Source organism: Sander vitreus, chromosome 23 (assembly GCF_031162955.1).
Source record: "Sander vitreus isolate 19-12246 chromosome 23, sanVit1, whole genome shotgun sequence".
Taxonomy (NCBI): domain Eukaryota; kingdom Metazoa; phylum Chordata; class Actinopteri; order Perciformes; family Percidae; genus Sander; species Sander vitreus.
Window position 1 is genome coordinate 21094028 of NC_135877.1, and position 144179 is coordinate 21238206.

Sequence of the window (144179 nt, forward strand, 5' to 3'; positions counted from 1 at the left end):
GTTGGATCAACCTCATCACAAAAATTCTCGTAAATTTGTGATTTTATATTCTCAGAGAATGTTCAAATGTTTTTCTCGTAAATTTAACTTTAATCTGGGAAATTCTTTTCTAAGGATGTTACCCCCTTCCCATGGCTCTGTATTTTTTCTTTTATAACCTTCAATGGCCCTAATACGCCATCGTAGTTAAAAGACTCAAACGCAGAAAAAACAATTCACTTACTCAAGTTATTCCCAAGAAGGTCTTTCATCATATGTCCTGACAATAGAATATTCAAAAGAAGGAATTGCTCAACCTGTTAAAAAGTAAGCTTACATTCTTGATCCAGTAAGAGAGGCGATAAGTTTCCCTCCTTCTTCCTCTGACTTCAGATAACTAAGACAGTCTCAGCAGAGTTTTACTGTACATCCATCAAGTTGTAAAACAAGTCAAAGTCCTCATCACTCTAACAATACTGCCAGTAATTCGTCAGAGGAAAGTCCTCAGAGCTGTTTTGAACCGAAAAAAATATGACGTCAACGTCCTGATGGACAATTTGATAAGGCCAGAGAGACCAAGGACAAGGGTCAACTATCAATTTGCATTAGATAGAAGAACAGAATAGAATAGTCTTTATTGGGTTACACTTTACTTGAAGGTATCTACATAAGAGTGACATGACACTGTCATGAACGTGTCATAAACATTATAAAGAAGTCATAAACGTTTATGACGTAACGCTTCGTTGTGTCATTTTTGTCATGACAAGTTATGGTTAGGGTTAGAGTTAGGGTCAGGGTCCATGTATCATGACTGTGTCATGACAGTGTCATGTGTTCATGACAGTGTCATGTCACTCTTATGTAGATACCTTCAAGTAAAGTGTTACCCTTTATTGTCATTGTACATGTACAACGAAATTGAATGCAGTCCTTTCAGTGCAAAACAACACTAAAAGTGCAAAGCAGATAGATAAATAGATCAAATAGATATGTACATAAAAGAGTCTCTAAAATCACTATAAAAATACGTAAAGAGGTAGGTTATCTGTTTAAAAATTAAAGTTAAAACTAGGGCTGTCAATCGATTAAAATATTTAATCTAATTAATTACATACTCTGTGATTAATTAATCGAAATTAATCGCATACATAATTAACGGTGCCTGAACCGACAACAGTCGGTGACATTAAAGAACGGCTTGTTTATTGCTAAGGCCATATGGTAAAAATTAAATGATTTAATAATAATGTATAACAATAACTTATTTCACTGGTAAACTGCTGTTGAACGACAAAAACAACCACCAGATGGGAAACGGACAATTACAATAACCTCAAATGCACCACGATGCTATAGTTTACCAGTTTCATTGAACGCACCGGCTGTGTTGTTTCTCCGACGGCAGCTGCAGATTGTTACATCCCGGTGTTGAATCCTCTACAGTAAAACACAGTCACACTTTACACCGTTTAGCATTAGCTGTCAGCATTTTAACCGTGTTTAATCCAGCTACTAGCTAGCGGTAGGCTAACGTTAGCTGCTGTTGAGTATAGTGTTAACTAGCTAGCGGTAGGCTAACGTTAGCTGCTGTCGAGTATAGTGTTAACTAGCTAGCGGTAGGCTAACGTTAGCTGCTGTTGAGTATAGTGTTAACTAGCTAGCGGTAGGCTAACGTTAGCTGCTGTTGAGTATAGTGTTAACTAGCTAGCGGTAGGCTAACGTTAGCTGCTGTTGAGTATAGTGTTAACTAGCTAGCGGTAGGCTAACGTTAGCTTCTGTCGAGTATAGTGTTAACTAGCGTCAAGTGCAGCGGTGTTTGTGTTTCAGAGCATCAGAGAGAAGTGCAGACATATCAGTGGCACCAGATTTCAGTAGCCAGGGTTGGCAGGAAGAAGATTTTTACAAGTAAATGTTCCAATGAATGACAGAGGCAGAACATTCTCGTCTCCCTCCTTCATTTTACAGTCGAATGGTGGCTAGAACGGCTCCTGGTCAAACGTCAATATGGAATGGATTAATCTGCGTTATTTTTTTTAACACGTTATTTTTTCTCAGATTAATTAATCGAAATTAACGTGTTATTTTGACAGCCCTAGTTAAAACACAAAAACACAGGCATACCACGCAAACAAGACATTCCCTGCACGATTCATTCTTAAATTCAGTGGCATTAAGTTCAATTATGGCTCTTGAATAAAAACTGTTTATAGACTGGTTAAGACATTTATAGGTTCATAGGTTGTAAAGAACACTCATTATCCCCCCTTGCACATGTAACTAAAATTTACTCAAATACTGCACTTGTACTTTTGAGTCTTTTCGTACTTCTTTATACTTCTACTTTACTACCTTTCAGAGGGAAATATTGTACTTTTTACTCATTTATCTGACAATTTTAGTTACTATCCAGATCAATATTTTTTGTACACAAAAGATACGAGGAGTTTATAAAATAGGATGTTTTGTTATAAACTAAAGTAAGTACAGCATTATAGTTGATGAATCAACTATAATTCTTTCAGCTGTACTGTACTGACAGAAAATGAATTGGAAACAATTTTAATGACTTAAGTTATGTTTCATGTAAAAAACATTTCATGGATCCAGAATTGCAGAATTTTTTTTAAACTGATTTGAAAAAACAGAAGCCTGGACTGTGTTCAGTGCAAACTAAACAACACAGAGCGTACAGCAGAAAAAGATCTGAGCAGCAAAGACAGCCTGAAGCTGCTGGCAGCTGCAAAAACGCCACTCACCATCAGAGGGAAGATTGTGTAAATCTGCTGTTTAAACAGACTTTGGCTTCATGCAACATTAATGTGGAGAGCTGCTGACATTACAGAGAGCCGTCGAGCTGTCTGTCTGACTGACTGGCTGCTTGTGTGGTGGACTCACTCATGTGGCTAACTTACTGCTGTCATATCTGCAGAGGTAGGTATTAAAGGTGCTCTAAGCGATGTCGGGTGACGTCACTTCTTGTTGACGTTCAAATTATTGTCAAACAAAACGGAGGCTAGCTCGCCCCTCCCTGCTCCTCATCCCGTGCCGTCCCCTCCCTTCCGAGCACTAACCCAAATCCTTCTTGTCGGTTATTGGCTGGAAGACTGTTTGTTATGTTTGGTGGTGCAGGTTGGCGCAGTTTGTTTTTGTTGCCGTTTGTGGAGCCTGGGCTGTCTACAGAGACCGCGTTTTTTTACAGTGTGTTCAGGGGACAGGCAGCTAGCGGATAGTGAGATGTTTGCTGTATGTGACAATGTTGTAGCCTAAAAAACACGTGACATCGCTTAGAGCACCTTTAAATTCATACGCATTATGGTATTAAAGGGTAATTTCTGTATTTCTTTTTTTTTAACCTGGATGCTATTTTCCCATACATTGGTATCTAAGTGACTAATGTGAAAAAAAATCTTTGAAATTAGGGTGACTGGCAGCCACGAGGCTGCAATGTAATCCTACAGGCCAAAAGTGTATTGTCAGTTTGTGTCTACTAAGGCTATGTTCACACTTGGCGTCTTTTTGTAAGCTGCCAGCATCTGTTTTACATTATAATCCTTTGGAGTAAACCGTGTTTTCAAAAAAAGTCCTGAGTGCTTTTCTAAACGCAGTTTACGTGTTCTAACACGCACACACATTAAGTAGTGGCAGTCCCACCTCACTAAATCCTCTTTCCTGCCCACCTGACGTTACCACAGCTGCCTGTGCAGAGCAGTCTGAATTCCCTCCTCCCAAGATCGTCCCATATTTGTCCTCGTTTTTTTGTGAGAAAACAAGGAAATTCAATTATAAAAAAGGTAAAAAATAGAAACAAGATTTTTGATCATTATTGGTGCTTATTTCTTAGAACTTAATCAGAACAGTTGAAAGTGCTTGAAATAACAATTGTGTAACAATTGTGTAACTTTGTGTTGGAATAGCAGGCGCAGAAAGACAACATTCCCACACACAGACACAAGTTTGTCCACATATAGACGCACAGACACACACACAGAAACACACACACACACACACAGCAGGCCCAGTTAGGAGGAGGACACAGTTAAGTTTCATAGCACCTACAATTATTACACTCGGGTCCAGTAGACCCGAACACCTCATATGTAATAGTTATGTGTAGGGGGGGGTGTACCGTCATTGAAAATAAGTTATTTGTTATGTTCTTCACAGAAAATGAGCTAAGGCCAATGAGTTTGAGTTAGAAGAAATAATAAATAGCATCATTTTTCTTTTAGCAAACGGGTGCCACAGACCCAAACACCATACAAGGGTTAAATAGATTTATTAAATATCCATTTTTATAATTCATGGATAGACCTATTTAATTGTTAGGAAAACTAAATAAAAATGTAGAGTGTGCTCAAATGCAGGCTGTGCGCTATACATCCAGAGTACTTTATCCATGTGATATTTCGTGTTACCATCGGAGTTCACTAAAACGCAGTCTACAAAACCTTAGGAGCATCACGCACGATCACACGCATGGTCAAAAGGTTGCGGAAAACTGGGCACATTTTTACGTGTGGAAATTCTTTATAAATCCTGACTTTTGCGAGGAATGTTGAGACGGCAAATTTCACCCTGCTTCACGCAACTTTTTCTTGCGGAACAGGTTTTATAAATGAGGGCCCTGGTTGCATCTCTCGCATGATGTTTTATTTTCATGTAGATGTAACAATCCTCAAAGTAAAGCTTAAGCACTTGGATTTGTCGTTCCAAAACCTCATAATATATTGCTTAGTATTAAATCCAATATTTACACTGTTTTATGGCAGTTCATTTGATGCATTTTCACTTTAAAGTGATCTAAAATACTGGTTACCCTTTCTTTTTCTCTCATGTAGGGTCATTTAGTATATTCAGAGAAAGGGAGAATCCCTGCATTCTGTTTTTGAGATTCTGAGATAATTATATTACTTAAACTGTGTTTTACGATGTTGTCATTCAAGCCGCCCACTTAGTGCCAACAGAAAGAGCTATAGTATTTGAGTAAGCATTAACTGTGTGTTTATGCCTCTGGAAAATAAGTGGCAGAAACTGGTTTCTCAGTTGGAGTTCGTCTCCAGAGAGCAGTGCAGCACTCAGACTGATGGCAGAGCTGCAGGACGGATCACTCTCTGGCTTTAGTATACACAGGTCAGTACAGTTATTTATTTGTTGCTGTGTGTGAAGTGGTACTAAAATGTATATGTAGAGACTAAAATGCTCACCATTGTAGGTTTGAAAGCTGGCTGTTGGCTGTTTAGTGACGATAGTATCTGAGGATTGTCCACTGAAGAAGTGGCTTATGTTGCATTACAGGTTTGCGTTGAATAAACACATCATGTTGTAACAGTGTGTTTTGTGTATATGCCAGCTAACTTTATTTTCTTAAGTGGTAAAGTCTCAAAAGGGGAAACGGGATGTTTCATTTGTCGACAATGACAGGAGGGCGGGGGTATGGATTTTACTACCTTCTTATAATGTCATTTAAAATGCAGTTATTGTGTTAGATTAGCCTTGTCACTGTTATTGAATTGTTTTCAGCCCAGAAGAAAGCAGTAATGTTTCATGTACATTCATTTTCGTTTAGATATGTTGATAATCAGGGCTGGACTGCGACCAAAAAGTAGTCCTCTTAAAATATGCGTGCATTCTATATGAGTTGCCTAGTGTTCTGTGTTCATGTGATCGTTTTGGATCCTTCAAGAGGCCCTTAATGACCAATCATGAAACGGAAAAATGGGGAAAAAACACAATTCAGTGATTGTGAGATCGAGGGGCTCCTAACAGAGGTAGAACATCGAAACAAAATCCTGTTTGGAGGCCTTAACCCTTGTGTGGTGTTCATATTTTTGTTACACACCCAATGTACCCCGGATCTGGTGGACCCACCCACATTATTAGGCTTTTAAATCAATACAGCCATAACAATTTATGTAAAAATACTTAACAGATCAATTACCAATGATATATACATCATTTATGGTTCATATTTGCCATTTACCCCTGTGAGATTACATTTATGATCATTTGATCATTTTTGTTTTTTGTGAGAAAACAAGGAAATTCAATTATATAAAATAGAAACAAGATTTTTGATCATTATTGGTGCTTATTTCTTAGAACTTAATCAGAACAGTTGAAAGTGCTTGAAATAACAATTGTGTAACAATTGTGTAACTTTGTGTTGGAATAGCAGGCGCAGAAAGACAACATTCCCACACACAGACACAAGTTTGTCCACATATAGACGCACAGACACACACACATACACACACACACACACACACACAGCAGGCCCAGTTAGGAGGAGGACACAGTTAAGTTTCATAGCACCTACAATTATTACACTCGGGTCCAGTAGACCCGAACACCTCATATGTAATAGTTATGTGTAGGGGGGGGTGTACCGTCATTGAAAATAAGTTATTTGTTATGTTCTTCACAGAAAATGAGCTAAGGCCAATGAGTTTGAGTTAGAAGAAATAATAAATAGCATCATTTTTCTTTTAGCAAACGGGTGCCACAGACCCAAACACCATACAAGGGTTAAATAGATTTATTAAATATCCATTTTTATAATTCATGGATAGACCTATTTGATTGTTACAAAAACTAAATAAAAATGTAGAGTGTGCTCACATGCAGGCTGTGCGCTATACATCCAGAGTACTTTATCCATGTGATGTAATGACCTATTGCGTTACACTTTCAGCTGCAGGGTATCAACATGTTGGCTCTGACTGAGGAGCAGCTTCTGTGCTGCATCTGCCTGGATGTCTACACTGATCCAGTCACGTTACCATGTGGACACAACTTCTGCAAAAACTGCATCACGGAGCACCTGAATTTTAATTCCCAGCGCCAGTGTCCCATGTGTAAAAGTTGTGTTAATAGAAAATGTAAGCTTTGTGTCAATACTTTAATATCTGAGATGACTGCTCAGTTCAGACAGTCAGCTGGAAGGACAGCCACCAACAGCTCAGAGCAACAAGTTGACGTTTCCTGTGAAGTTCCTACTGAAACTAAACGGACAGCCCTGAAGTACTGCTTGTTGTTAGCATCAGGCCTTGCATGTGTGATCATTATCTACTTTACAATTAACCTAACGCTTCATCAAACAGTGTCCAGCATGAAAAATCCTCCGCTGTTTGAGAGCAGCATGTGTCCTCAGCATGGCAAACCTCTGGAGCTCTACTGCAAGAATGAACAAGTGTCCATATGTCGGTCCTGTGCTCACTCAAGTCACAGATTTCATGACATTGTTCCTCTAAAAGAAGAATATGAAATAAAGAAGATGGAGCTTTTGAAAACAGAGGCTACAATTGAGCAGAAGATCCTGGAGAGACAACTGAAAAATCGGGAGATCAAACATTGGGCATGGGTTAGCAAGGAAGCTGCCAACAGAGAGATTGCTTGTGGTGTTCAGCTCTTCACTACTTTGATACAGTCTTTGGAAAGAACCCAGGCAGAGCTCATCGGGATGATTGACGCAAAGCACAAAACGACTGAGACACAGGCCAAAGGTTTCGCCCAAGAGCTGGAGCAGGAAATCTCTGCGCTGATGAGGAGGCGGGCCGAGGTGGAGCGGCTCTTACACTCAAAAGACCAGCTCCATTTCCTCCAGAACTTCCCATCCATGAACGCTGCTCCACTCACCAGAGACTTGACAGAGGTTTGTCCAGCTTCGAATGGAGGAATCCTGAGGACAGCTCTGGTAACAGCTGTAGATCAGCTGACAGAGATAATCAGAAATGAGATGGAGAAGCTGCAAGAAGCTGAACTGAAAAGCCTCCAGCTGAATGCCCTAGATGTGACTCTGGATCCTGATACAGCACATTCATATCTCATCTTGTCTGATGATGGGAAACAAGTACACTATGATGATGCGAGGGAGAAGCTCCCAGACAACTCAAAACTATTTGAATTTGGACCTTTTGTCTTGGGAAAGCAGAGTATCTCTTGTGGAAGATTCTACTATGATGTTCAAGTTAAAGGAAAGACTGAATGGATTTTAGGAGTGGTCAAAGAGTCCCTCAACAGGAAAGAAGTTCAACCAGACCCTGAAAATGGCATTTGGGTTCTATTTCATAGACATGGAGATCAGTACTTTGCACTTGCTAAAAGGTCTGGCCCTCTCTCTGTGAATGGTCAGCCTGAGAAGGTCAGAGTGTTTGTAGATTATGAGGAGGGTCTGGTCTCTTTTTATGACGTAGATGCTGCAGCTCTTATCTACTCCTTTACGGGCTGCTCCTTCACCGAGAGACTTTACCCATTCTTCAGTCCTTTTCCTAGTAAAGATGGTGGAAACTCTGCCCCTCTGATTATCTCTCCTGTCCATTAATTACATATTAAGTCAGACAAATCATTGCCTTTGCAACAACCTGCTATGTTTTATTCTTACAGCTGAACACATTTGTTGTTGGGTGGTTACAGTAGTGTCACTGGGTTGTCGTAGATAGTAGGCAACTACATAAAAGTGTATTTTATGGTGTTAGTTGTTGCAATGTGTTTGCAAGGGGTTTTTCAATGGTTGTTAAGGTGTCACTAATTGATTGCTACATGTAGCTGTTGCTAGATTGCTCCTGATGCTAGAATGTTGCTATGAGTTTTGGAAAGTGTTGGTTCTTACAAAAGCGCATTGTATTTCCTGAAGTAAAAAAAAGCATGTTTAACATTGGGTATTCAAACAAAACTACGTGGTTAGGTTTAGGCAACAAAATCTCTTGATTAGGGTTTAAATAAGTAACCTAAAGGATTATTAGGAACACCTGTTAAATTTCTCATTAATGCAATTATCTAATTAACCAATTACATGGCAGCTGCTTCAGTGAATTTAGGGGTGTGGTCCATGTCTAGACAATCTCCTGTGTATATGTATATGTATGTATATGTTGGTTATTTTGTATTGTGTATTGTTTGGTGTATATTATCTTTTTTATTATATATATTTTTTAATTTTTTTTTTAGCTTGTTAAGCACTTTGGTCAACTATGGATGGTTTTTAAACGTGCTATATAAATAAAATTGAACTGAACTGATATTTATACTTAAACAAGTCTGAGGTTTGTAACGTAACTAAAGTGATCTACAGGACACAAACAGAACACAAACCGCTGTCTCCTGGGTAAAGTTGTGTTGTTTGACACATCCACCACCCCAACCTCCTACGTGGCCTTTGTCGCTCTTACTTCTGAAGTATATGTTTACAGTTTAAAGCCTGGTGTGTTACATACAGACTCTACATAGAGGGGTGCCTTGTGCGTCGGTATCAAACGCTGAGGGCCGTGACAAAACGTCTGCATTTTTGACGCCCTGGGATTGAGAATGGGCTGAACGACGAGAAAACATCTGGTAAAATGAGATCTGGTAATTACAAGGTATCTTTACTGTAAGATAAGACAAGATAAGGCATCTCATTACATTTTTATTTTGTAAACAAAATGTGTCTGTAGGTTCTAGTCATAGAAATAGATAGAAATGCCATTTCCATTCAAATCAATGTAGCAGAATGGTCAGAGCGGCAGCCATTTTTAAGTGTACCATTGCCATGGTTTAGTATAAAATTCTCTATAAACAGACTTCCGGTAAGTCGCAGAGGTGAGGTTTTTCAGTAACGGACAAACGAGCAGTGGAGTAGTAATGTTACAAGCAGAGAGTCTAAATAAGTCAAATTTAACATTGTAATGCTTCATCCACACAAAGCACTTTGCTATCTCCAGATGAGTGACAGCTTTGTCCGCCTCGTTTTCTGTGGACGATGTGGCGAGGGGGTATTGCGGAGTTAGCAGGCTAACGTTAGCCAGCTAACAAGTCGTCTACCGGCTGGCTGGCTAATTCCTCTGTGCTTTAATGCTGTATTGGTTCCAGCAGCTTTGGAGAACTTCTCCCTTGACCTGTGTCGGGCCCATAATACATCCACGGTCGGGCCGCTCTCCTCCCAGCCATGGATGTATTAAGCTCCCAGTGAGTTGCGACACAGTTTACATCCCCCACGCATGTTGTCACCATGACAACTGACAACAATCGGCATTTTGTCATGTACTCATCGAATGACCACGGCAAACCGTTCAATGACCCTTCTATTTATTTTATTTCTATGGTTCTAGTGTTTTGGCTGTTTGCTATACGATAACTATTGTGACTCACAATAACTAGAATGCATTGGTCAGGAAACCTGAGGCACTGGGTGGTACTGACTGAGCAGGCGTTGGTCGACAAGGTGTGGACCCAAAGGACACAACATGATAAGCAGGGGTACGTCCCAGGTTCTTAATCTGCATCCACGTTTACTTCACTTGCTTCCCTTCTTCGCGTGTTCGTCAGTCCCAACCGAGGAAGCATTGGAGAGATCATGCAAGGAGAGAGGAAACGAGGCACTGTGTTTTTAGAGGGATGAGACGTCCATTCCTCTGAAGCGTCACGTGACTTTGTCAACTTTATGGACAGAGTTAGCAACGGCTTTCAGTTGCACGGCTTCCAGGAAGGCTGATCCTCGGAGCAGGAATAAGAGCCTTTGAGGTGGCCTTCACGAAGGAGGGCCAGAACGACTTTTGGTTCAAAGGAGGAGCGAGGAGATATCAAATAAGAGACTTGGAAAGTAGCCCAGGTGAGGTCTAATGGCTCTTCAAAATGTGAATTAATGATATGCCTGATTTCAACTAAAGCTGGGTAATTTCAGTGCTGTGATTTCTGAGAGATCTGATGTCTTGGGAGATCAACCAGCACTGAGACACATAGTCAAGACCCAACGTCCCGGTTTGTCAGGAATAATCCCAGTTTCAAGCTGGGGGTCCCGAGTCCCGATAAATATCTTCCAATATATACACTATATAAAAATATAATATGTATAAATACAATATAAGACAAAAATGCCCCAGTTTGTAACATTCACTACCAAAATGTCCCAGTTTCAACACAATTGAAATAATAATCATAATTTTATACTTGTTTTTAGCGCTTACGTATACGTGTTTTATGTTCTGTCCCACTTAATATTACCTAACCCGATGTAAAAACATAAACAATGCACCAAATGTAGGAATTCAACACTGATTTGTCGTTGGTAAGGCTGTTGCTAGCCTATGAGTAGGCAAGCGCCGTACTCTTTCCGACAGGACCTGTCATTATGCTCACGGTTAGCTATCGTGCCGAAAAAAAAAAAGTTTTCTAAAGAGATGCAACAAAAATGCTGCGTTCATGGTGTTGACGCTCGGTAGGTGTGCTAAGCGTTAAAATAATTGTCCCTCATCCTGATGAAAACGCCTATTTTGCATGTGGGCGTGCATTAATACTAAGGGAAATATGGTCACCCTAGAGTTGTATCCATCCTCTAAATTAAAGTGCCCATATTATGAAAAAATCACTGGGATTTGGGGTGTTGTTTTGTGTCTCTGGTGCTTCCACGCGCATACAAACTTTGAAAAAAAAACATCCATGCTGTTTTGAGTGAGTTACGGGTTTCTGAATGTGTCCTGCCTTCAGTCTCCGGGTGAGCTGTTCAAAATCTGCACGGCTTTCTACGTCACTAGCCGAAACGAGGGTGCTAGGGGGCTAACCGTTAGCATGCTGGCCCTAGCATGCTAGCTCATTCTCAATGGCAAAACACTGCTAACACACACAAATTCACCCTAATCTACAAAATAAATTATATAGAACTACTTACATGTCCCTGTTCTGCAGGTATTCCACGCAAAGTTGGAAGTGTGCCCTCGTTTAGAAGAAGTCTCCCGGCTAATCCTGCCTTGTATGGGCCGAAGTTGGAGAAACAGCTAGCAAGCTCATGTAATCCTTACCTAGCTACTGCGCATGTGCGACTGACAACAAAGATGTTACAGAAGTTGAGAGGTCTCACTCTGTAGCTAAAACAGAGAGCTCAACACACAGGGTGAAAAGAGGAGCTGCAGCAATGGGCAGTACAACAAAAATATGTTGTTGTTTTTTTTAATTAAACCATGTAAACCTATTCTGATACAATCTCAAATTACAATTATGAACCTGAGAATGAGCATAATATGGCCACTTTAACTCTCTGCAAAAAGACAAATGAGCATATTTCCCCAAATGGCCTAAAATGCCTACAATCCCTTTCATGGTCATAAAACCTCCTTAAGGACCACTGGACCCTCTCAAAGTCCAACTGAGACAGATAATCTCCATGTATTTCACGTCTGTCTCTCTCTCTCTTTCTTTTTCTTTGTTTTCAGGTAAATTAAAGTTTTGTTCTATACTCTTTGGTTTCAGAGACAGATAATAGAAGGTAACACATAAATCACCATCATCGTGTTTTACTAAATGAGGTTTCAATTACACCGAAAGAGACGAGTGTATTAGTGATGTACCTGTCGCTCATCCCTCCTGCTTCATTAACTTCCTGTTTCTGAACCTCGTCTCTCATCTCCTTGACCATGTCTGTTTAAATGAGCTGTCAATCAGGCAGCTGGGCCCCCCAAGCCACAATTACTCCGACATTATTACCTCAACGTACAAGACGGAGGAGTAAAAACAGTTTCAATTCTGTCGGTTCACTTTCATGCAAGCATAAGCAGAAAAGCAGAAAACTACACCTGACACTCAGTAGAGGAAATGCCAGAATATTCATTTCATCTTTGATTCAACTGAAAAAGAAGAATAAGATAACAAGCTGCTTATATTTACTGTTCCTTCTTATATCCCAATATGTTTTCACTGATACAGAGCGTGCACTGTTTTGACAGTTAGTAAATGAATGTTTATACGAAAAGATCAAACCACATTTGCACCAACAGACATCAAACTGTGACTTTGCGACTGTGAATACTATGGCCAGTTTCAAATTGGAAGTTTTTGTTTTCGAAACGTCTCCTGAGCCTTCTCATGAATGCCATTTGTTTTGATTTTCAAAATGTTCCAGCTCCTTGAGGACAACTAAAACCACAAGGATTACAACCGCCTCAAGGACCCCTACAACTTATTCAAGGCCCCTTAATCTTCCTCGGAGTCCCTACAACCTCCTAACGACAAAAATGCCGTCAAGCACTGCTACAATCTCCTCAAATATATATATTTCTACAACCATCTCAAGACTACAATATTCACAATGACCCCCAAAACCTTCTCAAGGACTCCCACAACTTGTCCAAGGACCCTTACAACCTCTTCAAGGACCCCTATCGCCTACTGAAGGACCACTACAACCCCTTTAATGAGGCCTACAAGCTCCTCAAGGGCCCCTAACAACATCCTATAGGACGACTGGACCCTCGTAGGGACCATTGAATCTTTTTAAGTATCCATACATTGTACTCAAAGACCACCAGAACCTCTTCAAGGACCACTACTTATTTTCTCATCTAAAAATGTATACTTGTAGCTTGTTGTGCTTTTTTTTTATTGTGTTTAACCGGTTTTCTTTCCTTTTATTTTATGAATACATGTGTATGTGTGTGTGTATATATATATATATATATATATATATATATATATATATATATATATATATATATACACACATACAACTGAGCAGCCATCTCAGATATGAAATATATATACAGTATATATATATATATTATACACGTGTTTGTGTGTGTGTGTGTGTGTATATATATATATACATATATTATGGCATGCCGTTAAGGAATTTATTATATAAGCTAATATAATAATAATATATATATATATATATATATATGTAAAGTTTGAATATTTTGAATGAACCTTGAATATATTGAATGAAAGTCTGAATATTTTTGAATGAACCTTGAATATATACTGTATATAAATGAAAGTCTGAATATATTGAATGGAAATCAGAATATATTGAATGGAAGTCTGAATATATTGAATGAATGTCTGAATATATTGAATGAAAGTTGAAATGGAAACTGGCTGAATGCATGTACGGGCCAAAACACTGGTTACGGTAACCATATCCAGTACCGTTCTCCCCAATGAAGAAGTTTATTCACTTTTTCATCATGTAAGACCGAATGAAAGGACCCTCTCTGGTCAGGCAGGTCCCTTTCATCAGGCTAACGTCAACACGCCTTTCATTCAATATATTCAGACTTTCATTCAATATATTCAAGGTGCATTCAATATATTCAGACTTTCATTCAATATATTCAGACTTTCATTCAATATATTCAAAGTTCATTCAGTATATTCAAGGTTCATTCAATATATTCAGACTTTCATTCAATATATTCAAAGTTCATTCAATATATTCAAGGTTCATTCAATATATTCAGACTTTCATTCAATATATTCAGGTTCATTCAATATATTCAAGGTTCATTCAATATATTCAGACTTTCATTCAATATATTCAGAACGTTTCATTCAATATATATATAGACATTCATTCAATCATATATTCAGACTTTCATTCAATATATTCAAACTTCACATATATATAATAATTTCCTAAACGTTATGCCATAATATGTATACATATATATTTATATACATATATATATACATATACATATATATATATATATATACATCACATATATATATATATATATATATATATATATATATGATACACACACATATAGTATGTATATGTATATATATATATATATATGTGTAGATATTGTACTATATATATATATATACACACACATATACATATATATAGAGATATATACACACACATATATATATGTATATGTATATATATATATAGTATGTGTGTGTGCATATATTTCTGTTTATCTAATATCAAGGGTTTCTATTTGTGTCTCAACTTGTTTCTACTTGAATTGTGTTGTATTTCCACTATACCTATGTACATATGTGTTTTATGCTTTTTTGCTATACATGTGCTTTTGTCTTTGTGAAGCACTTTGGTGCAAACTTTTTTGCTTTTAAAGTGATATATAAATGAAATAAACTTAAACTTTTGTTATGAACCTGTGATGAATAAGATAATTCTGGCACATAAAGTAGGCCTTTCCATAGATAAAAAAAAAAAAAAGTTCCCCACATGATGAAATGAAAATAGTACTTGTAGTTTGAAGCTGCAGCCAGCAGATGGCACAATAACCCTGGTGTCCTCCTGTCTGAATTCAGCTGTTTTTTCTTCTTCTAAATGATCCTGCTGTCAGAGTAAGACCTCTTCCCTCCATCACAGACTCTTTAGTCCTGTTTAGTCTCGCTAAAGAGCCTCTAAAACTTTGGATCCCTGCAGGGTTAACACCAGAGGATCTGGAGCTAGAACCATAATGATTTGTTTATGTTTAAAGCCAAAAAATGAATGCAAAAAGACATACCTTGCAATGTTATATTTGCATATTTTGCCTTTTATCAGTCTTCTTAACCTTATTTTAATTATGTTCTTCTTAAAATAGCATTTATGTATTCACTTTGATTTATATTACCTGTGTCTTTTTTAAAATACACTGTGTAAATGTGTGTAATGTAATAAATAAGCGCAATAATATAAATACGTGGGATTAAAAGCTAAAAGGAAAAAGGTTACAGCATCTTTCTTTCTTTCTTCGTTTTTGCCACAGTGTCTTTTTCATGCTGCTACTTGGCGGCGCCAAAGTACTTTTAGTTTTTTTAATTCCTTTACTGGTTTTAACTCATAGACTGTTAATATTTACAGACCACAGTCTATGTTTTAATTGTAAGCGCTATATAAACATGAAACTGTATTTATTAAAATGTGCTGAATGGGTCACTGTCACTTGTAGGAGTAAAAGAGCGGAATGTAATGCTCTGTAGACTAGTTTGTCTCAACCTGTCGCCAAACTTCAAATGAGGGACTTTAAATATTTATATATAGATTTCTAATAAAAGTCAGTCCCAGCAGGTTATGTTAATGGTCAAAACACCTCAAAGGTTTTTCTAAATAAATAAGATTATTATTGAATGACAGGTATATTAGTATTATTAGCTTAGACGTCATAAATAACTCCCATAACCTCCTCAAGGACTCTTTGTCATGGCGCCTAACAATCTCTTCAGTGACCACTACAACTTTTTGAAGGCCCCTACACCTCCCCAAGAAGTCCTACCACCTCTTCAAGAATTGCTACAATATCCTTAAGGACCCCTACAACATCGATAAGGTCCCCTAAAACCCCTTCTGTCTCATTAAGTAAATAAAGTAATGCTAGCATGCACCCTAACTAAAATGGTAACGTTTAGCTAAGCTAGTTAACATTCTTGGCATTTTAGCATTGTCACTGTGAGCACGTTAGCAATCTTCCGTTAGCATGCTAGCTCAATGCACCGATGTCTATTTTATACACTCTATGGTTCTACACCCTCACAGAGCTTTTAGTATAGAAGCTGTGTCCACAATTACTTTACATACTGTCCGCCGTTGTATTTAAGTGTCCGACTTCGAAGTGGGTACATTTATTATTATTAGTTTTTATTTATTGAATTGTCGCAATGGAACGAAAATGGTAGCCTAACGTTAGCGTCTATTTTGTTTTTAACTAACGTTAGTGCCCACCATGGATGTAGAGAACGGTGCCCACAAAATATGTTAAAATGCAAAGTAAAAAGTAAACAAAGTTGAATGTTTGTGTCACTGTACCGTAAGTGAACTTGAACATAAGGAAAAACACACATTTGTTACGAAAATGTGAATGAATCATCACTCTGTTTCATTCAGAGACTTGTTGAATCTGTTTGCGCCCAACAAAACACACACACACACACACACACACACACACACACACGCACACACACACACACACACACTTCTAAGCTCCGCCTCTCCCTGAGAGAGAGAGGGAGACCCGCTGGTGAATAAGTAACATTCATTCAAAGAAGCGGACAGACACATACAGGTCCGTCTTTAAACTGTCTCACCTCTGCAGGAGCAGCAGTCTCGTCACTGTGGTCGGTGTTGGTCGGTGTTCGAGTCGCATACGGACCGGCGAAGTGGCAGACAGGTAAGACCTCTGACCGTCGGTACTGATAGAACTGTCTCTATTCTTAGTGCCTCATCATCCATCAGCAATCAGCGCGCCACTACTGTAGTGTTCCTAAAATATATCCCTGAGTACAAATTCAAGTTACTTTTCAAGGTATTTCCATGTTATGCTTCTTTATATTCTACTCCACTACATGTCAAAGGGAAATATTGTTCTTTTTATTATACTACATTTATCTGACAGCTTTAGTTACTTTACAGACTAAGACGTCATGTACAAGATAACAATTCATCATGTTTTATAATATATGTTGTACATAGCCTAATTATACATTAAACTTCCCCACAGTATATAAATGGTTCAAATCAGTTCCACCTCGAACAACTACAGCAGTAAAATGCTAATTAGACATGAATGCATCAGTAATAATAATCCAGCAATACAATATAACGAGAGTAAAACACTCACAGGTGTGTTTAGTCATTATGAGTATGTTTACTTTTGTTAGGCTACTTCAATTAAGTACATTTGCTAATAGATTTGCATACTTTCAAATGAAAGACAGCAGTCGTATTGCTACTTTTACTTAAGTAAAGGATCTGAGTGCTTCTTCCATCGCTGCCTTTATTTACTTTTTGATCAAAAAATACAATATCATATATTATTGTGGATAAAGATAAAACTTTATTGATCCCTTAGTGACATTCAAAGGCTCATAGGTGTAGTTGTTTTAGACACTGTTTTGCAGAAAAGTTACATTGTATCTTTGCGTAAAAATACACGAAAACATAACAAAATCAAGAAAAACCGATTGAGTGAAGAGTTATTAAATGAAAACTGAAGTTGCAGACGGTGACGGCAACCTGTTTGTAACCTCAGCTCAGTGACTCTGACAGCGTTCATGCAGATTATCTGCACACACCACCAACTGTACAGTTTTACAGATCACTCTACAATTTCCCTCGGGATGAATAAAGTATCTATCTATCTATCTATCTATCTATCTATCTACATTCATTGAAAAGTAAACTTTACAGGCAGCAGATCAGGAGTACAAAAAGCATGTAGAGTACAAAGGTTCAGTTACCGTTTAATGAAACATCGAAATGGACAAAACACATGATATGAATAAAAACAGATAAAACCCATTTTAAATCAAAATTTGCTTCACTTTCTCATGTAACACAAACAAAACAGTCATATCTAAGTTCATCAGTGTCTTCGTGCTGACAGGTTCAATTCAAAAGTCACTCACAACTTCCTGAGTTTCTGGATGAATGCTTCTGTTTCTGTACACATGCTCTGATCTCACTTTCCGTCACGGGTGGTTACGTCCACTTCTTTTCCCTTCTTTTATACAGTCCACGGTACAGACCAAAAACAGAGTTAAAAGAGACAGAATGTTGGACACAAACACAACTCCTAATGAATCATCACGTTGCTCTATAACTGATTAAAACATACCCAGAAGCACAATAGATTTGTATCTCATGTACAATGCAAATGCACATGCCCCAGCAGGCACCCAATGTGACACACATTCCTGCCAAATGGCAAGCCAATATAAGGATATATAGTGTGTGCAATGTGGAGGTATATAGTCCAGACTATATATCCTAAACCTTTGCACATACCTCAACATCTTTGCACACCCTGCACTAAACCATACATGCTTATTTTCATATAGTTGTATTGTACATATTTAGGGCTGCAACTAACATTGATTTCAATTTCATTGTCAATTAATGTGTTGATTATTTTCTTGGTTAAGCGATTAGTTGTTTGGTCTCTAAAATGTCAGAACATGTGGATCGTGTGTTTCCCCAAAGCCCAAGACGACGTCCTCAAATGTCGTTTTGTCCACAACTTAAAGATATTTAGTTTACTGTCACAGAGGAGAGAAGAAACTACAGTAGAAAATAGTCACATTTAAGAAGCTAAAAGCAGAGGATTTTTTTACAATAACCGATTAATCGGCGCCTCGGGATCCCCCAGTTGGAGCCGGTTAATGTGGCTTCGGGAAAGGGAAGTTTGGGGTCCCCTGCTGGAGCTGCAACCCCGGATAGGCGGATGGCAATGGATGAATTAATCCTTCATCAAAATAGATGGCGATTCATTTAATAGTTGACAACTAATCGATTCATCTTTGCACTTTATTTGTTTATTTATGTTATTGTATCTTTTACATTTATTGTCTGTTGCCTTTTTAATATGTTTATGTTTATGTATGCATGCACCAAGGCAAATTCCATGCAATTGTTACTTACTTGGCAATAAATCCTCCTCTGATTCTGAGTCTTAACATTGATATTTCAACATTCAACACGTTTGTTAGGCCTCAAGGATGCAGATAGTGTGTTTCAATGAGTAACACTGAATGTAAACAGAACCTTTGTTTAGTTCCAGGACTTCACATTGTACCTTTGTACCTGATAACAGATGTTTCATAATCAGCCCTATTTCGGACTAATCTGCTGCCTGAGCTTTTTCTTCATAAGCTTTTAATGAATTGGACCTTTTTTTTAAATAAGTTTAAATGTAGGCAAAGATTCATCAGTTCAATGACTCCCATTGAAATACACTTGAGTTCTTCCCACGTTAAACCTGTTGGCCCATCTCCTCCTACAGGTCACACTGCAGTGATGTCATCAGTCCTCCTCTTCCTCCTCCTCTTCCTCTTCCTAACCCCTGCCTCGACGTTGGAGTTTCGTTACCACAACAACCGTGAGATCGAGCAGTACCTCCTCCAGGTCAACGCCTCCGACCCCGCCATCACACACCTGTACAGCATCGGCCAGTCTGTCAGAGGTAACAGCACACCTGTCTGTCTGTCTGTCTGTCTGACTGTGGGACTGCGTGTCTTTTTTCTGGCCGGTCGCTGTCTGACTTTTTGTCTGTCCGAAAATATTTCATAATTATGACTTTTGGTTTTCTAAGTGCCTTGCAGCACAAGTTGTTTTCTACTTGCCTCTGAAGTTTATAAATCTAAATGTTACATAGAGAAAATAGACAGATTACACACACACACACACACACCGGATGATGGTTGACTGATAAAGTGTCTGGTGTCAGTCACTATGGCAACCGTGAGACTGCCTTGAGTGTGTGTCTTGGTGATTTGTGTGATCACATAACGGGACTGTAACGTCTTAATGTGGCTAATCACTCACACACACAGACACACACAAAGATAATCTGAGCTAATCTAAGACACCAGCTGGCCTGCGTCCAACCTGTGTGTGTGTGTGTGTGTGTGTGTGTGTGTGTGTGTGTGTGTGTGTTTTTTGTTACCTCGTCTGTCTGCAGCCTGCCAGTTTTTCCCTTATGTTGCTTTGATGACTCGTTCACACCACTATGGTTAACTACCGTGTGTGTGTGTGTGTGTGTGTGTGTGTGTGTGTGTGTGTGTCACAGACTTGCTGTGGCTTGCAGAGCTTCATTCATTCATCTGTATTAGTTACAGTAGTCGTGTTTACATGGAAACTCATTTCTATTTTTCTATTTGCTCACTAAAACAACATCAGATGAGCCTTTTCATAATCTGATTAAAGAATATAAAAGTAATATATATATTATTTCAGATTACCTTTTCACTAAATACCTTACAAACTACCACATAAACTTTTAGTTGTTTTCTTTGCTACATGTTTTGAAGTTTAAATCTAATGTATGTGGTTGTAATTTCATTAAGAAGTCGAGTACACAGTTTTGTTTGGTGCTTAGGTGTTCGAGGTTGTGAGAACACTGACGATGATTATGAACCGATGCACCGGCTGGACATCGGAATGTTTACCTTGCTCAAAAAAAAAAAAAAAGTCTACACATCAGTATCGTCTGAGAAATTTGTAATCGATGCATCTGTAACAGTGATCCCTTTTCAAAAAATGGTTAATGATCCCATGTTTTCTGCTTAGAACATGCGTCATTGGTGGGTAAATATTAGCCCCATTTTGAGTTCAAGTTAAAGAGTTAAGCTTCTGACTTACTTGGAAAAGAAATATCTGGCAACCTTTTAAAAAATCAAGAGGATCATTTAACAACACAAACCTCTTTGTTTAAAGATTTTTCAAAACCCTCAAAGACTCTTTTAACTATCTGCATGAAGAAATATTCAGTCTACTGAATTAAAATGCGTTTTCTAATTCAAACAAGGGCGCCCGGATAGCTCAGTTGGTAGAGCGGGCGTCCATATATAGAGGTTTACTCCTCGACGCAGCGGGCCCTTGTTCAACTCCCACTTGCAGCCCTTTGCTGCATGTCATTCCCCCTCTCTCTCCCCTTTCATGTCTTCAACTGTCCTATCAAAATAAAGGCTGAAAATGCCCAAAAAATAATCTTTAAAGTACATACAGTATGTCGCCTAGGCTCGTGCACAGCGCGCGCACACTATGCTTGTTACAAACACACTGGGAAGCGCAGCGTCACACAAACATGCCAAAGATTACAAATAAAAATATTACGGTGCAAATCTGCCATCATAATAGCAATGCACCGAGGTCCAAACGCGCCTGGCTTTTAAAGGGAATGGGAGATGATCTCTGATTGGTTTATTGCATGTTACGCTCCAAAACACTAAGTACAACCCTTTTGAACCATGAACCTGGCGCACGGACCCTTTTTTCCGTCGTCCAACTAGCAAAAGTGGATTTGGACACGCCCTAAACGCACCTGCGCCATGCACTTCACGCCACGCACTTAGATCGTTAAAATAGGGCCCTATACCTCCTAAACACTAGTATGTCCAGTTCGTCAGGTTTCAGTGCCTCTTCACATAACTCTCTGTCTGCATGGTTTTACAGTCCTCGTTTCTCAACCCACCATCTCATCCAAACAACATTTTTCCCTGAAAGTCTTTGCTATTTCTGCACATATTGTAAGATAAATTAACAAGACTAACTGGTCTTGGCATACACAAGAATTAGTATTTTTATGGGATTTTGGCAGTTGTCTATAGATGCAATTCAAATCCACTGGGTTGTCTCTGTATTTCTTAAATTGTTCAATATGGGCTTCTTTCTGTCAAGACTGAAAAATCTGTGTTTGTGCTCATGTGTGGGTCGTCTAGTCCAGTGGTTTTTAAAGTGGGGTCCTTTAGGGCAGGGGTCTTCAACGTTTTTAAGCCAAGGACCCCTTATCTGAAAGAGGGACGGAGCAGGGACCCCCTACTAGATATTTTATAAAAAATTGTTGCGGGCCTACAATAAAAGCCTAAAGCCTTTATACTGTACATACCTTTTTACTGCATAGAAAACTAAGCTATAAAAATAATTGTTGGTATGATTTTATAAATCATGTTTTAGTGTTAAACATACCTGTGAATCCTCAGGATTAACTGTATCTCTGGATGGCTACATTAGTGACTATCTTCTTACCTATAGGCCAGTAAGCCTATCATCAATATGTGTTTTTTTTTTTCACATAAAGGCTGATTTCTATTGCTAATAATATGTTGGATTCATATTAAGACATTTGCATTTTTGAATGTCCCCTTCATTCATTTTGCCAGACGATGGTCTAGTACCAAAAACGTTGCCTACTATTACATTTATTTTTTGCAAGTTAGTGTAACATTTGACTTACTTACCCCCCTCTGACGCACCTGTCTCACGTTATAGATGTTCAAAGTATTTTTCTGTACTGAAAATAGAAAAATTAACAATAATTCCATGACCCCCTGCAGTAACTCTGAGGACCCCCTAGGGGCCTCGGGAGATCTCTGCTTTAGGGGGTTCCAGACGGTCCCCAGCAAAAAGGGGAATAATTTATGTAAGTAACACAATGACAGAATATATAACTATTTTGGTCATGGGTTTCATCAATTTCTATAATAAAACATCTAAAAACAAAAATCCTATCGAGTGGGGGACACGATCTTACCAAATGGGGGTTTGGGGTCTAATTTGTGTCAGTTTAGGGGTCCTTGATGTGAAAAAGTAATCAGAGAATCATTGGTCTAGTCTTAGTAGATCAGTGATCATTTTCATTTAAATGTAAATTTAGTATTTACTGGAGGCAACACGAGAGCCATGGAGGAGCAGTGGAATCCCAAGCCAGGGTCAGGAGACGGTTTAGAGCTAAACTATATCCACCTCCAGTCTTGTAGTCACTCAGTAGATTCCCTCAGAAACACACAAATGTGTAACTTGTATAAATGTACAAAATCTCTCGTTCACTCTCTTTCTCTCTCAGGGCAGCAGTTGTGGGTTTTGGCTCTGGGTCTCAGTCCTCGCCGTCACACCGTCGGCATCCCCGAGTTCAAATATGTGGCTAACATGCATGGAAACGAGGTGAGTGAACACACACACACACACACACACACACACACACACACACACACACACACATCAGGACCCCTCCCTGTTGACAGGAAGCTGGACTAAAAGGAGACTAAAGAGATCAACAAAAGCTATTCAAGTCAAACACACTCCACACACACTTTGTATTCAGACGACAGACTGTGTGTATGTGTGTGTGTGTGTGTGTGTGTGTGTGTGTGTGTGTGTGTGTGTGTGTGTGCGCTGAATCAACATTAAAGCATTAGACAACATTAGAAAACAAATCTATGGATTAATGATTCCAATAGAAGCAACCGACAGGAACTTTTGCTGGCAGTACAAGCACTACTGCCACAGCAAGGAAAATACATCTCACACTCAGGTATACTTAGAAAGAGCTGGAGCAGTTCATTTAAATGCTCATAGTGCAGTGAGGTAGTGGTGGATAAGTATTCAGCTCTTTTACCTTTGTATGTTGCATTTTCCTGCTGTAGATGTTTAAGGTTGTGCTCATTTTAACTCCTTCATATACTGTTGGGTAGTTTAATCTATAGCAACGCCATCATATTCTATAAGGTCATCATATGTTTGTGGTGTCGCTTTCCTGTGAGAACCACATATCTCTAAACATTCAACTTTTCATGGGGTCAGAAGAACAGCCCTGTTTTCAGCTTTGAAACGATGCATTTTCTTGCTGACCCGAGAGGCTTTTTAAAGACTTTATTTAGCTTAGAAGTAGGATCATTTTCTCAACACGCAAAAGAAAAACACTTCATCCTTCAGTTTATCACAAACATTCAACATCAGCACATCTGGAGATACAGGGTTTTCACCCGACTGAACTGAAGCTGTCGGACAAATGTAGTGGAGTAAAAAGAAACATATTTACGTCTGAGATGCAGTGGAGTACAAGTATAAAGATAAAAAAAGAAAAGGGAAATACTTGTATCTTGAATTTGTACTTAAGTACAGGCCTTGGGTACAAATGCAAACTGTATACATTTCAAGTTTTAAAGAAATAAGACAAAATAAATATGGGTTAGGAATAACAAAATGAAAAAGCAAAAAAATGGTGTAAAGGAAACTCTTAGCAACCTCTGACCAGCATCTGGTTACCGTGGTGACGGCCGACTCCTGATCAGACTGCGTGTGTGTGTGTGTGTGTGTGTGTGTGTGTGTGTGTGTGAGAAAGTCAATGGAAATGTTCTTAAATAGACAAGTCACGCCTCTACACGCACGCACACACACACACACACACACACACACACACACACACACACTTGCACAGTGTGTTACACAGTCCGCAAACAGAGTCAGTGGAGTGTGTCGGGTTTGGAGGAAAACGTCCAGAAAAAGGCCTTTTCACTGAGTCCACTCACACACACACTGACACACATAACAGCAGGAATGTAGTTGAAACAAGTTGAAAAGGTGTCGTGGGGAGATCATTGTGTGTGATAATGTTAGCAGTTCCCAGAAAACATCTTTCTGTGTCACAGGAGTTTTTTTTCCCCTGTGAGCCTGACAAACACACTTTATGCCCTCTTTATACTGCGAAGACGGCGGTGACGGAGATGAAGAGTAGTGAGCTTGATTTCAATATCTTATATCTTATTCCTGATTCAGTGTGTATCACACCCTGTAATACAAAAGTGTTGCAAAAGAAAATGTACCAACCAAGTACCGACACAGAACCTAAGCAATGTCCTGCTGTGGACGGAGGCAGCAGCTAAACGCATTTTAGACACCTAAAAAAAATCTGTTTAAGTGGACGCTATAGTTAGAATATTTTCAGCGCTTCACCTTGCTGTCAGACAGCCCTTTACGACGGGGAACTGAAGCCGTTATCTCTGCTCTCTTCAAAGCCACCAGACTCCTTTGACAAAAACATCATTTTACCTCGCAGAACCAAAGATCGGTTGGTTTGGTTGTGTTATTGTGTGACTCTGGTGTTATAAAATAGTTTGTTCGGATACACTAAAATACGTTTAGCTGCTGCCCCCGCCTGCCTGCTTCTCCAAACCTACTGTATGGAGGTGCATGAAATATCGACTTAATATCGTTATCGCGATATCACGTTGCGCAATATTATATCGAAAGTGTCACAATAAGTATGCAATATTTAGTTTATTTTGTGGAGCGCTGCGTCCCGTCCGTTGGCTGTGTGGCTTAGTTGTGTTTGATTTAGAGCCCGCTTGAAACGCTATAATGATCATTTCATTGGCCAGTTACCGTGGTTACCGTGCCACCTGCACATGTTAGTGCACGTCAGCGCACGGGGCCACTACGTGACAAACCCTGTGGAGCGGACCACGTGACGTGTGTGCATATTTCGACAGAGTGACAGTGTTAGTGAAGAAATGGATAGAGACAACAAAACGGAACGAATCATGAGCGCATGACACTATCCCAAAAAAAAACAACTGTTGCAGTTAATACACCAGAGCTAGCCAAACAAGCCTCGTTAGCGAGTGTTTTTGCTAGCGGCACAAAGTACGACAAGACGAGACATACCAAAATCACCAAAACGTTATTATTTGGCCAAAGATATGATGTCCATCCACACAGTGGATAAAAAGGCTTCAAGAAGCTTCTGAATGAACTAGTCAAACGGTACCAAATCCCATCCCGCACCTATTTCTCACAGGTAGCTATCCCGCAACTTTATAAAAGGCGGTGCAGGCAGAGTTTGGAGTCGGATATATTGAATATTTTTCATTCACGACCGACCTGTGGTCCAGCCGCACTACGGAGCGGTATATAAGTCTCACTGTGCACTATATTGTTATGAATCTATGACTATTGTTACGATGCATTTTCCCGTAACTTTTGTAAATTTTTACATATGTTTAAAAATATCAAAATTAATATCAATATCGTAATATTCATAATCGTTATCGCAATATCACATTTTGTAATAATATTGTGCAACCTTACTACTGTATGAGTAACACACTGACTATAAATACGTACCTCATACAACCACGCTTGAAAAGATCCAAACTATCCCTTTAATGACGTTGGTATTGCAGCCGATCAATGGTGTCAGATGTTGTGCCATCACGTATGGGTGTAATGTACGAGTGACCACATATTTCTGGCCATATGCTGTACTATGCGTGAGGTGCACACATTCTTGTCACTCGTTCTGTTTGTATAAATACCACCGTTTGTATAGGAAAAGGCGTATGCGTGTTTTTTGTACCCGCTCATCGTTTATACATCTAGCCCCTGGTGGGAAACTGTGTTGTTTGGCAAAAACTTCCAAAACACGGGAAGCAAACAACGTCCACTGTACGACGGAAAATCAAACCCTGGTACAGAAAGAGGTCAGATGAGTGAGGATGTATCTGTCGTCAATGTTCAGATGAGCAGAAATGAAAAAAAAAACCTGTCTCGTTCCGACAGAAGCAGGAATGCAGTCTGCCTTGTTGGATAATAATCACTTCTGTGTGTTTACTTTGTTTACTCATATCTCTGATCCTGAGAACTGGTATGTTCAGAAATGTCAAATCACACAGATGTCGTTCGACAGCTTTAATCTGCTCACATCACACTTAACAGCTCCAACATGCTGAACTTCTCTTGGGAGCCTGTCAGTGATCATATCTGTACTGTAGCTCTGTATGAATGTCAACAAACACCTATTATTGAATATTTAAGCGTCTGTCATTCGGTCGGTCCACTAAGATATATCAACAACTATTGCATGGATTGCCGTGACATTTTGCGCAAACATTTGGTTGGAGTTTGGTCCTGAGACAGAAACAGGTCTTAAACAAAGTTTCTCCTGTTGTGTCTGTCTGAAAAATGTTAGTGTCAGAATGTTCTGGAGATGTGAAGAATGTTTCCAATGTTTACTTTGGTGACTACGGGGCGAAATAATCGCTCATAATCTGTGTTCACGTTCACTTCTCCCGTTGGAATCAATACACCCAGGACTTGCCGCTAGTCTCCTAAAGAGGCGTAGCGGCGGAGAAACCAACATGACACAAATACAGGAAACTACTCTGAGTTGGGGCGTCTCGGTCATTAGTTACACCCTAGAGGACACTTAATTAGATTCCGAGCAACTGTGGAGTCAGCCAGATGAAGCCAACTGAGTTCACAGATACACTGAATAATAGAAAAGCATGCAGCCACCGCCTTTCGACTCTTATCTGCTCACAGTATCAGTTTTGTTTTCTTACATTGATTGTGTAGGTTTAAAAAAAAGAACATTGTGTGTTTGTGTACGCGTGGGCGAGAAAGGGGACTGAGATTTCCTGTGTTTTCTAACTCAGCGGAAAACTCCTACACAGGCCCTGCTGTCTTTGACTCTGGAACTGTTATTGTTTCCGAGGACATTTTAACTGAAGTGAGGCACACTGAACGTTAGCTTACATCTGCTAATGCACAGCAACATAAACAACACTGGACTGTTATAATCTTGTCTAATCTAAACTTCTTTGAAGTTAGAAAGGAAAACTGCCCTTTCACAAGCCCTTTCACTGCTGATCAGTCTTTTTCAAATGGAAACACCAGTATCTGATATAATATCATGTAGGGGCGGGAAATGTGGCATGATTTATTAATCATTTTAATTACCGCCCAATAAGACATTCAAGGTATTTGAAGGGATAGTTTGGATGTTTTAAGGTTGTATGAGCTACTTCTCCATAGTCATTGTGTTAGCTACAGTAGATGGCGGTCGGCACTGTAGCATGTGCTGCTGTGGACGGGGGCAGCAGTTCAACGTATTTTAGTGAATCCGAAAAAAATATATATATTTTTGTGTTTTACAGCAGCATGAAAAAAAAAAATTACAATGTTAGAAATCATTTAAATACACAAGGCTTAAAGGTATAGTTTGGGTGTTTTTCTTCTTCCTTTTGCTGTTTTAAAGGGTTAGTTCAAATTCACCAAAGCCACACAACAACACAACCAAACTAACCGAAAGAGGCAGCGGTAGAGCAGCAACTCCCGTGTTCTGTGAGGTAAAATGTCTGTTTTTGTGAAAGGAGTCTGGTGGATAACGGCTTCAGTTCCCTGTCGTTAAGGGCTGTCTGACAGCAAGGTGAAGCGGTGAAAATATTCTAAATATAGCGTCCACTTAAACTGATATAGATGTTTTTCGGTGCAAAAGTGTGGCTCATTGCTGTATTTTTATGATATAGCAGGCTGTGATACACACACAATACTTGTTGGTGGATACATACATTGTTGGTTTGGATAGTACACATTGGATAGTAGTGACAGCAGTAGAGAGAGAAAAGAGGGAGACAGTTTAGACTAGTGTTTGAGCAAAACAAAATGATGGCCTGAGGCAGCGCTAGTCCTGACAAGTGTGTGCTTTTTACACACACGCACACACACACACACACACACACACACACACACACACACACACACACACACACACAAACACAGAGGCACGTACACACACACCCCTTTTCACCTTTCCCACCCTTCTCTCTTTCTGCCTCTTGAGGCTCTCATTCATTCACAAAGTTTTTTTTAAACTCTCTGTCTCATAAAACCCTCTGACTCGTCTCTGGATCACATTTCGATTCCTCGCACATCACTTCCTCCCCGGTTTCCAGCAGGAAAGAACATGCATCCTGCTGAAATGTCATGTCATGTAAAACAAAAAAACAGATGTGTGGATAGAGGAATGAATGAATAAAAGTATGAAACTGAGCAGCAGTGACAAGAGGAAGTTTAACAATAGTTGTAGTTTTTGTTCTTTCTAAAGCACCAGACTTCATTCAACTTTTAATCAATTTAAAGCTAGAAGTTACTCTATAGTATCTATACTGCTTTTGGTCAATTTTAACTTAGATAAGATTGGTGTACGTGTGTGTGCAGGTTCTTGGCCGGGTGCTGCTGCTACAGCTAATCGACGACCTGGTGCGTGGTTACCGTAACAACGAAACGTGGTCATTGCAGTTACTGAACAGCACCCGCATCCACATCCTGCCGACGATGAACCCAGACGGCTTCGATGCATCAGACACAAACTGCCAGTACAGCCAGGGCAGGTACTCGCGCACGCGCGCGCACACACACACACACACACACACACACACACACACAGATTACAGTCACGGTAAAAGGCTCTAAGTATCTAATTATAAGTGTTTTGACTTATTCTAATGAACTGTGTAACTGAGCCTGTTGTCTGTGTCTATTTGATTGTATTATAATAACATTACAGGGACTCACAAGAAGCTGTTAAGATGTAGCTGAATAGACCTCTGCTTAGGTTTAAGTGGGCCGGAGCTTAGATGGGAATTTATTAGGTCACACTTCCTTTCTACCAATAAGAATAATAATTTGTCCTGTCCTAACAGATGCAACAAAGCTAACAGGAGACTCAGGAAGATGGCAATCAATCAGTCTATACACACCCACAGAGGTCTAATCAGCCAGATTAACTCACAACACCTTTAATATTTATACTGCTCTTTTAGATTTAATCACATTATCCCCTTTGTGTGTGTGTGTGTGTGTGTGTGTGTGTGTGTGTGTGTGTGTGTGTGTGTGTGTGTGTGTGTGTGTGTGTGTGTGTGTGTGTGTGTGTGGGGTCAGTTTGAGGTCACCACTTTTCCAATCCGTACAAGGAAACGTTTCACATCATATTATCCCCTTTGTGTGTGTGTATGTGTGTGTGTGTGTGTGTGTGTGTGTGTGTGTGTGTGTGGTCAGTTTGAGGTCACCACTTTTCCAAACCGTACAAGGAAACGTTTCACTAGAGCAACTTAAAGTGGAAAGAAGATTATTTCACTTTCAGTCAGGGACAAAAACAAACTTATTTAAAGAATGTTATTAAATCAAATGTAAGTTTTATTAATTGTCGTGAAGTGATGTCGTGTTTTTAAGGTAATGACACATTACCTCACCCCATTGGCTAAATTGTTTTCTGGATTGTAAAAAAAAATAAGACCTGTTGATGTGATTCAGACAAAAATCTGGTTCCCAAAATGAAATAATGTTGTTTCTTTTAGTTATGGACTAAAAAAGAGACATTTACACTGAACTAAAGTGGAAGAAGAACTCAGATTTGTTACTTAAACCTACATTGTGTCATTTTTTGAGTTGATTCTTAGCAAAAACCCCTTTGTTCTTTCACAAATATGTGCTCACTCATGTGTAATTACTCCCACCAACTAATCAAAGTATTCTCCTAAGTGTAGAATCTGCCATTCAGAATCATTCAGAATACATACAGGCGAGTCACTCGAATGACGGCCGCCATGTTGCGCCTCCATCTTTAAAATACCTTAGCCAAAGAGGGACACACCTCTGCATTTCGCCCTCTTTCACTCAGTGGCACCGTGACGAATGCCAGGGGGAGATTACTCGCCAGGGAAGCAAAAAAGAGAATACAAAACGACAACGCGACAGGCAAAGCGAGAAGACCAAAGTTAGTATTGGAGTGGCTAGAACAGCTGCGTGTAAACGATGGAGATACTAAGAGATCATTTCGGGTTCGGACACCGTAGGAGTTAAAACGCCATCGGAATGGGAAGTAATATTCAGTTGTTTGTCACATACAATTTCACCGCTAGATGGGAGAAATTCTTACACAATGTAGCTTTAAGTAAAAGTACCAGTACATTAAAACGCTCAATAACAAGTAAAAGTGCAAAAAAAATGATCAGCAAAATGTATTAAAGCGGTTCTGCGGTAATATCAACCTCTGCTGTATAAAGCGACACTTACTCCCTTGTGGCAGGAAGACCGTGGGAAACTTAAGTGCCTTGCCCATGGGAGCCTCGGCAGCAGCTGCTGTATCTCTTGGACTTACTACATTGATGAGTGAAATATCTCAACGACTATGGGATGGATTGTAATAACTTTGATCACTTAACTTTACATCTAGCCTGGGTGAACTATTCATTTGAAACCAGAATCAAATTCTTTGTATGTGTTCACATACTTGGACAACGCACATTAAACAACAAAATGTGCTAGTGTTGGCCATATGCTTATTGACAACTGTAGTCCTTTGGCGAGATGTTTTGAGACCAGAGCAACAGGTACATTAGTAAAGTAATTTACACAATATCCACATCCACACAGTACATGTAGCCAAGCAAGCAGGCAATGCGTAACAACAAAACACAGCCAAGCAACTCAGATTTTAGCCATTTTTTGACACATGCAAACATGTGGAGCAGCAATATGCAATGAGACATACATAAAATACAGTCAATTAAATAAGTCAAAAAAGTTGGATAAAGCTGGAATTTACTAATCATTTCAGCATTGAAAGAAGAAAAAAAAGCATGTTTGATATTGACTGGGGGCAGCGGTGGCCTAAAGGTTAAAGAAGCGAGCGTTCAATCCCCAGATCGACAGGATAAAGTCTGGGTGGGGAAAGTGAAAGAGCAGCGCTTGTCCCTCTCTCGTCACCACCACTGAGGTGCCCTTGAGCAAGGCCCTTCACCCAAACCACTCCAGTGGAGCTGCTCAGTGGCCAGCAGATCAGACTGTGGTTGTACTGGGCAGCTTCCAGGTATGAATGTGGCAGGTCGTCTCAGATTAGGGGTTGACTTGTAGTCAGTCAACATTAGACAGTAAACAGCCCATGTCTCTGTCAATTTCAGGGCCAACTATAACGGCGTTGATCTGAACAGGAACTTCCCCGATGCTTTCGCTGGTCTCCGGAGGCAGCCGCAGCTTGCCGAGCAGAATCGGGAGGCAGAGGTCGGTGTCCGTGTGTTCAGATGCAGAAACAGATCATCGTAGTATTGATGAATGAACACACACTGTAGTTTATTCTGACTCAATCCCATACAGTACACTGTACACCCATACAGTGTAGTTTATTCTGACTCAATCCCGTCCTGCTGCCACAAGTACTCACTAGAGCACCAAATGGGGATAAATCCGCCGCTGAATATAGTCCCCAACAAATAAACTATAACAACAAACAAACAACAAATAGCAAATAAACTATTTCCTCCCCTTTGTTTAAGAAAAAAATATAACAGCTTTATCCTTTAAACAATATTTAAAATATGATGTGTTTTAAGTCCCCTCTGTGATTGATGTGTTTCAGGTCAGAGCTGTGATTGGCTGGTTGAGGACCGAGAGTTTTGTTCTCTCTGCCAACCTTCATGGAGGTGCTTTGGTGGCCAGTTATCCTTACGACAACAGCAACGGAGGTAAACACACACACACACACACACACACACACACACACACACAGAGTAACTGTAGTTTCATAGTACTGTCAAACAGCAGTATGACTTCACGTTTGTTGGTTTAGAAGTGTCCACATCCGAGTGAGGAGGAAACAACAATAAGAGACTCAATAAAGACAAAAGTTGGTGGTCCACAACAATCCAATGACAGTATTTTGGTATATTTATTTTTAGCAGACAGAGAAAGAGAGAGAGAGACAGGAAACAACAAACTTAGACTCATGATATTGTTGAGCAGCGTCAGATAAATATTCAAGTTCATATGAGCAACTTTCCCACACACTGCGATCAGAACCAAATGTAGATCTGGAACGTGGAGAGCAAACCAGCAGCCCTTAATATAAATCAGTTTTACTGAATTTTCTGGATAACTTTGCTGATTTACAGAATGTTATATACAGTATGTTATACAGTATATTTTATTTTGAAAAATGTTTTCTTTAATTCATGCTTTGATATTTTATTTTGATGACTTAGTTTTCCTTTTAGTTGTTATAGCCTCAATGTCTTTAGTGAATCACTTTTAATTACCCTGTGTATTAGAGAAGAGTCCTGCACACTGACCATTACGCAAGCAATCATTTATTTAAAAAAATACAACGTTTCGGTCCCAGACCTTCATCAGGTAAATTCACACATTCACCTCAACCATAGCCTTAAATAGTTTGGTTGACTAACCAGGACCAATCAGGTCCGGCTCTTGAATGACGTCATTCCTTGATCATTACATTGGTTAAATTATATTGTAGCAGTCCATATGCACCTGTACAATGAACAGTTCCTGAGGATAAACTAATAAGGAAAAAACAAGGAAAAAACATTATTAGTTTATCCTCAGGAATTGTTCATTGTACAGGTGCATATGGACTGCTACAGTATAATTTAACCAATGTAATGATCCACTTTTGAATGGACTGTGTCCTCTCTGATTAAGTGTAGAAAAATACTGGGCTAATGAGGCATTGATCATGAGCCTATAACATAACTGGTCTGATTTTTTCTGCCTTTTCCTGTTCACAGTCCGTGATGGGAGTGCCACTTTGTGAATGAATGACGTCATTCAAGAGCCGGACCTGATTGGTCCTGGTTAGTCAACCAAACTATTTTAGGCTATGGTTGAGGTGAATGTGTGAATTTACCTGATGAAGGTCTGGGACCGAAACTAAATAAATGATTGCTTGCGTAATGGTCAGTGTGCAGGATTCTTCTCTAAGCTTTTGATCTGCTACTTTTGATCATATCCTACGCACCTGCCCGACAAAAAGAGGTGTGCAAAAAAGCTTTCTTAAATTACCCTGTGTATAAAATGTCTCTCATTTAAACATAATTTAATGTCTACAGTATTATATTTTATACTTGGGGATAAAGTTGCAAAGAAACTCCTGCACACTGTCTAACTTGCAAAAATAAATGTAATAGCTGGCAACGTTTCGGTACTAGTTTTCGGTACCAGCTATTACATTTATTTTTGCAAGTTAGACAGTGTGCAGGAGGTTTATTTATTTTGACCTGCTTGTCCCCCTCCGACGCACCTGTCTCACGTCATAGATGTGCAACGTATTTTTCTGTTCTGATTTTTGGAGCTTAAAAAATACACAAAATACAACTCACGTCTTTTTCTCCAGGCAGCGAGCTGGTGGGCGGGGCCAGCGTCACCCCTGATGACGATGTGTTCGTCCACCTAGCCAAGGTTTACTCCTACAACCACGCTTCTATGCACCAGGGTGACATCTGCAGTGACAGCAGGCCGTTCCTGGAGGGCGTCACCAATGGATACCAGTGGTACCCTTTGGCAGGTCAGGATGTCGCCTTAATTAACCCTCCTGTTGTCCTTTTTTTCAAAAAGTTTCTATATCAGAAATGTGGGTTTCTTTCAACCAAATTTTAAAACAAAGTAACATGGATGGTTCCGTACGCTCTTCGTAAGTTAAATAAATGATCAGCTCACTACTTTCATTGAATTTGGATGTTTTATTCAATTTTATAGCATGTAAAGAAAAATGTATAATAGAACGTTGAAAAACATAGGAAAAATGTCAAAAAAACACAGAAAAAAGTGACAAAAACATTGGAAAACGTGACAAAAAATGTAGGAAAAAGTGTCAAAAAAGTCCGGAAATGTGACAAAAATGTCGGGAAAGTGACAAAAACTTGGGAAAACTTTTTTTTTTTAAACGTCAAAAAAGCGCAGAAAAAAGTGAAAAAAACACAGAAAAAAGTGACAAAAAATATAGGAAAACGTGACAAAAAATGTAGGAAAAAAGTGTCAAAAACGTCCGGAAAAGTGACAAAAATGTCGGGAAAGTGACAAAAACTTGGGAAAACTTTTTTTTTAAAAAAAGCAGAAAAATATTGACAGAAAAGTGACAAAAGTGTCGAAAAAGACGACCAAAACATTGGAATTTTTTTTTTTACATTTTGACCCAGAAAAACTAAAAGTTGCAGGTCGACGGGGAAGACAACACAAGGGTTAAAGTCATGTGTTTTTCAGACCTCTTTTAGAAACGTGATCCCTGCAACCCGATCACCTCACTGACAGCAACTTTACCTGAGGGAACTGTACACTGCAGCTGTACACGGGGACGCTTCTGGATATTATGGTCATCCACGATCCAAATAATGTAATGATGCTTTAGTTTAATTCAACTTCTGGTTTGTGTCATGTCATAAACAAAGTCTAGTCTGCCAGTTAGTCCGTGTACATGCACACTGGTGTCCTTTTTAAAAGGTAATTTCGGTAGTTTTCAACCTGGACCCTATTTTCAATACATTGGTGTAAATCTTTGAAATTGGTCCAGTATTGAGCCAGACGGGGCTGCAATGTTATACTATAGCGCAAATACCCACCCTCAATTTCGTCCACTAAAAGTGACGGTCTCTCAGAATAATAATTTAAGCATGTCAGAGGCAAAACACGCACTTTAAATGGATGGAAACTGAAGGTGCGCAATTGCCCTTTAACGTTACGTTGCAGCTTGTTTCCCTGCTTCCGACTGCAGCGGTCTCGCTTAAAACTGGACCAGTGTCAAAGATTGTTGTTCCCATCAGTCACTTAGACACAAACACATGGAAAAATAGGTTGTAAAATACAGAAGTTACCCTTTAATAACTCAAACTCTGGTTTTACTCATAACAACCTGGTTATTCTCTTCCAGGTTCCTGAAGTTCTGTGCAGACAGTCAGAGTGTCTTTATTTTATTATCCAATATGTATTTCAATGCTATTTACATTACACAGTTTACAGTACAAACAAAGCCAAAATAGTCCTGATTAAGTGCTGAGTTGAGGGCACACCTGCACACAGACTGTACATGCACCGTTCTTGCAACAAGGTGGCGCGAGGTTACAAAAGGGCGTAGATTTGGTTTGAAATTTGGTTGGGAAAATTCTTTCACTTGGACAGCCGGCATGCAAATTTGATTAGATAGAGAGATGGACGGACAGACTGACAAAGCAGTGACAGAAATTCTCCTTCGACAAGGCTCCTTGAAAACTCACACCTTTAAAAAATGTATAACATATGAAACAGCAGCTGTACAGTGTCTTTAGCTATGTTACTCAGAGTGGTTAATGCAGAGGGAATTAAACATTTCTTGTAACCGTTTTTCCGGGCCACTTGCCACACGCCTGATGGTAGTAACTGGAAAGAGTGGTAGAGGGGGGTCAGAGGGGTCCTCTGTGATCAGGGTGGCTTTCCTGATCACAGAGCGGTAGTACATACTATGTGTGCACATGCTCTAAAAAAGCACAGCAGACATGTTGACATGTCATAGTAGGAAAAGCACAGGTGTATTCAAAACCATTCATGATGGCTGCATTCCACTTAGGAGAGGCCCTGGTGTTGTGCATGCTGACTCACTGAAATAGCTCACTGGGACACGTGATGGAACTGAGCCATCTTTAAGGTTATCAATTTCAGCTGTGCTTTTCCTACTATAACAAGTCAAAATGTCTGCTGTGAAAAAAGGTCCATTATGAAGGCTTTTGTGTGTAACTGTAACCTGATGAAAGTTGCCTAGTCACACATACACACAAAAAAGTCAGCCAACAACACAAAGGAGGTAAAACAAGTCGCTGATACAACCTCAAATGAAGTAGAAATTTGTTCTACTTTAAAAAGACCCAGAAAAGAACAAGAGTTCCATCTCAGCTCCAAAAACTCAGTCCTCTTTGACATATATAAACGGACAAATAGACTGCAAAACGTTTACTTCATGCAATAATGTATGTATCTGCTTATAATACATTTAAACAGATATTACATGTGTGTGTGTGTGTGTGTGTGTGTGTGTGTGTGTGTGTGTGTGTGTGTGTGTGTGTGTGTGTGTGTGTGTGTGTGTGTGTAGGTGGGATGCAGGACTATAACTATGTGTGGGCGCAGTGTTTGGAGTTGACTCTGGAGATTTCCTGCTGCAAGTTTCCTCCAGTCAAACAACTTCCTGCTATGTGGACGGAGAACAGGAAGTCTCTGCTGGCCTTCATCCAGCAGGTCCACCTGGGTCAGCACCCGTCTGTCTACCTGTCTCTTTACCTGTCTGTCTCTCTGTCTGTATCTTTACCTGTCTGTCTTTCTTTTTAACTGTCTATGTGTTAACCTGTGTGTTTACCTGTCTGTCTGTACTGTACTTGTCTGACCACTTGTTTACCTGTCTGTGTATCCATCCATATATTTGTCTGTCTGTGTATCTGCCTGTCTGTATCTTTACCTGTCTGTCTGTATCTTTAATCTGTCAATGTGTTCACTTGTGTGTTTACCTGTCTGCGTCTTTTGTGTCCACCTGTCTTTCTCTTTACCTGCCTTTCTGTCCACCTGTCTGTCTGTATCTTTACCTGTCTTTGTGTCCAACTGGGTCATTACCTGTCTGTGTACCTGTCTACCTGTTTCTGTGCCTGTCTGTCTCTGTGTCCACCTGTTTGTCTGTATACCTCTATTTGTTTACCTGATTCTATCTGCCTGATTCTATCGGTCTGTCCACTTGTTTACCTGTCTGTGGTAGAGACAGGACTGTGTATCTGTTTGACTGTGTCTCCCCGCTTTTCCCTTTACCTGTCTGTCTCTTCTCTGCTATTAAACTGAAACTGACCCCGGATCAATAATTAACAATCACCTGACACCATCTGTGTGTGTGTGTGTGTGTGTGTGTGTGTGTGTGTGTGTGTGTGTGTGTGTGTGTGTGTGTGTGTGTGTTCAGGGGTCAAAGGTCGTGTGTTCGATGGCTCCGGAGTGCCGGTCCAGAACGCGGTGGTGGAGGTCAAAGGTCGCGCCAATATGTGTCCATTCAGAACCGACCGACACGGAGAATACTACAGACTGCTGCTGCCTGGAAACTACAGCTTCACAGTAAACACACACACAGTGATGACGCCTGAACAGCATGGGCATTATAAACATTTGATAAGTTACAGTTACCCTCTCATGTGACATTAAAGCGTAACTCTCGCCAAGATGCAACCTAGGGTCTTTTTGTGAATATAGCAGAGTCAAATGGCCTTTTGAATGGGAGGGCTAGGGGCACGACTGTGATCGCATCAAAATCACTATTTTTAAAACACTAAGAAGGCTCGACACAACATGAAACTTTGCTCGATGTATCACCAGGGGCTCTACACATGAACTCCAGCATTGAGGGCATCGTTTGTGTACACCGAGTTTACTAAAAAAGGTTTTGAACAACTCACTTTAGCAGTTGGTTTTTCCGCTCGCTGCCATCTTGCCAGTCAAAAACGTGCAACGTAACAAGGAGGAGTAAAGATGGAAAGCTCCTAAAGCTCCTAAAGCTTAGTTCCATATAAATGCACGGATAATTCGTTGTTTTGTCGTTAGTGAAAAACAATATTGACCTTGTAGTTGGAAAAGGAGCCTCATATAAGAATGCCATTTCCTCCTATGGAGTCCGTTCATTCGCATTCGGAGATCGCCTATTTTTGACTGGCAAGATGGCGGCGAGCGGAAAAACCAACTGCTAAAGGGAGTCGTTCAAAACCTTTCTTTTTAGTAAACTCTGTGTACACAAACAATGTTGTCAATGCTTTGGTTAAGGTGTAGAGCCCCTGGTGATACTTGGAGCAAAGTCTCATGTTGTGTCGAGCCTTCTTAGTGTTTAGTAAAATAGTGATTTTGATGCGATCATAGTAGTGCCCCTAGCCCTCCCATTCAAAAGGCCATTTGACCGAAAACGACAATACGGTCAGCCTTAAAAGTGGCGTTTCCGTCCTAAATATGCTTTTGAACGAAAGTTTGACTCGGGTACATTCACAAAAAGACCCTAGGTTGCATTTTGCCGAGAGTTACGCTTTAACTTTCTTCTGGTCTCTTTGATTGACAGGTGACGTACCCGGGTCACGAGGTTTTGACGGAGACTCTTAACGTCCCGCATGGTCCCGATCACTACTCGGCCATGAAATACGACTTCATGTTACGCCGCATCACCACGACGACTGGTCGCACCCAGGCAAACCCCACCGAGGCTAACCCCACCGCTAGCTGTGACTACAATTTACAGCTGGAGGCAAGCGGGGTCGTCTCCAGGCCCACGTGGGCAGGGCTGGGTGTGGGGCTCGGCCTGGTGGCGGCGCTCCGATCCCTGGTTGGCTGAAGCTGCCTGGCGCTCGGCGTGACGCTCGCGGGTTTGAACCCTCAACCTGCAAGAAAACAAACAACAAAAGGTCCTTCAGAGGTTTCTGTAGGTTCGCCACCAGCTTCGTCACCGCAGAAGTATTCTAACTTGAGGGCAAAGGGGGGGGGGGGACCAGGGGGGAGTTAAAAGCCCTAATCACGGCAGAAGGTTCACACATGTCCTCACAGCACAGAAGCTTTGGGACGTGGTGACTACTCGCCAAGAAGACATTACACCAATTATTTTTCACTTTTGTTAACATTGCGCGATAAGACATGGCCCTGAGTGCCCTGCTAGTTAATGCAGCAATGATTTTGGAAATCCCTTCTAAGAAGTGAAATTAACTACTGAAGAGCTGACCATGTGAGAAAAATATGTATCGACTTTGTATTTCTAGAAAGAAATAGTTTGGATTTTTTTTTTTTTTTTCAATACCAATCCAGGACCGCTCCTAAGATGAGGAAGAACTATTTAAAACTTAGGATTTAAGGGAAAAGACGATAATTGTGCAGCCACACTGCCACTTTCCTGCATCATAGAGAGACGTTTTGCACATGAAGAAACAGGTTTTTCGCTGAGAGATTATTGTATTTAAATGGTTCACAGGAGAAAAAACTGCTGCCTGGGGATTCAGTCTTCCCTGCTGAAATGTTCCAGCATGGGAAGGTGCAAAGGTAGTGATGAGGCTCATTAAGTGTGGTGGAACCAGACCATTATATGTGAGCAACAGCACTTCAAAATTAGCACTTGCAGGCACTGTTTTTAGAGGGTAGTATTTAAACCAGAGAAAAGGCAAATTGCAGTAGTCGAGTGTCGAAATGAAGCCACCCTGATGACGCCACACGTTAATCATCTGTCTGAACTCATTGAGGTGCATTGGAATTTCGACTCCAGATGATTCAGACAGTCGTCACACGTTTGTACAGGCATTTATCCTTTGGGCTTATTTCATTTATTTTTGTGTGGGCAGTGGTTCCCAACCTGAGGCGTGAGACAGCCGATAGGGTGGCAAGATAATCTGAGGGGTCACAAGATGGATGAAAAGATAGGAAATTTATCTATTTTCTGCCACACAAATGACCTCTTTTGTTTAAGTTTACTTGTTTTTATTGTGAAATATCTTGTTTCTGATGTTCATTGCTAGTAAACGTCCATAAATCCGCTTAAAATCATGGGGGGGGGGGAGTGGCCAGGTTGGCTCTGTGGGTAGAGCAGGCGCACATATACTGAGAGGTTTATGCCTCGACGCAGAGATCCAGGGTTCAAATCCAACCTGTGACAATTTCCTGCATGTCTTCCCCCCCTCTCTCTCCCTTCTCACCATCTGTCCTATCAAAATAAAGGCAGAAAAAGCCCCAAAAAAATTATCTTTAAAAAAAAATCATGGGGTGAAATATGGCGTTCATAATGTGGAAACATGGATGCTACAAAGGGGATGTGTTGTATTTTACTGCTCAGAGCGTTTAAACAACATGTTGATAGCTCTTTCCTGATTTACCTGACTTGTTAATAGGTTAACATTAATAAATAACTTTTCTAACTAATCAAGGTCAGTCTACGTGGACAGCAACTAACAGTTACAACCTGATACCATATTACAAATTGCATGTGGGCAAAAAATGTGTATGCACTACGTGAATTAATACGCGTTTACTTTAAACCCAACATTTACTTCTGTCCATGTTTCTGCGTAATATGACGTCAACTCGGCACGTCGTGTAGCAAAATGTTCGCCCTCTTAGTCTGGATCAACGGAAGTACATTTCCAGAATAATTGCCTGACATCACACGCCACATGTCCCTGACCTTCCGCTCTCTCCGTGTGTGCTGCCATTTTCAATCTCCATTCACTTCGGAAAACAACAACAAACTTCGAGCTAGCAAGCTACACACTGAAAATGGCAAGTTTTGAAGAAAATGTGAAGGCACGCCTGCTTGGTTCTTTCAGGGAATGTAAAGATTTACAAGAATATGTTTACTGCATTTCCTCTCTAACTGGGACGTTTTGGGACCAATTGGTGGGATTGCTTCGGACGAAGTACACACTGCGATGCACTTAAGTATCTCACCTTACTGTATTGTGTGAACAGTTAACTTCATTTAATGTTGTATGTGGTGTTTTCTTTGCGGGGTGCAAATGTTCCACCAAAACAAGTTCCTTCCCGAGACTATTTAGCAGAGCCACCGTCTCTGCGTCCGGAGCTTAGCGCCGCCCAGGACGATTGTGATTGGTTTAAAAGAAATGCAAACAACCCAGAGCATTTTTTTCTCCAATCCCAGAATGCATCTGTGGTGTAGCCAGACCTTACTCCACAGCGTTGTGGAGATAGAGCTGGCAACGCAAGACTAGTCCACTTACCGAGTTGTTTTTTTTTCCAAATTAAGGAGGGCATTCACATTAATTTTCCGACTACAGGATCTGATTTTCCGATGATTCCAACACCACATGAATGCAGCATTAGATCATGATTATCCCCCAAATAGAAGACTGAGACAGAAAGTTATTAAATCCATTAATATAAGTGTGTTTCATGTTGTAGCAATATTATTTGGGCATTATCAATCTCAGAATGTCTCTTCGACATTATGCTTATATGTAGCCGAAAAGGTTAGGAAACCACTGGTTTAAACAACCTGATGACTGGGAATCAAACCTGTGACCGCCATCTGTGAGGTGAAACAGCTGAACCCTCAGCTCATACTGTATCTGTACACAGTATGGATTTATATACACACAGATACAGTACATATACACAGATGTGTATCAGATTCAGAGCAGCTCTGATGACTAAACAGCAGGTGCAATGCTAGTTTTAGGTTGGTGAACTCGTCCTTCTGCACATTTTTCTCCTCATTCAAACTTCATATTTTTTGCCAAATATCTTCTACTTTTTTCTACTTTTGTGCCGTTTGATATTAAATGTCGCTTCATAACAAAATTCTCTGTGCCATGTTGTAACTGTCGTGACTGCAGGCTTCAGTCACACCTGAAACACCAGACCTCATACAGTACATGTTTGTTTTTTACATTTATTCTTGTTTATTTCTAGTTCTATGTTTTATTACACTGTAAAACACCACAGTGTCAGTGATCCACTTCCTGAATCCTACTTGACTTGACTCGAAGTCAGTAAACTGCTTCTCAAAGGAAATGTTACATTAAAAACACAAAAAAAACCTGAAAGATTGCAATGCATCGGTTGTGTTGATGATCCGCTCTTAACTTATTAACATTTGATCATTTTTAAATCCTGGTTTGGCTGTTTTGTGCTTGGTCTCTGATCTGTATGAGAAGTTACAGTATGTATGGCAACATTAAAAAATACTTGATAAGTACGGTACATTATGAGATGTTTAATTATTAAATAAGTCAACCACTAAATCGAAATTATGATTTTGTCTTTAAATGTAAAAGTATGAGATACTGGGTCAGATTGTCAGTCATAATTAGGAGATAATAAAGACTTTTTTTCACATAGTTATTAAACATCATGGTGAAAAGTCCTGCCAAGTTTACAGGTTTCTCCTTAAGTGTATGAGATAAATCAAAAGTTATTTTTAAGAATGTAATCTGTAATCTGTAAAGTAACGAAAGCTGTCAGATAAATGCAGTGGAGTTAAAACTAGAATATTTCCCTCTGAGATGTAGTTGATAAGAAGTAGAAAGTGGTATAAAATAAATAAAGAAGTAGCTCAGAATTGCACTTAAGTACAGTGAAATACACCACAGAAATAGTGCTCATAGGATCACAAAGCAACAGCTTTATATCTTCATTAGCAGCCTTGTGCCAGATTTGTATTCTTATTGTATAATGTCGACTGACATTTTGAGGAATACATAGTCATAGAAATTTGCCAAAAAGTCATGAAAAGGTCATGGAAAAGTATTTGTTAAAATGCATATGAACCCTGCATTTTGTATTAGCCTGTCCAAACGCGTCGCAGCACGGGTCTCTGGGCCCCCCCCCCCCGTGCCAGTTCACGTGAAATTACATCACATAGTACGCGAGGGTCACTGGGGGACCCGAAGCTCAACGCCAGGCCTATGCAAAAACGTCAGATAAACTGAATGGTCCCGGGGACCCGAAGGACAACTCAAATTAAGCCCGCCCAACAACTCTATACACGACGTGATTGGCCTGACCAGAGTTTGGTTTTTCCAGCTCCCAAGCCAACGGAGAGTTGCTAGATGACCCTGGCTGCAAATTACAGTTGCTGTCGCTAGGGTGCGTCTAGATTTCTAGGCTATCTTTGTGCAGTTTGGTAAGTATTACATTTATTTCTGTTTTTATTTTTACTGCATGCTTTGCCTTTAAGTTATGCGTATTAAACGCACAGCACAAACTGCTATTTACAATTAACTGTTTTTAAATTTGATAAGCATGAGGGCGCGTTCCAGGCAACCCGTAACTCATGTTTGCACAACCTTCTACCCGTGAAAGTGCCCTGGAACGGCAGTCAAACCCGTAACTTAATCCCCGTGAACTCATACCAGATCGTAGTATTCCCAGTTACAGTTTTTGACGTCACACACACATAAATAACAATGGCGACCTCTGTTGATGCCATAGACCGTATATAAATTGATTGGTTGATGCTGTACAGACGCCTGTGATTAACAGAGAGAATTAGAAATAAATAGACAACAGTAAAGTAATTCTGCACATTGTCATCAAAACAATACACATATGATTGTGTACTACTACAGGTTATGTTTATTAAATTAAGCCCAAAATATAACGTCAACGTTAGGTAGCCGCTAGCTAACGCTAGCTAGAAGGGTTTGTCATTACTTTGCCTGGAACGCTACCAAATCGTGAGTCGTGACTTGAAGTCGTAACTTACGGGCTAAAAATGGTGTCTGGAACGCAGCATGAGAGTTTACTCCAGTAAATCATGACAATTACCATACTTTTTAAATCTGATATCACATTATGTAGAGATAAATATATGACAACACTGCCTCTCTGTGTTCTTCATGAAGAACTGCATCAGATTCAACATAACATAAAGTGTTCTGGATCGATAAAGTGGCAGTTAAGACAAATATCAGAGGAGCCGATCAAATGATTAATTAACAAGACGGAGGAATGTCTATTTTGAAACGGACAGGTGCTCTAAAAACAACCGGAAGTCAGTTGTTGTAGTTTAACCGCTGATTTGGCCGCTCAATCAACACGGCCCGGCAGCTGCACTGGATGTGACACACAGCTCATGGAGACAATTACGTTATTTATCGGACTCATAATTCAGTCTACATACATGGTACACACATTTTTAGATTCAGTGTGACTTACACTTCCCCAGGATATCACTATCTCGGATGTCCATCGCGAATAAACTTCCGTAAATCCGCTAAGAAAGCCAAAGAAAAAAGGCGCTTCAGAACTTGCCTGAGAATCATCGCAGTTTAACGTCTTTTCAGTGTCAAATTGACCCAGTTATATATAGGCCAGGAGCCAGGTCCACTCCTCAGGATGTTTTTTGCTACCTTTTTCTCACTATTATTTCCTATTATCTTATACCTTGGGCCATCACAAGTTGATAACGACCATCCCCAACTCGGCCCCGTTTGGTCTCAGGGGCCAAAAAACACCCTTTTTGGGAAAAGCTTTTGGCTGAATGATGTAATTGTGAATATTAAGGTACTGCAGCTACATAAATGGTCATATAACCCTACAATTTAGCATGGTGTATCCTGACACATAGGGGAAACTTTTTCTGCTAGTTTCCCCTGTGTGTCAGGATACACCATGCTAAATTGTAGGGTTATATGACCATTTATGTAGCTGCAGTACCTTAATATTCACAATTACATCATTCAGCCAAAAGCTTTTCCTGAGACCAAACGGGGCCGAGTTGGGGGTGGTCGTTATCAACTTGTGATGGCCCAAGGTATAAGATAATAGGAAATAATAGTGAGAAAAAGGTAGCAAAAAACATCCTGAGGAGTGGACCTGGCTCCTGGCCTATAGGTACATTGTAAACAGGAACTATTAATAGCTATTTCGCATACGTTTAGTGGTGTCAATTAGCCAAAATGGTAACAAATACAGGCCAAAACATGATGGGGAAACAGTCTGTTATCAAGACTTTTTTTTACAGAAAAACAGCAGGTTTATGTTGAGATCATGTATGAGAGAAATCCATTAATATGATATATATATATAAATAAAATATTACCGAGTCTCCAAATATTCCATAAGGAAATTAACGTATTTTATCAGTGTCACAAAAGAAACATAATAACCTTACGTTCAATGCAAGTCTTTTTTAAATGAGTATCCCAGGTATTTTATGTATTTCCTTCATTTGTTAATTTGTTTAATCTTTCTTAAAGATGATGATTTTGCTTTATTTTAAAGCTTGTTTATCGTCTAGTTTTCAGAGTAAGAGATTCCGTAGTTACGAGAGTTTAGATTCCTTCTTCATAAATGAACCTACTGAACGTTCAACAACATATTAATATGTTATTATATCTGTGTTCTGTGCAGGCTCGGCTCATTGAAACCCCTCAGCATGTGTACCATGATACAGATGTCATTTTCACTTCCTGCTGGGAACGATTCTAATTATATTCAATCATATTCTGAACGTCACTTTGCTTAACACTGTAACTGAGTGTAGCAGACAGTGAAGTTATTAGGTTAGCGGTGAGAGTGTGTGTCATGAGCTCATGAGTGACACAATAGGAGCAGAGAAAACTAAAAAAAGAAAAAAAAAAAGTAATATTCAACCAATCACAGACCAGAATCTGGTCATTTTTGGCATTCAAAAAAGACGTGAATTGCCCTGGCGGGGGCGCTGTGGCAAGTAATGTTAAAATCACCCCACTCACTGTCTATGATATCAGTGGTTCTCAAGCTTTTTTCAATAATGTTCCCCCTTTGAACAGTTTTTTTTAACCCATGTACCCCCTAACCAGTGCGAATAATGTTTGGTAGGAAAAAATAGTCTATATAAAGAGGAAGAATACAGCGATGTCAGCGATAGATTTACTAAACAACAGCCTTGGACCTGGAAAACATTTAAATGCTGATGGGAAAAGGCGACAAGATTTTTTTTTAAAAACCCGACAAAACGTTGGAAAAAGACGGTAGAAAGAATAAAAGTAATTAAAGCTGCAAGCAGCGATGAACGGGCCCTCGCCTTCTTGCAGTCGGGGGGACTGGCAGACGCAACATCACATGTAGACCACACATTCTAAGTTTCATGTGAATCGGAATAACTTTTGCCAAGATACAACCGTTCATGTTTTAACAGCCACCTACAGGAAGTTGTTCCTCCATAACTTGCGCATTGTTTTAGCTATCAAAATTCTTTTGATAACTTTTAGTCATGAGGGTCCACCGAGTCTATATCCAAGTTTTCGTGCAGATTGGACTCACGGCCCAGGAGGAGTTAGACAAAGTATGTTTCCCATATATCACAATGTGGCTAATTAATAAAAACAAATCTAGCAGCGTCATCTAATGGCCGATTCACTCTAAATTTGGCATGGATGCTCAAGCCCCTATGCGGAACAACTGTGTGATGTTTGGTGTCAGTCGGAATAAATTTTGGTAAGATACGCAACTTCCTGTTTCGACAGCCCCCTACAGGAAGTTGGTCCTCTGTAACTTGCGCATTGTGTTACCTATCAAAATTCTTTTGATAACTTTTTGTCATGAGGGTCCACCGAGTCTACGTGTACATTTTTGTGCAGATGGGACTCACGCTCTAGGAGGAGTTAAAAAAAAAAGTATGTTTCGCTCAAATCGAATTTGCTAATTAATTAAAAAAATGAAAACAGCGCCATCTAAAGGCCAATTGATGCCATATTTGGCACACAGCCTCATTGGCACATGAGGAACAACTGTCTTAAGTTTTGTGTCCATCGGAGTAGCCGTGTGCAAGATACAAACATTCCTGTTTCGACACCCACCTACAAGAAGTTGGTCCTCTGTAACTTGCGCACTGTTTTAGCTATTAAAATTCTTTTGATAACTTTTTGTCACGAGGGTCCTCCGAGTCTATCTGCCAGTTTTCGTGCCGATCGGACTCACGTCCCAGGAGTAGTTAGGTTTGATTATGATTAATTAAAAGAAATTAAAACAGCGCTATCTAATGGCCGATTGACGCCAAATTTGGCACAGATGCTAAACCGGCCATGACGAACAACCTTGTCAAGTTTCAATCAGAATAATTGTTGCCAAGATAACACAACTTCCTGTTTAGACAGCAACTTCGCAACCTGCGCATTTTTTCCAACTATCAAAATTGGGGGGTCATGAGGGTCAACAGATACTACCTGCAAAGATTCAAGAAGATTGAAATCACGGCCTAGGATGAGTTCGAAAGAATGTAAATGCATAATTAAAAATGGCTGCCTTCCGTTTGGGCGGAGCTAATGAAGGTAAATGGGAAATATGTCCGCAATGATTAGAGCAATATGGGTATTAAATATGGTGAAGATCGGAGCAACTATCTCTAAGTTAAGGCCTTCCAGGCATTAGGGGGCGCTATGGAGCCCACTTACAGGTTTGGCCTTACGAGTTTTCGTATATATTGAGGCCGTCAAAAATGTGCCCAATGGCTAAAACCAATTAGGGTCCCATAGGCCACGCCCACCTTGACCAATCAGTACCTTACTGTAGGGGTGGCCTCATGAGTGGCCCTAAATGGTACCCTTAAAATTTTGTAAAAATCTGATGAGCCGTTCATGAGATAATTATTTTGTTATCATTAGTGTTTTTTGTTATTATTAATAATTGCTCAGACTTGCAGAAGAAAAGATGTGACACATGGCACTGACAATTCAACCAAATACAAAGTATTTATTCCATTTCCGCATGGTGACTAATGATGCCCCCGCCAAAATTTTTGAGCATTAAACACTTCATTTCCTGCATTCTGGTGAATTTGTATGCACCTATTTCTACCTTTTTCTGAATCAATTTATGCTGGAAATATCTTTATGTAAAGGGAAACATAGATTACAATCCAAATATAAAAACATAATGGAATATATTGCAATAAGCCTCTCAGGCATTCATCTATTTATTCTCCTTTGATCGACTTTTCTAAATTATATCTGAGTCAGCACACATGTAGCCTAGCGTCATTTACTCTTCCCTCCTCTTTTGCGTCTTTTGTTGAGGAAGTAACCTCTTTAAATGTGCATATGACAATTATTCACCTCAATGATACATGAATTCATTTTCATTTATTAATAAACCCCTGGACTGTAATATTGTTAAGTTTGAGCAAGATTTCTGCTCATGTTCAAAACGTTGTGCACATTCAAACTATATCTGTGTTCTCTGAGATTTGGAGGAGTCGTGATATTTTGAGAAAAATAAAGTTATAATATTCACTATATTTCAGAAAATAATCCACCTGCACCATAGTCTGCTGTGCGTTACGTGATCGCTCTGCTGATACGGTAGATCTCAGACCGTCTGACAGACTCAGAGCCCCGTTTGGGTCTCTGGTCTCGGAATGAGTTTAGGGAAGTGTCTGTACGCTGCTCTATGCTTTTCTTTTTTTTCTCATTGGTTGTTGCGTTAAATCTTACCCAGATACAATAGTGCTATTTTCTGATTGGCTATTGTGTAGCCCCTTTCTTTTTTTTGATTGGCTGATAAGTGGCAGGCTCAACTAAGAACTCCAGGGGAGACGCGCTTGATTCCTGCCCGTTCCATAGTGAGAGCGGCGCGCCAGAGAAATTGTGGGCGCTGCGGCATATTAAATATATTCTAGTTTTTCCGCGTGAGAAATACAATGTGTGGCGGGAGTGCGTGACAAAAGACTGAAATGAGTGACTGTCACGCTCAATGCGTGACACTTGAGAGCCCTGCATCCCCCATCTCTCTTCCCATTTCCTGTCTATCCACTGTTACTATGTAATAAAGGGAAACCCCCCCCCAAAAAATAATCTTAAAAGATAAGTAGACTGAGTTTAACATCTTCCTATGTAGGGTTAGGGGCCTCGTACATGTCTGTGCCCATGACCCCACCACCCCTAGAGAAATAAATCTGATTTAAAATAAACTTTCTCCAGTCCAGACAAAAGAAATGAGCCTCGGGCGCCTGGGTAGCTCACCTGGTAGAGCTCAGTCCTCGACGCAGCGGCTCAGGGTTCGGGTCCGACCTGCGGCCATTTGCTGCATGTCTTCCCCCTCTCTCTCCCCCCTTTCCTATCTACAGTTGTCCTGTCTATTAAAAGCTAAAATGGCCAAAAACTATCTTAAAAAAAGAAAAAGAAATGAGCCTCCGTACCACCACACAACCTCATTGCTGGCAGCTACATCGTCATTTAAATGAAAGTGAAAAAAACAAATCAAAATAGTTTATTTCCTTCTCGTCACGTCATTTTTAAATGATATACACATATGAACATGTAGTGTTCATTAAAGTTCATAGTTACATCCTTCACCGTCTTTAGAGTCTCTTTGGCACGGCAGGACTGTCTGTCGTTGTCATTCACATTTCATCCAGGGATTCAGTATGAAGCCTAAACACGTTGGGTTTCATTTACAACTGTACAAGTCTACTTTAGACGTGTTCACAGTCCAACACACTGAGCAGACAGTCTTTTTTTGTCCTGTGCAGCAGCTTCACCAGGGTCAAGAGACCGGAAGCAGCCTCCTCCTGTCCTCTTCTGTCTTTTAAACGCCGCCTGCCACGATGGACGTCCAGCTTAGTCAGAGCCTTCCTGGTTCTCCAGGATCGGATCTGAGGACACGGACAGAGGACGACGTGAAGTCGGCAGATTTGCATTGTGAGTTGTCTTTCTGATTTATGTAGAAAACATGCACAGTAGGGCCGGGTATCGATGAATATTGGGGATTAAAGACTCTTAAAATAAAAGAAAAACAGCTACACATATATTCCCCAAACTAAGGTATTGAAAAAAAGTATTGTTTTGGTATTGACACTGAAAACTCTGGGATCATATTTGCATCGATGTGTGTGTGTGTGTGTGTGTGTGTGTGTGTGTGTGTGTGTGTGTGTGTGTGTGTACCTGTCAGTGTGCTGCTGATGTTGGGAGGAGACACAATCAGCACGGTGCTGCCAGATGTTATCCCAGAATGCACCACTGGACCCTCAACAGACGGTGAACTCAGCTCCTGACACACACCGTTATCAGTCATTATAAACTCACTGTCCACTTTATTAGGTACACCTGCACAACATGAATTCTACTTTTCCAAAGCTTGTGCTTTCTCAGTTTTTGTTGAACCTTGTCAGAAAGGTGATCATTCTACTTTATGTTTATTACTGAGGTTGTGGTGTACCAAGCATTATATTGATAAGACTCTGATGTTTTTGGCCACCCCACTTACATACATTTAATTCAATTCTCAGAAGTTATCTCAGGACACTCTACAGATAGAGTAGGTCTGGATTCCCTCCAAGAACAAGCATTAGGTGCAACAGTGGCGAGGAAAAACTTCCTTTTACAGGCAGACCCTGACTCTTGGTGGGTGGTCTTCTGCCTCGACTGGTTGGGGGGGGGGGACAAATATACAGAAATACAAAATACATGAAGTGGGAAGAATATTACCACCTTTCTGACAAGTGTCAACACAAACTGAAAATGTTTTTATTATGTCTATTAGTCATCTGAGATAAATCTGTATGTTATTATTATGCTTTTAATTTGAAAAGCGTGTATAGTGCAGCTATATTATGATGTAACATGTAAATAAATACTCAATACTATGTTATTCTAAAAACAAAAACCTTGTCAGTGAAGTCGTCTGTGATTGGCTCCTGAGTTTCCGTGCCCACGCTTTCGGACTCCTCCAGGAGACTCGTGGCATCCAGGCGGTCGTCCGGGCTCCGCCCCTCTGTCTCCACAACCAGCTGTGATTGGCTAAGAGGGTCTGAGGAGGCGGGGTCAGAGGTGACTGTCTGGATGATGACGCCGTCGCCAGAGCAGAGGCCGTCCGTCTGAGGAGGGAAAACACACACACACACACACACACACACACGAAGTGTGTTGTACCAATCAAACGGACTGAAAACAAACACTTTATCACGATCTGTGTGAAACTGACCGACAGGCTGTGAAGGATGATATGTTCATGTGATGAGGGTGAGGAGCCTGTCGTCAGGGTAACCGTGTTGTTATTGGCTAAACTGGTGGAGAGGCTGAGCGGCAGGCCCTGATTAGACGTTGTCTGGAGGTAGTAGGTCCCCGGGGTGCCGGTGGGCTGCAGGTGGAAGGACTGCAAAGAAAATGGAGCAGTGAAGCAGATGAGGCGTCAGAAACGTCTAGAAATGCAACTACAGTCAGGTTTTCATCCAAATGTGGAACAAATTGTAACCACATTTTCAGAAAATCAGCAAAGAAAATGCACGTTTCCATCCACTACTGTCATGTGAATATTCAGAGGTGGTTCATCGAGATAAGCACTAGGTGGTGCTGCATAGCTTAGGCGAACAGCAGATTTAAACATCTATTCATACACTGTTATTGTATTGGCAATGAAAAGCTCCTATGTTGTGCTTACAGGAAGGATCTCGAAGGTCTGTAGGGCTCCTGTGTTCAGAGTGATGGTTTCACTTTCGCTGGCTGCTGCTGAAGAATCTGAAGCTTCCAGAGAAACACAACTTGTCAGTCAAATACAAAAGTCTGTATCATCAGCATAGAATGATTCACTCTACAGTAATACACTCCGTCTCACCCAGGTGTGTGATCTGCAGTGGGATCTGTAAGGGAATCTGCAGCGCCGCCACGGAGCTGGGGGCCGGGCTTCCACCGCTCTCCTCCAATCGGGCGAGTCGGATCTGAAGTGCAGAGGAGGAGGGACTCCCTGGCCCGGATGCGGTCTGCGAGGACGCCATGAGCTCCTGGAGACCCTTCAGGAGGACTGAGGACACACACACAGGTTTGAGTGTCAATAGCTTTTTGTGATTTATAATAATAATAATAATAATAATAATAATAGTAATTCCACTGCAGTGAGTCGGCATAAAAAGACAATCATACTCATATGAAATAATCAGCATAAAAGGAAAAAATCATCCATAAGGTGAATTAATCGATTCAAATAATTATAAACATAAAATCCGCTGTAACAAAGAGCTGTAAGATTATTAGTTTCACATTTAAATATGAATAAACATTTTTTTGACGTGTGTGTACCGTTGAAAGGGATCTCCTTGTGATTGGTCACTTGTCTCTTGATGCTCCACCACTTAGAGCGCAGCCACTGCGGCGACCGGACGCTGCTCCACCCGCCTGCAAGATCCTCCCACTTGATTTCATTCTCATCCTCCACCTCCATCTCCGATATCCTGAAACACATCAGTCAACTTTTCTATTTATGTACTTTATCCATCCATCCATCTTCGTCCGCTTATCCTGGTATCGGGTCGCGGGGGCAGCAGCTCCAGCAGGGGACCCCAAACTTCCCTTTCCCGAGCCACATTAACCAGCTCCAACTGGGGGATCCCGAGGCGTTCCCAGGCCAGATTGGAGATATAATCCCTCCACCTAGTCCTGGGTCTTCCCCGAGGCCTCCTCCCAGCTGGACGTGCTTGGAACACCTCCCTAGGGAGGCGTCCAGGGGGCATCCTTACCAGATGCCCGAACCACCTCAACTGGCTCCTTTCGACGCGAAGGAGCAGCGGCTCTACTCCGAGCTCCTCACGGATAACTGAGCTTCTCACCCTATCTCTAAGGGAGACGCCAGCTACCCTCCTGAGGAAACCCATTTTGGCCGCTTGTACCCTGGATCTTGTTCTTTCGGTCATGACCCAGCCTTCATGACCATAGGTGAGGGTAGGAACAAAAACTGACCGGTAGATTGAGAGCTTTGCCTTCTGGCTCAGCTCTCTTTTCGTCACAACGGTGCGATAAATTGAATGTAATACCGCACCCGCTGCGCCGATTCTCCGACCAATCTCCCGGTCCATTGTCCCCTCACTCGCGAACAAGACCCCAAGGTACTTGAACTCCTTCATTTGGGGTAAGGACTCATTCCCTAACTGGAGAAGGCACTCCATCGGTTTCCTGCTGAGAACCATGGCCTCCGATTTAGAGGTGCTGATCCTCATCCCAGCCGCTTCACACTCGGCTGCGAACCGATCCAGCGAGTATGTATGTACTTTATAATAATTATAATAGCTTACTCCTGGCTTCCTCCCCTCTCCTCTCTCCTCTCTCCTCTCCTTGTTTCCTCTCTTCTTGTTTTCTCTCGTTTCAATTCCTTGTTTCCTCCTCTCCTCACTTGCTTCCTCTCCACTTCTCTCGTTTCAATTCTCTCCTTTCTTCTTTCCTTTCCTTGTTTCCTCTCTTCTTGCCTCCTCTCCTCATTTCCTTTCATTGTTTGATCTTGGTTTCCTCTCCCTTCTCTCGTTTCCTCTTCGTGTTTCGACTCCTTATTTCTTCCTCTACTTTCTTGTTTCCTCTCGTTTCCTCTCCTCTCCTTGTTTCCCCTCCTCTCCTTGTTTCCCTCTCCTCTCCTTGTTTCCTCTCCTCTCCTTGTTTCCCCTCCTCTCCTTGTTTCCCCTCCTCTCCTTGTTTCCCCTCCTCTCCTTGTTTCCCCTCCTCTCCTTGTTTCCCCTCCTCTCCTTGTTTCCTCTCCTCTCCTTGTTTCCTCGCACACACACTCCGTACCTGCGGATTAGGTTGATGTCGTCCTCCTTCATCCACTCTGTCCCTCCGCTGTGTTTCCAGTTCAGGTAATTCAACCATTTGGACCGACACTGTTTCTCTGAGCGCGTGCGAACCTGATCGGCGACCGTCGCCCAGGAGACGCCGCCTGTGACCGCCGACCCCGGCGACGCACCTGCCATCTCGTACACGACCTCAGCGAGACGTCGCTCCTCCTCCTCGCTCCATTTACCTTTAAAAAAAAAAGACAACAAATATGTTATATGAGAAATATAGTTAGAATAAAAGTTATAGACAAACCAAACACCGTGGAGGAAGCATTCAGATCCTTTACTTAAGTAGAAGTACTAATAAAACACTGTAAAAATACACACGGCTCTGTACCTGTGTTGCAGGTGTCCTTCATCAGTCGGCAGCGGTCTTTGACAGAAGAGGCGCTGCGACCCAGAGCTGCCCCGATAGTCGACCAGTCATTCCCGTGTTTCTCCCTCAGCCTGAACCAACGCGCCAGATATAAACAATATATAAACAATATTTTTGTGTATGGTAAAAAAAAAAAACGTACATGATGTTGAAGACACAAAGGTTTTACTCACGCTTTTAGCTTATCTATCTCATCAGGAGTATACCTTTTTAGGGAGATCAAAAACAAACGGATATTCAAACTGAGAGAACAAAGTCTTGACACGTTTTCCACCAACTTTTCCTTCGTAAACTCACTTTCCAACATGGTTGCGGTTGTCGTACATTCGCAGAACTCGTCTGTAGACGGCGAACAGCGGCCTGTTTAAGCCTAACGCGACGGAGCGGTAGAAATCCTTCCTCTCCTCTTTGGACATCTCAAAAATGATCTCTGCTGGGTCCTCGATGCCTCGGCCCTGAAACACACACACACACACACACACACACACACACACACACACACACACACACACACACACACACACACACACACACACACACACACACACACACGATAATACGTACAGGACAGAAATGATGCTGCATTCGCGTGGTGTCGGAATAATTGGTAATCGGTTCATGTGAACACACACGTTTCCACATTATGACTTAAAGGAGAAATCTGGCGCAAAATGAACCTAGGGGTTAATGACACATGTACCAAGTCGACCGTTCTCTGGGATTTGTTTTCATGCTAATCGAATGTGACCAGTTTTAGCGCAAACCGCTAATTAGCTTATAACGCTAGTCGTCGGGGCACGGGTAAAAACCACGAATGCCGTGCAACCAGTAACATAGCTCAAGCACGTTGTTCGTCGTTCGACTGGTTGTGACTGTTTTCTCAAGATGGCGCCTGCATGTATACGTGAACGGTATTGTCTTTATAAACAATAATAAATAGTAATAAATATTACATGTAGGGACCCTGGAATGGTACCGTGGAAGTGTGGTGCTATTTTGAGCCTTGTTAGTGGTGTAGAAATAGACATTTCTTTTTACTTTAGCCGTGCCCCGACGACTAGCGTTATAAGCTAATTAGCGGTTTGCGCTAAAACTGGTCACATTCGATTAGAATGAAAACAAATCCCAGAGAACGGTCGACTTGGTACACATGTGTTATTAACCCCTAGGTTCATTTTGCGCCGGATTTGTCCTTTTAAAGCTCATGAACACACCGAAGTTGGAAGAACGGCTTCCCAGCTCGGGAAATGGGACCATCAAGGAGTAAATGAATGCACCATAGAGACAGAAATAAAGCCCTCCTCCTCACCCACAAAGCCCCCCATAACTAGGCTCCTTCCTACCTGACAGACCTGCTCCACCGCCACCAATCCCCCCCCTCCTCTGACGCAAACCTCCTCCCCCCACCACTCAGGACCAAGCACTGTACCTGGGGTGACAGACCTTTCACCATCGCAGCCCCCTCCCTCTGGAACTCCCTACCCATACACATCCGTGACTGTACTGACCTGGACACATTCAAAACACACCTCTTCAGATTAGCTTTCCACATACAATAGTTTTACATTTCTCACCTGATAGTTACTGGTTTTATTGTTTTTAATTGCTTTTAATATGCTTGTTGTATGTGTTGGTTTTATTACTTATCTGTTTTTAATGTGCTATAGGTGCTGGTTTTACTGTAAAGTGTCTTTGAGTACCATGTACTGTAAAGCGCTATAAATAAAAATGTATTATTATTATTATATAAAGACAGAAAGTAACGTACTTTTACATATTGATCAATGTTGCTCATCAGAAGGTCGATCTCCTCTTTAGACCACATGCCCTGTTTCCACTTGTGACCTAAAGTGGAAGAAATGTTGAATAGAACACTCTACAGGGATGCAAAAGAAATCATGACGAAACTGGCGACTGTGTTTTCCATAATAAAACATTACGAGCATTGTTCAAAAACCATCAAAAGAAACCATGTTTAGTTTCCTTGATACGAATATGAAAAACTTTATTGTCCACAGATGTGAACATGTTTCTTCGGTTTCACTAAGAATACAAGAGAGACAGGACATTACAAACAGTACATAGCCAAGACGGACAAAACAAACAGTACATTTCATGAAAAGTGACATTACAAAGGTTACATTTACAAAAGTAAATAAATAGATGAAAATAGCCTACTAAAAATGCTTGCTGGGCATAAAACCTGCAACCCGGAAGTCTGCCTCACTCTACAAGTACGGTTCCCAGTGTTATTTAGCACCTTCACAGCATTGGGGATGGAGGATTTCTTAAAGATGTTTCTAGTTGCTGTTGGTACTCTAATAGGCCTCCCTGAGGGTAGGAGTTCAAATTCGCTGTGTAAAGGATGGGAGGGGTCACTAATAATTTTCTTAGTTTTGTTTGTAATGCCTTCCTCATAAATACTGCTTAAGTGCCTTTGTGGCTTCACTCATGAGACTGATGTTTGCATCTTTACTACAAAGAACTTCCCTGCCTTATTTTTGACTGGTGTTATGTTTTTACTGTCCGCAGGCCTTTCCTTCAGTCTCCACGAGGCCCCAACAACCTCCATCATGAGGCGGAGCAGCCTGTAGGTATGGAAGTAAGTGAGAAATGGTGTGTGTGTGTGTGTGTGTGTGTCTACCTTTGTTAGCCAGCGTGTCTTTGTCTTCTTTCGTAGTGAACCAGGCCTGACTGACGGGTGACACCTCTGTCTTCTGATCTGTCGAGAGAGAGTCCTCATCCTCCTGCAGAATCTACACACACACACACACACACACACACACACACACACACACACACACACACACACACACACACACACAAAGTGGTCAGTTCTGGTGTTGCAGCTCTGTTAAAGGACAAATCCGGCGCAAAATGAACCTAGGGGTTAATAACATGTGTACCGAGTTTGACCGTTCTCTGGGATTTGTTTTCATGCTAATCGAATGTGACCAGTTTTAGCGCAAACCGCTAATTAGCTTATAACGCTAGTCGTCGGGGCACGAGGAAAGTAAAAAGAAATTAGCCACTAACAAGGCTCAAAATAGCACCACACTTCCACGGTAGCATAATGAGGGTCTCTACATGTAAACTGAAGCATTGAGAACTTTGTAAGTGTACAGACAGTTTATTAAAAACATGGTTTATAAAGACAGTACCTTCATGTATACAGGCAGGTGCCATCTTGGGAAAACAGTCACAATCAGTCGAACGCTGTGCTTGAGCTAGGGGTGCACCGATCCGATATTAAGATCGGATATCGTTCCCATTATTGACAAAATAGCTGGATCGGGGATCGGAAAAATTAACAGATCCACGGGCCGAAGCAGTTTTGTTAGTTTTTTTCCGCTCTGTCGCACGTGTGTCGCATGCTGGAAGAGTTGAGTGTACAAATAAATAATAATTCAATACATTACATCTATGTCATTTTGTCTTAGTTAGGAAAGTAATGTTTCGTTAGGAAAGTCTGGTGCCTTTAGTCTCTAAGCTATGTTACTGGTTGCATGGCGTTCGTCGTTCGACTGGTCCTGACTGTTTTCCCAAGATGGCGCCTGCCTGTAGCGATTTCTTTTTACTTTCGCGTGTCCCGACGACTAGCATTGTAAGCTAATTAGCGGTTTGCGATAAAACTGGTCACATTCGATTAGCATGAGAACATATCCCAGAGAACGGTCGACTCGGTACATGTTCTTAACCCCTAGGTTCATTTTGCGCCAGATTTGTCCTTTAAACGTACAATATGTAACTTTCTGCCGTTAGGGGTCTCTTAACCAAAACAATGGATGGTAAACACGGACTTTTGATGACGTTGGGAAGTTGCATGGAATTATGGGAGTTGTAGTGTTTTGTGTTAAACACCTTCGCTGGTTAGAATGCATCTATTCACGGACGGGTTTACCCATTCAAGTTTATTCACGCTACGTTTTGTAACGTTTATTCATGTTATTCTAATAAAATAGCTGCAGTTTCCCCAGCATAATTCAATTTGTATTGTTAGCTGACCAATTAGCTAGTGAGCCAGCAAGCTAACATTAGCCAGCAGCTAAAACACAAAATATTTCACATATCTATGTCACCTTTTGGATGGTTTCAACACCGGGGCGGACGGGGTTCGTTGTGCTACTCAACGAGGCTGAGAGACGGGTGTGGGTCATGGTGTGGGTGGGGATTGCCGGGGGGATCTCCACGACAGCGAGGACATTCGATGCCTGTTGTGCAGCAGCAGAACATCTCCCAGCTGCCCGGAATGATCTCCCCTTCCCTTTTCTGTAATCTTAACGTTTCGTTTTGGTGCTTGACCCACCTTTTGTCGGGTTGATTTAGCTAACTGTAAAGACAGCTAAACGCGAAGGGGGGAGAAATTCGGCAGGGAGGAGATTTTCGGCACGGACACTGGTAGCGCTAACGGAGACATAGCTAGCCAACGTTTGGATGGCCGCTGTTGTGACTCAGGTGCTGGGTCTGATATGGTCTGTTCCCCGACGCTTCATTAAACTGCCGTTAGCGTCATAAGCACCAGGCACTGGAGTTAAGTGCTGGCCGGGGGGATTGCTGTAGCTAAGTGGCTGGCTTCTAGCTGACTGGGGGCTAACGGTAACTAGCTAGTTATATGTCCCAGGGCAGTTGTCAGCTCTCATCCCGACTGAGTCTCTCTGCGCCGGGGGACTGAGGCAGACAGACCGGGGTGTGCTAGCTAGCTGGCTAAATTAGCATTAGATTAATCGTCTATCTATACAGCTAACATTAACGTTACTAGTGAACTCATTCGTGGGTTAGCCCAGTGCTGTTAACCACGGTCAAAACAATCATACTATAAATAACTTTATGAGCATGTTGAACGATGTTGTAACCCTATAATGTTATCCACCAAGCATGAGCATTAACGTTAGCTACTTGCCAACCAGCACATACATTGTAGTAACGTTAAGCTGGATCAATATTGATATGTATCAATAAATAAGATCTCTGCTGTATTACTGTGTTGCAAAGTGGCATGTAATCAAGCACAAAATGACGCTGCGTGGCAAAAAAAGCAGTATTACGGTTACGAGTATTTTTTCTGTGACATTTTATGATTTACAATTACTCCTGAACATATCATCTGGTTGCCGTGTTTTGACGGAAGTTGCGAGTAACTAGATGGTGAAAGGTTATACGACGCCACTGACGGGCGACTAAATGAAACGTGACGTGTCTGAAAATAAAATAACAGATTTCTCTGAGTTTGCCATTTGGTGGAAACATTTGGTATAGTGTAAGAACACAACTCATACAAATATATAACATAGGTATGGTCGTTTTTAGACATTTTAATGCAGAAAAGTTACATATTGTACCTTTAAAGACAAACACCAGTGTGTAACGAATATAAACAATAATTTGTTTTTCACTTTTGCTGTACCGTTGTCTGTTTTTTTTTAAGTGTTGTGTATAATTTTAAGAGCTTTCTAAAATGTATTTTGACGTTCTGTGTGTATGTCTACGCTGTATACAGTGGACGTAAACATACACGCCACTTTATCTGTTTGCATTTTGAGCGCCGTATACAGCAGACGGGTTGGGTTTAGGAAAAGAAGAAAGCAACGGTTGAGTTTAGGAAATATGACACGCGGGACAACGATCCCCGGTCTCCTGGGTGAAAGTCCTGTGTTTGACCCATCCACCACCCTGACCAACCTCCCTACGCGGTTTTTCGCCCTTTCATACTATTCGCTACGGCGTGAATTCACACGCAATCACAAAGTAATGTAAGTCAATGGAGGCCAAACGGCGTTGATAAACACGCAAAAAAGCGAGTATGCGTCTTCATAACACGCCCATAACGGCATACGAATTGGCGTGTCATACATACGCCACTTCATGAGATCAGTCTGGCCTGGAAGTGTCCGTTGGACAGACCGGCTACAAATGCATGAAAAAGGTAAATAGCGAAACAAATTGGCAAATTAGGTCTTGCAATTAGGATGCAAAAAGAAAAAAGAAGAGGTGGAAGCAGAATAAATCTGCACCTGAATCTGAGCGACACCTTCCTCAGAGAGATCCCCGTCGGCCGTGGCCGTCATCGTCACCTCGAAGCCTTCATCGCTCTCCGACACTACGGCGAAAGAGAGAAAACGTTACAAGGTAGACTATCAGCAAAAGCCCTATTATGTTGTCTGTATGTGTGTTCTTTATCATTTTGAAGAAACTTATAGGTGGCTTCAACCCTACAGGGTTTATGGATTATGGATTTGACTGGTCCTTCCTTCTCCAAAGGTGAAGTTTAAGGGCTCGTTTTAATCAGAATCGACTTTATTGTTATTGTAACAAAATGAATACATTTGCCAGTGAGCAACTGCAACCTAACAGTATTCTGATTCTGATAAACAAAGAGCAAAGAGTGTGAAGATGGTAAAAGCTAGAGTAAACAATGGATAATTTACTCCTACTGCATATTGTCAAGTTATGTGGGGGTGTGTAGCAGCTTAAGTGGATGGCAGACAGCGCTTAGTGTTTTTTTCTTATTTAATGTGCAAATTGCTTATGGGATAAAACTGTCCCTGAATCTGAAGGTGTGTGCGCTTTGGCCGACCTTCTGTATACTGCCTCCCAGATCCCCAATTGAGGTTAGGGTAGATGTCGGGGGTTTGATCTCATGTCAGTGATACAAAGTGTGTGACTCACTCGGTAAGGTGACCACAGAGAACTGAGGCGTGTCCGAGTCCTCCTGTTCTTCTGTAGAGAGGCGCAGTTTCTTCTGAAGGGGCTCTGAGTCGTCATCTGCACGCACGCACATCATATGTTCTTTACGCACATGCTTGTTTACATAAAGCTAGGCAGAGTATTTCATTATCGATTCATCTGTCGATTATTTTCCCCCGATTAATCGATTGTTTGGTTTATAAAATGTCAGAGAAGAATGTAAACTTGCGAGTCCAACCTGACGTATAAAATGTCTTGTTCTGTCTGACCAGCAGTCCAGAAATCAAAGCTACTAGGGCTGGGACGATACGCTTTTGTCCCGATTCGATTCTTTCACGATATACGGGATATTAAAAAAAAAACTAATTGTTTTCTAGACAGAATTCACATCACGTCAGTCAGTCAGTCAGTTAGTCTGACATTTATTTAATTTGTAAAAAAGAAAATGGACATGGATTTTCCGCATTTCCTGCTTTCGGTATGTTTCGCTGGAAACGGATATGATGTAGTCGCCGTCGGCGGTACCATACCGTATAAACACAATATATTTAGGTTACTCGTTGGTTCAAAATGTTTTTTATTTAAGAGAAAATAATAGATTTTTTTTTAGATAGTTGCAAAAAAAAATTGCAATACATATGATTTTCAATTAGTTTTTTCTTCCTACCCCTAAAAGATATTCCGTTTATTATCACATAAGATAAGACAATTCTCACAATTGAGAAGTTGGTCGCTTTTTTCACTTGAAAAATGACTTCAAACAATGAATCGATGATCTAAATAGTTGCAGATTCATTTTCTAATTGCTGCAGCTCTACATAAAACACTTCATCAACCATGTTTAATCAGTATCTGATTTAGATTAATAAAGGTTGGACGGGTGGCCGGGGTGGCTCAGTGGGTAGAGCAGGCGCACATATACTGCCACAGGTTTATGCCTCGAGGCAGAGGTCTGGGGTTCGAGTCCGACCTGTGACAATTTCCTGCCTGTCTTCCCCCCCCCCTCTCTCTCCCCTTTCTCACCTAGCTGTCCTGTCGATTAAGGGCGGAAAAGCCCAAAAAAAAAAGTCTTTAAAAAAAAAATAAATATATATATATATAGTCTTAAAAAATAAATAAATACAGGTTGGATGCTAGATAGACTTTGCTTTGTTAATAAGACCAAAAAGGAACTGTGTGTTCACCCACCGTTGGGAGGACAGTGCAGTATGATGCTCCCATCGCTGTCTTGAGTGAGTGTGACCGACTTGACGGTTTCTAACGCTGCAGCCTCCTCGTCCTCGGCTGCTGAACTCATCGTGCTCCTGGAGATGGAGAAAACACACCGACTGCTGTTTCACGGCCACAGGTGGGTCTCATAAAGAACAGGAAGGGAAGCAGGTTTAGTTCTCTCCACTCATTCACTTAAACACTGGCAGGAAGAAAACAAAGCAGAACTGGCAAAAGGCAAAGATCGTAAAGATAAACCTGACTTACAGTATTCATAACACTGAGAAAATCATACGTTTTTATAACCCGTTTTATCATGTTCTTCATTACAGCTGCAACGAACGGTTGTTTTCATAATCAATTATTAATTTGATCAATAACTGATCATTTATAAGCTTTGTAAAAGTAGAATTCATTGTATTTGTATCATATTGTCATATTTAATTATGAACTGTACATTGGACAAATTGTATCATTAGTTTGCTATACCAACTAGTTATAGAAATGGGCAAGACAGTTCTATTGTAAGGCATTTTATGTAAGTGCTGTGTGCTTTAATTCCATTTTAGGAATAAATATTAAGATTGTATTCATCTGAATTGTTTTAGCAAAAATAAATGTATAAAATGTTTGTATATATGCATGCTGAGAGAAGATATTAGATTAATTTAGTGTACTTGTAGGTACCAGTACTTTGGATACTTCGATAATTGCTTTATGATAGTAGACAGAAGTATTTAACCCTGAAGAACAGCAATATGAGACACCTAAAAGGAGTAAAGTATTATCTAAAGGTCACTCTATAATGTCATGACAGTAATTCCAAAACAATTAAAAAAATGTTTTTGTTCATTCTCTTGCCTAAATATACACCAAACTCCCTTCACAAATGTACCAATTCAAAGCCAAATTGCATATCAGCAAAGGCATTCACCTCCCACATCAATCATCAATACTTGTTTTGATTTTACTCATCAATCGATGGGATCGGTTAACTGCGGGTGAAAAGTGAACCATGAATAGGGAAGTTATTTCAGTAAAACTACATATTTATCATACGCAGCACTGCCAGTAGATTTGGGCCATATATTTGTCAAAATGCGTTGTGCTTGTTGGACAGTTTGTACGCCAAATTGCAGACCGCATCACTTTTAAAAGCTTTTCCATCAAGTTAAAATCAGTTAAGGTATGTATTGTTTGTCAATCAGCCAGTTTGTGTAGAATGTGCCTATTTTTAAATGGAGTTTGGCGTAAGGTCCCATGCATCGCTATTTAGAACACTGACGTAAACACAGGGATTTAGCGCAGATGGATGCGTGACTTTACGTGATGTAAGCTCCAAAACCCCTTTCCATTCACACAATCATTCTAAGTTGAGTACACAAAAGCAGTAACTGTAGTACGTTAGCTAGATGTTGTTCCCAGGAGACAGACAGTATCGGTGAAGCTCTGATGCTAACCGTTAGCATCCACCAAGCTACCCAGCTAAATGAAAGACGAAAAATCTCCGGCGCCATGTTTGTTGACAAGGTAAAGCTTATGGCGTCTGTGCGGTTTGACTGTGTCCTGGCGCTTTATTCTCGTTTTTCTCCCACTTTCAGTGTCTCTGCGCTGCCCCCCCCCGGCTCCGACTACCAAACAGAAAATGAATTTTACTTTTGATTTGGCTACTTACTTCCTGTTTTTGGTCCGGGGACTTGTGAGTTACCAGGATGAAGGTAAGTGCCAGGATGGAGGATCGCCCGTTCGAGGGCCGACGAGGTTGCCAAATATGAAGATTATCCGTAAACTGGAGGGTTGTATGTATTCTGTGTGTAAATAAATAAATAAATAAAATAGCAAAATGGAAAGAATTTATATCAACTTTTTAATGTAATAAGTAGTTTTACTTCCCTTGTGTACATTTTTACATTAGGAACTAAAATAATTCGTGCTGTAAAAAACTATTGATTAGTCTGTCTAACAGAAATTGAACTGGCAACTATTTTGATAATGGCTTAATAAAGTCTTTGTCTTCTAGCAAAAATGACAAATAATGGGTTGCAGCTTCTCAACTGTGATACATTATTATTTTTCTGTGTTTTAGGCTATATCATTGTAACTGAATATATTTTGGGTTTGGTTTTGGACTGTTAGTTGGACAAAACAAAGACATTTGAAGAGGTCACCTTGGGTTTTAGGACATTTTCAAACATGTAATAGACTAAACCATTATTCAATACAATAATTGGCAGATTGATCAATAATGAAAATAATAGTTGCAGCCCTAAAAAAGTGGAATCACATTTTTACAATTATTACAATAAAGGGTACCTGCTTTATAGACAAATATACAAATAAACAGAATAAAAGCATTAAAATAATTTTCTGAGAATAGAAACGGAACTGTGTGTAAAAAAACTACATTTATAATTTTTAACTGAATGAGGTTTTTTTTATTCACTTGTGCATAGATTAGAATGAAGACTGGGATGTGGTTGAGTATCCTGAAAAAAGATAATGTAGTAAGTAGGCATTGGGGACAGCGGTTAAGGTGTGTAATTATTTGCGATTACTTTTGCGTGCAAGAATCAAACCTGGCAACCACCTTCTCCGTTGTTAAATGTGTCCGGGTAACAACTTGAATTTTATTTATATTTTAGATTGACTGAAGTAATGTGAAGTAGCTATCAACAATCTACTTTGACATGAAATAAATATAAGTGGTTTTTTTATGTTCATAGTGCAACTACATTTTGTAGGTAAACGATCGTGATTTGTTGAGACGGAAATGGTTCCGCTGTTATTTCGATCGGACCATTATTAGCGACGAACCAAACGTTCAAATTGCAAAAATCCAAATCACATATTTTAAACATTTGCAGCTAATATTTGGCCAAGACATGGCGGAACAACCAGTAAGAGTGTAAGTTAAACTTTATTAATACTTAAAATGTGACTTGAATGACGTTTCATCTCATTAAATGTTTAATATGTGATGCTTTTTTCAAATTGTATTTGATCTTAACCATGATGTGACATGCTGTCTATTTTCAATGTCTAGTAAAACGTGTTATATAATACTTATATCATCATAATGATGCTTTTCTAAATATGCTGGACTGTTGATGGTTTCTTATTTCTAACATTAAGCAGGTCAAATTAGCCCATTTTCTACCAGAATCCGATTAATTCGGTACAAAACGCGACCACCCCGGCCGAACCTCATTCAAAGTTTACATAATTTAAGATCGCGTTACTCATCGGCACATTCATATACACCATAAAATGAGATAAAGACGCATAACAATTATCAACAGTGGGGACTGAAAAGGTCGGCGTACATACACTTCACCAAAATACCTGAATTATAAGAGATTTTTTAATCTGACATCAACATAATGTGAGAGTTTCAACCAGATCCGTTACAATCTTTTTAAATGTTACTGGTGTAAAGGGCACGTAATATTCATGTTGTGTCTGCCGAATTAAAATGTTGTCTTTAATATCTACCTGTACATTTTTCTAACGCACAAGACATAATAATAAATAAAATAAATAATAATAAAAAAAGAAGTCTTATTTGGGGTGTAAAGAAAACGCCCTAAGTAACCAACGTGTTTTGGGAGAAAATAGAATTGAGTTAGTTTATTTTGGACGAATAGAGTGACTATGTGTTTATTTAGAGTCCTTACTGTTTATGTCCAATGTTGTCGCTCTGCTGTTTATATAAAGACAGATTTAAATATTAAAAGTGAGTCTGTTTGCAGCTTGGCATGTGGAGATGTTGAAGGCAGGCTGACCGCGCTGTTCAATCGAGTCCAGACCATCCAGAAGAAGGCCGGACAGTTTGATGTGAGTCAGTGAAATTACATTTTTGAAGTTGCAGAAATGTATATCCTAATTCTGATGTTTGGTGCTATTTTTCTTGCAGCTGCTGCTGTGTGTTGGAGAGTTTTTTGGGACGACGCCAGAGGCTGAAGCAGAGTGGCAGCAGTACAAAACGGGAGCCAAGAAAGGTACGAACATCTGGCTAACCAGCTGTTGCACCCGTTTTCAAAATGCATGACCTTTTCCAGGAAACATTTTAGGAACTTACAACTTAAAGCTGGGTAGACACTGTGCAGTTGTATGAATCTTGTACATTGCTTTAACTTGCGCTACACATTTGAATTCTGTCAGGCCAGAACCTGCAACTTATTTTTCTTTTTTGGGCATTTCTGCCTTTATTAGATAGGAAAGCTGAGATATGAAAGGGGAGAGATTGGGGGAAGACATGCAGGAAAACCGTCACAGGTCGGACTCGAACCCTTGACCTTCTGCGTCGAAGAATAAACCACAGCATATGTGCGCCCGCTCTACCAACTGAGCTAGCCGGCCACGAACCTGCGACTTTTCTGTACAACAGGATAAGATAAAATAAAAATTTTTACCCGAGGGAAATTGTTGTGCAGCAGTTGCAAAACAAAGTGGGGAAATATACACAAAAAATAAAATCTTTGCACGAGCTTTAATAGCCTTGTGTCGTCTGTCAGATATTTGTACATTTTGAGTTCATCCAAGAGACGGTGAAAAACAGGCTGATAAATTCTGGATTCCACACTTTGATCGGTTGATAAGAAAATCTGTATTCTGTTTCTTTGTTCAACTAAAGTCTCTTTCGTGCCTCCTCAGCTCCCATCCACACTTACATCCTCGGAGCAGCGAGCCAGGAGACGGTGAAGAGTTTCCCCAGCGCTGATGGCTGCGAGCTGGCTGACAACATCACATATCTGGGTAAGACTCTGAACGATGGGGATTCTACTCTCTCCTCCCGAACTTTGGCTTCTGCATCAAACTTTCCATCATTAAAGGAACACGCCGACTTATTGGGACTTTGTCTTATTCACCGTAACCCCCAGAGTTAGATAAGTCCATACATGCCCTTCTCATCTCCGTGCGTGTTGTAACTCTGTCTGACGCACCCACCGCTAGCCTAGCTTAGCACAGATCCTGGAGGTAACCGGCTCCATCTAGCCTACTGCTCCCAATAAGTGACAAAATAACGCCAACATGTTCCTATTTACACGTTGTGATTTGTATAGTCACAGGGTGTACAAATAACAAGGTCACATGAGACACAGCCGTCTTCTACCCGTATACATACTGGGAACTATATTCTCAGAAAGGCGAATCACTGCTACTTGGGCGGAGTGATTTGCTCGCAGCACCTGAGAAGCCTCGTGGTGAGGAGCAGAAAGTAGCAATGGTGCTTTTCAGCTGTTGCGCTAATCACTCCGCCCAAGTAGCAGAAGTAGCAGTGCTTCGCCTTCTGAGAATATAGTTCCCAGTATGTATACGGTTAGAAGAGGGCTGTGTCTCATGTGACCTTGTTATTTGTTCACCCTGTGACTATACAAATCACAACATGTAAATAGGAACATGTTGGTGTTATTTTGTCACTTATTGGGAGCGGTAGGCTAGATGGAGCCGGTTACCTCCAGGATCTGTGCTAAGCTAGGCTAATGGTGGATGCGTCAGAAAGAGTTACAACACGCACAGAGATGAGAAGGGTATGTATGGACTTATCTAACTCTGGGTGTTACGGTGAATAAGACAAAGTCCCAATAAGTCGGCGTGTTCTTTTTTTAAACATGTTGATCCCTGTGTGGTCTAGGTCGGCGCGGCGTGTTCACGGGCGTGTCGGGATTACAGATAGCCTACGTCAGCGGTCGGGAGGCCCTGCAGGAACCGGCCCCGGCTCACTGCTATACATCCAAAGATCTGTCGGCCCTCGTGGCCCCGCTGACCAGCAGCTCCAAGTTCAGAGGAGTGGACATCCTGCTGACGTCACAGTGGCCCCGAGGAGTGTGGCATTACGGAAACAACCCGGTAACAAGTCCTGTGTGTGTGTGTATATATATATATATATATATAATATATTATTATTGACAAACATACAGTGTTTTCCCTGGCTTTCTGGCAGACTTAGGTGCGCGTATCTGGCTAGGGGTTTAGGCGTCGTTCCTCAAGAAAATGTTGCATTATAAAAAAAGAAAAAGCAATTTCCCCGTACATTTTGTGTCTCTTTGTGGGATTTTGTCTCTTTTGTAGTTGTGTTGTGTCTCTTTTTGGTCATTTTTGTTTTCTTTGGGTTTGTTTTGGCTCTGTGTGGTCATTTGCCTTCTCTTTGTTTGTGTCCCTTTGTGATAGTTTTGCGTCTCTTTTTCACATCGTTTTAGATCGTCACGCTATTATATCAATATCTGTCTAAAACGTTGGAAGAGCTTAAAGACGAAAAGTTTAACTACAATCATTAGTTTTGAGAAAAGTCTTTTAGTTGCATTCATTTGGCTTAAGGCCCTGACACACCAACCCGATAATCAGCCGTCGGACAGTCTGGCGAGGTCGGTGACTTCAGTCTGTTCGGTGTGTTCCGTGCCGTCGTCAGTCGGAGGGGCCGTCGGCCTTCATTTTGGCCGACCTGACTCGCTGGGTCGGAGGGCGGGCAGTTGGACTCAATGACCAATCTGATTGGTGGAGCGCTAACCCGGAAATGGCGAGCGGGATGAGTGAAGGACTTTGTTGATCTGAAATGAAGACCGATTCAGCAACTGCACGGCCTATTTCTCCCTTAAAATGAACTATTTTCGTAAAATATGAGCTTGTATTCTGAACAAGTCGCCATTACTGTCGGCCGGAGAAGCCAGACCCACGTGGCGCGTTCGTCATTTCCGGTTGTCATTTTTTGGGCGACAATACAGATTAGCGCCGCCTGCTGTTATGGAGACGTATTACGTCAGGCGCAGAACGTATGCTCATGTCGGCGTCGCTTCGGTGTGTTCCGAGGCACTTTTTGGACCTCGGGGAGCCGACTGATCAGGCCGACCGCCTTTTCTGCCGACGGCTGGCCGTCGGGTTGGTGTGTCAGCGCCTTTAGGTGCTGCCCAAAATGGCTTGGGTGCTGCACCTGAACCTTATAACGGCAGGGAAGACCGTGACATAGAATATCTGTTGGGTGGACGGGGTTTCATGTGTCGGACAGTAGCATGTGAAAGTATTTTTTTCTGTATGCTGTAACTGAGCCAAAATGTTTATTTCAATGCAGTATGGGAGCTACATCTGTTACTTGGTTGCATCCACATGGAATCACTTTTAAACTGGATTTAATTGCAGTTTATCAAAAACCTTTTCTAGTACTAAAAGTGTTCCTCCTACTTCAGCACTAGATCTTACTTTAAAACTGAACCAACTGTGATTTGGTTGCTGCAAAATATTTTATGTCAACTAACTTTAAAGGGGCTGTAAGCAAGAGATTAGATTACAAATACCTCCGCAAATGCTTCTCACCTTCATTCACCTTAAGTGACTGTAGCCCTGGCCAGGAGGGGTTGATGTCATCAGGAGGTACCCATCGTTCATTGGGTGTTTGGACCATTAACCACAACACCGTCCCGATGGTGGGTCGGCAGTGGTGGCCAAGTCACTGCCCATCTTCCCCTCCTGGCTTCCAGCAATATTTGTAATAATATAGTGTATGAGTGCTTTGCAAACAATGTGTCAGTGTTGAATATTGACATTTTAGAATTCTGGTTTACAACATTTAAAGCGGCAAAATGCAGCCTAGGGTGTTTTTGTGAATGTGCCCGAGTCAAACTTTCGTTTAAAAGCATATTTAGGACGGAAACGCCACTTTTAAGATTGACGGTATTCTCGTTTTCGGTCAAATGGCCTTTTGAATGGGAGGGCTAGGGGCACTACCGTGATAGCATCAAAATCACTATTTTTAAAACACTAGGAAGGCTCGAAACAACATGAAACTTTGCTCCAAGTATCTACACATGAAATCCAGCATTGAGAACATTGTCTGTGTACACAGAGTTTACTAAAAAAGGTTCGGAATGACTCACTTTAGCTGTTGGTTTTTTCCGGTCGCCGTCCATCTCGCCAGTCAAAAATAGTCGAGGAAGGAGAGTTAAGATGGAAAGCTCCTAAAGCTTAGTTCCATATAAATGCACGGATCATTTGTTTGTTTTTTCGTAAGTGAAAAACAATATTGACCTTGTAGTTGAAAAAGGAGCCTCATATAAGAATGCCATTTCCTCCTATGGAGTCCGTTCATTCGCATTCGGAGATCGACACTTAAATATCTAAAAAATATCTAATTGCGATTATTTTGACTGATATTGCGATCGCGATATGATTCACGATATTGGAGGGAATCATCATTTTTGTATAATTTTTCTCATTTTTTATTGAGAAATATAAAAAAAATTCAGATTCCGATTTTTTGACATGATTTAGTCTGTTGGATACGATTTGTAGGGCGAGACGTCTCTACAATACTTCATTCAGAATGGTTTCACACATATTTTGCCTTTAACAAATATTGCGCCCCCCCTGCGATTTGGATATTACACTAGTCCATATTGCGATTTCGATAAAATTGCGATTAATTGTGCAGCCCTGGTTCAAAATGTCAAACACTGCTATCAATAATGTCAAATGTTTTGTTTTCCAAAGTTTAACACAACGCCTCAAATTTTCCATTTAAATAAATAGTGTCTCGCAGTCAGTGTGTTAGTGTATCTCACCTCGACGGCCCTTAAGTAGCTGTTCTGGAGTTTTTTTGATCACATTGTCATCAGCAAGTGACATTTTCCCACTTGTTGTGTAATTGTAGATGCACAAATGTCCATTTTTTTTTTAAACTCTTTTAGAATTTCTTGGCTCAAAAAGTCGGGCCTTAAAATAAGAAAATAAAAACAGCAATTGATTGAACAACCTCACCTCAAGATCCATTTTTAAACCAACATGGACGAGAAGTTCTGACAAAACACAATGCAAATGTCATCTGAGGAAGACTGTGTGATATACTCGAAAGCTCCAGAACAACGGACCTTGTAGTGAGATTTATTTTATTTATTTTTTCAGCTGCTGTTTCCGAGGTCAACAATTAACTTTAGGGCTCTGCTTTTGTTTTAATGTGTCTCGTGTGCTGCAGGAAGTGAACACAAAGTTCTGTGGGAGCAGCTCCGTTGCCACCCTGGCCGACAAACTGAAACCACGATACCACTTTGCTGCACTAGAGGGCGCTCACTATGAAAGACTCCCATACAGGTGCTGGATGGATACTTTCACTTTTCTCTGAGAGAAGTTTTATACTTTTACTTAAAGTGCTCATATTATGCTCATTCTCAGGTTCATAATTGTATTTAGAGTTTATATATATATATGGTTTAATTTTCAAAAAACACCATATTTTTTGTTGTACTGCACATTGCTGCAGCTCCTCTTTTCACCCTGTGTGTTGAGCTCTCTGTTTTAGCTACAGAGTGAGACCTCTCACTTCTGTTCCATCTTTGTTGGGAGTCGCACATGCTCAGTAGCTAGGTAAGGACTACTAGCCAGTCAGAAGCAGAGTATGAGGGCGTGCCCTGACAGTACCTAGGTAAGGACTACTAGCCAGTCAGAAGCAGAGTATGAGGGAGTGGCCTGACAGTACCTAGGTAAGGACTACTAGCCAGTCAGAAGCAGAGTATGAGGGCGTGCCCTGACAGTACCTAGGTAAGGACTACTAGCCAGTCAGAAGCAGAGTATGAGGGAGTGCCCTGACAGTACCTAGGTAAGGACTACTAGCCAGTCAGAAGCAGAGTATGAGGGAGTGCCCTGACAGTACCTAGGTAAGGACTACTAGCCAGTCAGAAGCAGAGTATGAGGGCGTGCCATGCTGGCAGCTAGGCGAGCATTATAACGTGTGTTACAAAGTGACCACGTTTGTCTCTGAAGTAAAGGCTGGACTACAATAGAGCTGTTTGGAGCAGTTTGTGAACAGTGTTTTCTGTTGGAGATGGTAAGTCCCTTTGGGGTGGACTTTGGGCTTTTTCACTTTGTAAACCTATAATATGCACAACAAGATATATAACACAATAAAGGAAAGGGGAAACGCCAAAAAGCATAATATGAGCACCTTAAGTAAAGACTCTTAAAACATCTTCCACCACTTTTGAATGACTATCCAATTTTTTATTCTTCCCTCTGTGTTATACTCTATATATGTGCGTGAGTGTTACCAGTATTGTTCATGTGTTTTCAGGAACCATGTTATTCTCCAGGAAAATGCTCAGCACGTCAGCCGCTTCATAGCCCTGGCAACCGTCAACAACCCCGCCAAGAAGAAGGTGTGTGTGTCGATCTTTAACTCAGTAAAATCTGAACACACAGACGTAATACACACATATTTTCAGATTCAGGGTGACTTACACTTCCCGAGGATATCATTATCTTCGACGTCCAGCAATCTGCATAGAAATCATAAGAAAGAAAGACACTGGGTGTACTGCAAAGAGGAGCTGCTAATAGATAATTCGGCATACTTTTACTGGTGCCAGTTTGCGGAAATGTAAACAAATACAGAAAACACTTAAGGCTCTGACACACCAACCCGTCGGCAGAAAAGGCAGTCGGACCGAGTTGGTCAAAAAAAGTGCCTCGGAACACACTGAAGCAACGCCGACTTGAGCATACGTTCTGCACGTGCGCAAGGCTTAATACGTCTCCATAACAGCAGGCGGCGCTAATCTATATTGTCGCCCCAAAACATGAAAACCGGCAGCCGATTAGACGAACGCGTCACGTGGGTCTGGCTTCTCCCAAATTGCAAAGCCAGACCATAATGGCGGCTCGTTCGGAATACGATCTCGTATTTTACGAAAATAGTTCACCGAAATGTTTCTGAAAACATTTTAAGCGAGAAATAGGTCTTCATTTCAGAACGACAAAGGTCAGTTTAAAAGATTTTCGTCAGATTTTGAGAGGCGTTCGTCACGCTCATCCCGCTCGTCATTTCTGGGTTAGCACTCCACCAATCAGATTGGTCATTGAGTCCAACTGACCGCCTTCCGATTCAACATGTCAAATCGGCCCAAATTAAAGCCGACGGCCCCTCCGACTGACGACGGCACGGAACACACCGAACAGACTCGAGTCACCGACCTTGCCAGACTGTCTGACGGCTGATAATCGGGTTGGTGTGTCAGCGCCTTTAGGGGGACCCTCAGTGTTAGACTTTGAAATCCTCTGCCATCCAGTGATCACCATCACATCCTGAGCTGTCTCTGCTTCTGTGTGTCTGTGTGACGGCTGCAGTATTTGTACGCCTTCAACATAATCCCCATGAAGACCATGGATCCATCAGAGCTGGTGAAGCAGCCGCAGGACGTGACCGAAAACCCCTACAGATGCCCCACAAAAGACAAGACGGACAAACTAAAGACGGGCTTCAGCACCACCGAGGAGGAGGAGGTGTGTGTGTGTGTGTGTGTGTGTGTGTGTGTGTGTGTGTGTGTGTGTGTGTGTGTGTGTGTGTGTGTGTGTGTGTGTGTGTGTGTGTGTGTGTGTGTGTGTGTGTGTGTGTGTGTATGTATGTACGCTCAACATTGGCTAAATGTTTCCCTTGTTAAATTTAGGGCAAGTTATTACTGCACAATAACTGTTTTTCTCATCATTTTTTGTCATTTGCAATTGATTTTATCTGAATTTTTTGTCTGATCTGATTCTATTTGATCTAACTTTTATTGCGTTTTAAAATGTTCTAATAAATTTCTTCACCTTATGTAAATCACTTTGAATTTGCTCTGAAAGGAGCTATACATATGGACTTGCCTTTCCTTTCCTAGGCTGAAGGAGATAAGGAAAGGAAGCACTACAGCTCGTTTTTTTTTTAGCACTTAAAGATTATGACCAGCTCTTGTGATGGCTGACACTTAAATACTTTTATTTAAAAGAAATGTAAGTTAAAGGTCCCATGACATGGTGCTCTTTGGATGCTTTTATATAGACCTTAGTGGTCCCCTAATACTGTATCTGAAGTCTCTTTTATATAGACCTTAGTGGTCCCCTAATACTGTATCTGAAGTCTCTTTTATATAGACCTTAGTGGTCCCCTAATACTGTATCTGAAGTCTCTTTTATATAGGCCTTAGTGGTCCCCTAATACTGTATCTGAAGTCTCTTTTATATAGGCCTTAGTGGTCCCCTAATACTGTATCTGAAGTCTCTTTTATATAGACCTTAGTGGTCCCCTAATACTGTATCTGAAGTCTCTTTTATATAGGCCTTAGTGGTCCCCTAATACTGTATCTGAAGTCTCTTTTATATAGACCTTAGTGGTCCCCTAATACTGTATCTGAAGGCAAGGCAGCTTTATTTGTAGCACATTTCAGCAACAGGGCAATTCAAAGTGCTTCACATAAAAACAGATAAAAAAAATTAAAAACGGATACAATACGAGAATAAACGTTACAGTGCAGTGTAAGAAATTAAACATTAAAGAGCAGTTAAAACAGTTAAATATATAAAAACAGATAAAATAGGAATTTCTCTTTATATGCTTATATAGATTGTCATACAGTGTCAACAATGCAACTTCAGTATAAGAAATGAACAGTTATTTAAAGAAAGGCAACATCAAAGAGAAAGGTATTTAGCCTTGATTTAAAAGAACTGAGAGTTGCAGCAGACCTGCAGTTTTCTGGGAGTTTGTTCCAGATATGTGGAGCATAAAAACTAAACGCTGCTTCCTCCTGTTTAGTTGTGACTTGAGTGTAGCAGCAGATCAGAAATGTATTTTGGCCCTAAACCGTTTAGTGATTTATAAACCAGCAAAAGTATTTTGAAATCAATTCTCTGAGGCACTTGAAGCCAGCGTAGAGACTTCAGAACTGGAGTGATGTGATCCACTTTCTTGGTGTTAGTGAGGACTCGAGCAGCAGCATTCTGAATCAGCTGCAGCTGTCTGATTTTTTTTTTAGGAAGACCTGTAAAGGCACCGTTACAGTAGTCAAGTCTACTGAAGATAAAAGCATGGACAAGTTTTTCCAAATCCTGCTGAGACATAAGTCCTTTAACCCGTGATATATTTTTAAGGTGGTAATAGGCTGACTTGGTAATTGTCTTAATGTGGCTGTTAAAATTCAGGTCTGAGTCCATGACTACACCAAGATTTCTGGCTTTGTCTGTTGTTTTTAACATTGTCATTTGAAGCGGAGTGCTGACTTTTAATCGTTCCTCCTTTGCTCCAAAAACAACCACCTCAGTTTTTTTCTTCATTTAATTTAAGAAAGTTCTTGCACATCCAGTCGTTAATTTGTTCAATGAACTTAGTCAGTTGTTGTATTGGACTATAGTCCCCTGGCGATAAGGTTATATAAATTTGTGTGTCATCCGCATAACTATGGTAACTTATTTTGTTGTTTTCCATAATCTGAGCCAGTGGAAACATGTAGATGTTAAACAGGAGAGGCCCCAGAACGGAGCCTTGGGGAACTCCGCACGTCATATTTGTATGCTCAGATGTATAATTACCTATAGACACAAAGTAGTCCCTATTCTTTAAATAAGATTCAAACCACTTTAGTACTGAGCCAGAAATGCCAACCCAGTTTTCCAATCGGTCTAGTAATATGTCATGGTCGACCATATCAAATGCAGCACTGAGATCAAGTAATACTAAGACTGAAATTTTGCCACTATCTGTGTTTAAGTGGATGTCATTAAAGACTTTAACAAGAGCCGTCTCAGTGCTGTGGTCGAAAACCCGACTGGAAGGCATCAAAACTGTTGTTTAGTGACAAGAAAAGTTGAGTTGTTGAAAAACCTTTTTTTCAATGATTTTACTTAAAAATGGAAGGTTTGATATTGGCCTATAGTTGCTCATTAGTGACGTGTCTAGATTGTTCTTTTTTAAGAGTGGCTTGATGACTGCAGTTTTCAGGGCCTGTGGGAAGATACCTGAGAGAAGAGACGTGTTTACAATCTGTAGAAGATCTGTAGCCAAACAATTTGAAACATTTTTGAAATCACCTGTTGGTAGAACATCAAGAAAACAGGAGGAGGTTTTCAGATGTTGTATAATGTCCTCCAGGTTTTTATGGTTGATCGTATGAAATTGGGTCATATTGGAATTTGTTTTGCGTGAACACTGTGACAGCACATATCCTGTACTTGATACAGAGGCACTGACTGTCTAATTTTCTGAATTTTGTCTTTGAAGAAGGAGGCAAAGTCATTGCAAGCCTTGGTAGACAACAGTTCAGATGCTACTGGTACTGGAGGGTTTGTTAACCTATCGACAGTAGCAAACAAAGCACGTGAATTATTATTGTTTCTGGCAATAATGTCAGAGAAGAAGGACCGCCTTGCATTCCTTAGTTCCAAATTATAAATGCGAAGTCTCTCTTTATAGGTGTTATAATGGACCTGGAGATTAGTTTTTCGCCACCTGCGTTCAGCTTTTAGACACTCTTTTTTTCTGTTCTCAATCAATAACATCAATAACATTTGTAATTTTACAGTTGAAATTATCTACAAGCTCAGTGACTGAGACCCCAGTGAGGGTGGGTGTGGAGGAGAAAAGCTGAATGCATGTTTCACTGGTGTTTTCAGTGATATACCGTTTTCTGATTAACTTAGTTTGAACACTTTTGGGCACTGACATAGTGCCGTTAAAGAAAACACAGGAATGATCAGAGAGAGCAACATCAGTCACCACAACCTTGGAAATGTTTAGACCCTTGGAGATAATCAAGTCCAGAGTGTGCCCTTTGTTGTGCATGGGCTCCGTGACATGCTGAGTCAGTCCATAGTTCTCAAAAACACAACACAGTTCTTTGGTCCCTCTGTTCTGGGGGTTGTCAACATGAATTCTCTTTCCTGAAATTCAGCCTTGGTGCTGAATTACAGCCACTAGAGCCAGTCCCACAATGAGCTTTCCTTAGGTTGTGCCATTTCTGTGTCTGTAGCTTTAAATGCTATTGAGGAGGAGAGGGGGGGAGCAAGCTGGAGGGTGGCGATGTGGCCTTGACCAACTGCCACTTTGCTCGTTTGACAGCCATGATGTCTCTCTCTCTCTCATGGGCGGGCCAAATTCTCTGGGCGTGCAAAGCAGAGAAAGGGGAGGTAACCTTGCTCCTTATGACATCATAAGGAGAAGATTCCAGATCGGCCCATCTGAGCTTTCATTTTCTCAAAGGCAGAAGACGAAACCCAGGGCTCGGTTTACACCTATTGCCATTTCTAGCCACTGAGGGACCATAGGCAGGCTGGGGGAACTCATATTAATGTTATAAAACCTCATAAAGTGACATTTTCATGCCATGGGACCTTTAACCTACTTATTTAAAAAGAGTTTCAAACTACACTCCAGGTGCTAAATGTGACCATCTGATGCATTTTTATGTAGAAAAACTCAACCGTCTCCCTGTCGTCTGTTCAGGAGCCAGGCCAGCAGTTCTTCTTCGACCTGAGCAAGAAGCAGGGCGGTGGTTTTCGGGGACGCGGCAGGAAGAGACATTCAGACGGAGACGGACGAGGACGAGACCAGCAGCGCGACGGAGGAGACGAGCATCATCAGGGACAGCCCAAACAGCCCCGCAGGCCCCGTGAGTCCGACCAATTTCTTTTGTCGTTTGTTGGAAGAAGATGGTTAAATATGTTGATTTCCTGCGTGCTAACAGCAAAGATACTATTCTATACTATATTATACTGTACTATTAGTATTATTAGCAGTGGTTGTCAAACTTTTTCAATAATGTATCCCCTTTGAAATATTGTGTCAGTTAAGTACCCCCTGACCAGCACAAAGCATTTTTGGTAGGAAAAATGTGTAGTGTCTGATTTACTAAACAACAGCTTTGTAAACTAAAATCTCTTAAATGCTACTTCAAATGTTTAGAATCCATAAATAAATTCACTTATTAATATAGTAGAATTATTTCGGGGAATTACGTATGACATTTTGATATCTTTTAAATTAACAATTTTAAACGAAATCTCACATACTCCAAAGTAACCCTAGAGGTACACGCACCCCCATTTGAGAAACACTGCTTTAAAGACTATAAAAACTGTTTTTTTGCCTTGCTATTTGTTTTATTCTAGATTTTAAAGTGCTCATATTATGCTCATTTTCAGGTTCATAATTGTATTTAGAGGTTGTACCAGAATAGGTTTATATGGTTTAATTTTCAGAAAACACCATATTTTTGTTGTACTGCACATTGCTGCAGCTCCTCTTTTCACCCTGTGTGTTGAGCTCTCTGTTTTAGTTACAGAATGAGACATCTCACTTCTGTTCCATCTTTGTTGGGAGTTGCACATGCTCAGTACCTAGGTAAGGACTACTAGCCAGTCAGAAGCAGAGTATGAGGGCGTGCCCTGACAGTAGCTAGGTAAGGACTACTAGCCAGTCAGAAGCAGAGTATGAGGGCGTGCCATGCTAGCAGCTAGGCGAGCATTATAACGCGTGTTCCAAAGTGACCACGTTTGTCTCTGAAGTAAAGGCTGGACTACAACAGAGCTGTTTGGAGCAGTTTGTGAACAGTGTTTTCTGTTGGAGATGGTCAGTCCCTTTGGGGTGGACTTTGGGCTTTTTCACTTTGTAAACCTATAACGTGCACAAAAAGATATATAACACAATAAAGGAAAGGTAAAACGCCAAAAAGCATAAAATGAGCACTTTAAAGCACCTTGGGTGGTAAAGGGTTAAAATGGTACCAATAAACTAACAGAATGACTTTAATATTTTGTCTTTTTATCGTGTTTAGCTCAGGCCTCTGGTCCCTGCTGGTTCTGTCTGGCCAGTCCTCAGGTGGAGAAACACCTCGTCATCAGCATAGGAACACACGTGAGTTCATACCAATAGGGCTGGGTAGCGTCTAATCGTTCGTTCGATACCAATACAGTGACTTCGATACCGGTTCCTAAACGATTCTTTTTTTACGATACCAATTTTATAAAACAAAAAGAAATGACAACATTACACATTACGGCGCAAACCTTTTTATTTTGTTTCAGCTCCTACTACGTCAGCCCCGTCTCTGTGTAACGTAGAGTTTTTCCTGCATGCCTCTACAACAACAGCCAATCAGCAGCATTTTTAGATGTTAGTAGACGCATGCTGCGGGCTGATTGGCTCACTGACACTGACGAGATTAATGCTGCGTTCCAGACACAATTTTTAGCCCGTAAGTTACAACTTCAAGTCACGACTCACAACTTGGTAGCGTTCCAGGGTTCAGGTTAGGCTACCTAACGCTGACGTTAGCTAGCGCTAGCTGATACTAGTGATTTCTAGTCAGCGACATATTTTGGGCTTTATTTAATAAACATAACCTGTAGTAGTACACAATCGTATGTGTATTGTTTTGATTACAATGTGCGGAATTACTTTACGTTGCCTATATGTCTATTTATTTCTATGTCTCTCTGTTAATCACCGGCGTCTGTACAGCATCAACAGGGGTCGCCATTGTTGTTTATGCGTGTGTGACGTCAAAAACTGTAACTGGGAGTACAACGATCTGGTACGAGTTCACGAGTACTAAGTTATGGGGTTGACTGCCGTTCCAGGGCACTTTCACGGGTAGAAGGTTGTGAAAACACGAGTTACGGGTTGCCTGGAACGCAGCATTACTCCTTAGGGTTTGAAATTGGGTATTGAATGACGAGGCATTTTTCGATACTCGATACTTTAGAGGCAATTGGGTCGCTGCCTAAAAAGTATTGAGTTCAGTAGCCAGCCCTACATACCAAAGGTAATTATGATTATACATCAAATACAGACTTTTTTTTTTTTTTTTTTACAAAATTTTCCCCCTTTTTTTCCCAAACAAAAAAATAACAATAAAATATAAAAACACAATAAGTGCGTAGCAACACACCAAAAGGAAAAACGAACATTACAAGTAATGTTTTCAATCTGTCCGAAAAGAAGCAGGACAAAGCCGAAGCTCGTTATTCCCATCCCTCATTCTACTTTAAATAGTTCCTGTATATATTTTGTATGTGTATTCCTCATATATTTGTATATATATATGTGGCCTTGACCAACTACCACTTTGCTCGTTTGAAAGCCATGATGCCTCTCTCTCATGGGTGGGCCAAATTCTCTTGGCTGGCAAAACAGAGAAAGGGGAGGTAACCTTGCTCCTTATGATGTCAGGGCTCAGTTTACACCTATCACCATTTCTAGCCACTGGGGGACCATAGGCAGGCTGGGGGGACTCATATTAATGTTAAAAAACCTCATAAAGTGAAAATTTCATGCCATGGGACCTTTTTAATGAAAGTTTATATACAACTTTTCACGCTTTAGAATGTTTAATAATCTAGCACTGGAAAGGTACTGACAGCGACAACCCCATTGAACACGCTTACCAGAGTGATTTTTGTTTGGCAGTGCTACCTGGCTCTGGCTAAAGGCAGCCTGACTCCTCACCACATGCTGATCCTCCCCATCGGCCACTACCAGTCCGTGGTGGAGCTGAGCTCCGAGGTGGTGCTGGAGATGGACAAGTACAAGTCGGCCCTGAAGAGCTTCTACAAGAGCAAAGGAGAGCGCTGCGTGCTGTTTGAGAGGAATTACAAGAGCCAACACCTGCAACTACAGGTAGAAACGCACGCACGCACGCACGCACGCACACACACACACACACTAGGGCTGTGCAATTAATCAAATTTCAATCAAGATTTAGATGTTGGCTTCTAACAATCACAATAAATCGAGAATGACGAGAAAAGCGAATATTTTGCACATTACGTTTTGCAAGTAGACTCTTATTTTAAACTCTTGTGTTCTGAATGAAAAGGAAAAAAAGTATTAAGGGTAGTTTCACAGTTCACGATGTTTTCACTGTTGATTTGTTTAACTGTTTTTAAAATAACAAAAAAATGCAACATCTTTCCAAAAGTTAATGAGTAATCGTGATTCCAATATTGACCAAAAATAATCGTGACTATGATTTCTCCCATAATTGAGCAGCCCTAAACACACACACACACACACACACACACACACACACACACACACACACACACACAAAAGACCAAAATGACTGACATGATTAAATATTAAATACACATTTTTAAAGGAAGGATAAATTATTCACTAATTTTAGCAGTGTTTTGGACTTGTGGTGTTAAATGAATATTCTTGTGCAACTTTATCTTGTTATATAGAGAATACACTCTGTTGCAAGTTGACTTTTTTTGGGGCTGTAACTTGTATTTTTCTTAACATTTTCGATCATTTGGCCAGAAAATTGTGAAATCACAATTTGCCGTAACATGTTCAAATTGATTGTTTTGTCCGATCAACAGTCAAAACAGCGTTTGTTTCGACATTTTTACTTGATAATTAATAAAGATGAATTACGGTAATCGATTATCAAAAGAAGCTGATTAGTCGATTGAGATATGTTGGGTAGATGTTAAACGAATATACACTCGGTTGCCAGTTAATTAGGTACACCTCTTGTAGTTTGAATTAATGCATTGTAATCTCTCGCAACAGCCCTGCAATCAATCTTACATTCAGAATAGTTACATAATAATACATTGGATTTGAAGCAACTATACGTAACCCAGGGACACTTCACATAGAACAAAAAGGATAGCACTTCATTAGTAAAAAGATAAGTGACAAATGGACTCATTATGAAGGTTATAATGTTCAGTTGTTGTTGAAACTGTGTTAGAGAGGTGTTGATTCAACTTTATGATCATTTTGGAGGATGTAGTTTGTTGAATTGGCAGGTGTTGCTATTATTTTGTCCACCCCATGTATATCACTGATTACTTATCGGAGGGTTGGGATGTTCCGCGTGTTGACATTGTCGACATTCAGGTTGTCCCGGTGCCGCTGGACCGCTGCACCACGGAGGACATCAAGGAGGCGTTCATGGTCCAGGCTCAGGAGCAACAGATGGAGCTGATGGAGATTCCTCAACACACCGACCTCAAACAGGTACACGCACACACACACACACACACACACACACACACACACACACACACACACACACACACACACACACACACACACACACACACACACCTGGCACACACACACACACACACACACCCCTGGTGCACACACACACACACACCTGGCGCACACACACACCTGGATCACACACACACACACGTGGATCACACACACACACACACACACACACACACACACACACACACACACCTGGCGCACACACACACCTGGATCACACACACACACACGTGGATCACACACACACACACACACACACACACACACACACACACACACCTGGATCACAAACATACACACACCTGGCACACACACACACACACACACACACACACACACACACACACTACACACACATATATACACACTCATATAGTAAATACACTACATTTGGCCAGAATTTACAAAATATATCATACTAGTATAATACAAAAGCTGCATTTGGCCAGAATTTAAAAAATTGGGAAGTATTAATTAGGTCTGTGCAATTAATCAAATTTTGATGCGATTTCAGTTTTGGCTCCTAACGATCACAAAAACAATATAATTGAGAAACGTATTGTTTATTGAATTATGTTTGAAAGTAAACTCTAATTTTGTCTAATGATCTGAATGACACAGATTTATGACACTAATCTGTTTTGAGCTAATTCATTTTTAAAAATTGTTTTAATTGGATTTTATTTATTACTTGTTTTCAAAAGTTTGAGTTTATTTAATACTATTTAAACGTTTTAATATATTTTTTATTATTTATTTTAAGGGGCCTTCAAAAAATTCAAACGGGAAAAGTATTAAGGGAAATTTCACAGTTCAAGGTGTTTTCACTGCTGATTTGTTTAACTGTTACACTGTTTTTTAACTTGTGCGTGTGCGTTCAGATTGCTCCTCCAGGGACTCCGTACTTTTACGTGGAGTTGGACTCGGGGGAGAAACTCTACTACCGCATCCAGAAACATTTTCCTCTGCAGTTTGGAAGGTAAAACAGTCGGCATTTAACTGTTAACATGAATCTTTACTAACTAACGAATAATTTAAAGAGTTTAAATAAAACTGAAATCTTCAGTCTACGATCATAAGAAGAAAAAAAAGATACAGATTTAAGGAAATACTTTTGCTCACACCATCAAAAATCTTGGGGCACTGATAACATGTATTTAATTGTGAGCCTAACATGAATCCATATTACTAAAAAACAGTCCTAATCTAATTTACAATAGTGTAAAAACAGCACAGGGATATGAATACATTTGAAAATAAATGATGTAATTGTGTCTTGAGCGCCATTCGGACGGGATTAACATTACAGGGGAAGGTTGGAAATCATCGGGGGAAAAAACTTCAGAACATGCCTGAGAATAATCACATTTTAAAGTTTTCTTTAAAAAAAATTAAATGATTTAATAACAATAAATTATAACAATAACTTATTTCACCGGTAAGTTGCTGGTAAACGACAAAAACAACCACTAGATGGAAAAAGGGTATTTTACACTAACTTTGAATGCACCACGAGGCTGGCGAGGCGAGTTTCAAGCGAACGCACCGTCTGTGTTGTTTTTCCGACAACGGCAGACTGTCAGACTGTTGCGTCTCGGTGTTAAAATCCTCTACAGTGAAATACAGTCGCACCGTTCAACGTTGGCTGTCAGCATTTTTACCGCGTTTAATCCAGCTGCTATCTAACGCTAGGCTAACGTTAGCTGCTGCCAAGCGTATTATGTTAACTAGCGTCACATGCAGCGATGCTTCTGTTGCCTCTTAACGTAAGTTTTGGAGCATCAGAGGGCAGCGCTGGCATTTCAGTAGCACCGAAATGAGGCATTGAAATCCGCGTTGCTATTCGGTCCGGTAGATACCGGTTGTTAAGGCACCGGCGCTGTATAAGCACCGGGTTTCGGTACCCAACCCTAATGGGTACACTGCAAACAGGAGCTGCTGATAGATCATTCAGCATACTTTATAATGGTGCAAATTTGCCAAAATGTAATCAAATTATAGCTTAAAAAACAACAGGGCTCAAAAGAGAATACCAGACCTACCTGTAGCTGAAATTACAAAAACAGCCTATTTGATGATAAACTTGTGAGCATTGCTCCTGTATTATCAGTCTTATCTCTGTGTGTGTGTGTGTGTGTGTGTGTGTGTGTGTGTGTGTGTGTGTGTGTGTGTGTGTGCGCGTTTGTGTGTGTGTAGGGAGGTTCTGGCCAGCGAGGCGCTGCTGAACATCCCGACCCGAGCTGACTGGAGGGAGTGTAAACAGAGCAGAGAGGAGGAGGAGGAGAGCTGCAAACAGCTGAGAGACAACTTCCAACCGTTTGACTTCGCCTGGGAAGACTAATGCAACCACACACACTCTACAAAATCTCCTCCCTTAAACTGTTAAAGGAATAGTTCACCAATTCGCTTTCTGGCGGACATGAGAGTGGTATCAATCTTCTTATCTAACTGGCAAACTATGTTTTTATGTTTTCTTTTAAAAATGTTTTGAAGTGATGGAGGGAACGGAGTTTTTTGGAGCAAAGTTTTATAAGTAAGCATCACGAAAGCCCCTCTTAAGGTTCATTAAAGTGTCTAAATCTTTCAGAATTTTTCTTTCAAAACATGTTTATTTTTTTCAGAATGTGTAGAAAGGTTTGCAATTCCAAAACCAAAAGCGGGAAGACTCATAATCAGTGCCAGTGTTTTAAAATGTCAACCGTGAGTGTTGGTTTGTGAAGATATCTGTCTTTTAGTTAATTCCTGGTACATGGAAAAAAGACAAAGAAAAATCCTTATTCCAGTTTGTGCAACTCCTTCACAATAAAAGCTGAAATCCACACAGACTGAGGCTCTAAAAAACTTTTATAAATTGAACACCGTAAAAACTACTCAGCAACATTTTCTAAAGTTTCTATGGAGGCTCTTTTGTTTTAACCTCAACTCTGGGGGGGGGGGGGGGGGGGATTGTTTTTAAATGTATTTTGTAAATGAACTACAATTAAACTCTTATTTTGGGTTTCTGGTGCCATGTTGTTCATTATTACCACGTAGTTCAGACTTATGATCTTCACACATTTTAGCTGATGTTTCACTTGTAATAAATAATGGAGAGACGACGTGAGACCGGAACAACCAAACAACTCAAAATCCCATTGGTATTTGTAACAATAAGTAAAGAATACAGCTTTGGAACAAAGATTTTCTCAGCAGTATGTTGTGTGGCTCGCGTCATACTGTATGTTTAGATAAGAAAAATGACATCTGAAAAGGAGAGGCTGGTTTTAGTTTTATTATTTTCTGGGTCAACAGAAGTACTCTTTCTGCTCTCTTGTTTGTTGCCATTCTCAAACCGTTGGCTTCAGGGAAATGACACCAAACTTTGAACTAGAAGCTACATGCTGAAAATGTCAAGTTTTGAAGAATATTTAGATCATGCAACAAGGCAGGCCTGCTTGGTTCTTTAGGGGAATGATTTAAAAGAATATGTTTACGTCATTTCCTCTCTTACTGGGAGGTTTTGGGACCGACTGGTCGGATTTGCTGTGGACAAAGTACACACGGAGATAGACTGCTAAGAGCCAATGAGGTTTAACCATGTATCAGCTAATTTAAATAACTCACGTTATTGTATTGTGTGAACAGTAACCTTCATTTAATATTGTATGTGGCGTTTTCTTTTGCGGGGTGCAAATGTTCCTCCAAAACAAGTTCCTTCCCAAGACCATTTAGCAGAGCCACCGTCGCTGCATCTGGAGCTTAGTGCCACCCAATTGTGATTGGTTTTAAAAAAGGTATACAATTGCGTTTTTTTTTTTTTTCTCCTGTCCCAGAATGCATCTGTGGTGTAGCCAGACCTTACTCCACAGCGCTGTGGAGATAGAGCTGGCAATGCGAGACTAGTGGTACTGTAACTTAGAAATAGACCACGCTGGAAGAAGTATTCAAGTAAAAGTAGCAAAACCACAGTGTACAAATACTCTGTTACAAGTAAAAGTCCTGCATTTAAAATCTTATTTATATAAAGATACAAAAGTATTTGCATCAACATATACTTTAAGTACAAAATTATCTCAAAATGATAGACAAGTACAGTAGGCTACTTAAGTAAATATGCTTAGTTATGTTCCTGCACTGGAAATTAATATAATTTTGGATTAATAAATGACATGAAGAATCCTCAGCTGCTGTTATTTATCATTTATTAGTGGCTGATAGTTTGAGATACTAGTCTTTGGTCAAGTGCCCGAAGTGTGGGAAAACAGCGATACGAATGCTCAAAGCTGATTGGCTGTTGCACCGCTGCAATTTGATTGGCTCTTTGTCAAAGCACTGATGTCCTCATTGGCTAGTTGCTGGCCGCCGTTAGTACGTTTGTATTTGTTTTATAGAAGATCGTATCTGCGGTCACCGTGAACGATGTGGATTATTTTCCACAGAACACATTTAAAAGTCTGTCTTTAGCAGAAAAACTTGAGAATAAACTCCTCGGTGCCCACCAGTGGCGGGATATTGTTATAAACCAAACCTCTGGTATAAAAAAAACTTGTTTTAACGTGTAGGGTTATCCAGGAGCAAAAGGGGCTAACTGCTAACTTTAGCTTGTCAGAGAAGACGGTTTTATTTTGTTCCCTTGTGTTTTCTTCGGATTCGGGTTGGTACAGAACAGGCTTCCAGGACCTCCATCCAGCATCTTTCTGAGAGGACATAGACCATAGACAATATATAAGAAGAGGATTACCAAACATGAAAGCAGCCAGACGACGCGGTAAAATTGGGCAAACATGGCTAACTTTACCCAAACTGACAGCGCATACACAGCGACCTGAGGATAACAGGTATGCGCCCATTCACGTTATCACCTGTGTTTAACCGTCGAAAATGTCAATATGTAATAACCATTAACACTTCGATGATAATTACTCATGTGTGTAATTATCGAGTTTTGCATTCAAGCAAAGTAACGTTAAATGTTGTCCCACCATTTTTATTCCGCCACTTTGAATTTTCAAGTGACGCCACAAACATATGCTAATATTATAGAATATGATGCATCGTTGTAGTTTAATCTACCCAACAGTATATAAAGGAGTTCAAATGAGTACAACCTCATCATCACATCTACAGCAGTCCGACATACACATTAATGCAGCAGGAATATACAGAAACATCAGATAGAATAGGAAAACAGTAAGTACATACTGATACTGTAAGTACATTGAAATACTTTAATTTACAGGAAGTACCAGTTGCTGTATGCATGTTTTTTTTGTGTAGAAGCATAATTATACAGCGGAGTTTCATGTGGCCCACAGTGTGGTCATTTCGAGCTGCAATTGCCTCGGTTAACCACTAGAGGGCGCCGTTATCAACATCATTCTTAACTGCGTTTTGTTGCACTCTGTATTTTTCAGATGTTTTAAGTAACACTGGATGCTCTTACAAATCACGAGGGGGCGATTTGATGTACGCGCTGTTGATGCTGACTCGCATTCCATTTATTACAAATGTAACTTTAAATTAAACATGTGTTTAAACTTCACCTGGGGAGACTGACTTCCCCTTCAGAGGCTCGGGGGGGCAGCACAGTTGCTCCAGTCTTTGCCGGCATGCAGGGCCACCCCACCGCAGAAGACTCGCTGTGTGTGAACGGCGCTCTGCACGTTTGATGCTGGGCCACCCGCTGCTGTTGGCCACCCCACCTCAGCGAGTCTGCTGCTGTCCACCGCAGAAGACTGTGACAGCTCGTCCTCGCTCGCTGCGCAGGAAGCTACAGACACTGTTTTTGACGTGATTTAACATAATATTTTGATCGGACGGGTTGCAAAATTCTGCATATAATTAGGAAAGTGAGGACTGCAGTGGTGGACTGCTGCTGCTAGTCTTGTCTGTACACATGTATGTTTCCCATTGATAAACTCAAGCAGTAGTATATACTTCATGTTAAACATCAATATATACTGATTTGAGTACAGCAAAGATAACGTCGGCAGTATTGACAGCAAAATAGGCTACAGAATATTTTGTTCTGTATTGACAGGTGCAATATTTGAAAATCGATAATTATTTATAATTTTTTTTAAATTACATTTATATCTGCATTTATGTCATTTTTTTTATTTGGTAACATTTAAGTTATTTATATTGTTTATGGCACAAGTGAAATTTTATGTTTTGGCCCTTCAGTTAAGTTCAAAATAAAATAAATAACAAACACTTTTTTTTCACTTGATTTTTTTCGTTAAGATTAGACGACTAATCGGAAAATTAGAAAATGAGTCGTTGGGGGCAGCACTAGAACTAGAACTGTACTGGGAGAGAGGCAAAAGTCAGTTGGATATCTCAAAACATCTAAAACCAATATGTCTACTTACTATTTTAACTTTTAATACCCAATTCTCCTTATCTCTAGTCAGGAATGGCTGTAATGTGGATACTCTATCATGTAGCCTTTGGGGTTTAATGATACAATGATACTTGTTGTATTTTTGTAGCATGACTCCTGGGTGAACCTGTATTGATTTTTTTTTATTGGTTTTATAGCTTTTGCTTTTAAAGTACCTGTGATCCATCATTGTACTGCACTTTATTTGTGCTTTTTGCTCATACATTTAGATGGTATTATTGTGATTTATGTTTTGAACACATAACGTTTAAAGTCTTTTCTGCACAGAACATGGCTTTAGCTGGAAATTTCATTTAACACTTCTGCTCTGATAGGTCGTGAAGGGTCTTGTACTCTTAAAACACCAACTTCTATCCGTGTTGTTGTGTGTAGTGTTGTAAAAAAAAATCAGTCTCACTCTCTTTTGTTTCTGTTAGCAGGAGTCACAGGCCGAACACTGTATCGCTCCATGAGCCTTCTGTGTATGACCTGCCTATTAATTTAACGCCTCTAAAAAGTTCAACCTTACATAAAGTCCATATACTGCCCGGATTTCATGAAGGGAACATGTTGTGGTGATTTATGCAGTGAGGGAGTAGAGGGAGGAGTGGTAGACAGTATCTTAGACAGGTCAAACATATTCATTTAATGATTATACCTCTCAAGTTCCTTTTTTATTCAGTCTTAAACTTCTCATATTTCATAATCCTCCCTAATTCATTCATATACTTGCATAACTTTGTCAGGCAATATAAACACAACTTCAAATAAAGCAAAATATTTGATTGTGTGGTGTTCATGCCATTTTCCGAGAGTTTATATAAAAGCCTTGAACTCTGATGAATATCTGGACGGGTCTTTAAAGAAAATGAATGCAACAGAGAAGTGATTTCTCTCTCTACACCGGTGGTTTCCAACCTTTTTATGGCTGAATGAAGCCCCACAGCCCTCCCACATTAACCCAAACCATTCTTCTCTTAAAGCTACACTAGGGATGCACCGATCCGACTTTTTCAGTCCCGATACCGATGCCTGGGCTTTGTGTATCTGTCGATACCCGATACCGATCCGATACCGTTGTTGAATTAATAACACGCTGTATACCGTCCACCTTATACCTTCCTTCCACCATGTGGAAGAGAGTAAAGGCTCCAGACTTTCCTAACTAAACATTACTTTCCTAACTAAGACAAAATAACATAGATGTAATGTATTGAATTCTTATTTATTTGTACACTCAACTCTTCCAACATGTGACGCACGTGCGACAGAGGGGGAAAAACGAACAAAACCGGATCCCCGATCCAGCTATTTTGTCAATATCGGGACCGATATCCAATCTTAATATTGGATCAGTGCACCCCTAACCTACGCCACAAACTCTCCATGTATTGCAGAAGAGTTCATGGGTAAGGCTGTGCAATTAATCAAAATTGAAATCGTGTTTACGATTTTGTCTCCTAATGATCACAAAAACAGTAATTGAGAAAAGCCATTATTTTGCACATAAGCTCTTATTTTGTGTTGTGTTCAGAGAGAGAGAGAGAGAGAGAGAGAGAGAGAGAGAGAGAGAGAGAGAGATTATTGAGCCCCAAGGCGAAATTCAAGGTCCCAGTAGCTTAAAGACATCACACACAACATACATCATAAACAGGATGATACAATAACAAACAAATCCACATGAATAATATGGACAATAAAAGATACTGAATAAACTAAATAAAAAATCCACATGGATGTATAAGATATATACAAAGTAAAGTAACTACATTTACATACTGTGAATCGTTTTCTTAATGGAGAATTGTTTTTGAAAATCGACACTGAATGGAGTCGTGACATTTTCTGAATCGTACAGCCCTAGTAAGCATGATTGGTCCACGTACAGTAAAGGCAATGAGCCTGTGTTACCTAATGTGACAGAAATCTATGCATTTACCAGTTATTTCTGGCAATTTGATAATTAAAAATGTATTATGCTTGAGTAAATAAAACCCCAATCAACAAAATGGGTTAATAAAGTCCCTGGGAGAGTCAACTGTTGTTTGGTAAATTGCTCTTCAACACATTTAGAGAGCATTTTAATTGTTTTTTTGTTTTTTTATTTCGGTGCTGGTGATTTTCCTTTGGGGTTGGCTAAAACCTCTTTGGGGGGGGGGGGTGCCAAAAATTCTATGCATGAAAAACCCTGTATTAAGGGACATTTCACAGTTCAAGGTGTTTTCACTGTTCATTTGTGTCACTGTTTTTTTTTTTTTTTTTTAACTATAATAAATGCGCATCTTTCTAAAGACAATGAGTAATCTGTTAAATAATCGTGATTTCAATATTGACCAAAATAGTCGTGATTATGATTTTTATTTTTTTTTCCATAATTGGGCAGCCCTATTCATTGGACACGCGTTTGTGAGTCACTGATCTGCACCTTTAAGTTAGAACCTTGAGTGAATTACTGCAGCCGATGCTGGAGAGCCTAAATGAAGCCCTTTTAGCGCCCACACAGGATGCAGCCGACTCGGATCACCGTGGTCTGATCAGATTATGTGGGCGTCTTTCCAATGGACAGTTTATAGTTACTGTCAGATAAGGTTCAGTTTGCAGGTTGTTATAAATGGGAATCTGATTGCTATTTATTGGCGTATTTGTACTGGATTCCCCACCGACTGACAGATACATGAGGCTGACATTTGTTGCTCATTAAACATCGCGTGTGGTTCTGTCCGTGTTTCCCCTTTGATGATTTGTATTGACCTTTTACACATCGGACATTTTGTCGATGTTGTAGCAGATAAAGTACCGGCGATAACTATTATGGCGGAATTACATCTAAATGGAACACAGTCATTATTTTTGTTACTGAGTAGGCCTGTGCTCTTCCTGCTTCTTCGATTTGCAGTAGTCTGGTGTAGCCTAGTCTGTAGACCTTCCTCCACAGCGCTGCAGAGGAGGGTCTGGCTATTCCACATAGCCTTCTGGGATTGGAGAAAAACGTCCTCTGGTTTATTGGCATTTCTTTAAACCAATCACAATCGTCGGACAGAGCCACGGTGCCGCTGCCAAATAGGCTCGGGAAGGAACTTGGTTTTGGTGGAACGTGTACGTTCAAAAGTAGTTTTAGTCGTGCAACAGAAAACTCAGATTGGACAGATAGTCTAGCTAGCTGTCTGGATTTACCCTGCAGAGATCTGAGGAGCAGTTATCCATAGTCCTCAGAAATCCACCGGAGTTTAAACTTACGACACAAAGAAAGAGGAAGGATCCTTCAAAGAATCGGAAACTAGGGCTGTCAAACGATTACTTTTTTTAATCGCGATTAATCGCCAAATTTCTATAGTTAATCACAATTAATCGCATGTTTTATCACATGAATAAAATTCTATTATTTTGCATTTCAGAACAGTTTTTAAGTACATATTAACAATGGGAAGCCATTCTTACCAGTGTATCTTAATTGGTAATCAAATAAATGCAAAGAAAGTTACTTTATGAACTTGACTTTAAGATTTGTAATTGTTTATTATTTATTTACTGTAAACAAAAGAAAAATGTGTGAATCTGTCATTATTGCACAATTCCTCCAAGTACCTAACCTAACTGAGATGTAACATTAACACTTTGCTTATACAGTACAAACAAAATGGTCCAAAAACCAGATGCCACAGCAGGACATTTAACCTTTAAGTTTTTCTAATAAGGAATGTAACAATTCTCCTGGACAGAAAAGGGGGTGGACAATGTCCCAAATGACAAAAACAGTCAAAAAAAACTGATACAAACAACACAGTCCTAAAACCGTATGCTGATATACATAGTCAATATAGTGTTTAGTAACTCCTAAATAATGTTGATTACTCACCGACGTCCAGTGATCACCAGTTAATGAGACGGCGTTTGCAGCACTTTGCAGCAGTTCCAGTTGGGCTGCTTTCTCCGTGTCGTACAGGCTGTGTATGCGTGAAACTACTGTCCCCCTCGACAACTTTTTAAAAGTAAACTTTCCATTCAGAATCGTATTGCCATCCATTTCGGCGTCTCGCGCTCGCCATCCACTCAAAACGTAACGTTAGCCTACTACTCTTCGGCCGGCTCGCCAGCCCAAACAAGTGTGTGCGCATGGTGTGCAGCGTGCCTGTTGTTTTGTTTCCGGTCTAGCTAGATCCGGTGTGGTGTTGTAGTTTTTCTAACGTTACTAGTTGTTGCAACAGCATGTGAAAAAAAAAACTACAAAGTTTGCTAGGCCAAAAAGAACGTTAATCTCGCGATAAAAAAATTGACGCCGTTAAAATGGGTTTGCGTTAACTCCGTTAATAACGCGTTTAACTGACAGCACTATCGGAAATGATAGGAAGGATATAGACTAGAGCTGTGTTCAAAACCGTTCCCTCATTCACTCACTGACTATTACCTATATAGTGTTTATTAAATAGTGAACTATATAGGGAACGAGCAAACGAGATTTCGGACACTCACTGAAAACATTGTTGCGTCAGTAGATGCGCCGGTCATTTGTGTGACGGAGGCGGGCGCGCCCAGCATCATGTAAACAAACTGAAACTAAGATACTTCAGATACGTCCCTGAAACAAACAGAGTTCAGTAACAGGTTGCATTGATTGTGTTGCATGTTACATTTCCTCTGTTTAGAAACGAAAGCCCGCTCCATTTTTCCTTTTCAGTTTTCGCGGGTCCTATTGTTTCTTCTTCTCCTCGGGGGGAAAACACGGCTGCATTGCATTGTGGGATACGGGAGTAAAATGTAGGATACCATCGTATGTACACTCAAATTAGCTGTGCATTGTGGGTATTTTAGAGTGGACTATATAGTGAATGAAATTTACCGCGGAGAATTTGAACACCACTACCAAATGGCGAACACACTACATAGTGCACTATTCCCATGATAGGGAACGGTTTCCAACACAGCTCAGGTGTAGCCAGACCTTTCTCCACAGCACTGTTTCAGTGCTAGAGTAAAAAAAAAAAAAAACCTTGTTACACGAGCCTTTTTTAACTCATCTTGGCAATATATAACTCTTATTGCATTCTTTTAAAGGAACACCTCTCATATATCTTACTTTATGGAACTGTGGGGCACATCCCTGTGGCATGTTTTTAGATGAACATTTACAGCTTTACTCATGTGCACAACATATAAGGATGCAGGCAGGGTTGATGGTTTAAAGATGGTGCTACTCGCTTTCTGGCAAAGATTGAAAGTGTTGTATGTACAGTCAGTGATGGAATATACTCAAGTACTTCACTTAACTGATATTTTGAGTTACTTGAGTCTTTTCATTTAATGCTACTTGACGCTGCTAGTCCAATACATGTCAGAGGAAGACGTTTTACTGCACTACAGTTGTTTTGACGTAAATGTAATGTATTTTTAAAGTGCTCATATTATGCTCATTTTCAGGTTCATAATTGTAATTTGAGGTTGTACCAGGATAGGTTTACATGGTTTAATTGTCAAAAAACACCATATTTTTGTTGTACTGCACATTGCTGCAGCTCCTCTTTTCACCCTGTGTTCAGGTCTCTGTTTTAGCTACAGAGTGAGACATCGCACTGCTGTAACATCTTTGTTGTCAGTCGCACATGCTCAGTACCTAGGTAAGGATCACATCAGCTAGCTGTTTGTTTCTACAACTTTGGTCAGTACAAGGCACGATTAGCTGGGAGACTTCTTCTAAACTTCCAACTTTGTGTGGAATACCTGCAGAACAGGGACATGAAAGTAGTTCTATACAATTTATTTTGTAGATTAGGGTGAACTCGTGTGTGTTGTAGCCATAGACAGTATATCATGGACCAACAGATCCCGTTGCTCTGGACGGAGACCAGTGAAGGATATTAGAAGCACTTTTCCGGTGAGCGCTGAGCGTTACTGAGCACCCTCCAACTGAGAGATAACGTAGATGTGACGTGAGCAACCTGTCTGAAAGTTGGAAGTCTTCTGGTAGCTGTGCCAAGAGAAATCTCAATCATTCCCAATCTAGCAGAGACGGAGAGCGTAGGTATATGCAAGGAGATAACATAGACACAGGCTAATTATTGCTAACTAAAATGCTAGTTAACATTAGTAATTAAACTTAAACAGCTAATGTAAGTCGAAACTGCCTGTGAGCTTCTCCTGTACTATACGGTAATTCCTCTACTATGCGACAGTAAGTCACGTGGTTATGACGCAATCGTTAGCCTATTTTTTTTTTTTAAAGTGATTTTTCCATAATATGGGCACTTTAATGTCGTAAAAATGTTTTACATAAAAAAACAAGGGGCTTATATATCCAATCCAAATGTATTTATTAAGCACATTTAAAAACAGTTGACCAAAGTGCTGTACAATCAAAGATAACAAAAACATAGAACTACAAAGACCAGTTTAAAGACAAAAAGACAATAATATACAAAAGGCAACTATCCTAGTGTGTTAAAAGCCTGAGAATAAAGACGGGATTTAAAAACAGGCAATGTAGGGGCCTGACTAACATGTAGAGGCAACTCCTTTCTGAGTTTTGGGGCTACAACTGTAAAGGTGAGGTCTCCTCTGTCCTTAGCCTTGATTTTGGGACCACAAGGAGCAACTGGTCAACCTCGGGGGGATGTAAGGTTGTAAAAGGTCGGAGAGATAGGTTGGAGCGAGCCCATTTAGTGATTTGTACGTAAACGATAAAATCTTAAAATCAATTCTAAAACGTACGGGGAGCCAGTGGTAGGAGGCCAGTACGGGGGAAATGTGCTCTCGCCTGCGTGTTCCATGGATGTATTAAGAGAACTGGATACAGTGTTCGGCGGGAAGCTCCGTACATTCCAATGAGAGTGCTCAAAAGCGCATAAAGCAAACATGGAGCTCGGATCTTCCGCATTGTTGGCCCATAACGTCACGATGGACACGCGCACTAGCAACAATTTGTTTGTGTTGTCTTAGCAACGTGCTCGTTCATGAACTTATCTCTCGTGTCTCTTACAAGTGGCGAACTCATGAACTCGCCGTTTCCATTGTCTAAAATATTCACTAACGTTAAACATTGTGTTTTCGTTGTTCCCGATCGTTTACATGCTTAGCTAAATAAACGATAGATGTATTAATTATGTTGTGCTAGCTAGCTAGCTAGCACTGCAGTTTCGTGAACAAAGCTCATCCATGGCTTCATCCTTCATCCACGTTACAAGCTTTACAGCATACAGCCCTCGGATGTATCATAAGAGAGATATAGGCGATATAATCACTATGTCTGTAGTAACGTTATGTAGGCATATAGCTAGCTATGTAGCTATAGATCTTAATACAGCCATGCTAGCTACCCCTGATGTTAGCAACTAGCTAGCAGGTCGATAGCCCGCCAGTTTGGGAAATGCTAATGACGTTACAGCCACGTAGCTAACAGGCTTTACAGCATACATACATCCCTCGGATGTATCATAACTTCATAAGATAATACCATGGACGTATTAATAGAACACATGGTGAATTACAGCCATTAGCTATATCCATTATTACAGCTAGCTACATGACCTCGGGAGAACAGTCATGTGAGCAGGCGGGCACAGTCCCGCGGCTCTGCTCGCGTCCATTATGTGCGTTCATCATGCCTAATTTAATAATTCTGGATTCGCTACTAGTGAATGTTAAAAACGTGACGTTTTAAACAAGGACCCTTTCAGTGTTCGGGCTGGTAAGTTGATATACCCCGAAACAAATGATCCGCTGAAATATAGACGTTTCTTTCGCCATGTGAAGTCTATGTGAAAAGTCTTTCTGGGCCATGGGGTGCGGTACCACCGTTATCCGCTAAGCCCATGGCGGCTTTTAGACATGGCACTCTTCCTGGGGGCTTGGCGTGTTCCTGTTAAAGGGGCGCTATGCAGTTTTGGCAATTTCTTTGCTGTTTGCTTGCAGGTTTCTCTATAGAGCTCCCCCTACAGCTTCGGAATAGATATTTGGCAACACTGTGTAAATACTCGCTCAGTCAGTCTGTTGTTTCCTCTTTCTCTGGCTCGCCAGCCAAAAGTTGCAAGGGTGGTTTTTCTTCTCACAGGCGCTAGGAGGAAGCGAGACGACCACCATTCAACTCGAAAAAGTCATATAACTATTCCGATGACTCCGAAGCTGTTCAGTTAAGGTAAATTAAGCTAAAAAAAACTGCATAGTTCCCTTTTAAAAGACGTGCTGCAGTGTTCTGGGCCAGCGTGAGAGGGAGGCCTGGTTTAGGGCGCATTCACATCAGCAAAAGGGGATCTGGCGATCGCCGCAGGGTGGTGCGGCGGTGTGGGATTGTCACTTAAACCACCCATTTGTGTGATGTCCTGTTGTGTTATTTAAACCCCCCAATGTAGCACAATTACTGTTCTCAGATTGTTTATGGATCTCAATGTTTTTCACACTTGAAGGCAAGTGAGACGGAGCGACTGAGGAAACAGTCAGCTGTTCCACAAACTCCTGGGCAGTTCAGTGCTCGTGTTTGGTGTTGTAAAACTTTCTTGGGGCAGCGATAGAGGCAGTGATGTTACGGGACTCTTCACACCGCCTCAAAACACACTGACAAGTCTGATCGCCGGTTACATGATTGGCCACCGCAGCGTGACGTCGGGTTGCGTTTCTCCAAAAGTTGAAGTCGGTCTCAACTTTTCGCCACAGCCCGCTGCATTTCTTCTGGTCCCCCCCCCCTGCGGCACCCACCGCCGCAGCCTAAACACACTACCGATGTTCAAAATGAATGGAAAGACCTGCGTTTTCGCGGCACCGGCTGACGGCTGACGCAGGCAGTGTAAATGCAGGCCAACATCAAGGGCATTACAGTGGTTAAGTCGGGTCGAGACAAAAGCATGCATAACCCTTTCTATATTACTAAAACATAAAAAGAGCTTGACATTAGATAAGAAAAAGCTTGATTTGAGTGTATCTGCTTGTCCATTTTTAAATCATCTCTGTGTTTATTTGGCACAGACCACAGCTGCAACAATGATTTAGGTGCCACCCTAATCCAAGTAAAACTGCGAGGCGAGAAAACTTAAGGACTCCGGGGGAATAAGCTCCCCAGAGCGAGGTTAGTAACAAGCATTTCTAGGACATGGATGCACACAGATGGAAAGAGAGAGGAGAGAGGAGCTCAGTGTGTCAAAGGAAGTTGGTCTTGCTTGTCTGTTGGTCTTACTTATCTCTCGAACGTGTGTGTGTGTGTGTGTGTGTGTGTGTGTGTGTGTGTGTGTGTGTGTGTGTGTGTGTTTTATGAAATGTAAAATATTGTTATTTGTTACATGTTTTTTTTTTTAACTCATTAAGTGATGTTTCAATTTTTAAAATGTTGTATTTGTGTTTTTCGAGGGACTGCAGATGTAACTTAACTCTGGTGCAATGCATCAAATGGTCACATTTATGTTTTAATTGCACATTGTCCCTTTTATAAATAAATTGAAAATTGAAGTGAAGTCCCCCGGCAGTCTAAAACTATAGCAGTATAACTAAGAGCTGGTGCAAGGCAAACCTGAGCCAGTTCTATCAGGGTTGGTAGATGAATCTGACGACTATGAAGAGAAGCAGAGAAGAGAAAGTGTACATGTATTTGTTAGTGATGAAAACAGAATAATAAAATATTCTATAATAAAGGAGCCACTTTGCATAATGAGTACTTTTACTTTTCACACTTGAAGTACATGTTGCTGATGATACTTTTGTATTTGTAACATAGCATAACATTTTGAATGCAGGACTTTTACTTGTAACAGTGTATATATAAACTACTTTTTACTTAAGTAAAAGATCTCATTCACAGTAAACGTAGCAATTTAAAAATGTTAAAAATACTATATTTTAATATATATATATATATATAATACTATAATAAAAATAACGAAGAACTGCATTTAAAGTTTATTATGAAAGTATTATCAGTGAAATGTATTTAAGTATCAAAAGTAAGTGAGTGGTCTCTTTCAAAGTGATTATTATAAGTGCATTAACATGTAAAGCGCATCATATTTTATACATTTATCTTGTGTTTTATCTGTAAAATACATGAAGTATTGTAAAAACATCAATATTTTCATCTTAAATGTAGTGGAGTAGAAGAATAAAGTAGCACAAAATGGAAATACGCATGTAGAGTACTTTCTGCTGCAGCAGCATGTAGGAACATGTTACATTGTTGTAGAACCACAGATTTACATTGAACATAAGATAAATGTAGCCGTTGTTGGCCTTCCTTAAGTGTCTGTCCCCGGGGCCTGAGGTCTGCGATAGGGAAACCACTTCCTGAATGCACAGACACATGGCACATTAACGCATAAACAGTGGAAGTGCTCGATTTGCACACATTTGACCTTTCAAGTGTTTGTCTTCTACTTTTTTTCAAGAGAAATGCTTTTGCACTATTTTCTCGAATAAAATAAGAAATCTGGCATGTGTCTTTTCATGTAAATTTGGATCACGATGCAGATTAAATATATAAAAAATAAAACACTTTATCTCATAGGTCTATAATCTTGCTAAAAAAGGTCAAGAACTATGAAATCTGGTGCTAATAGTAGGGAAGAAAGTTCGGTTACACTTTACTTGAAGGTATCTACATAAGAGTGACATGACACTGTCATGAACGTGTCATACAGGGACGTCACTAGGATTGAAAGACGGGGGTGCTTAGCCCCCAGGGTATTTGTAACTTGCGTTTGCAAAATCTTTGCACTCACATCTTTCGTTACTGTATTAGAGCTACACTTATGTCAACAACCAGTCAAGAAACCAATATGTTGTTTGTTGTGTTATGTGTTGTTTGTTTGGGAGGGGGGGGGGGTAATACATAACCCATTGCTATTAACCTATGTGTGTTAATTGTATAGCCCACTTGTTCTTGATAGGCTGGAAAGAATAGACAGTGCTGATGGTTAGCTTAGCACGCATATAACCATAACTATAGTAAATCAAAGGCAGCATGCTAGCTACCTTCATATGTTAAGCTAAAGGTCAATGGTTTGGGCTACTACTTAGCCTACTGCAGGGCTATTGAGGCCACACCCACTGCACAGATCATTTCTACAGCATTCTACAGCAGATTGAAGCTGATTGAAGACAGTACTGCATTTGAGCCCAAGGACTACATCCCATCCAAATTCCCATAATTTCCATTAATTCCCATGAAAGTTTCCAAATTGGAATGTTCCAGCTAAACTTTCCATGGAAAGCTTCCGGAAATTTACCGGAAAATGTCCGCCCCTTTGCAACCCTACATATACCTACGCTTTCCGTCTCTGCAAGATTGGGAATGATTGAGATTTCTCTTGACACAGCTACCAGAAGACTTCCAACTTTCAGACAGGTTGCTCACGTCACGTCTACGTCGTCAAGCTCAGTTTGAGGCTGCGCAGAAACGCTCAGCCATCACTGGAAAAGTGACTTCACTGGTCTCCGTCGAAGTCTATGGCATCGCTGTGTCCATTCTTTTACTGTCTATAGGATTTACTCCCTTTTGGGGCATTGGCATTTCCTTTTTATAAGTTAAGTATGTTAAAAATGTACTTAGTTTCATTCCACTACTGTATCAGAACTAAGAGTCAGTGCGATCGCTTGATCAACGATGCCAAAGGTGTTTGTGTCGGCCGAAGCTTCTTCATTACTCGTGTGAACAGGTGTAAACAAACCTCAAAAATGTATCGTAGGAAGAAGAAGCAATGTTTGGGTTTAGAGATGGGCCAACAGAAGGAAAAGGAGTCGGGGTGATGACTAGAAAGATAGATAGAGGCCACTTAAATCCGTGGCACAGGATGGGGCTCCACCCGAGGTCATTTAATGATAAAAGCTGCTCCATTTTACAGCCACATTCATCTACGCTTCCTGTCTTTAACAATGCACTTCCTTTTCACAATTTCCTGCATTCAGCTCTTTGATAAAAATGTGTCCTTGTGGACAATGTGATCTATTCTAAAGCAGACAGGAGGCTGGAGTTTGTTAAAGCCTAAACAGTCACACTCTGTGGGTAAAAAGCGAAACTATAGTAACCATAAACCTTGGATAAAAAAGTGGATAAACCTTTTACTTACTCACAGTAGTTTGGATTTAAAGTACTTTTCGATTGATTTCTTACCTCTATAAGTACTTTTTTACAGAGCCGGGGAAGGGAGGGTAATATTCCGAGAAAATACTCCGAATTTTTGAGATTAATGTTGTACATTTCCGAGAGAAAAACTTAGATATCCTCTGAGATTAAAGTGGTAAATTCACAAGAAGAAAATTGATTCTGGGCTACAGCCTCACAGTGTGTCTGTAGAATCTTTTATTTTTTATTTTTTATTAAGTTCAGCATTGTCATTTCTTTAATGAACTTTGGTAACTCTGGAAGGCTTCATCCTCCAGTCCAGTTTGCCACGGACAGCAGCAGGTCTATGAGTTGAATTATAGTAAAGACTTTCAGTGTTTCCTCTAGAAGTTTTTTCTACCAACCGTTACCTTGAAACCATCCAGCAAATAGACGGTACCGTAGGGTGATTTAACGTCATGCTCATTTTACACACAGTTTAACAACAAAACAAAACGCTGAGTGAACATTACTAGCTACGTTTTTTATGTTGGTTTTGAGCGGTATGCACCCCCACTAACCTGGAAAACGGTTTGAAAACGGTAACGTTAATACAGCGTGTCGGAGGAATACAGCGTTCTCCTGCAGCGGGGAGTCAGAGGCAGAGGGACCGGCACCGCAGCGTTCGCTAACGTTAGCTTCTTGTCTCATCTGGGGTCTGATAAACTGATAAAAAATCTGATAAAAAAAAATAAAATTCATAAAATTCAGTGTCCACAATGCTATTTTCCAATAAACTGTAGCTGTTATATTTCACAGCTTTCGGCGCTGTTTGTCACTTTGCCTAAGATTGAGTGACAAGTAGTACTCGCCCTGTTGTTTATTTGGTTGCCATGACTTTGCGAGTGATGACGTCCTCCTGTCACTGTTCCAGTGGCTCACCCTAAAGGGGAGAGAGAGCAGATGACATTTCACTTGAGTTCAGTAGAGCACACGGCTCTGAATGCAGAGTTGTGTAATTACGACTTTACGACTTTTCATAAACGGCTGAAGGAGCGGTGTACATAGCGGAAACCCTGTTGTGTGTCTGCCCTATTTCTGATACCGTGGCGGCAGAAATTTTACCGTGGCGGGCCGTAATATCAACATAGAGGAAACACTGACTTATGTTTCTGGGGTTAAATTATATTAAAGATTTTTATGTTTCTGTGCCCCCCCCCTCAGCTGTTTAACGTCAACTCCTGAGTTACTGAGTCAGCCTGGGTTACTCCCAAAGTCCACCTTCCTGCCCGATCTGCTGTGTGTCAACGTGAGTCTTTTTCTGGTTACATTTTACACCAAAGAAATCACACAAAACTGAAAAAAAACCACCGTCTTGTGATGAGTCCTGGAGTAAGAGGGTTAAACAAGGACGGGGGGGGGCTGCAGATCCCCCAAAGCTTTCAAGCATCAGGGTGTTACTTAGTTTTTTTTGTCCGTTTTATTATCAGTGTATTGGTGCATTATTCTGTTCCTTGCAATCCGCCTTGCTGCAGGTTGGAGTTTTTCTATCAAACACATAAAGGTGTTTTTAAAGTAACTAAAGGCAATGCCAATGTATTGATATAGCTGTTGGGAGAGTACATGATTTAAGTGTAATTGCTGCCCCCATGCACTGATTCTTACATTTCATTTGTACTGTCGGTGGTACAAACTAATCAAGGTAGCTCAAAAAGGAAAATGTTATTCTTTTCATCACCACCTCTCAGGTTCAGCGGGAGGTTAAATGGAGCCCTCAGACTCTCGGTTTTCCCGGCTCAACTCAATCAAGATGCAATGTGTGATTGCAGCACTGACAGCTTTTTATTTCCCCTTTTTCATTTCTGTCAAATCAAAGCCAGAGGAGTTGAAGTTGAACCCGTCAGCTCATCAGTCGAAAAGAGAGAGACTATGCTCGAACCAGAGCTGTTCGGACCAAGGTTATTATAGTTTTGCATTTTTCATTAGTTTTTATTTTTATTTCGTTTTGACTTTTTTGTTTTCAAATTCAGTTTAGTTTGAATTAGTTTTTAAAGCAGGTTTGCTAGTTTAGTTTAGTTTTTATTTTTTGAAAATGCTTAGTTTTAGTTTAGTTTTTATTAGTTTTAGTGTTTAGTTTTAGTCTCTTTTTTTGTAATATGGGTTATTTGTCAGGGGCAAGATTCAAAAAGGTCAGAAAAAGTATTGTGTAATAATAACTCAACAAATCATACATCATACAATTTTAGAAATATGTAATCCATGCCCTGTACGGTGTACCCATACATCCACGCCCTGTACGGTGTACCCATACATCCACGCCCTGTACGGTGTACCCATACATCCACGCCCTGTACGGTGTACCCATACATCTACGCCCTGTACGGTGTACCCATACATCCACGCCCTGTACGGTGTACCCATACATCTACGCCCTGTACGGTGTACCCATACATCCACGCCCTGTACGGTGTACCCATACATCCACGCCCTGTACGGTGTACCCATACATCCACGCCCTGTACGGTGTACCCATACATCCACGCCCTGTACCAGGGTTAGCTTCTGTTTCAGGGAAAGGGGGCTTTGCGTTCTCCTTTACCTAGGCTAGGTTAGCCTCCTTGTGCGCGCTTCTCAAATGTACTTTCAAATTCGTGGGACTTTTCCCTGTAATAAATTGTCCACAAATTTTACCACTGTCCACTGCAAGGCACTTTTATCTGACGCAGTCATAATCGCTTTCTTCCGACTTTCGGTACCACCATGATGCCAGGCGAGGGGCACGGACTATGTTGTGTTCAATTTGACATGGAATGTTGGAATTTCTGGGTTTCCAGTCGGAAACTATATGTCTACGGCATAGACTGTATAAAACAGGTCTATGGTCGGAAATGTCCACTCTGAAAGATATAACGTTATTTGCTCTATGAAAGACGTTGACAAAGACGAAAACTAAGGACATTTACTCTATCATTTTATTTTATTTTAGTTAGTTTTTCAAACAGACATTACAGTTTTAGTTAGTTATCGTTTTTTTGTAATGCCTCGTTTTTATTTTTATTTCAGTTTACAACAATGTTTTTTCCCACCTAGTTTTCGTTATTTCGTTCGTTTTCGTTAACGATTGTAACCTTGGTTCGGACCAATCAAATTGTCAGGGCGGGCTTTATACGATGGTGGACAGATGATCAACAGTAACGTAATCAACCACGTCACCAAAGAGCGCTTGGGTTGAATTTGTTTACAACAACGATGGCTGCCGCAGGAGAATTGAGATGTGTAGATTCCGCCATCGCGTCCGTTACAGAAGATATCGACCATTCATTTACAAAGAGGAACAGAGAACCCCGATCAAGGCATTTGTCGATTTGAAAGATGTTTTTGCCGTCCTTCCTACGGGATTCGGCAAAAGTTTAATTTATCAGCTGGCCCCGATGGTCGCTAAGAAGATGGGACGCTCTGATTGGTTGTAGGTCTCTCCGTTGCTCTGATTGGTTGTAGGTCTCTCTGTTGCTCTGATTGGTTGTAGGTCTATCCAATTGAGTGCAGAGGCATTTTATTTCCTGGTTGGGTTGAAACACGCCCCATAATCACAGCCCAATGGAGCAGAATCAGACTCAGATTCTGACTAGAATCTGAGTATGACGACGTCAGGTTAATATGACATGGTTAATAGGGGTGTAACGATTGTGTAACATTGATCTGGATCGATTAAATGATCAACGATTCCAATATCATCGATGCAAAGGGAAAATATTGATACATAAGATGCGCCAACATTTTGAAATTCCCACTTTATATTCTTTTCATCAAAAAGAATAGTTTGTTTTTCATTTAAATGTCTGGAGGAGCTCCGTAATAAAATTGTCATATCATATTTTAGTTGATTTTTGTGAGTGGATATAAATGTAACTGATTGTGCTGTATGAGCTTATATCGATCGCAGGCCCCTGAATTGAATTGAATTGTATCGTGGCTGACTTTGTGATATCAGCAAATATCGTACCGCGGTCCAAAGGATCGATATGTAATATCAGATTAGGATGAAACTTGTGATGGTTCAAGGGCTGTCAGGTAGTGATGAACCTCCATATTATAATCCACTGAATCTGCAGCTCCTCTCGGCTTTACAGAGCTTTATAGTTTCATCTTATTGTTTATCTGTCCGGCTGACAACTTTACTGTTCTGGTTCACTCTCAGCGCTCTCATAGTGTCGTTTTCAGAGGAAAAAAAGCTGTACAAAAGCCACCGTACCCTCCCTGCTCAGCAGCAAACGGCAGCCAGACCCAGTTAGAGACGAGCTGTGAACATTGTGAAGCGTTTAGCAGCTAAAGAGACAGCTATTTCCCTCAAGAGTTGGTAGAGAGAAAGAATATTGGACGGACATTCATCAGGTGGACACAAAAAAACTAAGCTAAGATAAGCAACTGTTTGCTAACAAGTACATCAACTGCATAGGTGGTGATATGTCAGCGTTTTGATAAATGAGATTTTCATTTAAAAACACACAGTTCAACCTCATGGTGGCCCTAAAGGAAAAGTCAGGAGGATTACCAAAGTCAGTGGTATTCATCCTCTGGAAAACATGAATGTCTGTACAACATCCAAAAACAATCCAATTAATAACTGTTGAGATATTTTAGTTTAGACCAAAGCGGTGGACCGACCAACTGACACACTGACATTGCTATGAAGTCACGCCACTAGCATGGCAAAAAAAAAAAAAAGTATTTTAAAATGTTTTACTTGAACTGTGTACCACTCTATGCTAAGAGCTGTCATGGTTTTCTTCTCCCCCTACCAAGAGGCTGAAAGCACCTGTGTCCCGCCAGCAGAAAAGCCCCCGTTACATAAGGCGTGTCTTTGTATGCAGACAGAAAACAGCCACACATCATATGACGATACAAGAAATAACCTTTATCTTTCTTTGCATGTGCAATATACAGTATTACTATGACAGGAAGCATTACACTGATGAAACATTTTTACAACAACACACCTGGGAAAATCTATAAAGAGAGTTAATGAGCCATTAATGCAAATGTGTGTGTGTGTGTGTGTGTCTAGTCCTCATAAGTCAAACCAACCATGTTTCAAAAGAAGTGTATTCACAGGGTTAATGTTATTTGTGCTAAACAAAGTGCAATTTGATTATCTTTATCACTCTTCCATTTAGTAGCCAAAGTGATAATAATTATGCCAATGTTCACAACGGAAATATGCTCACAATAACTTTAATATGTCTGTAAAAACTAATTACATTTCAGGACATTCAAATTGCAAACTAAAATATACAAATACTGTGCATACAGAGGAGATTGTGCAAAATTAGGGAGTGCACCTTTTAGAGCTGATAGACAGGAAATGAATCAGCAACAAATTTGAGATAAATTGCTAAAGTAGTTTTTTTTTTTTTAAATTACCCCAAATTCCAGCTCCTGAAACATAAATATTTGCTGGTTTTCTGACAGTAAACTTTGACGTTTGAATACAAAACGAAGGATTTGAATATGTAAACTTGTTTTTTTGGAAAATACTGAAGTGCATTGTTTTACTATTTGCTGACATTTTCTAGACCAAATGATGAACTAACAATCAAGAAAATAACTGTCAGATGAATTGATAATGAAAATAGTCATTAGTTGCTGCAGCCCTAGTACCTATTTTTTAAGTGTTGAGACTGTGCTGTGATACATTTGTGTGTAACACTGCAAATATCAAGAAATATATTTGGATAGTCTGACACGATGTTAATATCGAAATATCAAACATGTTTTGTCAACAAAATCTGTATGAGTACGACTTGCAGCGACTGGAACTGAAGACTTTAGATTTACATTTCACACATTTAATCTGGCGACTGTCAACACCAACTGACCCAGGCTGGAACAGACCCGGACCGGTCCAACAGTCGTTATGTGAGAGTAGTTAGTTTTGTAATAGAACCCGACCGATAAAGGATTTTTAAGGCCGATAGATACAAATATTTGGTGATTTAAAAATCCGATATTCCGATATATCAGCCGATTATATATATATTTTTTTTTAAATCCAGAAACGCGTAACAAAACATAAACAGATTTCCCTTACATTAGTTAATTGTAGTTATTTATGAGTCCTCACTAAAATAATATGATAATGCAGTTTAAAAAAAAAACTTGTTTGTTTTATTGTCAGAACAGAGGAACCAGTTCTGGTAAATAAAATGTATAAAAATACAAACTTAAGATATGAAACTTAAAGGGTTAAACACGAGTGATGCCAACAGGGAGGTTGTAGAGCCCTCTGGTGGACAAACTATGCAACGCCAACACTCAGAACATGGTTGAAGGGTGTTTCGTCCGTTTGTATTTTATTTTTTAAATATTCATATATCGGCCATTATAAATGCCGATACTGATAGTTTGGAAAATGCCTAATATCGGCCGATATATCGGTCGGGCTCTACTTTGTTATACCAAGTTCCCTCACTGACTATAATCTCAAAGATCTACAGAAAACAACCCCACATACAGCAACCGGGCTCATGGGTACAGAGACATGCATGTTGACATGTGAAAGCTATAGTTTACTCATGCATCACAAAATGAATCTCAGTGTGAACAGATGATTCTAAAGAAGTTACATTACAGCAAAGAGCGCAGACAAGACCATCATGCTAATGGCTGCAGTTAAAGTGACTGGATTTGTTTTGGCTCCGTTTAAACCCACAAAATCTCCAACCTGGCAGACTGAGAAGCGTTATTAAAACTCTTTTTCCAGCAGCCGTGTGAAGCTGAAAGAAACAAGCAGCCAACATTTTCCACGGAGTAAACATTTCCACTCTGGATCGGACCAAAGTAAGCGAGCTGTAGATTCGACCGCGCCCTTCAAATGAGATCATACCTTCCTTCGCCGCTACAAGCCAGCAGATTGAGACCAGTTCATGTTTTGAAGCAACAGGTAGTGTTTCCAGTGTTCAGGATGCAGATGGGAGCTGCGGGCAGGTTCCAGGGGGTGGGTTGAGGTCTCTGAACGGCTCTGAGAGGCGCGGACCCTGCAGGCGGGACAGCAGCGTGGTCCGGCGGCTGCTGCTGACCGAATCCTGTTGGCTTAACTTGGCCTTCAGCGGGCGGCAGCACGGCATGCTGCTCGCAAAGTCCGAGAGGAGGTGGCCGCTGAAGATCATGTAGATCCAGGGGTTGCAGCAGCTGTTGAGGCTGGCCAGCAGGGCGGTGAGCGTCACCGTGGTGTTCTCAGAGTCTGCAGGGAAACGAAGGATTTATGAGGCACGCACTGAGATGTTAACAACTAATCAGAGGTGTTTACTCTTTCTCTGGAGTCACTGGTATGCCTGCCAAATGTTTATTCTCCCCTCCAGCCCCAGTTTGAGCCTGTAATCATTTAAAGTTTGGGACTTTTGCATTTAGGATTAATCCAGTACAACGGAACTGTGTCCATGCTCCGACACTTTTTGGCGTTCTATCAGAATATCTGTTTGTATACAAATACACATGATCTTGTAATGTTTTCAGTTAATTTAATGGTGTAAAACTAAAGTGTAACTTCTTACCTTTCTAACAGAATATCATTTTAACCATTTACATTAGCTTTGTCTTTACAAGAGTCGGCAAAAGGAAGCTAATGCCGGTGAATTAGCCGTGGCATGCTACCCTGGGCTGTACTGGGACAGCCCTATAAAAACTCACTGGGCACTGGTGGTTTTTCGGGGGGGGGGGGCCCCGTACTTGTTCTTCACAATAAAATGGCATGCATCAACAACTCCAAATTAGGCAGTAAAAGCGCCTTAATTTCCACTAAAGTTATACCAACTACCTGAGCATCGCCCAAGTGTTCCTACTGCTTTCTCTTATCAAAGTCACTCTCTTTACTAATTACACGTAAATGTCCATGTACATACACGGAAATTCACACTTAGATTCTTAGATGTGTATAAATGACTTCTATTTGCGCTGCGGGGACGATTGCCCAGGAAAAGCATGTGTCTGGATATGGCCAATCACAGCGAACGGTGTCCAAACATGGACACAGTTGCATTACCTTCTTATACACTGTGTAGGTCTGCAATTGCCAATTATTTCCATTACAGAATCATTTTACAATTATTTTCCCAATGACGTTGTAGTATACTTTGTGGAAGCTGGTACTGGATACTGTTAGTGGCTCTGTGCTGCTTCTTTATTGGATTTGGGGAAGTTTACACTCCAGTTAACCCAAAGTCATGATCAAAGGTAGCTTTAAGTTTACCAAACACATCAGTTAGTCCTCATCCCAAAAGCCTTCTCTGTTGTAATGATTAAATTAAAAACATCTGCTGAGGAGCATTTTTTTCTTATGCTCATAACTCGCTCTGCACTGCAGTACAAGCACAAAGCATGTCTTTTACATGGATCATATGGTGAGGATGCTGACTTTTTTTGCCCGGGACGTGTTAGCGTTAGCCTCAGTATCAATATCATGTATGTAGACATGAAATAGTAGACCGGATAGTACTTGTACTTTTTAGAGGAAAAGTACACTTCTAAGCAGTTCTAAGAACTACTCTCCCCCAAAATCTTTTTTTCCGTTTGCATTCCCACTGGCCAAGTGGCCATAGGGACTGGTAGGAGGGGTAAGGGAGTGACGTAAGCACGGCAACGGTCTTTATAGCATCGTCACTAGAACTGAAGTGTTATGAGTAGGGATGATCGAGACACTGGGGTAAACTCACTCTTTTGTGTATTTAGAGAGAAAATAAAACATATATGGTTAAGTTAAATGAACATGGACTAACAGTGGGGGATCAGTGATTGGTCAGCAGTGATTGTTAGCTCGTTCATGTTTCTGTCTGGCTGCTGATTGGTCGATTCCCCCTCTCACTGAACACAGTCAGTCCAGAGAGCCAGAACATGTTGTTGTTGTTGTGGCTTTATTACATTTTGATCAATACCTTTTTGGAGTTAAGTTGCTTTTCGACATGTTCGGTTTCAATTGTTTTTATGCCGTGTTCCTCTGAAAATGAATTCCTGTCGGAGTCAAAAAGCTTCTGAAAGCAGCACCTGTGGACTCATGAGTCAGTAAAACTCTCTTCAGAAACCATAATGAAATTCTTTAGCTCGTTGAGCAGCAGCTCCTGCAGGCAGGTTTTTACAGACTTTGAGGCAGCAAAGTAAAATGTATATCCTTACCTCCATCATATGAAGATCGCACCACACTGACTGCACAAATATTTCATTTATTCTTTGGAACAGTTTGGCCTCATGCAAAGTTTCCAGTTGAAATATTTCCACTTTTTCAGTGTGACATACTACACTTATATATTTTTTTTATACACTTTCAACTGATGTGAAGAGAATATTTTACACGTTACAGAACTGTTTCAAAGGTAAATTAAGAATGCAGATATTTGGCCTATAATTAAAACTCAAACATGATCAGTCAGTGTGGTGACAGGTTATATATTTTCCAACTTAAAGCTACATTGTGTAAGAATTTCTCCCGTCTAGCAGTGAAATTGTATATGACAGCTAACTGAATATTACTTTCTAGGCCTTCCATTCCCATTTACACGCAGCTGTTCCAGCCACTCCAATATTAACTTTGGTCTCGTCGCTATGGTTTATGACCAAATATCTACAGAACTGACATTCATATCAGCCTCAACTCGGTACTTTGTGTTCAGTGCCAATTAGCCAACGTTAGAATGCTAAGTCGCGTTCCACTTCCGGGATTGCTACGGTGCTGCAGGAAATTTGGAGGAGGGTCTGGCAAAGCGAGACTATTAAGACGCTAACCTAAGACGGGGAACATGGTAAACATTCGAGGAAAAGTGAGGGGATCACTAAAGTAAACACAAATCATCATCTATAGATGTCCGCTTGTGACTCAATATTCCAGGTTTTCTGTTTAACATACAACACACACGCACACACTTGCCTTTATTTTGAAAATCTCTATGCATGGCCTACAGTAAAATTTGCAGATTTCACAGGTTGTTTTAATTAACTGTGGTGAGGAAGCATTTATTCACAGGTGGAAACGTTTTGTGGATCACTGCTGGTTTTTCATTAAAGCTCCAAAACATCTGCAGTTTATACAGTTAACATTTCCCCTAAATAATCAGGTCCATAATACCAGATAATAGATGGAATTCTAAGCATTGTATATGCTGCCCTGTTGATTGCGAGTTCATTTATAGACCAATCACCAAAGTGGCATCAATCGTTTCTAGAACCAAAGCTGTTTAATGTATAAGAAACGTTGGTCTGCGAAAGCAAATAAAAGCAATCCTAATATCTTTCTTTTTTTTTTTTTTTAAAGATTAATTTTTTGCCTACCCACTGAGCCAACCCGGCCACACTCCTATTGTCTTTCCGCTCAGATATGGATAAACTACAATCCTGTAGGCTGATGATTTTCAGTCTGTAATCTTTGCTCTTTTTCTGTGAAATACTGGATAAGTGTTCCTCTTCAGGCCTCGAAACGAGGTGAGAAGCAAAACAAAAAAACAGTGTGATTGAACTGCTGTCAGCTCAGACATTCAAAAAGACATTATATGTATTTTATTCTGTTTTATTAAAGTATGTGTGCGTTTTACTTGGCTGCAACACAAATTTCCCCTTGGGTACTATAGGGCTGGGATGATATGCTTTTGTCCTGATTCGATTCTTTCACAGTACATGGGTGCCGATTTGATTTGTATTGCAGTTTTCATTTATTGCAATTCTAGAAGTACTACAATCCAATAGTATTAAGTATTGCAATTCTTTTCCTTCTTTAACAAAAACAAAAGTAGAATAATCTACTTCTAGAGACAATAGATCATGAGACATTTCTAAAGAACTAATTGTTAAGAAGAATGCGCAATTTTTCCACTCCTTTTGGGTACAATACGGTGCTGCATTTTAGGAGGCCATAGAAATAGGAATGATGTGTTAATAAGAGGTTTAGTATATCACTCCGTCTAACGTTATTGGAGAGATGGCGTCCTCACAGCAGGACACTCACCGTCCCAGGAGAAGGTCTTGTCCCACACGGACCACATCTGCACGGTGAAGAAAGGCGTCCAGCACACCACGTACGCCAGCACGATCACGAAAGTCATCTTCACCGTGCGTAATTTGGCGCGGGAGATGGTGCTGACGCTGCTGACCGAGCTCCGGCTCAGGACCCCGTTTTTGGACTCCGCCGCCGAGCCCGCGGTCTTGTTCCTGCGGGTCTTATACTTGAGGTTCATCCAGATGGTGCGGCAGATGAGTCCGTAGCAGAACACGAGCACGGCCACCGGCACGAGGAAGATCCCGGCCGTCATCCAGGTGACGTACGCGCGCAGCCCCCACGGCTCCACGAAGTGTCCCCAGCAGTCGTAGACGGCCGAGCCGGGGTGCACCTCGCTCAGGGAGAAGATGAAGTACTGCGGGCTGCTGAGCACCAGGCTGCACGCCCACGTCGAGCCGATCATGATGTGCGCGCGCTGCGTCGGCTGCTGGAGCGTCTGCAGCGGGTGGCAGATGGCGATGTAGCGGTCCAGGGTCATCATCACCATCATGTAGGTGGAGGCGAACATGCCCAGCACCTGCAGGTGCTTGACGATGCGGCACAGGAAGTCCGGGCCGTGGAAGCGGTAGGTGATCTCCCAGCAGAGCTGCGGCAGCACCTGGAAGAAGGCCACCACCAGGTCCGCCAGGCTCAGGTGCTTCATGAACAGGTGCATGCGCGACGGTTTCCTCCGCGTTTTGTACATGGCCAGCAGCACGCTAACGTTCCCCACCACTGCCGCGAGGAACGCGAGGCTCAGGACAGTGATCTCGAGCTTGGCCACGTCCTCGTTCCGTCCGAACGGGTCGGTGTCATTTCTCTTCCCACCGATGTCTCCGGCAGCCGCACCGGACTCCAGCGGCTGCGTTGAGTTGAACCCATCGGTGCAGTTTCTGCCCGTGGTGTTGCAGGAGCTCTCCCAGGGGAAGAGCATGGTGGCCGCTTGTCCTCCGTGCGCTACCGTCACCACGGGGTGACTGTGACTGAAACTCGTGGATTACTCCAACATTTATGGGATTATCAGCGGGTTACGTGGAAAGGGAACTGCTCAAAAGTCATGAACCAAAATCCGCAATTATGTTTCCACCCGTGGCGCACAGCAACTCCTGCTTGGAATTGGAGCAACACTGCTGTTGATCCAGCCTCTTTTAAAGGCTCCCTCCGAGACAAGAGACCAGCCCCCCTGTACCCACACACTCAAAACCCGTACCCACACACTCAAAGCACACACAACCCTACACACACACACACACACACACACCCTTTCTCTTCCCTCCCACTTAACAACACGCAAGGTAAAGTGGAGCCTGCAGAGAGGAATCTATGCTGTAACTCAAGAGTATGTGTAATGAAAAAGCCTAATAGACCCGGCTTTTTTTGGGGGGGATCATCACAGATATCAGAATTAAAATTAAAAGGGAAAGGCATTAAATGTCAATTGGAAAAGAAAAAAATGCAAAAGGGAGATAGGAAAATGAAAAACAAAACCATAAGCAATGGTTAGGTTTTAAAGCTTTTGCTTTTAAGGATTTTCAGGATTTAAAATTTCACTTTTCCTTTTCAAATTGCCATTTTCAGGTGAATAATAAATTTCCAACTTCCAGTTTGCCCATCTGTGCTGCATCTTTCCTCTTCACTCCCTTTCACAACTGACAACCATTTTCAATGCCAGAAAACCCAGAGGTGACTTTAAAAAAAATGTCTAAGCGATTTACTAAAATTCCGCACGAGCTGTAACCAGTAACAGAGGAACATCCATGGAACAGATCTAATTAGCATCTAATTAATGCTGACCCCCCCCCCACACACACACACACACACACACACACACACACACACACACACGTGTGTGTGTGTTATGGGGGGGGTCTGTGTGTGACATTGATTTGTTTATGTGGCGATTACCTCAGACAGCGGAGAGAGAAGTGGAAAACTTCTGCAGGCAGAAACCTGAAATATCACAGCTACAGCTTTCCTTCAAAAGTCCACACACAGTTTTCCTAAAGAAGCCTACACATTCACCTCAATGAATTCCTTAAAATCCAAACTTCACAACAAACCAATAATTTCACCAACATGTATAACAGAGAATAACACACTGAAGAGATTATATATCTCCTACAGAGGAGCACAGTGAATATTTTGTTCCCCACCTTCCCCTGTAATGTTAATCCTGTCCGAATGGGGCTTAAGTACTTAGCTGCTAGGAAAACCGTTTTAGTTGCGGAGTTGGGGAACTTTTAACCATGAGTGAAAACATTTTCAAAGCAAAAGTCCCACATTTTGGGAACCAAGATTATTCCCTTTCTGGTGGAAAGTTGGATGACAGGCTCAGAAGATTGATACCACTCTAATGTCTGTGTTAAATATGAAGCTCCAGCCAGCAGCTGGTTAGCTTAGCTTAGCATAAAGACTGGAAACGGGTAGAAACTGCTAGCCTGGCTCAGTCCAAAAGTAAGAAAATCCAACTAGCAGCACCTCTAAAGTTTGCTAAACTAACAAGTGTTGTCTCGGTTGTTTAATCTGTTAAAAACTCCAGAGTAAAGTTGACACTTTGCCGTTTTACTGGGGGTCAGGTAAAATCCCTTCAGTCCGACTTCAATAAGTTAGTCCCAGCCCAGAAACAGTCTGCCGCAACAAATTGCCTTTTTTTGATTTTACAGCGCGTTTCTGACATTTTATAGACCGAACAACTAATTCATTAATTGAGAAAATAATCAACAGATTAATCGACTGTGGAAATAATAGTTTGTTGCAGCCCTAAGGCCGGCTGCACACTGGCTGCGTGGCGTGAGCGTGTTAGCTGCATGGTGTTAACCATGATGTTAACAGGTTAGAGCGTGCACACTACCTGCGTGACACGCATGTCTCAGGGGTGCGCCTTTCCAGGCAAAATGGAACACACAAAGATGTTTATATGTCATTGTGACACAAATGGATATTAATAAATTACATTTTGATGTTTGAAAGTCTCTAGGTTTTGACATAAATGCAGATATAAAGCAGCGCCCAGCGTCACTGCCACGCAGCCAGTGTGTAGCCGGTAGAATAACATTCTTTTATTCTAACAATAAAAATAGCCCACTATTACGATTATCAAAACCTTTTCTTTGTTTATAAATGCTTCTTGCACGTTGTTGCTAAGTGGGAATGATAACAACGCTAACCTGCTTCAGGAGACTTTGAATCGTCTTCTTCTGTGACAGAATGTGGTTTTCTCACCGTCCTCTGATACTGGCGATAAAGCACGCCAGGATTTCTTGCAACCGCTGCCCTACAAGGCCACAACTTAGTTTCTTAATGTTCAATCTATATGCAAGATGTGAGTAGAGGGATTTAAAAGTCACAGAGGCCGACTGTGTTTTTCATGTCAAGTTGTTGTGTGGAGGGAGCGCAAGCTGCTGATGCAGACTATTACATAATGCGCTGTGGTTAAACAATGGTGGGTAATGGTCGGGGCTGTCAGGAGTTTTAGATTTATTGCGATGTGATTATGAAACCTGTCGGACTCGCATAATAATGACACATAACCCAGGCTGGTGTGCACACTGATAAGAGCTCAGATACTGGCACACATGTTAGATACCGGTATTTAATCACAAAACACACTGTTTTAGATTTTCCCATTTGGTTTCGTTTAATTCCACATACAACAACACATAATAATAAAGTGAAGCATGAAACAGGATAACAATTCGTAAAAGTGAAATAACTTTAGTGGTCCTGGTCCACCCCAAATTACGAATAAATAAAAAGTTTTTATTACTGTTTTGAAAACTGTAATAGATTACGAGTATCTGGCATCATCTGGCAAACTGTTCAAAATTTTAGTCACAGCACGACAAAAGTATTTCGATGTGAAATAGCCAAATATGATGAATTTGACCAGAAAAGATAATGACATTTAAAGCCATTATTATAAATAATACACATGTTCATAGGTTATCATTTTATCATACATTATGTGGGTATCTGCAGTATGTGTTCTAGGCAGGGTCTGAAATTAGTACCCACCGAATGCGGGTGAATTGTTGGCTGTGGCGGGTAAAATCATCCGGCCATCTGCCACTTTGGCGGACAGTAAAAAAAATGCATAAAAGCAACCAAGTTCACCAAATGTTCTCCCATTACCATCAATACAAAGAGAAAAAAAGAGAAAGAGCAGCGCTTGTCCCTCCCTCATTACCACCATTGAGGTGCCCTTGAGCAAGGCCCTTAACGCCAACCGCTCCAGTGGAGCTGCTCAGTGGCCAGCAGATCAGACTGTGGTTGTACTGGGCAGCTTCCAGTACAACAACTATATATATATATATATATTTTCATGTAGACTTGTGCATTCATGTACAGTGGGGAGAACAAGTATTTGATACACTGATGATTTTGCAGGTTTTCCCACTTACAAAGCATGTAGAAGTCTGTAGTTTTTATCATAGGTACTCTTCAACTGTGAGTGACGGAATCTAAAACAAAAATTCAGAAAATCACATTGTATGATTTTTAAGTAATTAATTTGCATTTTATTGAATGACATAAGTATTTGATACATCAGAAAAGCAGAACTTCATATTTGATACAGAAACCTTTGTTTGCAATTACAGAGATCATACGTTTCCTGTAGTTCTTGACCAGGTTTGCACACACTGCAGCAGAGATTTTGACCCACTCCTTTATACAGACCTTCTCCAGATCCTTCAGGTTTCGGGGCTGTCGCTGGGCAATACGGACTTTCAGCTCCCTCCAAAGATTTTCTATTGGGTTCAGGTCTGGAGACTGGCTAGGCCACTCCAGGACCTTGAGATGCTTCTTACGGAGCCCGGCTGTGTGTTTCGGGTCGTTGTCATGCTGGAACACCCAGCCACGACCCATCTTCAATGCTCTCACTGAGGGAAGGAGGTTGTTGGCCAAGATCTCGCGATACATGGCCCCATCCATCCTCCCCTCAATACGGTGCAGTCGTCTTGTCCCCTTTGCAGAAAAGCATCCCCAAAGAATGATGTTTCCACCTCTATGCTTCACGGTTGGGATGGTGTTCTTGGGGTTGTACTCATCCTTCTTCTTCCTCCAAACACGGCGACTGGAGTTTAGACCAAAAAGCTCTATTTTTGTCTCATCAGACCACATGACCTTCTCCCATTCCTCCTCTGGATCATCCAGATGGTCATTGGCAAACTTCAGACGGGCCTGGACATGCGCTGGCTTGAGCAGGGGGATCTTGCGTGCGCTGCAGGATTTTAATCCATGACGGCGTAGTGTGTTACTAATGGTTTTCTTTGAGACTGTGGTCCCAGCTCTCTTCAGGTCATTGACCAGGTCTTGTCGTGTAGTTCTGGGCTGATCCCTCACCTTCCTCATGATCATTGATGCCCCACGAGGTGAGATCTTGCATGGAGCCCCAGACCGAGGGAGATTGACCGTCATCTTGAACTTGCATTTTCTAATAATTGCGCCAACAGTTGTTGCCTTCTCACCAAGCTGCTTGCCTGTTGTCCTTTAGCCCATCCCAGCCTTGTGCAGGTCTACAATTTTATCCCTGATGTCGTTACACAGCTCTCTGGTCTTGGCCATTGTGGAGTCTGTTTGATTGAGTGTGTGGACAGGTGTCTTTTATACAGGCAACGAGTTCAAACAGGTGCAGTTAATACAGGTAATGAGTGGAGAACAGGCGGGCTTCTTAAAGAAAAACTAACAGGTCTGTGAGAGCCGGAATTCTTACTGGTTGGTAGGTGATCAAATACTTATGTCATGCAATAAAATGCAAATTTAATTATTTAAAAATCATACAATGTGATTTTCTGGATTTTTGTTTTAGATTCCGTCTCTCACAGTTGAAGTGTACCTATGATAAAAAATACAGACCTCTACATGCTTTGTAAGTGGGAAAACCTGCAAAATCTGCAGTGTATCAAATACTTGTTCTCCCCACTGTATACTTGTGCATATGTACAGTACCCTCCCACCCCTGAAAAATAATGTTCCCCCGAAAGCCACAGTTTAATTTAAACAATGGAATTTACCATGCATGTAATGTTTTGTTGTGTAAATATATAGAACATTGAATGACATCATTCTTTACATAAAATTTCAAAATTATCTAAATGTTATTCCTTTATTTAGTGCACGGGTTTCAAAAGTGGCGGATCAAATTTCTGAGTGGCAGACAGCAACGAAACTAATAAATAACTAAATAATTAACTTTTTTTTTCCACTGCCTGCCACTGTGGCAAAGTTAATTTCAGACCCTGGTTGCAGGTCAATCATGGGTATTGATCTACACCACTACCCAGACTCACAGATGTGGCTGTTTTCTGCAGTGAGACCATAAATACATTCCACTTATGGCCCCTTTGGGTTTACTTCTCACTGTACTTTTAATTAACTATACATTTTCCTAGTCAGTCTGCTGGGCTACTCTCTCTCTCTGTTATCTCCCTGGGTCCTGTTTGGACACTTCAATACTCTACAGTAATTCAATACTAGCAGTCCTTGGGGCAAAATGTGAGGAGCCAGAGAGGGTAAATAAAGAGGAAATACAGTGAGAGGGAAAACGGATATGAACTGAGCTGCCAGAGATGGACCTCTGAAGCTAAAGTAAAAAACCACAGTAAGGAAATGGGCCTTTACAGGTTAAAGGTCTGTATTTATAATAAAAGGAGTATTAGTAGTAAAAGTCAATGTCAGTGAGGAAAAAATTAGATAATGAAAATGGCCAAAATTAGGGTTAGGATTTTAGGAATATCATTAATGTTATTACTTAACAGATCAGGATTTTACATTTCACATATAAAGTAGCTTATGAATCAAGTCAGTTTTTTGTTTGGGCAGGGGTTTCACAAAATATTCCTAAAACTTTTGCCTAGAAATTACGTTGATGTATAACTTGCTCGTTTTTCCAGTTACGTCTTAAAGGACATGTTTACTAGTAATATTTTTTTTCTAGCAAATAAAAAAGCTAAATTTTGGTACCACATGAAATTCATAGGGTGGTGTATCTACGAAGATATTGTGTGGATACAAATGAAATACATCCTCAATGAACATTGTGCGGTTTTCCAGATGCGTTAATTAACAATATCTGGTCATTATGTTGATAAACAGCAAAATCTAGGTAGCATTAGGTTTTTCTTTTTCAAACCCATTTGCTGCTGCAAAATAGTTGTAAATACATGTAATTTCTAGTGAGTCGTAGGGAGAAGGTTGGGTGGATGATGGGCGTACAAAGTGCAGGACTGAGTTGAAGGGTTAGTTAAAGATTTTGGTTAAATGTTAAAACAAAAGTTTAACATTTTTGGAAATACAGGCCTGGATATCGATCGTGTACACGTGGTTGGTCCATGCATGTCTCTTCAACATGAGTCTCTATGATCACCTATCTGACCATCTTGAAAGACAAAAATATTGTGCAGTCTGATCGCAGGGGCATTTAAATAAAAAAAAAAAAATGCTGACGTTTTCTGGCGAGAACAGTCTCCAAGAGTTTGTTTCTTCTTTTCTATTGCTTTTTATTTGTAAAACTCTTCACATAACATACATTTTTAAAGAGTTTAATACAGTTTTTGGAAAGAGATGCACCATTTTTACCTGACAACAGTGATACTTTTAAGCTTTTATTATATTCAGTCAAACTCCAACTGTTAACTTAATTTCCCTCTGTAATTTACTAAAAAAGTACAGATGAAGTATATGGCGTCCAAAAAGCACCTCCAAACTGTGCAACCCACTTCTGCATAATGCAGTGTGAAAATGGCTTCAAGATGGGGCTGCAGCTATCGATTATTTTAGTAATCGAGTATTCTACCGATTATTCCATCGATTAATCGATTAATCGGATAAGAAATACTTTTGTTTTATTGAAGAGCAATAATATATAATAGTTTGGTTTAATTTTTGGAAAAAGCTACATTTTTATTGCCTACATTGCTTACAATATCATCTCTCAAAAAAACTAAACATATTAAGTGCATTTAAGTGCCATGTTACATTGTTTTTTAAAGAAAACATTTCTGAAATGCAATAACAACCTCAAACTAAGGCATACATTAAACATACATAAATATTACCTTAAGTTGTGCAACTTAACTTAAGAACTAAAAGTTTCAACCTGAGACTGATCTGTAACTAGACCTATATGTAAATATTAGTTATACTCAACCTATTTTTATTTATATATTTGATTATAATGTTACACAGCTCTGTTACACTCATGCTAGTAGATCGTTGATCAGCTGTTTCTCTGTGACGATAGAGTGAGAGAAAATGGTGCGCAACAATCAGCTGTTCTTCCGAAGGGAAGGGAAGTCGGCTCTGTAGATCAAATTGTGTTCACCACTCCGTATTTTCTTGTCTTTGTTTTTGGTAGTGGTGGTGTTTGGTGTAGTTTCATCGTCGGGTCCGCTTCGTGGAATGGATGATTAAGTTAGACTCAATGTTTTCTGTTGAGATGCTGATTCATTGACGTCGTGCTATTATTGTGGTAAGCTAGTTAGATTTTGCAGTAGACACACTGTATAGAGTTTTCATTTTAATTACGTTTGAACTGATTCCAAACTTTGGACACTTTCTGTCCTTTTTCTCCAGCCTGTCTCTTCTCTTAGCCCCTCACTATTTACGCTCTTTCTTGATTTTGTTATCTGCGCCGTCGAGTCTTTATGGCATGTGTCGCCATGGATGTATTAAGAGAACCAGCCAGCAGCGTCAGCCCGGTGTGCGACAGTAATAATCATAATCATCCGTGCGGAAACATCGTGAGTAGGGCTGTGTATTGGCAAGAATCTGGCGATATGATACGTATCACGATACATGGGCCACGATTCAATATATTGCAATATATTTTGATACTGTACGTAAGGCGTATAATTTAAGAAAAACTAATATTTAAAAACAGACATGATGTGCATAAAAGTCAAAGAAGTTTACTTTAGGGAAACAATTCAGTACACAGAAAATCAAACTGCCAGTTTGGGATTGTGGTTCCCAGGTTCTTAGTGAGCTAATGTTTATATGCTAAAGTAGGCCAAAGTTCAGCCATAGCTACGGTGTTAGCTTCTAGCAAAAAGTCAGGCACTGCTAGGTACTGCTAGGCACTGCTAGGTACTGCTAGGCACTGTTAGGTACTGCTAGGCACTGCTAGGTACTGCTAGGCACTGTTAGGTACTGCTAGGCACTGCTAGGCACTGCTAGGCACTGCTAGGCACTGCTAGGCACTGTTAGGCAAGGACACTAGTGGTGCATCTCAGCATAGCCATCTAGCGGTAGGGGGTTTAAACACAACATAAACGTGAACCACTGTCTTACCTGAATATTTTTGCACGTAAACGTAAAAAAAAATAAAATCAATATTGCGTTTTTGAAAATCAATACAGTATTGCAAAATTATAATATCGCGATACTAGAGATGCACCGATTACAATTTTCTAGGCCGATTCCGATTTTCTTTGCGTTAGGCCAGCCGATACCGATTTTAGCCGATTCCGATTTCATTTTTTCTAACCTCTTTACAGCACACACAAATATTTATTTTCTATCTTTTCTTTAATAGAACATTTTGCACAGAACATATAAAAAAAATTTTAGCAGATAATGGATCACTATAAAATAGAACTATATGAATGACTCCTGGTGTGGGAAATTCACACACATCTAAAGTGCAACGTTAGAACCATTTCCTTCTTTTCACGTCCAATATCCAACTAAAAAAATGTGTGTTTGGTGTCGTCCCTCCACACCCTACTCTTTCCTTGCAGGTGTTGCATATTGCAAACTTGTTATCTTCTGCACACACGCTGAAGAATCTCCAAACAGCTGACGTGTTGCAGGTTAATTCACGAGGTTCCCTACATGTGCGAGAATAGCGCGGACACGCGCTTCACACCGCGAGCTGGTACGCGCGACACACGGCGGAAAAGTTGAGAGAAAGGAAAAAGAGACTGTGCTGTCGCGTCCGTGTGTGCGTGCGTCCTTGAAAACTGTAACACGTATAACTTCTGTTGTCAGTTAATTGTAGCGTTGACCGGCATGAAATCGGCATATGTCAGACTGACCTGCCGGTCATGGCCGAGCACGTGAAAACCGGCCAATTCCGGTCACCGGCCGGTCTATCGGTGCATCTCTACACGATATTCAAGTGTATCGATTTTTTCTTACACCCCCTAACCGTGAGCGATACAATATTGGTAACACTGATTAAACGAAGCTTCGAGGCAAATCATTTTGCGTCGAGGATTTTTAGTAATCAAATTATTCAAGTTACTCGAGGAATCGTTTCAGCTCTACTTCATAATGAGATGTGTGTTGTGTCTCAGCTGCAGGACCTTCATGTCTGACGGTGCTGAAACTCATTCCTCTGTGAGAAAAGTCAAAAGAATAACCAGCTCTGGGTTTGAGTGAGTTCAACCTCAGAAAACTTCCCAAGTGGGAAACGGCCTATATTTAGTCTTCTTACCAAATAGGTATTGTTTTCTCTGTGTGTGTGTGTGTGTGTGTGTGTGTGTGTGTGTGTGAAAATTTGTGTGTGAGAATTTGTGTGTGGGTGTTATGGGAATTATGTGATGTATGGGAGTTGAAACCACAGAAGGAGCTATTCACAAATCTGACCTCACACTATTATTCTCCTCTAAAATCATTGAGCCTCCAATATCATATTTAAAGCTGTCAAAAACTACCATGAATAAACACTTAAACAATAACAAGGACGCTCTCAGGAGGCCATTATATTCTTTGATTGTATGTTTTCCTAAGTTAATATGTACAGTACATGTGTGTATTAATTTGAGATTTTCACATTAACCACCATTTTATTGAGTTCACAAAGTATTATTATTTTTTAGATTAGTTTTTGGGCATTTTTTGGCCTTTATTTTTATAGGACAGCTGAAGACATGAAAGGGGAGAGCGAAGGGGAATGACATGCAGCTGCGTCAAGAAGTAAACCTCTATATATGGGCGCACGCTCTACCAGGTGAGCTAGAGCTACCCAGGTGCCCCACAAAGTTTTTCTGAAACAATTGGGAAACTTAAAGATTCCCAGTAGAACTTTCCCCGAATGTAGGATAATCCACACAAAGAGAAAAGAGAACCTAGAGAGCGTATAAAAGAAAGAAACAGATATCCCAGTACAGGATGTGTCAGGGGTCAGAGAAGGAGACGCTGAGCAGACAAACAGGAGGAAACATTAATCATGAGTTCAGCTGGTTTGTTGGGTCGCTGCCTGCACAAAGTCTTCACTCTCTGTACTGTAGGCCTACAGCTCCATATATATATGTAAATGAATGACAAAGTGAGTAGTTCTGTTACTTGTTTGACACTTTCTGTACAGTGTGCGTCCCTGAGTAGCTGGTTAGATGGATTTATGCTCATTTTCCATGTTGTGTCAATATACTATATACTCATGCGTTTTTATTTCATTCCACTCCCAGATTCCCAGGTCGTTCTTGCCTGCCAAGTCGAGTTAAGCATCGCGGCCCTGGTCGGTTCACACAGTCGGCTGTAAATTCCTCAAAGCTGGGAAAACACGTCCATGTTTACAAGTAGGTCATAAGGCCTGAAATCATCCAATGCATTCTCATAAACGGGTTTGTATGATATATGATATAACTGGGTGGTGGGTGGTGACCTGGGTTCGAATCCCACTGCAATACATCAACCAATGTGTCCCTGAGCAGGACACTTAACCCCTAGTTGCTCCAGAGGCGTGTGACCTCTGACATATATAGCAATTGTAAGTCGCTTTGGATAAAAGCGTCAGCTAAATGACATGTAATAATGTAATAACTTCTGCACATCAATTCATATGATATCATACGATATTACGGCGACCGGTCACATATCCGTAAAGTTTAGCTGTCTTTACAGTTAAGTTTAGCCGTTTCTTAAGCCGGGTATAGAGCACCGTGAACTAATGGCGTTTTTCCATTACGTGGTACCTGCTCGCCTCGACTCTACTCGCCTTTTTTGGTTTTCCATTACGAAAAAAAGTCCCTGCTAACAGCTACTTTTTTTAGTACCACCTCCGTCGAGGTTCCAAGCAAGCTGAGCCGATACCAAAAGGTGACGTGAAAGCGGGGGTGTCCTGAACAAACCCGCCATTTTAAATAGTTTAGCCAGCTGTGTTTTTTTTTTTTTTTGCTGCCTCCAGCTTCATTTAAAACAAAATGTGTCTTCTGGCTGTGGCAACAACAACGCACCTTCTACATTCTGTGTGTGTGTGTGTGTGTGTGTGTGTGTGTGTGTGTGTGTCGCGTTAGGTCATGGCAGATTACTGCGGCGCCTCTATGACGACCAGCCAAGCCCGCCTCATGCATGAGGCGGTACTAAATCTGCAATGGAAAAAGGAGGATGGGGCACCGCGTCCGAGCCGAGTAGAGCTGGTACTAGCAGTGGAAAAACGCCATAAGTGACGGTCGTTTCAGCGGCTGTTGCGGTTAGGTTTAGCCGATAAAAGGTGACTGTCTGCCTGCGACCAAAACGACTAAGTTTGTGGTTTGGGTTAAAACACCGGCCCCTTAAGTAGTACTCCTGAACACAAACACCCGTTTCGTGGGTGAAAGTCTTGTGTTTTCCCCTTAACTTCTTCTGGGACAGGAACTCTGCTCCCCGGCTTGAAGGCCCTGTGTTTTAGGACACACCCATCCACCCCGACCCCCTTTTTGCGTGGATCTTCACACTCTTATAAAGCAGCAGTCTGCTGTAGGGCAGACAGTAATAAATATGGTTAATACATATGAATTAGTGCATTTCTTTTCATAGTTATAGTATGTACAAATGTATGAATGCATCACCACATCCACCACAGATATCAGATTAAAAAGATGGACTTTGGCACAAAGTTTGCTTCGATGTTTCGAACCAGCTTAAAACTAGCTCAACAAGCTTACTGTCAGTGATGGAAAGTAACTAAGTACATTTACTCACTTCCTCTGTCTGAGGTACTTCTCTTTCTGCTACGTTATACTTCTACTCCATTACATCTCACAGGAAATTAGTGATTAATAATACAAAAGATGAGGCTTTATTGATCTCCGTGAGGAAATTCACACATTCTCATTAATTTAAATGAAAAAACAACTTTTCACCCAACTAAGTAAAATGTAGTACATATTTTATAGTATGATTTGAAGCTGATTAGCTTCTTGGACAATAATAAACTCGTGTCATGGAAAACTGGACTCAAATAAATAACCAGATTTTGGATGAAGAAACATTGTATGACCAGACATTTTAAACACTTATTCTGTTATGATAAACACAAATGCTAACACATTGACCAGTCACTGTGACCATTCTAACAGAAACCTGAGCGGCTGATCCCAGAGCTGTGCAGGACAACTAATCTAATTAGCATCGCTATGTAAATTGCGGCCAATGTTTGTCAGACTGCTGTAGAATAAAAAGTCTCATTTTGTCAATCAGCACCCTATTCCAGAGTAGACGGGAAGTTAAAAGACAAAACAGTCATAACATTTCCTTGTTGCTTAAAGGTCAATATAATTCACAGACCGTTAACACTCATATTCCTCTGATCTCCTTTGTATGCGTCGTAAATGTGACAACACCTCCTGCTCTGCTACTGTTTCTTCTTCCCGTTGAGGAAGTGAGCTGGCAGGTCGACTGTGTTTTCTTTAGTTTTCCACAAGAAATCACGGCGGCTCCATTTTAACGCCGTGTACCTCTCTCTGGTCCCCTTTTTATTTCATTTCATTCTACTTAAACTGATTTCATTTTGGCAAAGCCGGTCTGTCCCTGTTCCTTAGCAACATCATATCATACACAGTGTTTCCTTTAGGTGTTTCCTTTAGGAAACACTGTGTACACTGTGTAGCAGTGGTGGCAGGTCTGTCTGAACAACCCCCCCCCCCCCTCCCTCCCGCACGCACGCCAAATGTTTTACGTATGAAACGGAACTGACACTTGGCTGCAACACAAACAAATCTATTTATTCACCTCTATTCACACACAATGAGGCATATTTTCAGTTGTGATTGAACTGTATTTTTTTGAGGAACCACAGGGCACTTAACATCTACAACAGGTCTACAAAATGAATTAGAACGGACCCACCGCGGTGACGTTTTTGGTGGAGCTGTTCGTTTAATAGTCGATTCGGAAGAAAGCGAACCTTTTGACAATAAACTCCATCAACACAACAGTACGTGGAGTTAAACTGGACGGGCCCAACAACCTCTGAATAGTTCTACTTGTTGTTAAATTGCAATGTGAGCAGCAGCCAACCATTATGTCGGCAGGATCATTTAAAAGGCAACCCCGTCTACATTGTTCGTCTGCCCTATTTCTGATACCGTGGTGGCAGAAACTTTGCCGTGGTGGGCCGCCACTACAAAATCAACACAGAGGAAACACTGGTACACTTGACTCCTCACACAGAAACACGTGACCAAGGTGTTCAGTTAAAAGGCAGCATTAAAGCGCCCATATTATGCTCATTTTCAGGTTCATAATTGTATTTTAAGGTTGTACCAGAATAGGTTTACAGAGACTGAAGGCAGGACACATTCAGAAACCGTATCTCACTCAAAACAGCATGGATGGATTTTTTTCAAAGTTGGTATGCGTGTGGAAGCACCAGAGACACAAAAGAACACCCCAAATCCCAGAAACTGTGTTTTTTTCATATTATGGGCACTTTAAAAGCTGCTTGATGATGGATTGTTGAAAATTAAATGAAGGGAAATGTTAACCTCCAAACTTCATGTCTTCTTGAAAGGTCTTTAATTGGTCCATTTAATACACTTAATTTCGTTCATTCGTATTAATGTTCTGAATCTTGTCAGCAGCTGCACAAGGAGAACAGTTTCCTGATTTTATTGATGTTTTGGGATTTCAGTGCTGCTGCTGTAACATAATCTGTGAGTTTGTCTTCGACTTCAAATGAAGTTTTACTGACAGATTGTGTTCAGTTCTTCGTGTTGCTTCAACACTTTAAACCCCTCGGACACTTACTGTTTCTAGTTTGTGGGACTCGTGATATTTTGGAAACAGCAGACTTCAGCTCTGGTTAAGTTTGAAACAGTGCACACACACTTATGTTTGTGTGAAGATATGTGAAGACCTATTGTGTTCCCTTACATTAACTTTACCCATCCCAACTACACTACCCCAAAACATTACATTGGGCCTGCACGATAAGTTGTTATAAAATCGCGATCTTGATTCACCCCTGTTCACAATTACATTTTTAAATTACTTTGATTTTTTAAATTTTTTTTTATGTAAAGACATGTTCCAGGAGTTCAGATAGAGCCTGTATCAGGGCCATATTTAGTTCAATGTGTTATATGTCACTATTTTTGGTAGCCTACTGTACTTAAATGGACAGTATGTACTTCATTTTCTTTATTCATTGAAGCCTCTGTGTTTACAGGCTTGTGGTGATGCGCAATGTGCTGTAGGTGCCAAAAAAATCTATGTTTGGTACTGCCAATTTGTTTTGTTTTGTCATGGTTCATGTGTGCAATAAACAGCAGAGAATCGTGATATCAATTGTAAGCTAAAAAATTGTGTTGTTATTATATTATGTGATTCATATTTTCCCCCGAATCGTGCAGGCCTACTTTACATTAACTAAAGTTAAATGTAATCTAAACCATAAAACAGCCCTTTAATGAAGTGAGGAGCCAACAAAATGTCCTTACTCAAGGTTTTGGTGCTCACAAAGATAGAAGAATAAGACATCAGTTCAATATCCTGTGACAGCAAGATATTGTTATATAGAAGTGGATATCGTTACAATGTTTTAGTCAATTGAACTGTCAATATTTAGATCAGCTCAGTCAAGTTTGCATTCGTACTACTAATATGTAGCAAAAGTGGACATTTCAACCAGTAATCCATTATTTTTAACTAACTAAAGTAAATCTTTATTACTAGCTAGTTTAACCTTCATGCATTATTTTTAGTTAGCTATTTTAACTGTTTATAGACAACTGTTATATGTGTTTTTAACTTACATTTTAGGTGTTTTAGTTACCAATTTACCCATTACTTCTAACTATTTTAACTGTTTTTAGTTAACTATTTCAACTGTTTATGAAGTAGCTATATAAACCGTTTATCTATTTCTTTTTTTAGCAATTTTAACCATTTATTTATAACTTGTAGCTAAATGTTTGGACCTCTAACTAGTTTTCACACATTCTCAATCGCAACATGTAGTGTTGTGATGTCACAACTGACTCAATACAGGGATTTCATTATTTATTTATTTATTTTTTACATTTATTTTTTCAAATTAATTGTGCTGCTCCACAATCATTCCACCTACACACTGGAAACTGTAAAAGTTTCCTCTTGAGTACAAGTACTGTAAACCCTGGTTGTGAATTATTGGTATAGTGTAGCTGATCTGGGAGTGCGGGAACCCCGTTAAAGCAGAACAATGTGTATTACCAATAGGGCTGCACAATTAATCGCAATTGTATCGAAATCGCAATATGGACTAGTGCAATATTCAAATCGTAGGTGGGGCGCAATATTTGTTAATGGTAACATATGTGTCAAACCATTCGGAATGAAGTATTGTGGTACTGCAGAGATGTCCCGGCCTACAAATCCTATCCTACAGACTAAAGAAAAAATCTTTGTTTGGTACAGATCCTCGCAAAAATCACACTATAATTATTTGAATTTCTTTCAATGTTGAATTGAGCAAAATGGAAAACAAAAACGATCATTCCCTCCGATATCGTCAATCATATCGCAATCGCAATATCAGTCAAAATAATCGCAATTAGATATTTTCCTCATATCGTGCAGCCCTAATTACCAAGAGGCTTTACTGTGTTTGTTTTCTATATAATATCCCTTATATTGTTTCTATAACTCCCAGTAGTAATATACCCAGTTGGTATGTGTGTTATTTCACTGTGGCACAGATTTACACAACTTTAATTTACACCACTATCTATAGAAGCTGTTAGATTATAATGCGACAGTCTGGACAGCGTGTTCGTGTACAATTTGAGCTCAGGTGGTGCGTCTGGCCTGAGTCAGTGTGGTGTGTTTGAGTGTCAGACATGAAAGGACATTAGACTGTGTGTGCAGTTGGCCGTGCTGAGAGGAGGATAAGAGGTTAGTCTGATCAGCCATTTAACAGTGAAATGTGTCCAAACCGATAATGCTCTCCTCTGCCAAACACTTATCCACTCCATGGGTTCGCTTCATGGAAACAAAGGCAGACAGAACGTCTAACCTGGCTCAGGTTTTGTCCAACATCAGCAGATAATGATTTGGCCAATTAAAAATGTTCAAGTTGACATGCCAGGGAAACTATCCTAGTGTCTTCTGGGTCATGTCAAGCCCATGTCAAGTCATTCAAGACTAAGTCACAAGTCTTCAATTGCAAATTCAAGTCAAGCTGAAGTCTTTTAGGTCTTTAAATCCGGACAATTAAAATCACGTGGCATTCCAAAATGTTCCTTCTTCAAAGGTGTTAATGGTGGTTTCACTTGGCTTACACACGGTCCAGTAAATGTACAATAATGTAATATTCATGGTGTTTGGCCAATGGCCAGGCATGTCCTGCTTGAGTCTCTTTTTTCTTTTAGGTTTTCTGGGATTTTACTCAGTGAAAAATGGACACTTAAAAGGGAATTAAAGGATTATTCTGGTTTATTATGGCGTAAGTTTAAACTTAGGTAAACAGCCCAGTGTTCAAACAGGAAGTCCAGTTTAAATGAATGAAACGTTTTCAGATGCCAAAACACTGCTCAGCTGTTCGTAATAGTCTGAGACAGTTTTTTTTTTTTAAACTAATCAAAGTTTTCACGGCAGCCATTAATTTGTTTTTTCGTCACGAAAATCGCACGGTATACAATAGAAATATGGCGTTCACTTTACAATAGATACAACACATAATCCGTATGAATAAGTGAGCTTTAGAGGTGCTGGTAGGTGAACTTTGTTATCTGTGGACATAGCCAATTCAAGTATTTGTGCTAAGCTAACCTGTACTGTAGCTCTAGCTTTATATTTACCGGACGAACATGAGAGTAATATTAATCTCCTCATGTACCTCCATATTTCCCAAAAAGTCAAACTATTACCTTAAATGACAATTCCGGCGCAAAATGAACCTAGGGGTTATTAACAGATGTGTACCCACTCTGTCGTTCTCTGGGACATGTTTTCATGCTAATCGAATGTGTTTGTAGCTGAAAGACACTAACGCGGACCGCTGGTTAGCTTACAACGCAACAGGTCCAACTCCTTGCAACGCAGACACTCCTGTTCGGTGGCCATAGCTTCACAATGTCCACAGGTACACCACCAGTTTCCAGAAGTACGAGGCTACCGGTAGCGCTCTCTCTCTCTCTCTCTCTCTCTCTCTCTCTCTCTCTCTCTCGTAGCCCTTTCACGGAGTTCCTGCAGCTCTTCGTTCAATAAACTGTCTGTACACTTCTCAATGCTTCGGTTAACATGTAGGGACCCTCATTATGCTACCGTTGAAGTTTGGTGATATTTTGAGCCTTTTTAGTGGTATAAATTAGGGATTCACCGATCCGACTTTTTCAGTCCCGATACTGATGCCTGGGCTTTGTGTATCTGTCGATACCCGATACCGATCCGATACCGTTGTTGAATTAATAATACACTGTATACCTTCCACCTTATACCTTCCTTCCACCATGTGGAAGAGACTAAAGGCACCAGACTTTCCTAACTAAACATTACTTTCCTAACTAACACAAAATAACATAGATGTAATCTATTGAATTCTTATTTATTTGTTATTTAAAAAACAATTGTGCATTCAAATTGAAAATATAATGTAATCAAACTTCTTAAAATTAATTTAAATAAATAACAATAATGGGCCTTTATATAGGTTTATAATGGCTTATTCTACTGTCAGGAGTACACAGAATATCACAAAAAAACATTTTAATGTCATCATGTTTACTAAAAGCTTTGATTACTAAAGGGTTTGCTTGGCTCATCAACATTATACAATAACGTTATATGAAGGAGAATCCACGAAACAGTTACAGAATCTAAACTATTTTTTTTTCTGCAAACTGCAAAGTAGTAAAATAAATTCAAATCACATACAATACACATACAAACAACTTTAACATTGTTTCCCTTTCAAAACAAAATAGTTGTAAGCTAGTTGTATAAACACTACCTTGGCCACAGGTAAGTTAGATTGTAGTGGGCGACTGAACGTAGCTCCTCTGTCAGCCTCCTTCGCTGTTTGAATAATGTTAGTAGGTTGGCGGACGTATTTCAGCGAGGCAAGGCATCTTAAATCCAGTGTTTTAATCATTGCTCTGAACCCGTCTTTCTCAACGGTCTGTAGCGGGACCGTGGTTGGATTGCGTTCATAATGTTGCTCTGCTGCATGCTTGAAGTGACATGTCTTTAACGTTAGCACGGTAACGTTAGCACGGTAACGTTAGCACGGCCGAGTAATGTTAGAGCGACGGACAACAACAGTGGCTAAATTGTGTCCGATTTTTTAGAAACAAAAAACCTCGCAACAACAGACGGCTCCTCTCTTGAGCATACGTTGTTCTGGTGTATCTCCGGTCTTTCTTCATCCTCTAACTTTCTTCTCTGTTCTTGAATGTGCAGTAGCGACCAGAGCCTCTCCCAGCTTAACAGACTGTTATGCTACCTGGCTAGCTAGCAGCTATAATGTTACCCACCATGCCGTTCGGCGGTGTAGCTACATTTGTAAATGTAAAATTATTAGTGTTAGAAATTGTTATGTGTTATGGTGTTTTATCCTTTTAAAGAAAGTTAGTTGTGGGTTATTAATTGTTGTGTTATAAAGTTACTACCATGAGTGAGAAGGGTACGCAGTTAACAGGGGTCCCAGTGCTGCGACGGAGGGAAAAAAAAACAAAACAGCTATTTTGTCAATATTGGGGCCGATATCCGATCATAATATCGGATCGGTGCACCCCTAGTATAAATAGTGATTTGTTTTTACTTTCCCTGTGCCCCGAATACTAGCGTTGTAAGCAAATCAGCGGTCCGCGCTAGCTTCTTTCAGCTACAAACACATTCGATTAGCATGAAAACATGCCCCAGAGAGCGACCGAGTGGGTACACATCTGTTAATAACCCCTAGGTTCATTTTGCGCCGGAATTTTCCTTTTAAGTTTGACTTGAGTCTACTGTTCAAGAAGGACAACTAATGACCCTGTGGCTGTATGTGTGTCCTGTTTTCTTTGCTACCCGAGCCTCATTCATTTAAGCTACGAAAAGTATATTGAAATTAAATGAATCCATGTGTGGGGGGTTAATAATGCCTCTGGGTTCATTAGCACAGTGGCAAATTGATTAAGGGAACCAGCGAAGAGGCAGGAGATGATGAGAGAAGGAGAGAGGATATTGATGGAGGGAAAATGTTGGACTTTTAATGCATTTAAAATTGCAGTTCAGTGGGTTTGTCTGCTGCTGAATCTGCGATTGTGTGAGAACCGAGATGAGCGCGAACTCATCTCAATGTCAACGAGGAAACAAGGGCGTTAGCGACAGTATAAGATTTGAGTCAAACGCTTCTATGATTGCAAGTTGATCTGAAGGAGCATAAAAAATGAATGACATTTCAGAAAACGTACAAGAGCTTCAGGTCGACTGCTCAGATTGGGAATTGTTGCCATTGTGAATACTGATGTAATGTGGTGCATGTCAATAAATAGGAACAATACTTAACTGCATGCTCACAAGAATTCATACAAAAGCTATTATACTCCCTACACAAGCCTATATCATGTAAGTAGGGTTACTGTTACCTCTTTATGTTTTCTAAAATGGGATCAATTATTCAGCTTTTAGCAAGTGGCCTGGTGTGGAATAAATGTTTGACCAATGGTTCTGTCCGTTTCTTTAGTAGAAATGTAGCATTCAGCAGTGGTGGAGGAAGTATTTAGATCCTTTACTTCAGTAAAAGTACTAAAACCACACTGTGAAAATGCTCTGTTACAAGGAAAACTCCCGCATTGAAAATATTACTTCAGTAAAAGTGTAAGTATAATCATGAAAATGTAGTCAAAGTCAACACATTCTCACTCCCATCGCGTCAAAAAGCGACGCTTGGCCACGTGCCTTTGGCGTTTGTTATTGACGCAAAAAGTCTCCTTCACCGTCATATTTAGATGCGCTTGGCGTCACTTTTTGGCGCTCTGGGTCAGGACTCTTGAGCTGCGTCTTAGTCCGTCCTACCGAGGAGGCACGGGAGAGACGCGAGGAAATCATGGGAGGAGGGAGGAAACAAGCAAATGTGTTTTAGAGGGATGAGACGTCCTTTCCTCTGAAGCGTCACATGAATTCGTCGGCTGTATGGGCAGAGTTAACAGCTGCACGGTTTCCGGGAAGGCAGTTCTCATGTATCCTCGCCTATAGCTCCTCGATGATCCCTCCTCGATGCTCGCTCCTGGGTCCTCGGGGTAGAAATAAGGGTTTTGAGACGACCTTCACGGAGGAGTGACCGAACAACTTCCTGTTTTGCAGAGGAGCGAGGAGATATCAAATAACGACATGAGATGCAGCTCACAAAATAGGCTACTAACAAACAGACAGACATGGATGTGGCACCTGCTGTCTGTTGCTACACGAGCATGCGCCCCATGTATATTTGGGAACCAATTTGGGATCGCCGATACTGGTTTTTCAAGGCTGATACAGATTATTAGTAGTTAATGAAACCGATACCACAGTGAAAATGAAAATCTTTAAGTTAAAATTAAGATTTTGGAATATTACAAACTGCAAACAAGCGGCCGAAATGGGTTTCCTCAGGAGGGTAGCTGGCGTCTCCCGTAGAGATAGGGTGAGAAGCTCAGTCATCCGTGAGGAGCTCGGAGTAGAGCCGCTGCTCCTTCGCGTCGAAAGGAGCCAGTTGAGATAGCCAGTTGCCCCCTGGGTGCCTCCGCTACGGCCCGATATGGGGAGGAAAAAAAATTTGAAAAAACTGTGATTTGTACAGACTTTAAACTTGTACCAATGCTGTTGCACCTTTTAATAATTGTATATAAAAAATAAAAGATAATCGGCCAGGGCCGATAATTGGTCTATCCCTAGAACCACTATGACAAAAGAAAAATGTAAGCCATCAGGAAAGCACGACCCTTTAAAAGCTCATTACTTGTATTCTCTTCTAATCTTTAAGTTTAGCCTATATTTTTTAGCCAATTGTCAACATTAAAAGTATGCCGAATTAGTTATTATCAGCTCCTGTTTGCAGTGTGCTCATGGATGTACAGACAACGATCACTGGATTACTTTGATACTGAAGAAAACTTTAAAATGTGATGATTCTCAGGCAAGTTCTGGAGCATTTTTTTTTTTTTCTATGATTGTGTGATGTGATGATGAACACTGGCAGTACCCACTCCAAAACATAATAATCAGTTTTTCTTATGCCCATGGATGAGTTGTATCTCCTGTTCAGTAGCACAGAGACTCTCTAATGGAGGTAAGTAGGGATTGATTTATTGCCATATTTACCAAATTTCTCTAAATGTCTCTTTGTATTTCAGATCAAAACCAGCATGGCAGGAATGTGTCCATTTTCCTGATGTACACTCTGGAAATCACATTCGGTCCAGGAATTTTAATCACTCCTACAAATGTATATTATCACAGTGTTAACATAGCAATCAGGGTTTGTTTATTTTGTTCCTAGTGTGACCTGATAAAACCTCTACTATTTGACCCGGAAACCTGTGTGGTTTTTGAGGGGCCGTGTTTATTTTTTATTTTTTTTTAGTTCAGTAAATTTCACACTGACATGCCCACACTGCCTCGGTGTAATCCCTGCTCTGGGAATACTGGAATGTGGAATAAAGGGTGTTTATTTTCCAGAAGTGTGGCAGTGAGAGGGGAGGAGTTTCAGAAGGAGTTTTGTGATAGAGGAGCTGACAAAAACGACAACATTTCACCCTAAATACCAGTCTCCAGAACCCCCAGTATGACACCGCACAGGATAAGTGGGTACAGAAAATGGATGGATGGATAAAAATAATCTGCATGTTTACCACTCATGTTGACCACTAGAACTTTAATGCACCACCACTCCAGCTTGTTACATCCCTCAACAAACATAATCACTTACTACTTACTGTATATATTAAATATCTAAAATATCTGTAGAAAAGCACACAGTTAATAAAAAGACAAACGGCAGTCGGTTGCAGCAGCTCTTCATAAGTTTAAAGTTAGTCTAGTTCTAACGTAACGTGATTTATGGTTGTGGGGAGGCTCCACGCGGAGCTTTCACCACAGCCTACGTAAGTGGCCTGATGTTTATACTTGTGCATTGGTGTGTGCGTCAAGCCACCGTGTGTGTGTGTGTGTGTGTGTGTGTGTGTGTGTGTGTGTGGTAGAGAGAGTTGGAGAGTGACAGCAATTATCTTCGGAGCGAGTAGCGACTCTAGAGTCTTAGTGAGAGAAACAAATTATCTCCCCTGTTCTTTCTGACCACGGTGGGAAATCTGTAGCAGGAAAAGTGAACCCTCTCCTTGATTTCATGTTGTTAACGGAGAAGGAGAACCAGGTGCACGTCGGTATACAGCGTAGAGTTCAGTGTAGGTTTGTGTCTCCACGTATCTACGTACGTAGCAACGGCGTAGATTTTACGCAGAAGTATAAATCAAGCTTTAGGTGATCGTGCACCACCCCCACCCCCCTCCTCCACGCAGTTGCTAGTAGCCAAGGAGGACACCAAGGATTAAAAAAAACACGATGGACTCTTCAGAAGAGGTTATTATCTTCGCTCGATTTTTTTGCTCGCGAAAGTCGGCGGATGACACCGTTTTCTGAACATAGTCATACTGAGAAATAAAGAGAGTTGTGTGGAGCTGATAGTCTTAATTCGGTTTGTATCAACTTATTTGGCAATGACTTGAATGTAACGGATGTTCATTAATATAAAACCAGTTACGCACTAAAGCTTTAAAGACAGTGAAACAAAAAATGCATACAAGTCATGATCCTGTGTACCTGTGTTAACTGTTTAGTTATCGCTTGTTATATCAGGATCAGGGTTATTGCTGTTGTGGACTTTATCTGAAAGCACTCAAACAAGTGTAAAAGAATGCACAACAAACACTGATGGATTGATGGTTAAATGTATTATTATTGTACAATAATTAAAGAAAGACAAACCTGGTCACAAAACACTAAAATCAGGAAGAGAAAAGAATCTCTTTCTGACCAGGGAGACAGAAAGTGCTTCAAATATAGTTTCCTCAGAACAAGACTGCCTTAAGAAAGTAGGATTTGACATAATCTGGTCATGACCTATTTTGAAGTCTTTACCATACACCACATCATTTCATACGACTAGTCCTCTGTTTACAGAGGAGCCGAGTGAGCCGAGTATCAGTAATCATGCAAGTTTATGTTCACATGGCCAAGTAGGTTTTTCACATGCAAGGAACTGGCTTTGGTGTTTTGATGCATAACAATATGCATATTAAGAGGAATGAAAGATTAAAGCAATACTGCAAAAATCAAGCAATATCAATATAGAAAAGAAGAATTTACAATTCAAATATCTACGTTTTAACTCTTTGGTGTTGGGGGGGGGGGTCTCCGAGATCTACGAGGTTTTGAGGCATTTTGAACACTGTGGCCAATCTGTCATGATTGTGACTTCTGTTATGTTCTGTTTCCTGTTTTATTTTGAAGTCTGTCTTGTCTCCCTTGTCTAGTCTAGTTTACTTCCTGTCTTGTGTTTCCCGCCTTTTTTGATTGTTCTCCCAGCCCTAATGTGTTTCACCTGTTCCCCAGCCTAGTGTCACCTGTTGCTTGTTTCCTCATTTACTTTGTGTATTTAGTCTCTGTGTTTTCCTTTGTGTCTTGTGGGAGCATTACTTCTGTTTTGTTGATCTGTGTGGAGCATGTGTTGCTGCCTACTGGTTTTGTCTGGAACTATATCTTGTAAGTTTTTTTTTTTTTTTTTGCTCTGCCAGTCGCCTGGACACTCTTTGTTGTGAGTTTTTTTTGTCGTTAATAAATTCTGAGCTGCATTTGGGTCCAAGCCTTACCTCTTTATCCACCTGAGGATCGTGACGCAATCGCTCCAATACTTTTGCTCTTTGAAGGGTTTTGCTCAACCCTGCTGGGCCAGTTATAAATCTCTCACACATAATGTAACATTTACGTTTTCCCAATCCGTCTTGGAGCGTGTCTGCTTTACATGCTCTTACTCTGTGTGTTTCTGTGGTTGTCATCCGTATTTGTTGTGTTTATGTTATAGAAAGCTGTGCAGGACTGAGTCACAGGATGTTTACATCTGGAACATCAGGGGGCTGAAGGGGATCCGGGGTCAAATCCTGTTCTTTACATGTCAACGTGTTCTCCCACCCTTCCAGTGTCACGCTGTCACGCTCTAAATAAGCTGAACCCCAGGTTGTGTAATCGGTTGATGCCACTTTGATTTGTTCCAACTGGGCGACGCGTGTGTACCAAATGAATGTAGTTTAAGGATACACAGTGGTTGCTTTAGATTTGTTTCCTGTCCTTGTGTGGTGCAAAGATTAATGTGGTGTTCCCAGAGAGCATGAGTAAGCGTTTTTCTCCTCCGTGTCATGAGAAAAGATTAGAATGACCGGGAGCTGACACTTCTACTGTAGAGCCAGGCCAAAGAATGTGTCCAAGATGTAGCTTGAGCCAACTGTTTTGACATTATTTATAGGCAAACTGAAATATTTGTTACAAGTGTGAGGGGGGGGGGGGGAAAAGTGTCTGCATTGAAAATGTTTAAGTAACATTTTAATCATAAAAATATAAAGTATTAAAAGTATAAAAATGTCTTTTGTGACTGTCATACTACATTTATTATTATTCCTCATGCATTAAAGGACAATTCCGGCGCAAAATGAACATAGGGGTTAATAACGTGTACCGAGTCAACCGTTCTCTGGGACATGTTGTCATGCTAATCAACTGTCTCGAGCTTTAAACAAGCTACCGCAAACGAGTGGTTAGCTGCTAACGCTACCTTTCGGGGCAGATGATAAATCGCTATTTCTACACCACCAACAAGGCTCAAAATAGCACCACACTTCAACGGCAGCATAATGAGGGTCCCTACATGTAAACCGAAGCATTGAGAACTTAAAGTGTACAGACAGTTTATTAAAAAGAGATTATAAAGACGGTAGGCGTTCATGTTTACATGCAGGCGCCATCTTGGCTGTAGGGACCCTCATCATGCTACCGTTGAAGTGTGGTGCTATTTTGAGCCTTGTTGGTGGTGAAATAGCGATTTACCAAGCAGGATTTTACTGTTGGTTGAGCTGTAGCTCATGTTGAACTATAAACTCATTATCAATTTTGTTTTTGGTTTGTAAAACAGTAAAAAGTGAGAACTGGCGTCACAATGACCCAGAGCCCAAAGTGAAACCTTCACAATGTTTGTTTTCTCTGACCAACAGTCCAAACCTCAACGTTATTACTGATACATTCACGTTATTAAAAGGTTTTTACATGAAAAATCAACCATCCAAGTAATTTTCTGTCAATCGACTAACTGATTAATCGACTGATCGTTTGTGTTGTACTGCCGACTGTAGGGTAGTTTAATTGATAAGACATATTTTACAAACTTAATATTTTTTTGTGTGCAAAAAATCTTAATTTGTAAAGTAACTATAGCTGTCAGATAAATTAAGGAGCACAAGTAAAAAGGGGCATCAAAAAGTACAAGTACCTCAAAGTACAGTACTTGAATAGATATACTTAGTTAAATTCCATCACTGTTTATTACACTATCTAATTTGATCCTGGTCCCATTTTTCGGTGTATGAAAAATTGCGATTATGCTGCTGAGAATAACAGTGGTAGAAATACTATCTCTACTACTTGTAAAATAGTAGTTCACAGTCTTGATTTGCGATACAGTAAATATTAGGGCTGGGACCACATATCAATATTTGAATGAATAAAACAAGGTGCTCTGAAAAGATTTCCCTGCTCCCAGCGTCGCTACTTCATGGCTCCTCAAGGTGGCGCTCAACACATGAATGAAGGGAAACGAACAGAAGTTAACTAGCTGAAGAGGTTTTCAATGGGATGGCGGACAGCAGTGTGAGGGGGGGGGAACATGCAACAGACATGTTTAAGTCCAAAGTCTGGACACATAGTTGCTCTATAGTTGCGTCATTTTAATTTACAGACTGAAAAACGTGTGCTGCAGAATTGTGCTGTTTCCTAAGAGAGGAGAACCGGCACTTAACCTTTTCACGGGCATTTTGTATTCATAGTTGGACTGAAATCATGATGCATCATTATAGGATTGTACAATGTGCAAGTACAGAGAGAATGCAATGAAATGTGTTTTGCCCTGGCCCTCTCTTCTTCTAAAAACTATAAATATAATTTAAATAAAATGACCTGAATGAGTACTACAATCTAATGTTGTAGCAACCTAAAAACTATCGCGGTCATCACATTGTCTGGCAATATATTGATTACCGCAGAATTGCTGTGTTGATATTATTGGTATCGTGAACCATGTATCATATCATGAGGTACCCTGTGATTCCCACCCCCACTACATATAGTGTTTGTGTTCTGTCACTCTCCACCGCCTCTGCTGAAGCCTCGCTATAACTCTGAGCTACAGTGAAGTGTAAAGACCCTTTGAACTTGGCTCAGTGCGTGGGTGGGCCTTTGCAATTTGTAACTCCTGTAAAAACACTTTTCAGACAGTAAAGCTCTCAGGAAATCAAATCTCATGGGAATCCCGGGCAGTAAAGATGGGGTGATGAAGAGTCAAGACTTTCAACCGCAAAGTGCTTCTCACCTAGCCTGGAAATCCAGACCCAAATCTGAAAGATTAAGGGTCTGGCATTGAGTAATGAAAATGGCCCAACTCGAGGGGCGGCACCAAGCACGCAATTGAAAATCTCACTGCACGCAGTTGGATAACACTACGTCCAATCACAACAATACACCGGGTGATGTATCCAGAGCCCCGTACACTTAGCTACCAGCGGAGCTAACGGGTAGATTGAACTGTCGTCATCTGTTTAGCTCGCCTCTGGCCCGCCTATATCAGATACACCGATGTGATTGGTGCAGCTCGGCTACAGGGCATAGTTAATGAGCATCATGACTGAATGCCAGAGTGACTCGCTGAGCAAATTCAAACTGTGCTCTCGAGAACTCTGGATGTCCAGGGTACTGAAACAAAATACAAAACACACATGGGACCCCAGGTTCACTGTCATGTAAGATGTCCCCCCACACCTCCTACTATACAGCCAGGCTAAAATGCAGTTAGTCTTTTTGTAGTCATTTTGAGTCTCTCTGTAGTGTTTTTTTGTAGTCATTTTACATCTTTGTAGCTGTAATCTTTTTTTTCTTTTTTAAGATTATTTTTTTGGGGCATTTTAGGCCTTTATTTTCACAGGACAGATGAAGACATGAAAGGGGGGAGAGAGAGGGGGAATGACATGCAGCAAAGGGCAGGTTGGAGTCGAGGAGTAAACCTCTACAGTATATATGGGCGCGTGCTCTACCAGGTGAGCTACCCAGGCGCCCTTTGTAGTTGTATTTCTGTCTTTTTGTAGTAATTTTAGTTTTTATTTGTAGTTATTTTGTGTCTCTGCGGTTGATTGGCATCTCTTGTAGTCAGTTTGTATCTTTTTTTTTTTTTTTTGTAGTCATTTTGATTCACATATTGCATATCTATCTTGTAGTTTTGCATCTGTAGTCATTTTCGTGTCTGTTTTTTGGCATCTCTTGGTAGTCATTTTGTATCTATACGTTGCCATTTTGTATCTCTTTGTAGTCATTTGTCTGTGTCATTGCTCTTACATCTCGTTTTGTGTCTCTTATATACATTTGTATGTCTCTTTGTAGTTGTTTTGCATCTGATGGAGTCGTTTTTGTGCGTGTGGTTGTTTCGCATGTCTTTGTATTCCTTTTGTGCCTCTTTGTGAAGTTTTAGCATCTCTTTAGTCCTTTGCGTCTCTTTAAGTGATATTCTGCAGGTGAACAGTTTCCTGCTTCAGCAGATCCACACTGCTCTGCTCAGATATTACACTAAATACTACAGCACAGCATACAACACATAAGAAAACGTCAAAGAAAAGACATGCACGTAAAGGCTCTGGCACACCAACCCGACGGCCGACCGTCGGCAGAAAAGGCAGTCGGACTGATCAGTCTGCTCCCGTCTCCCCGAGTCGGTCCAAAAAGTGCCTCGGAACACACTGAAGCAATGCCGACTTGGGCGTACGTTCAGCGCTTGCGCGAGACGTAATACGTCTCCATAACAGCAGGCGGCGCTAATCTGTATTGTTGCCCAAAAAAATGTAAACCGGAAATGACGCAACTTCTCTCTAGACCTAGTAAACACAGAGCACGCTATTGTCAGTCATTGTTTTCATCAGAGAGGGTTGATAGTAGTCAAGAAGGATCGTTGTCATTACCCGCTGAACGGAAGAAAATCAGATGGCTAGTAATAAGAAGATACTGGCGTTTTCTCGTGCACTGATTTGCAAGTCAAGGGCTAGCACTCCACCAATCAGATTGGTCATTGAGTCCGACTGCCCACTGATGCCCCATAATGAACTCCGACTGACAACGGCAGGGAACACACCGAACAGACTCGAGTCAACGACCTCGCCAGACTGTCCGACGACGTCCGACTGCCGATAATCGGGTTGGTGTGCCAGCGCCTTTTTATACGTTCTTAAAGATGAAGAGTTCTGATTGAAATGGCCTCTGTGTGTTGTGCAGCTGTGATATTAAAAAAAGAAAATAAACCAAAACAGATATTAGATTGGATTTGGTTGGCAGATTCTTAATATTAAGACGTAGGTAAAGATCAGGATCAGCATAAGTGTGCTTGTAAAGACGTCCAACTGGTGTAAAAAAAAAAAAGTCATCAGTTGGCTTTCAGTCGTTTGCGTGTTGACATTTTCATCCATCGTGTCCTGCACCTCCTCCTGGGCTCCTGACTCTAAATGTCTCCTCCTCCTTCAGAGGCAGGGGGCCATCTGGAGCTCCCGAGGTGCAAAACCCATCTAAAAATGTAATCATTTTAACCCCAAAAAATGAATAAAACAGCCAAATTCACAGATGATTGTTTTCTGATTTGGAATTTATTTAGTTTTGTGAATAATTTTCCTACTTGACTCATTTGTTTCATGAAGTGTTTTCTCTCCGTGAAATGTGTTTTGCTTTAGTTTTCTCTTTACTCATTGCCGTATACACTGTTAATTTCTTTTTGTGATCTGCTGTTTTCGGTTTACCATCCATCTATAATTTATTTATTTTTATTTATTTTTTTCAGAAAAGTAGAACAAGTGGCTTCTTTTCAACAGCGTATGTTGTTTTAGTGTGATTGAGAGTGCGTGGCTAACAGAGCTAAAGCAAGCCATAAAGCAGCCAGGCAGAGATTTTAAATCAAGTGAAATGAATGGTCTGAAGTGAGGAGGGGGAGGCTCTCCCTCCCGGAGGAGCGGGGAAGCCTTTGGCTTTTAATCAGCTTATTTTTAAAGGCTGTGAATCCCCCCGAAACAACACACAAGCTATACGTTGGGGTATCTTTTGAGGCTGTGTGCTGATGATGAACGACTCTGAGTATTTAGGTATCTACAGCAAATTGGCTCCACACAAATAAAACCGTATACCACCCACTTGCAAAACAAACATCCACTCATTGCTGTCCTTGAACCTGCGTGCTGCCTGTGTTTGTGTCTGTTTCAGGATGCAATCGCCTCAGGGCCAATCTACTCTGTTTGTTTGAGCAGAGCTGCAATAATCCCTTTAAGCCCGGGCTGGTTAGTACAGCAATATGATGAGCAGTTTGCACTCAGATACACCAAGTAGAACAGTAGAAACTATAATAACATTTTCCCAACAGAAAAAAAGTTTGTATTTGCTGCTCAATTTGCCGTTTGTTCTTCCAACGCCACTTAGAGGAATAGTTTGGCATTTGGAATATAATTAAAAACTTGTTTGTTTTTTACCAAGTGATAGATGAAAAACTCAATATCACTCTTATGTCTGTAAATATGAAGCTACAGTCAGGAGACAGTTAGCTGTCCAAAGGTAATAAATCCATCCACCAGCCTCTAAACCTCACAAATGAACACGTTGTATCTCGTTTGCTTAATCTGTACAAAAACCAAAGTGTAAAAATAACACAGAATTGTTTTACAAGGGGTTACAGTATGTGCCAAACTTTTTCTTGTCTCGACCAAGAAATACTGCAGCAGATTGTTTTTGTTTTTTTAAAAACAAATGGGTGGTGATGAGGCAGTGGATATGACACATGCCTTTGGTGTGGGAGATCAGGGTTCAATTCCCACTGCGATACATCAACCAACGTGTCCCTGAGCAAGACGCTTAACCCCTAGTTGCCCCAGAGGCATGCAGCCTGTGACATATGCAGTAATTGTAAGTCGCTTTTGGCTAAAAGTGTCAGCTAAATGACGTGATGTAATGTGCTAGATGCTCTGTGAGGCACAGTGTAGCATTGAATTAACATGTTGATTTCTAGCAGGTTTAAAGGTCTCATGGCATGACCATTTCACTTTGAGGATTTTTTTAACATAAATGTGAGTTCCCCCAGCCTGCCTATGGTTCCCCAGCGGCTGGAAATGGTGATAGATGTAAAAGGGGCCCTGGGTGAGAGAAACCCTGGCTTGAAAACAAGCGAAACATGGCAGTTGGTCAAGGCCAACACTGCACACTTTATCAGATGAATTTTATTATTCTTTATCTCCCTCTGGCTTTGAACTTTCTGTGAGTTTTCTGGGGTTATTATCTCCGTGTAATTCACAGCGGCAGAATGTGTGCGCGCGCACACACACACACTCTCACAAGCTGCTTGCTCTCTGCTTCTGCCAAAAGCTGCTGAGAGTGATTGTATGCCCGCTTTGGAGGAACTGCAGGATTTCTGTGATGGATCAGCACAAATTCTCATAAACCCCTTCACTCGCGCTCCTAGATTACCTGATCTGACATGATCCGTGTTTGATCCCCGTTTTATTGCAGTGGCTCTGTGTCCGTGGACAGCCTCAGGGTAGGTTTTGTAAACTATCTCTGCTAAACGTCTATGAAGCTCTGCCCGGAGACAGTACAGCTGAGATGTCAGTAGGGCCGCACGACGTCCGAGAAAAAGTCATATTGTGTGAGGGTAAAGCGAGAGGAAAAAGAGATAGCAAAGACAATGTAAAGTGAGTTAACAGTAAATACCAATTAACACCACGGGGCCTTCATCTGTTCAGGCACACAGCACACCTTATTGTTTACTCATATCGCACAATTTTTTTTTTTGCAGCGATTGTGATTAGATTATTCGTGCAGCCCTATCTGGAGGCACTTAACCTTCAGCAGCAACAACCAACCAATACAATTTTTAAAAATTTCTTTAAAAAAAATGTAAGCTATATTTTTTTTAAGTGTCTTAAATACGTTTAGCTGCTGCCCCCGTCCACAGCAGGACGCTGCTTAGCTTCCGTGTCGGTACTCCTGCCTGCTTCTCCAAACTGGGGGCGTGCCGACCTCCATCTACTGTAGCTAACACACTGACTATGGAGAAGTAGCTCATACAACCACACTTCAAAAGATCTGAACTAGCAGTAGCTCAGGCAGTAGGGAGTTGGGTTGGGAACCGGAGGGTTGCTGGTTCAGGTCACCATCCGGTGGACTGGTAGCTGGAGAGGTGCCATTTCACCTCCTGGGCACTGCCAATGTGCTCTTGAGCAAGGCACCAAACCCCCAACTGCATGGGCAGTTCCCTCACTCTGACATCTCTCCATTAGTGCATGTATAGGTACTGAGCATGTGTGTGTAATTCAGGCCTGTGTGTAATAAGAGTGAAAACATTGTAATTTCCCCTTGTGGGATTAATAGCATTTATTATTATTATTATTATTATTATTATTATTATTATTGTATCTGTATTAATCTCTTGTCGCAGGAAAGTTTGGACTGAATTCAGACAACATAAACCTCATTACTATGGGACTAACATCACAGACGGAGGCGAGGAATGAAATATTCACTGTGTTCCTCTGTGATTTCATCTTTTATACATCCATGGCTTGAGCTATAAACTCACCAACGCCTTCAGGCAGCAGAGAAAATACCTTGAAATGTCAAGTACTTGTTTTTTATCCTTGAAGGCCCGACACTCACACCTACACAAGAGCAGAGT

At 40.7% G+C, this 144179-nt stretch overlaps 5 protein-coding genes across 13 annotated transcripts; 3 read left to right on the forward strand and 2 right to left on the reverse strand.

The window, feature by feature from the left end:
- The first annotated feature begins 5003 nt into the window (after nt 1-5003).
- LOC144512351 (E3 ubiquitin-protein ligase TRIM21-like) lies at nt 5004-9001 on the forward strand. The gene is made up of 2 exons (XM_078243049.1): nt 5004-5112; nt 6674-9001. Exon 2 carries the CDS (start codon nt 6689-6691, stop codon nt 8300-8302), a length of 1614 nt encoding a protein of 537 aa, XP_078099175.1. The 5' UTR covers nt 5004-5112; nt 6674-6688; the 3' UTR covers nt 8303-9001.
- A 7771-nt stretch (nt 9002-16772) lies between these two features.
- cpm (carboxypeptidase M) lies at nt 16773-42297 on the forward strand. Its single transcript, XM_078242971.1, has 10 exons — nt 16773-16856; nt 19467-19646; nt 23028-23125; nt 28961-29133; nt 31705-31804; nt 32160-32265; nt 33930-34100; nt 36651-36803; nt 37497-37645; nt 38631-42297. Exons 2-10 carry the CDS (start codon nt 19481-19483, stop codon nt 38898-38900), a joined length of 1386 nt encoding a protein of 461 aa, XP_078099097.1. The 5' UTR covers nt 16773-16856; nt 19467-19480; the 3' UTR covers nt 38901-42297.
- A 6939-nt stretch (nt 42298-49236) lies between these two features.
- Nucleotides 49237-63608, reverse strand: dmtf1 (cyclin D binding myb-like transcription factor 1). Of its 8 annotated transcripts, none has more exons than XM_078281655.1 (17): nt 63521-63608; nt 61825-61940; nt 60619-60714; nt 59964-60049; nt 56597-56708; nt 55721-55797; nt 54250-54407; nt 54126-54158; nt 53914-54023; nt 53533-53761; nt 52057-52208; nt 51596-51781; nt 51422-51504; nt 50966-51136; nt 50649-50858; nt 49927-50032; nt 49237-49637 (listed from the first exon to the last, which is right to left on the reverse strand). In XM_078281655.1, the coding sequence occupies exons 2-17, from the start codon at nt 61931-61933 to the stop codon at nt 49603-49605; spliced, it is 1953 nt and encodes a 650-aa protein (XP_078137781.1). In that variant the 5' UTR covers nt 61934-61940; nt 63521-63608; the 3' UTR covers nt 49237-49602. The 8 variants fall into 8 exon arrangements, with proteins under 8 accessions (XP_078137781.1, XP_078137778.1, XP_078137776.1 ...); XM_078281652.1 differs by having other exon boundaries at nt 61825-61990; nt 63521-63607; XM_078281650.1 differs by having other exon boundaries at nt 61825-62047; nt 63521-63596.
- Nucleotides 63285-84582, forward strand: cwf19l1 (CWF19 like cell cycle control factor 1). 2 transcript variants are annotated; one of them, XM_078281658.1, is made up of 14 exons: nt 63285-63375; nt 65595-65679; nt 65759-65843; nt 66499-66600; nt 67481-67695; nt 70808-70923; nt 71900-71984; nt 72952-73107; nt 77081-77243; nt 78408-78487; nt 80042-80251; nt 81488-81607; nt 82528-82625; nt 83843-84582. In XM_078281658.1, exons 1-14 carry the CDS (start codon nt 63335-63337, stop codon nt 83985-83987), a joined length of 1701 nt encoding a protein of 566 aa, XP_078137784.1. In that variant the 5' UTR covers nt 63285-63334; the 3' UTR covers nt 83988-84582. The 2 variants fall into 2 exon arrangements, with proteins under 2 accessions (XP_078137784.1, XP_078137785.1); XM_078281659.1 differs by lacking the exon at nt 63285-63375 and adding an exon at nt 64631-64750.
- Nucleotides 84583-104983: 20401 nt separating this feature from the next.
- LOC144512374 (arg8-vasotocin receptor-like) lies at nt 104984-112191 on the reverse strand. Its single transcript, XM_078243093.1, has 2 exons — nt 111005-112191; nt 104984-107260 (listed from the first exon to the last, which is right to left on the reverse strand). The coding sequence occupies exons 1-2, from the start codon at nt 111966-111968 to the stop codon at nt 106977-106979; spliced, it is 1248 nt and encodes a 415-aa protein (XP_078099219.1). The 5' UTR covers nt 111969-112191; the 3' UTR covers nt 104984-106976.
- Nucleotides 112192-144179: the final 31988 nt, after the last annotated feature.

Coding starts and splice junctions, on each gene's coding strand:
- LOC144512351 (XM_078243049.1), top strand. CDS start 6,689: ATGTTGGCTCTGACTGAGGAGCAGCTTCTGTGCTGCATCTGCCTGGAT.
- cpm (XM_078242971.1), top strand. CDS start 19,481: ATGTCATCAGTCCTCCTCTTCCTCCTCCTCTTCCTCTTCCTAACCCCT. Junction 23,126..28,960: donor CTAACATGCATGGAAACGAG/GTGAGTGAACAC, acceptor GTGTGTGTGCAG/GTTCTTGGCCGGGTGCTGCT. Junction 36,804..37,496: donor CATCCAGCAGGTCCACCTGG/GTCAGCACCCGT, acceptor GTGTGTGTTCAG/GGGTCAAAGGTCGTGTGTTC.
- dmtf1 (XM_078281655.1), bottom strand. CDS start 61,933: ATGAGTTCAGCAGCCGAGGACGAGGAGGCTGCAGCGTTAGAAACCGTC. Junction 60,715..61,824: donor ACTGCACTGTCCTCCCAACG/GTGGGTGAACAC, acceptor GCGTGCGTGCAG/ATGACGACTCAGAGCCCCTT. Junction 54,159..54,249: donor AACCGCAACCATGTTGGAAA/GTGAGTTTACGA, acceptor CTCCCTAAAAAG/GTATACTCCTGATGAGATAG.
- cwf19l1 (XM_078281658.1), top strand. CDS start 63,335: ATGAAAGACGAAAAATCTCCGGCGCCATGTTTGTTGACAAG. Junction 65,844..66,498: donor CAAAACGGGAGCCAAGAAAG/GTACGAACATCT, acceptor GTGCCTCCTCAG/CTCCCATCCACACTTACATC. Junction 81,608..82,527: donor AACACACCGACCTCAAACAG/GTACACGCACAC, acceptor GTGTGCGTTCAG/ATTGCTCCTCCAGGGACTCC.
- LOC144512374 (XM_078243093.1), bottom strand. CDS start 111,968: ATGCTCTTCCCCTGGGAGAGCTCCTGCAACACCACGGGCAGAAACTGC. Junction 107,261..111,004: donor CAAGACCTTCTCCTGGGACG/GTGAGTGTCCTG, acceptor GTTTCCCTGCAG/ACTCTGAGAACACCACGGTG.